The following is a 144179-nucleotide window of genomic DNA, read 5'->3' on the forward strand; positions in this document are numbered from 1 at the left end:
CAAGCTTGTGAGCCCACGAAACAATATCCGATACATATCTGTATATACAATGTACAAACTTCTTTATAACATATACAAACATATTTATACAATGTACAAACTTCTTTATAACATATGCAAACTTCTTTATAACATATGCAAACTTCTTTATAACATATGCAAACATATTTATACAAGCATGTACAAACATATATAACACACACACTTTTGACCTCAAGGGACACGAAGGTCCTTTCAGCAGCTCTATAAGGGTTTCTCTGTTGATATTTTTTTAGCAACAGCCTATTATGGCTTGTGTCGGTTGATAATTGTTTAATATAAAGTATATATATATATATATATATTTTTTCTTTTTCTGTATTTATGAAACAAAGAAATTTTACATACAGATGGATTGTTATATTACATTGTTGTATTATTGTTGTAATATAGATTCCAGACTGGTATTCATAGAAAACGTGAATATATTGTTATTGGATCTTCTTATGCTATTATTTGTATGATCGATTGCATGGTATAGATTCATTATTTTTGGAGGGGTGTATCTATAACTCTTTTAGAATAACGTTGTATTTGTTTTCGGCACTTGATATATGTTATTCAATCTAGATGAGGTTCTATTTTGTTTCGTTTCTAACCAATTATTGTTTAGGAATGAAAATTTTATTTGTCTATAAGCATAGTTAGCTTATGACATTCTGTTTTGTAGATGTTTATTGTGGTGTTTGCTATTTGAGATCTCTCTCATTTTGTTATATATATATTATCTAGTTTTTTTTATGTTTGTTTGATATGCACCTTCCCAAGCAGTGATTCCATATGTTACTATTGAATATATATTCAAGCATAAAATAAATCTTTTAGAAAGCTATTGTCTATTACGTCTCTTGGTCTATATAAAATTGCTGCATTCTTAATTTTTTTTATTGTTTTTTCACACTGAGTTCCATTTTCAATCATCTTGTAGTATTATTCCTTGGTAGTTGAAAAACTTTAAACTAGGTAATTGAAATTTACCCACACATATTTTCGGCCATAAAAGTTTTTAAATAATTTTAATACAAAATTATGTTAAAACATGTAACACTATAGTGTTGAGGCACACACAAAGTTTCAAGAAGTTGGAATGAGCGGTGTTCGAAATAATGCTCCTTATCTTACAAAAAACTTAAGTTTTAAGAAAAGAGCATTATAGTGGAAAACATTATCGTACATATACACATACATATATGTGTATAATTCCTGCTAGCAGTTGCCCGCGACGCAGTGGGATCTGGGCCTTAAAACCTTCCAACAACAGCCACTAATGGAACAGTGAAAATGTGGCCGTTGCTGGGAATGGCTGTTTTATTTCTTGAAAAAAAAGTGGTCTTTGTAACGTTTAAAATGGTAGCTCATTCTGCAATTGATAACGATAACTATATAATTGATTACATTAGAATGCATGACTATGTTGACACTGAGCATTATAATAATTGATTGATTAAAAGGACGCAACTAGAGATGATCAGGTGGGTCTGGTACCCCAGGCGCCTCTACAGAAGAGGCGCGAATTTCACCTCTTCATCCCCATTACAGGGAGGCACCAAAATGTATTCTTGCTCCGGCTGACTAGGCCTCTAGTTGCAACCCTGCTAATCGATCTGCAGAGCTATTTTGGCATTTTAAAATTTAGGCTTGCAATGCTGAGTTAGAACACAACAGAAATGGCTTGGCGGGAAAAACTGATATGGACAGAGACGGTGTACCAGCAACCTTCCCCCCCCCCGCAGTTCCAGATCACTTAAGGGACCTATGGCCTATTTACAGATCACTTAAGTGGTCCGCGGCACAACTATGTATCACTTAAGTGGCGCTTTTTCCCTCTGCACTGTCTCCAATGTACCCATCTAGCATTTATACCCCGGAAAAGAAAGCACATACATGTCCTCCCCCCATAGAGTTCGCAGGAAAAAAACCCCCTTGAAAATCAGCTTGAAAATTATTTTTCCTCATAGCGATATGCGTATTTTTGTATTCCGACTCCATGTCCAAAGTGGCCGTTGTTCGGAGGTTAGCTGTAATGTTAAGTCTACGGGACGCGTTCGGTTCCAATAAAATGTGGCCGTTGTTCGGAGGCGGGCGTTAGAGGAGTTTTTACTGTATTCAAATATTTTTAAAATCTTTCCAGTACAGGTAGAACGAAAACTTGAACACAGTTAGATGCAGAAAAATTTTTACAGTATTTGAAAGTTGAAAAATTCGAAAATGTGTTTTTTGGAAAATTTGTGTGCACCAAAACCCCTCTAAAGGATTGATGGTCTCTCTCCCTGTATTCAAAATTACTCACGATAATGAAGTGTGATCAGAGCCGTGACCGAATCGGATTATTTAAAAATAATTATACACAGAATGAACAATCTAATTTGGATGGGGAAATATATAATTTCTGTGAAATATTTAATATATAAACTGAAGAGCCAAAAAAAAAACCTGATACAGGCATGCGTATGCAAATAAAGAGATATGGAACCAATCAGAGTACGGCGCTGCGGTCGGCAACGCCTATATAACACAACAAGTGTCTGGCATAGTTGTTAGATCGGTTACTGCTGCTACAATGGCAGGTTATCGAGATTTAAGTGAGTTCGAACGTGGTGTTATAGTCGACGGACTTGGACAATTTCAGCAGGACAATGCGACACCCTACACGTCCATAATTGCTACAAAGTGGTTCCAGGAACACTCTTCTGACTTTAGACACTTCCGCTGGCCACCTAAATCCCCAGACATGAAGATTATTGAACATATCTGGGATGCCTTGCAACGTGCTGTTCAGAAGAGATCTCCACCCCCTCTTACTCTTACGGATTTATGGACAGCCCTGCAGGATTCATGGTGTCAATTACCTCCAGCACTACTTCAGACATTAGTCGAGTCCATGCCACGTCGTGTTGCGGTACTTCTGCGGGCTCGCGGGGTCCCTACACGATATTAGGAAGGTGTACCAGTCTTTTATAGATAAAAATGTAAAGAAAAACTAGGTGTATTAGGTGTATGTGTGTGTACATACAATGCAACTTGGCTAATTCGAATTTTGAATAATTCGAACGTTAAACGAACCACCCTTCAGTTTTCTATCTAATTTAATGTTTAAATTTCTTGTTCAATTCAAACTTCAATTCTCGAATTTTTTGAATAATTCGAAGTTGGAGGAAAAAAAACATGATTTTTGTATGAGAAAATTTAGTTTAGAAATATTCTATAAGAAGCAAGTTTTCATTTTTCTCGGTGAAGTTGTTATACAAGAAATTTTCAAAGGCTAATAAAAGTTCAAAAATTCTCTTTTTCCTCTACTCTCATTTCCTTGATAACTTAATTCCCACTTCAATGTTGTTCAGTTGAGTGCATCGAGACTGTGTACCACTTAATACCGATTATGCTTTTCAATCTATAGATCAAGGTTTAGGCATTCAAAATTTGAATCCTTTTGTCGTCATTGAGAGTATGGGAGAGTAACGGAAAGTTCAGATTGCAATACGTTAATGAAAGACAGCGTATTTCCTTGATTGCATAAGAATGATAAGCAAAATTCGAGAAACAATTTCATAACGGGTGATCATGAATTGTTTCGTAAATCAAGCTTTCGACAGTCAAGAAATTCTGCAGTGACGCTGATTCCAGAATAGTGCAATAATGTAGCAGCTAAGATCAATTGCATAGGCCTATATATTATGATCAATGAATGATTAAAATTCGGAAAACAGTATCATAACTGATGATTAAAATTTAATAATTGATAATTATTATCCTATGTGATTGTTGATGATGAAGTTGTAATTTGTAGTCATTTTATAGATCCAGGATAGATTAATTGGATAATTCGAACTTTTTCCCAGTGACTTCGGACTTCGAATTAACCAAGTTCGAATGTATGTATTTGATTAAGGCCGGCATTACACTACAAAAGTTTTCCAAAAGTCCTTTTATAAAACTTGAAAAATTCCACCAACAAGCTTATTGGTTGCATTTGCTAGAATTTAACCTATGAGCTTTATTGGTTGGATTTTTTGAGTTTTATAAAAGGCATTTTATCAAACTTTTAATGTGTAATACCGGCCTAAGCAATATTTGTCAAAACTCTTTCGATCCGTCTGTTGGAATCCAGTGCTTCGATCCGAATTAACCAAGTTCGACTGTATATGAGGTAATTCAATTTTGGATTGACTAGTTTGAATGAATGTTCGGAGTATTGATGTTATTGGCGGTACTGTGTGGAATATTTCAAGTTACAATAAAACGGAACTATTATAGTAGACAATAATAAGCAAAATTATAATAAATAAATTAGAAAAATGTGTTTAAATGAGCAAAACTCGCATTGATGTAGTTCAATGAACAAAATTCGTGTTTAGGCTTCAAAACCCGGATTATAGAGGTTAGATTTGGCAAAACTGACGTTGGGAATGGCCAAATGAGCAGAACTTGCGTTATGGAGGTCAAATGATCAAAACTCGGTTTATAGAGATTAAGTGAGCAGAATTTGGATTATATATAGAAATCCTGGAGGGATGAGGAAAATCCGGATTGGTGTTGGGACGGAACATTACGCTTGTGATCGAAAGAGGTTAAATTAGCAGAACTCGCATAGAGAATGGCCAAATGAGTAGAACTTGCGTTGAGGATGGCCAAATGAGCAAGACTCGCATTCAAGATTATGAATTGAAGAGTACTGGGATTTTAGAGGTTAACGAAGATAACCCGGATTATAGAAGTTAAATGAACTACTTCACCAAACACCAACTCTGGCCACACATATATTTCAGTTTACTGCCATTAATGAGATGGGATGGAAATGAAGACTCTGTCTATTTGTGGTCGCCTCAAGTTCGTTAGGGAAAATATATTACCTATATCCTTCCTCGGGTTCGAACCCGGGACAGCAACCTTCATGGTGGTAACTCGGGCGATAAATGAGCCGAACTCAAGGTCAAAGGAACAAACCTCGTCTTGAAGATGGTAAAATGAGTAGAACTCTCATTGAAGAGTTCAAAGGAACAGATCTCGCGTTGAGGAAGGCTAAATGAGAAAAACTCGCATTGAGGAAATCCAAATGAGCAAAACCTGGATTTTAGTTGTTAAATGATCAAAACTCGTACTGTAGAGTTTTTAAATGAAAAAAAATTGGAGCAAAGCGATTGGTATAAATGAGCAAAATTTGTGTTGAGGGAAGTTAAATGAGCAAAATTGTTGTTGAGGAGAAGCTAAATGAGCAAAAACTTGGGTTATAGAGATTAAATGAGTAAAACTCGTGTTGAGGAGGTTCCTGTATAAAGTCAAATTCAGAATTATTCATCCATATTACGAATCTATCTATCATTGTTTAAAATTCGGATTAACGACTCTCAAACGAGCAAAAATATCCAAAGTAAAGTCATTATAAGAGGTTCATCCAATTATACAGATTATCCACGAAATTACAACTGAACTTTATGGACAGAATCTACAGAACTATTGAGTAGAATCTTTATAATATTAATTAATATTAGTTCGAATAATCAAATTTAAAATCACATTGTTTTATTATCTATGTTAGTTTCACTAAGAAAAATTTCTCATGCATCAAATTAAAATGATCAGATATTGACATTTGACATTACATCTCTGCACATGAACTTTGATATTTCTCTATCTCTCATTCATTCATAAATATTTTACATAATCACATTCATATATGTGAGAAGAATCATTGTTTGATTCGGAATAATAATGAATCGAAATTTCGTAAATGTCATGGGAAACATATCATCTGTTTTCGATTCATAATTCCTCCATGTTCCCATCCGGTAGGAGTCTAAACATACCCCGTGTGACATTTTGGGTTCTAGAGACAATGGTTAATTTCCAGTTTATAAAACCATATGCTGCTCTCAAGGGAATATTCTCTAAAAACCGAAGATACGCGATATTGCGCATTGCGGCTGTCAGCTGTTTTTACTCTCACACCCACTCATTAACACTGATTGCATTTTAATATGAGATAATCATAAAATTTGTTACTTCAGAATCTAACTTTTTCAAACAGTTACTTTAGATTCGAATTCCTACATGATTGTGAAAAAATAATTGCAAAATTACATTATTGGAATTTTTGATTTGAAATTTAGATGAAGTAGTTCGATAATCCTTAATTGATATTAAATTATTATTATTATTTATCGTAAGGAATGGTTCTTAAAAAATGGTTGATTTTGATAACTGTCAGAATCTTATTTACGTCTTAAAAGTATCTAAAAAGAAGTTAAATTTAATGTCTTATCTATTTTTTCTAATTGCTAAAAATATAAAACAATAATAATAGAAAATCATTACAGAAAATATTTAATGAAAACGATCGTAAATTATTACAAAGAAATTTAATAGAAATAATAAATTATTACAAAAGTTGTTTAATAAAAATAATAGAAAATTATTCTGCACAAAATAGTGTAATGATCCCGAGGGGCGTAGTAGTAAGATGCTCGCCTACCACCTTGAAGGTTGCTGTCAGGTCCCAGGTTTGATTACGGGGGGGTTAGATAACAAGATAATTTTCCTAACGAGCCTGAGGCAACCACCGTCAGATGGCGCATTCATTTCCAACTCATCTCGTTAATGGCAGTAAATTGCATATAGCGATATCGTTGGAGTTGTGTGTGTGGTGAAGTAGTAGCACAAAATAGTAGAGAATTCGCACAAAAAAACCTGCTTAAACACAATAGTAAATTATAGCAAAACATAATAGACAGTTTCTAAAAATAAATAAATAAAAAATTATTCATTATAAAATGATCGCGGGAAATTATCAATCACAAAAGTCACTGAAATTAATAAGAAATTATCACAAAAACACAAAAATTGTTGCTAAAATACCGGAAAATTATTACAAAAATGTTTCATTAAAAACAATAGAAAATCTCACCCCACAAAAGTTTTCCCTAAAAAAAAAAGAAAACGAAATCCAAAATCTGAAGAAAAATGCCCAAAAAGTTTTTTTAAAAAAATATCAAAAATTAAAACAATCAAAAAATTATATGTACATATATCTTTAAATTATCACAAAAACATTAAAATATTTATCATATAACAAACTTTCCTGAGCAACTTTTAAACCAAACAATTTTTTTCGTTTAAAAACTTATTGCGGTGTTTTAAAAAAAATTAAAAATCACCAAAAAATAATTTGTGAAAAACTATTATTAAAAAGTGTTTAAAAAATTAAATTGAAGCAAAACAATTCTTTTTAATTCAAGAAAAATCACATTTAATTGTAAATTACATGTTCAAGACATAATATATATAAAATTTTTTAACTCAAAAAAAAAACCTACAGCATAGAAATTTAATTCAATTTTATTTATTATTATAATTTTTTAAAATTTTATAATTTTCTTCAAGATATTATTATTGCAGATTCCTTTCATTAATATCCAAATAGATTATCTTTAGAAATATTATGTATTATACACTGAAGAGGCAAAAAAACTGGTCCACCTGCTTAATATCGTGTAGGGCCCCCGCGAGCACGCATAAGTGCCGCAATACGACGTGGCATGGACTCGACTACTGTCTGAAGTAGTGCTGGAGGTAATTGACACCATGAATCCTGCAGGGCTGTCCATAAATCTGTAGGAGTAAGAGGCGGGTGGAGATCTCTTCTGAACAGCACGTTGCAAGGCATCCCAGATATGTTCAATAATGTTCATGTCTGGGGATATTGGTGGCAGAGCGGAAGTATCTAAAGTCAGAAGAGTGTTCCTGGAGCCACTTTGAGCAATTCTGTATGTGTGGGGTGTCGCATTGTCCTGCTGAAATTGTCCAAGTCCGTCGGAATGCACAATGGACATGAATGAGTGCAGGTGATCAGACAGGATGCTTACGTACCTGTCACCTGTCACAGTCGTATCAGGGGTCCCATATCACGCCAACTGCACACGCCCCATACCATCACAGAGCCTCTACCAGCTTGAACAGTCCCCTGTTGACATGTAGGGTCCATGGATTCATGAGGTTGTCTCCATACCCGTACACGTCCATCAGCTCGAAGCAATTGGAACCGAGACTCGTCAGACCAAGCAACGTGTTTCCAGTCCTCAACAGTCCAATGTCGGTGTTGTCGGGCCCAGGCGAGGCGTAAAGCTTTGTGTCGTGCAGTCATCAAGGGTACACGAGTGGGCCTTCGGCTCCGAAAGCCCATATCGATGATGTTTCGTTGAATGGTTCGCACGCTGACACTTGTTGATGGCCCAGCATTGAAATCTGCAGCAATTTGCGGAAGGGTTGCACGTCTGTCACGTTTAATGATTCTCGTCAGTCGTCGTTGGTCCCGTTCTTGCATGATCTTTTTCCGGCCGCAGCAATGTCGTAGATTTAATTTTTTACCGGATTCCCGATATTCACGGCACACTCGTGAAATGGTCGTACGTGAAAATCCAAATTTCATCGCTACCTCGGAGATGCTATGTCCCATCTCTCGTGCGCCGACTATAATACCACGTTCAAACGCACTTAAATCTCGATAACCTGCCATTGTAGCAGCAGTAACCGATCTAACAACTATGCCAGACACTTGTTGTGTTATATAGGCGTTGCCGACCGCAGCGCCGTACTTGATTGGTTCCATATCTCTTTATTTGCATACGCATGCCTTGTACCAGTTTTTTTGTCTCTTCAGTGTACATTTATACATTTTACAATGTATTACTATCTTTATATTGAAATGTATTACATTTTACAATGTATTATATTTTTTTCTTAAATTATCATAAAACCTTGAGTTAATGTCACAAATTGAAATGTTCTTTTAGGGTAGAATAAAAACATTTCACGAATTTTTTATGAAATTAAATTAATAAACTTTTAATTGATTTGATTCAATTTATTGTTGTTAATTTTTTCTAATTTCATAATTTCTTTAAAAATATTGTTATGGAATAAATATTGTCAGTGGTCGGCTGAAGTTGGTTTTCTGTGGTTCCCAAGTTCAAGGCGCAAATGTGAGCCGATCTCCCCGTTAAAAAGTCTCGCCACAGAGAGCAACAGTCCTACAACGATAAATCATTCAATCATAACACTTCACTCATAGTTAGAAAAACTTGTGGCAGATGGCAACACTACACATAACAAGCATTACAGAGAAACAACAAAACTTCACGTCAGGTTTCACTACACGTACACGCACATTCCCGCTTGTACCGATTCATTGGGGGGTTCCGCGGGAGGGGGGGGGTGGATGTGTGGTGTAGTAGTAGTAGGTAGGGCCTCCAAAAAATGACTCGGGGATCCATGATGTTCTTAAGTCAGCCACCTCGTTGGGCAATTTGCCTGTTGCGGCGTCGTATTTGTATTTGTATTTGTACTTTCAATAATGTTAAAAAAAAAAAAATTAACACAGAATTATTTTATCAAATATTTCGGAAAAATTATTTTTAGAAATATTGTCTTTTTTTAATTATTACAAAACATGTAATAAATTTTGCCAACAGAAAGACTTTATGGGGAAATAAAAATTATCACGAAGATATATATGACATCCATATTTTTATGGGCATCTTTTTAGCAGCCACCTCGTTGGGCCTTTTGCCTGTTGTGGCATTGTATTTGTATTTGTATATATACAAAAACTAATAGAGTATATCGGAGAAAATCCACTTTTTTGATGAATTAAACGAATCAGTATGATTTTTATGATTTAAAAGCCGCGAAAATCTTGAAAAAAGAACGATCAGAATTGACAGGCGATAAAATCTACTTTTATTGCGCATGCTCAGACACAACTGAAGAAATTATCACAGAAATATGTTATAAAGACTGAAATTATCAGATGAGAAAAAAAACATTTTTTTTAATGAATTAAATTTTCATTTCTAATGAATTAAATTTTCATTTCTAATGAATTAAATTTTCATTTCTAATGAATTAAATTTTCATTTCTAATGAATTAAATTTTCATTTCTAATGAATTAAATTTTCATTTCTAATGAATTAAATTTTCATTTCTAATGAATTAAATTTTCATTTCTAATGAATTAAGTAAGACGATTGATATGATCGTGAAAACTGTGAAAAACTCAACGGATGTTCACAATTAAAAAGCAATAAAACTAATTTATTACGCATGCGCAGGCACAGTGAAAAAACAGACTCATCTCAACTCGATTAGCATTATATTATAATAATTATTATTATTCATTTTTTTGCGCTCAGTCAAGCGTCTTTTACAGTAGAGTCGTGACTCGTGGAGTTGCGAAAAACATCATGAGAGAAGGTCTCTTTATATTGCTATTATTTTTTTTGATATTGCATTTGCACATCGGCACGTTCCTCCACCACTGCATATACCTACGCCACTGCGACGGAAACCGGTCCTGCGGTGGTAGTTAAACTGTCACCACACTGTAAACAGGTGCGTAGGCTGGGCTATCCGATTGCACGTGATAACCTAAAACTAGGCGGCCTCGAATGTGTATAAGAAGAAGGCGGATCGATCCCTGACAGGTACGCAACTGCCCAGCGAAGAACACACACATCTTTCCGTGCATGATATCTGATGATGTTTATTTTTTTTTACGCCATGACCACCTGAATGTGACATCCTGTCGTAACAGATGTTGGCAACGGTATACAAAAAAATATATCACGTACAACATGGAAAACATTTATCACGTCACGATGTCATGTCTACTCATTGATATATGACATAGTAAATACTTAACGCTGAAAATTCTAGGATTTTGCGTATTAATGATTAATTTCCGTCGGGACTTAATCGCAGCCAAACACGGTTATAACGACATCGAAGATTTCGCAAAATTTTGTCGTTTTAACCAAGGTGCTGTTATGTTAGGGGTAAACGTAATAAATCCACTTCACTATGCATAATCACCGATCATTTTGGCCAGTTTGATGAATTTTCCTTAATTTATCACTTATACCGGTGATTATTCATCATACCCAAGCGTTGTCGGTAAACATGTTTAATGGTACTAAATTCATCACATTTGCCGGTAATTGTGCATAATCACCATTTCGTATTGGTGAATATGATAAATTGGTTCCGTTGCCGTGATAAGATTTATTGTTTTAGACGAGGATCATAGTTGTGTGTGACAGAGTTTGAACCGGATATAATGAAGTCTGATTTAACGAATTTTTCCGAACTTCTCCAAAATAACTCCTATAATTAACTCCTATTAATCTGACGAATTCTGAAACTGGACCTCGATATAATGAACTCCTATTTATCAAATTTTATGACAGTGAGGTATAACAAAGTCTGATTTAACAAATTTTACAATTGCACCCCGATATAATGATCTCACATTTAACAAATTTTACGATCGTACCCCGATATAATGAATTCCCATTTGACAGATTTTACGACTGTACCCCGATGTAACAAATACTTATTCAATAAATTTTTTTGATGTAACGAATTTTTACAAGTTCTTGTGCGTATAAAATCAGTCCCAAATATAACAAAGTCCTTTATTTAACGAATTTTACAATCGAACTTCCAAAACACGCATTCCCATCTCACAAATTTCACCCGGTATAATCAATTCTCATTTAAAAACCTTAACTATAACCAATGACCCTTGGGTACCATTCATAACCACCGGTAAAAGTGATAAATTTTTTAGTACTTATATCAAATTTATCAACGAGGCGATAAAGTATTTATGCGTAATCCCCGGTAAAAGTGATAAATTTATCAAACTTACCGTGACGATTGGTGATTATGCATAGTCACCGATTTATGACATTTACCGTAACAGTGGCAACCGAGTATTACAACCACGTTTTTAAAGACATTTTTTTATAATAAAATTACAGGTAATCAAGTACAGAGCATAAAGTTTTTATTTCTCCATGATTAAGGAGCGGACATATTTGATCGAGAAAAATACGGGAAATTGGATAAATTAATGCTCGACATCGTGACTCTCACCAAAAAAAGTTGCCAAATGTCGGTGAGAGTGCCAAATATTACTTATAAACACCCACTTGGCGAGTAATACACTTCTATAGCAAGTCTGTTAAAATGAATTTCATTGGATAAAATATAAACTTGACAAATAATGTGAGATGATTATTTACAGTTATATTCATATATACACAATTTACAAAATTATGCAAATTACCTTCGTACCTGATTCTAGTAAAGATTTGAAATAATAACTAGATTCATTGGAAAAACGGGACATTTTTATGAAAAAGTTGGTAAGGGGTAAAATACGGATATTTTTGTATATTGGTTATGTCAATGTCGGAGCGTGAACATATAATTATTTTTTTTCAACATTAGGTATACAGGGTGTCCTGTAAGTGCTAATGCGGCCTTTATCTCATCAACCGTCCGTCGTATAGATATGGTTCCAATTTGAAAAATGCTTAAAAGGAGTTCAAAAATTACCCGGTACCAGTTTCGAGAGTGAAAATACAGCCCGTAACAAAATAAAGAATATAAAATAAATTTTTATACGGTCCCCTGGTCCTCTAACATTAGGAAGTTGTTGCCCCCGTCTCTCCCGAGGCCAACAGAAAAAATCTAAGTTTCTAAGAGCAATATTCAGAGAGAGACATTCGAATTCAAAATTGGAGAAAAGTTGAGAAAGGACAGCATAAATGAGGGAAACGAGCGTCGTGTCCGTTAGTTCCTGCTGTCCTTTCATAACTTTTCTTCGATTTTTGAATTCAAATATCTCAGCGAATATCATTGCACTTAGAAATATGGGTTTTTTTTTTTTACAGGGGAGATCGGCTCCCATTCGCCCCTTGAAATTGGGAACCGCAGAAAACCAACTTCAACCGACCACCACAGTGGGGTTCGAACCCGGGACCTCGCGACGCGAGTCCGTCACTATGACCACTCTGCCACCACAACGCCTTGGTTAAACATTGTATTTTCACTCCCAAAACTGATACCTGGTAATTTTTTGAACGCCTTTTGAGCATTTTCTTAAACTGTAGTCATACCTCTACAACGGACGGTTGATAAGATAAACGCCGCATTAACATTTACAAGATACCCTGTAGATAGAACAATACACGTTATCAGCTGTAATCTTAAGAATTTCTTAGGAAAACGTCATTGTGGAACGCAAACAAAAGTGATGAAAAATTTTTCGTTATATCCGAATTGTTGCTTTTCACCGATATTATAAGCAACGTTCACTAACATTGTTCTCGTTGTGAACCAGTCCGGACCACCAATTATTGACGTTACAGCCGAGGTCGTTATAACCGAGTTTTTAACTATCCAGGGTGGGCACGAATGAAATAGACATTTTTTTTCAATATGTTTCATAATTTTTTCCATGAAGCCAGCGGGGCTATCGAATCATACTGTGGAATTAAGTGTAATTTGTGTTGTTATTGATAATCTTGATGATAATTACCTATATTCACAAACACTAAATGCAAACTTGTACAATGGCGTCTTATGCGTGGGCCAACGTGCTCCGAGTTTAACAGAGGTTTCAAGTTATTCAAGACTCTTTAATTTATTCTAAAATTGTTTCTTTCATCAAACATAGATTTACACTATAGTTGTTAAATAATTTCTCATTAATTCTCATTAATTTTTCATTAATTCTGGAAACATTTTTTTTCACTAAATATGGATTCGGATGGATTGATTTTTGGAACTATTTCCTTCACAAATTCTGAATTTTCTTTTGATAATTCATAAACTTTTTTTCTAATTTTTAAATTATTTTAAATAATTGTGAAAAAAATTCATCAGTTATCTCTTTTTTTTCTTAGAAATAATTTCTTTCAGTATTTAGGGAATTAAATCTTCATAAATAAATGAAATAGCTTTTTTCAACTTATTCTGAAACTCTTTTCCAATAATTCTGAATTTTTTTTCAATGATTTTAATTTGGTAATTTTCTTGTAAATTTTTTCAATTATTTAGAAATTGGTGAAGGATTATCTCCTTCTTCGCCAATTCTCTGGGTTATTTGCTTCATTGATTCTGGAATTATTTTTCATTAATTACGAATTTTCATGCATCACGAAATCTTTTCTTTCAATACTTATTGATATTTTTTCGTTCAATAATTTAATTTAGCCATTGAACTATTATTCAATTATTCTCTGTACATTCTCAAATTTTTTGTCTTTTCTGATGCCGCGTTTTCCCTCCCGAAAAATATCGAATAAAGAAGGGAGGGGCTGAAATGTGCTTGTGGATGGACGGAAAACGTGCTGTAGTCTTACTTTCAAACAGCCTAGACCTTTCTACAATAGTCGAGCATTATCTATACGGTTCCATTCTAATGAGGTATTCACCAATAAATCATCCAAAAGGGCCTACATATAGAACTTTCATGGTGCAATTCACAAGCTTTCATGGTCTCGATCCAAAGGTGACGACGTGCAGAGCTTTCATGGTCTCGATCCAAAGGTGACGACGTGCAGAGCTTTCATGGTCTATTGCAAAGGTAGCACCCAGCCTTTATGGTCTACTACTACTTCACCGCTCACCGAATTCGGCCACATCGCTATACGCAATTTACTGCCATTAACGAGCTGGGTTGGAAGTTAAAGCGCCATCTATCAGTGGTCACCTCAAGCTCGTTAGGGAAAATATCTTGTTAGCCATATTCTTCCCCGGGATTGAACCTGGAACCTGACGGTGGTAGACGAGCATCTCATCATCAAGCCACTCGGGCGCGCGACTTTTATGGTCTGGACTGGTCCGTCGTTCGGTTGACCAGCCTTCATGGTATCAATCCAAAATTTGTGCAGAGACTTCACGGTCGCAAATCTAAATGTTGTGCAGAGCCTTTATGGTCTCGCCACAGAGAGCAACACACCTACAACAGTACAAACATTCAATCTTTACACTTCAATCATATTTTGAAAAAGATGGCAACAATAAACATTCATGCGTAACACCAAATACGCTCTCAGACTATTAGGCACAAATGCATACTTCCGGCTCAACTCATTCGGTAGTAAATTGCCTTTGTTGAGAGACTGGAGTTGTGCTTGGTTTTGAAAGATGAAAAGAAAGAGCCTTCATGGTCTCAATCCATAAGTTGTGCAGAGCCTTCATAGTATCAACCTAAAGGTGGAGCAGAGCATTTATACCCTGGATCCAAAAGTGGCGCAGAGCTGTCATAGTCTCAATCTAAAGGTAGAGAAGAGCCTTCACAGTCTGAATTCAAAAGGTTGTGTAGAGCCTTCATAGTATCAATTCAAAGGTTGTGAAGAACCTTCATAGTATCAATTCAAAGGTTGTGTAGAGCCTTCATAGTATCTATCTAAAGGTGGAGAAGGATAGGGCGAATTGGCAGAAATTTCGTTCGGGTGGGGTCACTTCCATTTCTAGGGAGAGGGACCAAAGTGATAGAACAATAGATTTGGCCATCTTTTTTCCTTTTTTCGGTGATTTTCTCACATTTCGGGGAAGCATTTATAGTCTAGATCCAAAGATTGTGTAGAGCCTTCATAGTCTCAATCCAAAAGTTGCGAAGAGGGCGCGGTAGCCCAGGACGATAAGATACTCGCCTAAAGTGCCAAAGGATGTTTAGAGGTGTCGTGAGTTCGATACCCGGTTCGTCCTTGTCAGAAAACTTTCCTGACACAGGGGTACAACACAAACGGCGACATGACCGCAGCAAAAAATTGCTACCGCATGGAGTCCCCCCATCGAGGAGTTAGCACACCAACCTCTCGATGAGTATAAAAAACAAGCCTGCCGTTCGGAATCGGCAATAAATTGTAGGTCCCGGTCTAATTAGCCCTCGTGTGCAGAAAATGACCGTGGTGCGACAAAAATGATCAAATGATCAAAAGTTGCGTAGAGCTTTTTCATAGTCTCAATCTAAACGTGGAGCATTGACTTTCGAGTCTTAATACGAAAGTTGTTCGGAACCTTCATGGTTTCGCTATAGAAGTCGTAACACGCAGAGCTTCCATTGGAATATAAAAATGGGAAAATTTTCTATTATCCATAGATGTTTGATATTCTCTCTCTCTCTCTCTCTCTCTGGACAAACACTATGCCAATCACCTCGTCAATAATAGTATGGCGCATAATCGTAATATTTCTGTGCTATTCAGATCAACGAAAGCTGTTTCAATGCCCATTTCGACCCCAAATTATTATTTTCTCATCAGCAACATTCATTGGATCGCATCGACTTAGGAATTCCTCGTGTAAACTCTTTTCTAAAGATGCTGCTTCCGGTAGCATCTTCGTGATAAGTGACTCCTTAATACCAGAAAAGAGAAGAAGAAGAAAACAAAACATGTCCACCGAGAGTACGTAATTCTCGTTCTTATTTTCCTCGAATCATCAGTCCAGCCTCGTTAAATGATTTCCACTCTCTGACGTGGGTGTAATATTATAGATGGGCGACGAAGAGGAAGAAAACCACTGAAAAATGAACGAATCAGAAGCCAAAAAAGAGAAGTAAAAAGAAAAAACAACAGGTTCGGCTATTTACTTCTGGGTTGCCCTTTTCTTTTTGCATGCATACTGTATTCACATGCACACACACACACACACGGCAACAACATTCAACCTCTGACCTCTTCAGCCACCGCCACCATCATGACCAGAGTAAGGTAAGTATAAGCAACAACAAAAAAAAAAACAGAGGAAAGGCTCTTAAATAGAGCAAGACAAAAAAGAAGTTCCACAAGGCAGCAGCAGCAGCACCTTAAGACAGTGTCCACTTGGCCATTGATGCGTAACCAAGTCGACTTCCCCTTCTTACTTTTATAACATCATCATGATTGTGTACAACTACCACGGTGTACAGAATCTGCAAAAAAGTAACTGGGACACCACCATCATCAACACACACACACACACAGAGCTAGAGAGCTGTTGCAAAGAAAGCAACAGCAGCCTCAAAATTTATTCATTTTTCAGCACTTCCTACTTTGCTCTCTGTCTCGAAAACACCTTTACACTACAATATATATGTGGTGTATATACACATACATTCTACCTTATATTATATGTAAAATCCTCTCCCCCCTCATTTAATCCCTCCTTGTTATATGTGTTTTCTTGGGCGTTGCTGTTTCTTTCACGTGGCATGTTTTTCTCTTTTGCGTGTGGCACCTCCTTTCTGGAAATGATAATCGATACAGCTTACATACATAAATGTATATAAGAGAAACGGTTCCTTTCCTTCCTTCTCGATTTGAATTGATCCTTTGTGGAATCATGAGGAGCACTGTATCCTCAAAGTCTCCACAAGATACATCTATCTCAGGCTCTTCGTGCCCTGAGTTGACTGTATTTTCCTGCGCGTAGCACTGTTCAACAAATTGTAAGGTTAGCCATTGTTGATAGAGTTTTGATCGCTGAACATAAAAATCGCAAATAAAAGACCTCTCCTACTTCAAATATTTTTGGTAACCCAACTACTTGTTTCACTTATACGTATTTGGATGTGATGTCACAATTGCGACCCACTTAAATCATCTTTCTTTCTTTCGAACCGAGCACAACTCAGGTCTATCGCCATCTATGCGCAATTTCCTACCTAGTGTGTTGTGCCGGAAGTGTAAGTGTGTGTACCTAACAGTCTGAGTGTGTATCTAGTCTTGTGTTTGGTTTTTCAGTGTTGTTATCTATATTTCAGAAATGAAGTGAGTGAAGTCTAATGATCGGATGTTTGTACTGTTTGTAGGCCTGTTGCTCTCTGTGGCGAGGCTTTTTATGCTGCTTTAGCTAAAACGCCTATGAAGAAGAACGGACTCGTCATCCTTTTTTGAGCTAATAAACGGTTTACAAGGATTACGTCACTCTACGTCAGCGGTTCTCAACCGGTGCTCCGTGTGCATTCCCCAGAGGCTCCACGGCCGCTCCAGGGGGAAAAACAGAAAAATTAAAAAAAAATTTAATAATGAAAATAAATCAGTAACTTTGATGAATAAATAAAAATTAGGCCTACGGCTCCCCAAGTCAATAAAGATGGAGAACCGCTGCTCTACACTATGAATATGTGGAAGGGAAGTTTACAGGCAGAAACATATAGATTTTCCTACCAAAAATAATGAGAGGAATAAAATAATATTAAAAATTAAATTAAGTTTCGTAGAATACACAAGAAAAACGGGTTGTTTTTATAAGAATTTTGGGGCAGATAAAATTACGTGATAATAACGGGACATTTGGTAATCCTATACAGGGTGCATATGTAACAAGGCGTATGGCATTTTACTGGCGAACCGTTGATCTTAGAATCACACTTCCAAATGCAAAAAAAATTATCCGAATAACGTTGGGCATTTTGACTTTCATGGAGTTGTGTTTGTATCGCACTCAGATACGTCATTCATGTTGAAAGGGATTGTATAATTATTAAAATAGAAAAATTAACCTTTTATACGGACACCCTGTGCTCTAAATTCAAATTAAATGTTGTTGCCCTGCCTCTCCTAATGCCAACGAAAAAAGAATTCTATGTTTCTAAGTGCAATATCCACAGCGGTATTCGAATTCGAAAAACGGAGGAAATTTGGGAAAGAACAACGATAAATGAAAAAAAAACGTTTTACCACATTTATATAACGCTGTTCTTTCCCAAATTTCCTGTTTTTCGAATTCCAATATCAATGTGAATATTGAACTTGGAAACATAGAATTTTTTTTTTATGCTGGCATCAGGAGAGACAGGGCAACAACTTTCCAATTGGGTTTTTGGGCACACGGGGACCGTATACAAATTTTGATTTTTTTATTTTGTTGCACATTTTTATTTTCACTCTCAAAACTGATTACAGGGTAATTTTTGAACGCATATTGAGCATTTTTTAAATTGAAATCATATTTCTACGATGGATGATGGATGAGATAAAGGTCATGCTAACACTCACAGGACACCCAGTATAGATATTTTAAAATTACATTTTTACCCACTGCGACTGGCAGAAGCCCTCCATTTCCCGCTAATGGTGATTTTTCAGCAATTTCAGTGATAGGTGGGAACTTTACTTTCCTCTGAAAATTGATTTAGCTGAAATCGGAAACTTTACTTGCCTTTGACCATTTTTTTATAATTATAATTGATAAATTATTTTCTGTTGATAGTTTTTCAACGATATCCCGTATGAATCCCGATTATTCGTATTTTTATGGAGGGGATATGGCCAGCCAAGATATTTACCGTGCTGCGTGTACTGATACTTTTGTTCCAAAACACCTTCCGTGGGCCGGATGGAAGCTTAGAGGAGGTTTCTGCTCTGAGGACGGAACTCCTTGACAGGCCGCATTTGAGAAGCAAGACGGAGGTGTGCTCCCCCTGCAGAAAACAACTCCCATTAAGTGCTGGATTTGAATCCGGTTTCAAACGACAACATACTGTAAATATTACATATTTCTAAACCAATCTCGTGATTTATCTCTTTGAGATTCGAATATTCCCGTCCATTTTCGTAGGCGAAATCAATGTCTTCTACTTTGCAGAGGCGTCTGAAATCCTCTCTCCCTCTCTCCAATGGCGATTTCTTCTCAAGTGCAACTTCATTTTCTAATCAATATAGATAAACCGAAATTTTACCTCCCAATCGTCTCTACATATACAGAGACAAAAGGTCTAATCTTCGGAACCTACTTGACATTTTTTTTTTCCTGTTCGATAATGTCTTTCACCATCGTTCAAAAACGAATCAGTAACAGTATCGTAACTTTATATAATCGCACACAATGGGGAAAAGAAAATCGCGATATTTTGTGGTTGTATTATTGCAATCAATATTGTCACAAAATTCAATATTTCCGAAGGGAAGAGAAAAAAAATATAATACACCCCTCTTGTATATGACTGAAAATGTTTCACTCGTTCTCCAATATACGGGTGACGTCACTGTTACGCCATCGACGGATAGTGTTCCGATTGGTCAGCGAGATCCCATTCAATCGTTATTGTTATATGCGAGGTTTCTAAATTAATCATTGTTATTGGGCCCGATTGCCATAAATCTATAATCATGTTTCGAAGTACATGATATTGTTATATGGATGATTGCTGAAGCCCCCCTAATCAATGTACTTTTGTTGTCTTAGTCGCAAGCAACTCTATGTTACTTGTTATTTGATAAAATTTCCGGACACATCCACCCTTCGGGAACACTTAGATATCTCTCTGAGAGATGTGAAGTGGGGTGTGTCCGATCTTTCAATGTTCAATATGAGGTCCCTGTGACGTCATCGACGGATACTGCTCCGATTGGTCAGCGAGATTCCATTCAATCGTTAATTTAATCACATTTTTTTAAAATTAAATTACTTTTTCAATCTGTCTAAATAAATTTTTACTTATCAACAAAATTGATCAACATTGGCCTTATAATATATATTTAATTTTATATCTATATTTTTATCGTTAACTAGCTATAATACCCGGCACTTTACCGGGTTTTCTTCAATTACTGGGAGGATTGAAAAAGTGACAAACCGTTATAAAGGAATAAATATAAATATGTACTGGCATATATTATATATATATTATTATTATATATATATATATTATTATATATATTATATTATATATATCATCAAAAACAAGTGCAAGCTATTGTAAAAGGTATATACATGCTGAAACGCATTGCTAGAGAACCACGGTAACAAAAGTAAACATTCCGAAAGTGATTGTTGAAGCCCAGGAACCATTGCTGCCCTACAGTGTTTTGCCTATTTCGGGCATTTGCCCAGCTCTGACAAACTTTTGAAGTAGCCTAGCGTTCAAGTCGGGTCCCGTTTAGTGCATATACAAAATTTGCCTAAGATAGATCTGAAAATGGAAATTTATATTGAAAACAGACATACAGATATAAAATAAATTTTATATATCTACTAGCTATGATACCTGGCGCTGCCCGGGTTTTATTCAATGAGGCTTTTTGGATCACGTGATATCTCTCTCTTTCTTTGAGGGACATACAAACCGTGTCCAAGTTAACCAATATGGCGACTTGCTACGTGATTCATGAAAGAAACAAATCTAGATTTAAAGAAACGTAGAAATGAATAAAAAAAACTTCTCTTTTTTAAGGGGTATTTCGATTCCCCTTGAACTTCAAGTTATCCATTTGCCTATTTCTGCTTCCAAAAATGCTTAATTAAAGCTGTGAAATTTTTTCGATGTACTTTACGGGCCCATAATTAGTTTTAAAACATCGTAAACTATATGAATTTATGCAGTTGAATATTAATAGACAATACGGAGACATTAATTTCCATGCTTGAGAAGATATAAATAAAAAGTTGAAATCAATGTTATATTGCATGAATATCGAGCTCAAATAAGTAGGTCCGGCTAATTACTTCATATTTAATCTCCTGGGCTTCGTATATATCTCTAAGTGAACTCAATATTTCAGAAATCGAGAATTCAATACAATTTTTAAAATAATTGATGTGGCGGAAAACCCCACTAAATTTCCACATTTCTACAGTAAAATCGGCAATTTTAACACTGATTTCTATGGGGGATGAAGGCCATCATTTGCCTGACCCTCGAAGTGATGCTGATGATGATTCTGACGACTATTGAAAAGTGGCAAACCATTATAAAAGGCATGAACTATTGTAAATATATACTGGCAGCATTAAAGAAGTGACAAACCATTGTAAAAGCATATGCACATCTGAAACGCATTGCTAGGGAACCACGGTAACCAAAAAGTAAACGTTCCGAAAGTGACTGTTGAGGCCCAGAAACCATGGTTGCTCGACAGTTTTTACATTCAAGCTTTTATTTTCAAAAATACGCAGGATTAAAATTCATGAATTAATATTTGAGCTTCGTGGCTCTATTGCTAAACAAAATATCAATTTATGATTTCTCAAAGTAATTCTAAATAACAATTCCGTTAACTACCAAATGACGTACAACAATGAGTTTCAGAGAACCCTAAACGAAAGATAAATGCTGTTTTTTTTTCTGTCCATGTGCGGAACAGTTTATCCAACGGCAATCTCATCACGAATGAAATATTCGTGTACAGGGTGATTCAATTAGGGGAGGTAGAAAACAGAGAAATGAAGAGGAATCACATTGGAATGTATGATCCGAAACCCCAACCCGATCAACTGGAGGATTAACGAACATGCAGAAATGACAAGCCAATAATTGGGTGGGAAAAACTCTTCATTCAGCGATACTCATAGCCCCCACATACTGGGGGCTGACAGGACTCTAGCCCTGGGGCCCGGGACGATTATCACCATTTTTTTTTTGCTTTTTCACGCTATAAATTAGCTACAGAAGGGGCCGTTAAAACTCTGACCGAGGGGCCCGCAAAAGATCCCAGCCTAGGGGCCCCGCTACAGGATGTGGGGGGCCATGATGCGATACTATACACGTTAAGTTTCGCAACAAGTGCTCTAAGTTCTCGATCATCCACAGTTATACGCGTTTCACAACGGCGACGCATTGATTGTCGAATCCTCCCAAAAATACCCGGCGTTTCGCGGACGTTTGCAGCTGCGACGAGGTCGGTGCGCCCCTCAAGCGTGTAAAACTTCTCCTTTGCGGACACTGGTAGGATAAAAAAAATTCGCCCGTAAAAGAAGAGCGGCTCTTAATCAGGGGTTTGAAACGCATATTTTTATTATAAAGGGGAAAAATTATTATTTGGACGAAAAAGAGGGGGGGGGGGGGTGACCGCATGTGAGGGATGACCGTTGAGAGGGGTTTCCCTGCATTTATCATCAAACGACAGCTTTTGAAATACAGTAAAACTCCTCGTGATAGTTATACCGCCGATGCTGTAACCCCCTCTTTTATGGCCAAATAGTAATTTTTTTAGAAAATACAAATACAAATTCCACAACAGACAAAATGCCCAACGAGGCGGCTCGAAAAATATATCGAATGCATATCTAAACTATATAAAAAATACAGCAACCCAATAAGAGCAATAAAAAACCAATAATTATGATAATATATAAATATATACACTGCCCATAAAAAATTATGGTTGTCTCATCTAAGTATGGGTCGCTTCTAGATTTATCCCAACGTAAATATCGTATTTCTTTTCAAAGGTGTCAATTGTTTTAATTTCACACCCCCGGATGTAAGCTATTCCATTCATTCACATCCCTGTCAGAGAAAAACTCCCTGCGACACCACAACCTAGAATCGTCCCATACCAATCGTTACTGGTCTATCCTTGTGCAGTTGGTTGACGATGTAAGAATAACTCGTGGCGCATTTTATATATTCGTTGAAAATTTTAAACGACACCCGTGCTCTTCCAATGCAAACATTTTCAAAAAATCAAGTCTTTCTTCTTAGCTTAAACCCCCCGTGTGCCATCAAGAGCATGCGTGGCTCTATAAAAGTCCTATTCAAGTAATGCATTTTTAACTCCTGATTAACGGTTGCCCTCAGATACGGTCACGGACACTATATTATATTCCGTAGAAGCTAGAAACTCTGTATGTTTAGTTTTAAAAAAATAGTTTTACTCGAAGATAATGTCTAATGTTCAATCAGCAGTACAGTCGAATCCCGTTATAACGAACTCCAGGAGACCGGAGGAATCACTTCGTTTTAACGAAATTCGGTTGTAAAGGAATTCCAGATTTTTCGCATCGTTCCTATGTAAACTTACCTTTATGGTAACCGACTTATATCTCCCATAGAGACTGAATGGGAGTTTGTTTGGTGATGGAGTGAAAGTCGGAATTAAGTTTTATTTCATTGCTAGTGTTTTACGAAAGTACTGTGGCTTATGCAAAGTCTATATGTTTCATTTTCTCAGGCCATTTTTCTCTGAGTGCGACTTATTTATAGGAAGCAAAGTAATTTTTTTTTCTTTTTCATGTTGCGTATTTGTACAAAAGTATGCGCAATACTAGTTTCACACGCAATCTTCAACTTATGTTGTTAAAACTGGATTTATTTCAAATGAAGTATTTCAAAGGCTTCGATAGGAACCCCGTTTTTTTCACGGTTACCTCCCTGTTACCACAAAATGTTTTTGTCCCCCCCCGGTGTCCGCAAGAGAGCGGTTTTACTTCTATATTTCAAATTAACGATGATTCTTTCAATAGTGATATCGACTACGCAAACAACAGTTCATTCCGAAAAATAAGAAATCAGTATCAATCATTATAGGAGTCATTTGAGAAATAATAACTCGGAAACTGATTGAGGAAATACAGTGAAAACTTGAAATAACGGTACATTTCGGACCAAGGAAAAAAATATCGTTGTAGAGAAGTTTCATGTTTTATCGAGATGTAGCATCAGCGTAAGGCGCCGCCGAATTTATGCTGCTATTGGCGTCTCTTCTGAATTTGCGTTGTTAACAAATTCCCTGGACGGATCATGCTGATCCCTTGGAAATACGTGAAAATCACGTTATTATTATTATTATTATTATACCAACATAAAATTCATTTCAACAAAATATTCTAAAATTGAACAGTTGAATAAAATTCAGTTGATTGTTACACCCTGTAAAATTGGTTTACTGCACAACAATTTTGTTTACTACACGGAAAGTAGCTTCACGGTAACTTCATTTATCCTTTCGGAGGGTGGATGGTGCAAAATACCGATCGCAAAATCACCCTTGAAAAAACAAAAAGCTGGTTGGGAATTTAAAAATGCATTGAAAGTGATTTTGAGTGGTGGAATATATAAGTGAGTGAGTGAGTGAGTGAGTGAGAGAGAGAGAGAGAGAGAGAGAGAGAGATTTTTAGAAATATTCTCAAAAAATATCGTTATAGAGAGAGTTACCGTTGTAGAGGAATAGTTATATCGTAGTTACCGTTGTAGAGGAATAGTTATATCGTAGTTATCGTTGTATCTGGAACCCTTGAAAATGGATGAGGCTATTGTATGTAACTCAAACGAACACTAGTGACTATTTATCGAAAGAAATCCTACTGCCGTCTCAAAAACATCATAGCCCCAGGGCAAAATGAAAAAGGGATTAGGCACCACCTCTAATAAAACATATTTCTTGTCATAAATCATTGCACCTGGTCTTTACTGTGGAAGCCCCTATGCAACTGAGGTACTCGCATGGCCCTCACGGGGGTGAGGAATGGCAGGACTGCCACCGGAGGCCCGAGATGGTTCTCTCGCATCATTTTTTTTGTTTTTCACACTAAGAATTTATAATAGATGGACCCGAGAAAAATTTGTAATCTATTATATTAAATTAAGTAAAACCTCATTGAGAGAGAAAACTGGAACTACTGCTATTACCTATCAAGTAAAAAAATACAACTGTTGTATTTCTTCGATCGAAATTGGTGACCGGTTTTTGATTAGTGTGCCATATTGAAAAAATCAATTTAATAATATTGACAAATATTTTTTCGGAAGTAATATTAATTGAATTATCAAGTTTTTGCTTCGAAATTCTAATAGTTGTTATTTGTGTGTTGTATATTAACGTTAGTAAGATGCGTAGGACAGTCCTCTTTCGCTTTACGATATTGAGAAGAAATCTTGTGAATTTTATTAGTGTTAATTTACCGCACACAAATATCAGCTGTTAAACGTTTTAAGCAAACTTGCCACTTTCACTAATATTATTGCTTAAAAAATGTTCAGCAATATCATACAATAGTGACTTTTTCTATGCGGCGCACTATTGGAAAAGCGACCACCAACTTCAATCGAAGAAGCACAACAGTTTTATTTTTTTATTGATAGATGGCAGCAGTAAGTCTAGTTCAGTGATGTTTCTCACATATATATGTTACTGTTAAAGTGCATAATTCAATTATTTCATAAGATAACTAGTTAAAGAGTGTGGAATATTCTATACTTTAACTAGTTATTCTATGAAACAACTGAATTTATGCACTTCAACGGTACAGTGTGTGTACCGCGTTGGGTGATTACTTAATTCCTCTTGGAGCATTTTATTGGCTAACCGTTTACTAAGGCATACTTCCAATTAGAAAAAGTATCCAAATGACGTGTAGAACTCAGATACGTCATTCATATCGCAAGGGGTGGTATAGTTATAAAAGAAAAAACTTTATATACGGGCACCCTGTCTTCAAAAAACAAATTAGAAAGTAGAGAAAAATATTAGAAATCGCAGAGATATTTGAATTCAAAAACCGGAGGAAAGGCATAAAAAAAAAGCAACAACTAAGGACAACGCTTTTCCCCCCGATTTATGCCGTTCTTTCAATACGCTGATTTTTTTTAAATGACACTATCTCGTTAAAATTCATCCATTAGACTATAGATAATTTCAAACAAGATTTAGGAAAAAACATCGCAGTCGAGAAATCTACCGTTGTATCGTGTGTCGTTGTAGAGAGGTTTCAAATTCAATTTTTCATTTAAATACGCTCACGGTTTGTGATCAGATCAGAATCGAATACTTACTCCCATTGCCCATCCCTAAGGGCTGATGGCGGAATTACAGACAGGCTAGTTGAAGGTCTATTTAATGTAAGACAGTAAATGAGTGTTTGGGGGCGTGTTGTGTATGAAAAGGAAAAAAAAAATGAAAGTCGGGAAATTAAATGGTCCTGGTTCCAAAATTCTTGGGCGGTAAATCCTAGGGCTGGGAATCGATTAAAATTTTCAACTGGTTAATCAAAAAGTTTTAATCGATTAATCAGTCAATTAATCGAATTTTAATCAAAAACCAACGCTAACCAACATAAATGCAGTAACTTTATAAAAAGAACAGTATTTTTGATGACTACATAATATTAACCCTTTAAACGGCATAACATCCTTAAAAAATACCGTGTATTCCCTAACTATAATATAAAACCCTAAACTCCTTATAAAATGCCGTATATTTTTTAATGAAGTAGGCTGATTTTCTGCAGGTGCAAAATAAGGGGTATAGGGGAAGAGTGTTGTTCCATTGAGAAATAAATTTTACAAAATATCTAGGCTTGTCAATGCTAAAATAAGAATATTATAAAGAGACGAGATATCTCGTCAATGCCGCTTAAAGAGTTAATTGATGCTATAAAAATATATTCATTCATTTCAAGCACCTGTTTTCTAGATTTAAACAAATATAGGAATATTATCACAAAAATTAGAAACTTTTCCTGGTTTTAATTTATACAAAAATTGCCACGTTTTCAAGACAAATACATAAATTCAATTGGTCGAATGGTCGACGCGTTTCGGCTCTTCAATGGAGAGCCGTCATCAGGACCGCGTGGTCAGAATTCACACGAATGAGTCGTGGAGGGGGTGATGTTTAAGTCTGGTCGTCCGAAGAGTTCGCCTCCTATACCCCTTATTTTGCACCTGCAGAAAATCAGAAAATCAGCCTACTTCATTAAAAAATATACGGCATTTTATAAGGAGTTTAGGGATTTCTGTCATGCCGTTTAAAGGGTTAATATTACGTAGTCATCAAAAATACTGCTCTTTTTATAAAGTTGCTGCATTTATGTTGGTTAGCGTTGGTTATTGATCGAAATTCGAGTAATTGACTGATTAATCGATTAAAACTTTTTGATTAACCAGTTAAAAATTTTAATCGATTCCCAGCCCTAGGTTTTACCGCCCAAGAATTTTGGAACCAGGACCATTTAATTTCCTGACTTTCATTTTTTTTCGCATACAAAGGCGAACTCTCCGGACGACCAGACGCAAACATCCCCCCTCCAGGACTCATTCGTGTGAATTCTGACCACGAGGTCCTGATGACGGCTCTCCATTGAAGAGCCGAAACGCGTCGACCATTCGACCAATTGAATTTATTTGTCTTGAAAACGTGGCAATTTTTGTATAAATATAGGAATAGATTGAGAAATTCTAGCCGACCGAAGCAATTTAATGTGCTGAACATATTTTGTCATATAGAATTTCTTAATCCTGATTTTGCCTGTTTCTTTTTTAGAAAATCGATTATTTTAGGTCTGTCACTGATTTCGAAACTACTTTCGATCTTCATACTGTTGCTTGTTTCCTTTAGAAATTTTAGGAAATATCTAAGGGGATGCGGGGGTGGGGGGTCACTCCCAAATTGTTCTGGGTGGGAGGGGGTACAGGTTTCCTGAACGCCAAAACTGTTGTTCACAGTGGAGACAATATATTTTGAGCCTTTCTCTTAAAACTCCAATGAAACTCAATTTGGAACTGAAATCGTTCTGCAGTTTTTTGTTAAATCTACTTGCATTTTTCAATCCGTCAAGAAATCGATGAAATTATTGATTCAAGAATATTTAAATATGGTCACTCATCTAAAACGATATGAAGATGAACATCATTTAGGGCATCTAATCGGTTTCTTCAAGTAAATAAAGTTAATTTGCATACTTTTAATGAAAACTTTAATTGCATTTTAATCGGATTGATCAATTCGATTAACTCAACTAAAACCTCGATCAGCAATTAATCGATTAATCGGACCAGCCCTAATAAAATCCCATCTTTGAGGTTTTGTCTCTTTTTTTTGAGAGATTGAAAAGATTTAAGATGTGTTAAAAAGGAAATGAAGAAAAGATTATTTTTATATGATATCAGAAAGCAACGAATATCAATTAATTAATTAATTTATTTATTTTTTCAATTTTTCCACAGTTAAATTAAGAAGAGGCCAATTTCTTGTCGGAATTCCTCCGCCTCATTGTCTTTCGTTTCAAGCTCTAAAATAAAAATAGAAAAAGGTGAAATTATAAAGAAAGAAAGAGTTTCGGAAGAAGGTGGAGCAAAGCAGGTTCATCATTGGTCCACTCCCAAATATCACCTTCCTCCCATAATGCAACGCGCGGGCGACGACGCACTACTACCACAACCATCATCATCAGCATCACTGCCGTCTGCCTCCCAACGCGACGCAACTGGTTCAGAAAAGAACCGGCAGCAATACAATCAACATCCATTGTAGTAGTATTCGAAGGTGAGAGTGAATCGTTTCACAAAGCGCGTGCTCGTGCCGTCTCCGTTTCGTGTTGTGTACGTACTGAGTGTTCAACAATTGTGTTAGTGATTTATCCGGGACAGACAAAAAAAAGAAGTTTAGTATTCTAGCAGTCTGTATGATTTACCATTCAAAAGACAGGATTTTCTCGAACCCGGAGAGGATAGACTTCCCGGAACCAGGACGGTGATGTCTTCGTACGCGGATCCGAGCCAAATCGCTTCCTCCTCGTCATCGTCGTCTTCGTCGTCGTCCCCTTACGTCCAGGACCCGATGTCCGGCATGGGAGGCGGGATAACGACCGAACAGGACAGCATGGGATCGATCCCGTACCGGAGGGTCGTCCCGGAAAGTTACGGGAGTCCCGGTGGACGCATGACTCCGGGATCGCTGACGAACCCGAGAGATTGTTACTACATCAGTGCTCCGTCCTGGAACCAGAACCCTTATAACGCGTATCAGTCGTTGGCCGATGACAGGGACCCTGCGAGTACGTGGATGGCTGACGGGGGACCGCAGCAGCAGCAGTATACGTCAGCTGGCCCGGCTATGCTTGCCAGACTGGGATCGTCTCCGTCCGACCTGGCGATGGATGGTGGTGGTAGTGGTGGTGGTTACGTCCACGAATCGGTCGGAGGACAAAACGAACAGGACTGTTGTTCGCCGTCTGCTGCCGATGTCGGATCCCCGGCCGTCGTCGAGGATCCCGTGCCGGTGTCCGACGGGGGTCCCAATAATTCTGGCGCTGGCGGCGGTGGTGGTAAAGCCGGGCGCGGTGCGACTAACAACAACCAGGAGCAGAGGATTCGTCGGCCGATGAATGCCTTCATGGTCTGGGCGAAAGTCGAGAGGAAAAGACTCGCCGATGAGAATCCCGACCTGCATAATGCCGATCTCAGCAAGATGTTGGGTAAGTCCTCAATTTTGATTCACAGATTCTTCGACCTAATGTTCACGGGGTGCTCAATGGAGCATCCGAAAAGTGCCCGATGATCGATAACAATTTTATATTCACGAAAAGCGTCCATCTCAATTGAGCAACCCATTCTAGGATCAGTATTTTTGTGTGATTAGAATTTGAACGTATGTCATATTTGCGCTAGAGAGGTGCTCCTCTGCTGATGATGACGAGCAAAGACGGTGCTCGTGACTCGAAAAATTGAATTTCCCCCTCCCCAGATTTAAACATATTTAAAGGACAACCGTATGGGCGAACTAAACTATTCTTGTGCTACTCTTGTTTAATACCGGTGGTGATGGTGACACTGGCTTTTTCAACAAAGGTCTGTGACTTTTTCCTCAAAAACACTTCGCTGATAGTGACGATGACATTCAATATTTATCTAATTGATGGCACTCCCAAGTTATCGACTATTTTCCACCAATTATTTGATCAATAACTGTTTCATCAATATTGTTGCGTATAATAAGCTTCAATTATTTCATTTGTTAACTATAAATTACATCAATATTCTAACTAAAAAGGATTTTCCAACAATGCTGTAAATATAAATGGCCTCTAACAACAATGCTCTAAGAATCAATGACTTCTAACAACAATGCTATAATAATCAATGACTTCTAACAACAATGCTGTAAGAATCAATGACTTCTAACAACAATGCGTAAGTATCAACGTATTCTAACAATAATGCACCAAATATCAATGGCTTGTAACAAAGATGTTCTAAATATCAATGGCTCAACAACAATGCACCAAATATCAGTGGCTTCTAATAACAATGAGACAAATATCAGTGGCTTCTAATAACAGTGAGCTAAATACCAGTGGCTTTTAATAACAATGAGCCAAATATCAATAGCTTCTAACAACAGTGCACTAAATATCGATGGTTTCTAACAACAGCAATTTGTCTGACAAAAATTTTCACCAACAATTCAATCGCTGACGGGTTTCAACAGTGATTTTACCAACAATGTCTTAACTGAATGAAGCTTGAACTGACAATGGCTTTTAATAATGTTTTTTTGCGAAAAAAATCTTCTGGCATTAATCTTAGTGTATTATCTGACAATTACCTTTTTCCAACAATGCTTTAATTAAAAATGGCTTTCAACAATGTTGCCTACAAGACTGTTTGTTCAACAATTCTCTTTTAAACAATTGTCTTACACAAACCTCTACGATTCTACGATTCATTGCGGCTCTCCGGTAGAGGGTACCGCATGATATTTCGAGGATAAAGTTCTTAAGGAAAAATTTACGAGCGAAGTGCCACGGAATCGCTTCAAGATATTTTAATGGATAATCCAAAAGGTGCCGCCAAAATAACAAAAAATGCCATCCCTGCTCTAACGCAGCGTTTTTCCAACAATGATGCAATCAAAATGCACCATAGAAATGCAATCAAAAACTGACATTGTGTGAATTTGAATGTTAGTAAATGTCGAAAAATTCCATATGGGTGCTCCCTTCTCCTGTTGCTTGTAGACGGTGCTCATGACCTGGAGAAACTTGAAGACCATAATAGATTACAACCATAATCCAAAAGTTACAATTGATGCTTTTCCTATTCACGGTTGGACTTACGTAGGTGTAGCGGGCCGCAAAATAATAGGGGGCCGTAGAACGGGATTCAAATACATTGAATACGTACCTTGACTAAAATTGCTTAAGAAAGCCTCACATAGCTTCAAGGCACACATCTCAAAATTTTATCTGTTCGTAAGTAATATCAAAAATTAGTGACTTACAATTTTTTTTTTGGCGCACACATACTTAAACAGGGAATCACATCCATAAGCCCGGGCCCCTGAGTCGGAGTTTAGTCTGGGTTCAAGTTGGAGCTTAGTATAGGGCTGGGGTTCCAAACTTTTTTCATTCGCTGCGCCCCTTTTGTCAATCAACGCTTATCTGCAGCTCCTCCAAGCAGTTCAACAAAGAATCGCATCTATAAACCTTTACCAGGGCCGCCGCTCCGTGTCGCACAGTTTGAGAACCCGTGGTCTAGAGGTAGTCTAGATGAAGTAAAAGCTTTGTCAATGGTTTAAGTCAGAGTTTAGCAACCCCTTTGCATTAATTTTCTAGTAAATTTATAGAGTCAAAAATTTGCATCTTATGCTTCTTTTTAGGAATAGATATTGTAGGGGCCGCAATGTAGCAATTGATGGGAGAAGTTTCTCTTGCAGCGGGCCGCAAAACGCCTTAAGCTCCACCCCTATTTCTATCGAGAATTAAAATAACACAATTACTCTAGAAAATTTTCAAAAATCTCTTCCATGCCTAAATCTGAAAAATTTCTTGAGAGAGTTATTATGTTCCCATCAAATTTTATTTATTAAGAATTGATAAATTTATCATAATTTATTTTTTGGTCTACAATCTATCAACGTTCAAATTTATTTTGCTCATACGAAAACTCAATTAAGATCCCGTTACAAAACCACTATGTGTATTCCGTATTGACTGGGCCTGATTTGGGCATGGACAAACATTTGCCGGAGATCCCCGTACTTCATGGGGCTCTAAATTTTTGGGCCCTTCTACTTCAATCGTGGGGGTCCTCATATCCGTTTTCTCTTTCAGGGACCTATTAGATAGAAAAATTAGAATACAAATATTTAAAAAAAAATCATGGCTTATGCATGACTAAAAGAAAGCCAAGGCCCGAAGTAGCCATTGTCCGGCCTCAACAATATAACGATGAAAAATTCTACGAGGAAAGAAAAGACGTATTAACCGAATTGATTTATTTATTTAACGGGGGGAAAAATAGAGCTATTAAGCCCAATAAGAAAATATATATATATATATATATAATAGGTCAAAAGAAGCCTAAATCTCAGGCTTGAAGGCCCACATGTAGCGAACTCGTTGCCTCCTAATCTATGTAGGTGGACATTTCGGGGCGCGGCCCACCGTTTGCAACTTATTTTTTTTCCTCGTTCTTCTTCTTCAATCATTTATTATTGATTAATTATGGGCTGGTCATACACGCGTTTGTCATTATATATAAGCAAAAATATAGTATATATTTGCTTTTTGCCTAGGCATAATACTAGGCTCCACCCTGTGGCGCCTAGCTTTTTTGTGTACCTTCTGTACCGCAAACAAAAAAATAATAATGAAAACAATTTTTTATATACCATATTAATATGTCCACTTGTTAATCTCGATTGCTGTATAAAATTCGTTATTTAAAGCCATTATTAGCAATTTCGAGCATTCTAATGTTCAAGTCATTTATGTCAATTTCCATTGAGAATAAAATTTTCAACTTCCAATTTACTTTGAAAAATTCAAAAGAAAATCTTCAAATTCAGATTCAAATGTCTGGGCGTGTAATTTTTCGGTATCGGAAATGAAAAGGCGGTAAATTGCCCAATGGTGATAAATCGGCGTTGCGGATGATTGATTACGATGAATAAATAATTAAAGTATCGGAAATTTTTACAAAAAAAAAATCACTTCGTCCTAATAATTCCTTTTTTCTAATCACTTTTGTTTTCCCTCGAAGAATTTTCGTTATTGATTTTGAAATTTTATAAAATTATAGATTTTGAATTTCGGAGTCTAAATTTTCCTGTTATTTATAGTTGTGGGATATTTCTTCTATTTTATAAATCAACTTTTTTTTTAATTCGGGGGGGGGGGGCAAAATAAGATTTTTTTGAAAAAGTGAAATAAAGTGGAATGTGGAAGGTATATTTTTCCCCTGGAATTATAGAAACATAAATGAGAATTTCTCCTTTTTTTTTTTTTTTTCGTCACAGATCACACGAATCTCTTCCGAAAACGTTAAGATTATGTTACTCTTCATTTATGAATGAAACAGAAATTTTCCTGAAATTACAAAATGAAAAAAAATATTCCCAATTAAATCAAGGAAATTTTTTTCCTGAAATTTAGAGAAAGAATCACAAAATCTTATCCAAAATTCAAGAAGTAGCGATGAAATGGATAGGATAAAATTGAAATTTATAAGATAAAATTGAACTGAAATTTTTTGAAATGGATGAGATAAAATTGAAATGGAAATTCTTGAAATACAGACGGTAAAAATGAAATGGATAAAATATAAATGGATAAAATATAAATGGAATTTCTAGAACATAATTGGGTTGCTGTATTTTTGAGATATATGGCATCCATATTTGTTATGGGCATCTTTTTCTCAGCCACCTCGTTGGGCATTTTGCCGGTTGTGGCGTTGTATTTGTATTTATAAATCTATATATATAAAATAACATGTCCTGACTCACTGACTGATCGTCGAGCTGAAACCGCTGAAGTTATAAATATCAAATTTGGTCAATAGTTTTGTTTAATGATTACTGACGTAAAGACTAAGTAAGGAGGGCTTTTTCGATATTCGACCAAAAGGGAGTCATAAGGAGGTTCAAAGGTAACAGAGAAATCACGCCGAGCTGAAGCTATATTCATGAAATTTATCAGAAGTTTTATTTCTTGACGTAGAACCTAAGAAGGGTGGACATCCGACACGTAAGAGGGGTGAAAAGGGTGGTCATAAGGGGGTTCAAATGTAGCATGCATAAAATTTGGTCAATAGTTTTATTTCATGACGTAAAGACTAACTAAGAAGGGGTTTTTCGAAATTCGACAATTAAGGGGGGTGGGATGTCATAATATGGTTCAATAAGGAGGGGGAATCATATGGAGAAATCATGCTTAACCGAAACTGCTGAATTATAAATTTGAAATTTGGTCAATATTTTTGTATTGTAGAGACTCACTGAGAAAGGATTTTTCAACATTCAACCTCCCAAAGGAGGGTTCAAAGGTTATATGGAGCAATCATTACTGAGTCGAAATCGCTGAAGCCATAAATATGAGAAAAGAGTATTATATTTTATATGATGTATATACATACTCACCAAGACGGTATTTCTGAAAATTCATTCCCGGGAGAGGGAGGGGGGTGTCATGAAGGGTTCAAACGTTATATGGGGGAAATCATCACCGAGTAATTTTGAGATTACAAAATCCACGCGAGCGAAGCCACGAGTAACAGCTAGTAAATAAATATAAATGTAATTTTTAGTGGAATTTAGATTAAAAATAATTTTTTTTTCTTGAATATTTAGCAATCAAATGTGATTTTCTTCAGTGTGAGAAATTTCATCTTAATTTAAACAAAATTCAAATAATTAAAATTATTTTCACAGGACTGGAAAAAAAGTCGGTAATTTAATAATAAAATCCAAATAATAAATTTAATACACAAATAAAGCAAATTTAAATGTTTCCTTCTTCAATGCTACAAACACATTTCATAAATTTAATTACTACTTCGAAATTTATCTTCGTCTTTTCTTTTTTTTTTAATTATTTCTAGACATAAATATTTTAGATACCAATTATTTCTGGGCTTAAATCTTCTCAACAATCTCCATATTTCCGTATGAAACACATTATTCGTAAAATTCTTTTCACAGTAACAATCTAATTTTTATGCTACTCGAATTCCGTGAAAATTAACGATTCCATAAAATTCCCGACATAAATTTCGTCAGAAAAATTGCAAATAAAAAAATGAAAATGATGACGATGCAACCGCCACGCGTCACTTTTATTCCGTTCACCGTTAATTTCTGAAGTCGTAACGTGAAGGGAACAGAAAAGAAATTTTCCGAGAGCAATGGGAAATAAATCTTGTCCTATCAGCGGAAACGTATCGTTACCTGACATAACAAGAAATAGTAAAGATGATCTTCTCGTAAGATAAGCCAAAATAAAAATAAAATAAGAAGGAACAAAACTCCTACTGGGGTCAGAGATGAGCTGAACCTGGGTTCGACCCCCCGCCATTTTTATTTTTACTTCGTGGTTATTCTTGACACCTGAATTTCTTCTGTTTCCATCCAACACTCACTTCCTCTTCAACTTTTGGATAGCCTTTGCATTTTAGTTGTTTTTTTTTGTTTTTTTGTTCTTTTTCCGTATTTGCTCTTTAACGTTATTTATCTGGATGTTGAGTCTATTTTTTGATATATCTCCGCGAGAAATTAACTTATGATGGTGATGTTCTCTTCTATATATTTCTGTGTTTTATATATGTTGATATCAGCGGTGGATCCAACTTCCTGTTCGTTGTAATGTCGGAAATATCAACAGCTATTTCGCAGATAAAATTAACGCTTTAGTTTCCTAAGGATTGACCACAAAGATATTGAAGGAATCGTTTTAATAGCCAATCAGTTTTTAAATGAGTTGGGATCTACATTTTTATTATTTGATCACTTTTTGCACAAAAAAAAGACCTAATCAGCATAAAACCTGCAGTTTGGAGCCGATTTAAACGACTGGTCAAAGACAATAGTGTCCAGCTCGAATTCGAATTTAGATATGTGCAGCATATTGCCGAGGTTGGTCCGAACGTTTTGGTTTGACGCTAAAGAGACAGCTGAGGGAAATAATATGTTGTCTATATATCAGCATACACATATATCACTGGTATATATATCAAGGGATAACCTTGAGAAAAAACAGTGCCAAGCTAAAGTATAAGTTTCTCGTAAAATTCTACATTTCACTAATTTTTCCGAATCGCCCTGGGTACTCAACTCTCTATGGCTCACCCCCCATAAAACATATTGATTTTTTTTTTTAATACAAAAACGGATGCAAACGGTGCTTTGGTTGGAATATTTTTAATTGAATAAATACATCAACACAGCAATTCAGTTAGTTATAGTGTATTTTTAATTAGCTAAAATGGTTAATTAAGGATAAAATGTAGTTTGCCTCGATTTTAATCATAGGCGGAGATAAACTTCAAAGGCTATTGGGGGAAGCCACGATGGTGATACTGTGGGGGGCAGGATGATGATTATGTCAATTCATATATAGCATATACATTAAATAAGTCAGCTCAGTAGTTGACGCTGGGGGGGGGGGCCTTATTTCCGCCCATGATTTTAATGTTATTTATAAATTGATAAAATCTTGCTAAGCAAAGTTGAATACTTTTTACCTTGAATTTTATTTCTAATTTCCTCAATTTGGTGTGATTTTTTGAATCTCTGAAAAGTAAAATTTTTTTCAGCACCTCTCGAAAAATGGCACCAACAAGGAATCAACTCTTTGTAGATAAAAAAAAAAGTATTGTACTCGTATAGCCGTATTTTGTACTACATCCAAACGTCTAGTACTACATCCATCCTACATCCTACTTTTGTACTACATCCATCCTTCTAGTATATAATAAATTGTATTACCAGTGTTTTCAAAAAAAAATTGAAAATAGAAATTGGTACAATTGGTTTTCTTGACCATGTATTGACCATGCCATTCATATTCAAATACATACATGTACTGGACCATAGAGGGTTAAATTTCCCAGTAAAACTATCAACCCTTGTAGGTTTGCATAATGCACACAGAAAAATGGATCCATAATCATCCATAATCATGGATGAAATTAAAAAGTATTGAAATTAAAGTGCGGGGGGGGGGAGGGAGGGGGAAGGAATCTATACAAACCAAATTAACTCGTTCTTTTTCCACAAAATTACGTGCGACGTATACAGAGCAGCGATATTTCAGCGAAAACATCTTTTTTTTCCTTTTAGCCGAGTGCGGTTTATTTGCCGGTGGAGTTACGGTAAATGAAAATGATATATTACAATATTTCTTAGAATACAACATGCGATTATCCTCGTTATTGTAATAGACTTCCCAAGTTTATGAGGGGCTCTTTCAACATCGATGAAATCCTGAAGATTCTGTAAGGCGATAGTAGTGAATCAGCAATAGAGGACATCGATACTGACCATCGGTTCCGAATAAGAGGTCCGCTCCTGTAATACCGAAGCATAGGCATATGTTAGAATTCGAAACAACTAACTGCTGTAGTTTATTGGTCGAGTTTCCACAGAAAGTATTCCCTTACCCACACAAGGTTTTTCTAACATTTTGCTGTAAACTGTCCGCCTGAAATGTCAAAGTAGTCATTCTCATCTTCCATTGCTACTTCCCAGGGCCACCCTTACCAGACGCGGGTCGCAATGCAAAAATAATAGCGGGATCAGGGTCTTCTTGACAGTTTCGGGACCCTAAAAATGTTTAGTCTCCCCCCCCCCTTTTTGCCCCGGAATATTCAGAATTAATGAAAGAACTAATTGAAGAAATGATTCCAGAATTTATTCAGATTCCTAACGAAAATTTTCAGAATTAATGAAATAATTATTTCCAGAATTGGTGAAAACACTCAATAATCCCCCCCCCCAACGCTTGGTTCAGGGCTCAGGGTCCTTTTGGCCTATGACAAGAATGAAAATTCATCCATTCTTGGCTCCTCCCCCCCCCCCACGCAATGATTTTAGTTGTTAAAAAGTGCACACTGTGCCCTGAACACCAAATACTTTCCCTAGTTACAACTCCCGGTCCCTTCACGAGACGAACAAGTTTTTTCTATATTATTTTTTATATTTTTTGTAGTTTCAACCCAGACACCCTTTTTTTAATTGATATAATTTTTTTTTACTACCGCAAGTGCAGCCCCCCTCCCCAAAACAAGCATGGACTTCTGTGCTAGCGCACCTGTCGCACATCCATATGAGCGACTCTGCTACTTCCTTTAACATCAACATGGACAGGCTCACAATCTACAATATCTTTATGGTTCCAGACCCACAATTCATAAAAGAGAAACTGAAACAGCTATAGGGACAGAAAGGGCTAGAAATTAATTTTTCAAGAATTCATCATAAAATCTCTTTAAACTCACTATGTTTCCTGGCTTGGGGGGGCCAGTGAAAAACGTTAATATACGGGTTGCCTGTCTGCAAGCGTGCAATACAATGTATGGGTCGAAATTTTAGTTGATTCTTTATCACATCCATCAATTGGTAGAAATTTTAGTTATGGCTTTTTTAAGCAGCTAAAATCAAAATTAAATACGCAAGCAATGTACCTTAATCCCGTTCCTCGCACCCAGTGCAGGCTGACATTTCTGTTGGTGGTCAGGCAGTTGAGGATATGTCTGGCATTGTGGTGTCGTGTGAACGGGTCTCTTATCGCTTCCAGGCAAGTTCTGCCCTCTGTTGGAAGACACTGCAGCCTCGCGGCCCATTGATTGGTAGTGATTCCATCAATCAGCCATATCAGGGCTGCTGCCGTGCCGTCCGCTGTTTGAGAGCCGTCTTTGTCAATTGCTTTGCCTTTGGGGTCCACAAGTTGCTCATCAGTTGTTATCTGGGCAACGATGGGCTTACTAGCAGGGTGTTGGGTCCACCCCATCACATTTCTCTCATAATTAGTTGAATCAAGATGTATTCCTGCGGACGTGGTGTTTCTTCCCAGCCTGGTGAGTCAGGCTGATTTCACAAGGAATTGCGTGAGCAAGGCCAACGGAGGAGTACCAGCCAACACCTGCATTGCCATGGTAGACGTCGTGCGGTAGCAACTAGTCATGTACAGGAGAAATCCTCTTCGTGCAGAGTTCAGCATGCGCTGCGTTCAATTTCCAGAAGAGTTGGTGATAACTTACTGATCATTACCAATAACTGGGATTTGTGAATTCAATATTGAACCGTGCAATTTTTCCGTACTTCATACCAACAGGTCATTAAATATAAAAAATCACCGAAGTTTAGTAATTCCACATGATGATGTGTGTGTTTTTTGTGTATTTTATTGAGATTGGGAATCGCTATTAAAGCATTAAATAGACGAGAGACACGCGTAATTTTTTTTCCGGCTTTACGAAGCTAGAAAAGAAAAAAAAGGAAAATAAAAAGATGCATGGCTTAGCGTGATTTCGATCTAATTGCGAATAATTTGGTGACATTGCCACTTCGAAAACGAAAATTCTGCAAACCAATAGAAAATACTTGATTAGGTAATTAATTATAGACATAATATCCATTAAAAAAATTGAAATGTCGATTATCGAATAATCAAAAATTTCTAAAATAAGGTCTATGAATTCATATATTGAAGTATTAATGATATTCGGACTTTAAAATTACAAAGTACATTAAGGTGTTAGTTTCGAATGGTATTTGTTGTTGATTTCTACTCTGAAGGTATCGAATATGCCCTCATTTCTGAAAACCGGGAGATTAAGTGTTGCTCATACTTCAGAAATCGTGTTTGTTTGAATTTCAAAAGTATCGTATCTTCCATAGTGTTACAGCAATTTTTTTTTTTTTTTGCCTATTTTAGTTATTTCATTTACGTGTTCCCATCCACAAAAGGCTAGTTGCACTTGCATTGCGGGGAAGAAAGAAAAAAAAAGCACGATAAAAAAATCAAAAGGACCAAATAATGACATACCATACATACATACATGGGGGGCATTAAATTAAAATGGGTATCTGATCAAGAAACTCGAAAGGCGAAGATTAGATGCAAATTTGTGAGAAAAAAAAAGCCACATATTTTCCGCATAAACAAGATTTTATTCACTAATGAGATGAGATAATGTTGAGGAATGGAAGGATTGCTCGTCATACAATGTCGATAGCAAAAAATGCCGATTCTTCTGTTGTGACGCCATCTGTTAAATTTAAATAAATTATTTTTAAAATATTCATAGTTTTATTTCAAATTTTTAAAAAGATGAAAAACGAAAATATTACACTCTATCATTTGAAATAATTTGAATAAAATTTTAAATATTATTCTAACGTGTTCATTGATATAATAAAAACATTAAATTACGGTATTTTTATTCATAAATTATCACACATTTAAAAAAATTATATTATCCTATGTTTGTCTATCTAAGCTTGTTTCACTGGTGTAAATTATGGAAATGAATTTTCACTTACCTTGAAGTGGAATTGACTTAAATTTCTATTTTGTTGAGGTTTCTGATTATTATTTTTTAATTTAGACCTCTGGAACTATGGGCTGTTTACAATAAAATTCCTAATCAAAATTTTTGAGCATAGATTTCTTCCAGTGAACTTTAATAACATTTTTTGTAAAGTGTCCCAAAATGATGAAAACAATAATAAATTTCGGACTACCTACGCAGGGCTCGTTCACCGTAAGGTCGGGTCCTGAGCAAGCATAAATTTCGTTTCCCCCCCCCCCATATATATATAACGTTGCTTGAGCTTATGTTATCAGAGTTGCCAATGATAGTTTTCAGCAGGTGCTGCTACCTATCTCCTGTATTTTGAGGTGAAAATGACATGACATCATGCAACAATTATATACAATCACTATTAAAATAAATTATATATGATATGACATTACTTTGCACTATCATCAAGGTATTTAATCTTTCACTTGAAAATTCAACGACACGAGGAAACTAAATGTGCAGAACAAACTCATAATTTTGGACTTCGAAAATAAACATGGTGAAAACATAAACAAACGATACATAAAAATGCAGTCAATTTTGTTCCAACTAAGGTTGGTGATTGTTCCATGGAAAAAGCATTTAGATATTATTCATGAATCAATTAATGAATAATTATCATTAACTATATTAACACATCTTCTTACAAATTAATGAAAAGCATGAATTGTTGTCAGATATTTATTTAATAAGATGCAGTGTCAAATTTCTGTGTATGTGTGTGAGGGTCAAAGCAGTCAATAAAATTGACTTTTTCTCTTGTCTTCAGTGCTTCAAAGACTCTATTGAGTTCATCATATTGTAAATTCGAAGTAATATCACTTTCAAATGAAAGTACATACTGAAAGTTCTGTAAGTTCGTTTTGACCCAGTACAGTTCTTAGGGTGGACTTCAGTTTTTCCAAAAGGGGAAAAACTTCGCTCATTTGTACAATTGCTTATGGGAATAGTCATGGAAATTTTTAGAGCAGAGTATTTTGGAATGTTGCTCTAATGTCAATATGTTATCTAACTTTTGTAAAATTTTCATTTGTTTTGCAATTCAAGAAAGAAAAATTTTCCAAAATACTTTCATAAGCAACTTTTCTAGATGCCAGTTGCAATATAAATGAACCACGTAATGCAAAATGGCACGCTACTCTAAAATTGTCCCTAGGAGAAAGATCTACCGAAGCAGTATCCCCATAACCACAAGAAACCTGCTTCTAGGTGCTTTTCTTTTTCTTATGGCATCACAGGATTGAGTAATCTCGCTACTTTCTCAAAAACATATCAAAATTTTCTCTGACTGTATTCTAGGAAAGGGAAGTAAATCACTAAAATACAAAAGACGGAGATTTCTGGGGGGGGGGGGTGGCTGTAAATAAGTGGGTCCTGGGCATGTGCCCCGTTTGTCCATGCGATAAACAGGCCTTGTACTTGCGTCTTTTTCTATGAAAAAGTAATTTTTATGTCATATTTTAAGCAAAACTCATATGATGTTCGAAACACGATTGCCAAACAATTCCTATGAATGGAATGCCTTGTTATTTTCACAGTCGATTCAGCTAGTAAAGGTGCAGGTTATGAACAAGTATTCAAAGGATTGTATAAGTGCTCATAAGTTACACTCGAATCTGTTGATGTACGCGTGAATCTTTGGAAATTTCCTTCTACATTTCGTCTATAGAACACTGTAATTAAACAAGTATATGTGAGAAACCTTAGATTTTTAGTTCATAACCTCGGCAATATACAGCAGAATATCATATTAAAATTTCGTAATGATACAATGAATATATTTTTAGAAACAGTGTTTCAAACTCAAGTAAAATGTCAAAAATTGCCTTCTTCGTTAAACGTTTAAGTTTTTATTCACCGATTACTTGTATGTAAAAACGCAATACTAAAGTGGGCGTAACTTTGGTTCTGAGCTTCATATAAACAAAACAAAGCCTGTTTTGGAATCACAAAGAATATGGCTTTCATAAAAAGTACAAATTGGTATTTTCTTCCAAAATAACGTTTTTAACGTAGTCAGATGCCTTAAGGAACAGATAATTTTTTTTTTGTCGCACCATGGCCATTTTCTGCACACGAAGTCTAATTAGACCGGATCCTACAATTTATTGCCAATTTTTTTTTATACTCACCGATGGTTTGGTGCGCTAACCCCTCGATGTGGGACTCCCTCACTGCGGTAGTAATCTTTTACTGTGGTCATATCGCCGTTTCTTTTGTGCACCTGTGTCAGGAAAGTTTTTGACAAGGACGAACCGGGTATCGAACTCGCGACACCTCTAAACACCTTTTAGTACTTCAGGCGAGTATCTTATCGACCTGGGCTACCGCGCCCAGGACCAGGAGCAGGTAATATTTTTACACGTAGGGAAATCATGAACGCATTTTTTTCTCTTGATGCTCTTCCTATTTTTATCTTACACGAATGGAATTAATTTCTCAGCTGAAAGCTTTTGAAAGAAAACGTTTTGAAAAGGCTTTTCAACGTTATCTCATTTTTGAAATTTCTGGAATCAAGTTTTCCCGCTTGACTTTGTACATAGTTGAATTTAAAGATTCAGTATATTCAAGACAATCTGATTCAAGGACGTAATTTCAAGAATTGGAATTAGAAATTATGAGTTTATCTGACACACTAAAAAAAATGAACAGCAGATTGTTTCTGGGAAATTTTATCTTTGAAAAAAAACTTCGGGTTGAAATAAAAATATTTTCACAGATCCTCACGCTCTGCCGTCAAAAGTGTTTGAAGAAATACTTCCATTTTTAGTTGATTGCAATTTTTGGGTATAAACTTATAATCTGAAAATTTTTGAGCTTACAGCAACCTCGAAAAGCTTTTAGTGTAAATATTCATTCGGAAACTGAAGGGTTATTATATATGCTGAAACTACGGGAACATATCTATCTTGAACAACCTGAGAATCAAATTAATTTTTGTTAACTTTAGGAATACATCAACCCCTTCTACAATGTTAAGGATGATATTAAACTTAAAACAGTCTTCAGAAGCTTTATGATTTACCTACTGGGGAAATTGTATACATTTACACCAATTTTCAGACACTTAACAGGAATTGTTAGATTTTGAGTCCAACCGACCCTTTGTACCAATAACCGTGGATAAATAATTGCACCAACAAAAGGGGGCCACAGACCCCCCCCCTTTTCTGATTCGATATGAAAAGGACGTAATTGTTTACTTATCCAAGTTCACAACCCCCCCCCCCCCCTAAGTATTCTCAAGAGCCCACAAAAGATTTATGAACCCCTGGTTAAGAACCCTTTCTTTAGAAATATATATATACCTTCCCTAACTTTTTGAGTAAATTTATTTATAAAATTTTAACCGAGTATGTATACAGGTTTTTAATTGTAAATCTACCAACACAACATTAATTATAAATGTACTATCTTTGATAGTTAATCTACTTTAAAAACATTTCATTATTATTTTATCAGTATTACTTTCAGAGAAACTCTATAAATTCCTCTACTTTCAGTAACTTGAGGAGTAAATCAATTTCCAGTATAGTTGCAAGTATAAATCTCTCATCAGAAGCTTTGAGCATATGTCTATCTTTGCTATCTACTTTCAGAAACTTTGGTAATAAATCAGTGTATCTTCAGTAATTTTTAGAGCAAATTTGTGTCCCATAAGTTTCAAATGTTTTCCAAACTTTTCTGAAGCTTCAAGTTAAGAAATTGAACTTCGGTTTCAGGTGTAGCTTTTTCCCTCCGAGTTATAAAAGTGATACGCGTCCCTAATTAAATTTATACAGAGCTTATCAAGGATCATCACCCATCTTATCAATTCATTTGCTAGAGACGACTCGGCCTGAACATCGGGCGACATATGTTGTTAACTCATTAAAAAAACAAGACCAAAAGGCTATAGTTATTGCAGTCAAATGTCACGGCGTTCGACGGTGCTCTTTGTTGCCGAACAACAGTATAGGGGTAGGACGGCTTTAAACGCAGGCAAGATTGCCAGAAACTTTTGCTTTGCTGAAAAGCGTGTTTAGGGGGAGTTAGATGGATCCATTAGAGTATATAGTTCTCACTAAAAGATGTCTTTGAACAACTCACCGACTTTACCTGCGCCTGTAAAGAAGTAGAAGTAAGAATAATAATATAAAAAATAAGAAGAAGAGAGTGAGGTGTATCTAGTTTTGAGCACAAACGCGTCAAGTTGTTCTTACTTGCCATTAGAGAGATATATATCAGAGTTTGTGAAACCTATCTAACGTTCTCTTTAAGCCGTCTTCTCTCCTCTCTTGTGGAGCTTGCCAACTTGGAAAAACGACCTTCAGGGAATAGTTTTTCTCTTCTTTTTTAAATTAGTTTGTTAAGTCCTACTGAAATTGTGTGTTTTTTTTTTTTTTCCTTTCATGTATGGGACTCTTTTTCTCCTCCACATTTTAAGACACGGGGACATAGAGGAATGCTACGAAACATCCTCGCGGTGTTTTTTTTTTTACTTTTACGTTCCCGCCTTTTTTTCAAACTCCCGTTGCCAGATCCGTGACTATTTTTTTTTTTGTTATTATTATTTTCGACTCATTCTCATCTCCCGAAAAACCATTTGTCTCCGGAGAGAATTTTCCACGGTCCTCAAAAGTGGTTCCGCTTCACACGAATCGAATCTAAGAACTGCGATTTTTTGGAACCCCCGTTCCTTGTTGAGGGGAAAAATCCAAAAATATACCACAATGTTATTAAGGGTAATATTATGGTTATTATCATCATTAATGGATGATCATTATCTTTGTAATGTAAATGAAGAAATTCTATTTTTAAAAAAAAGCCACGTTTTCTCTATTTCTCTCTCGACACTCACTTCTTATCATTGATCAATGACAACTCAGAGTGTATTCTAGTCCTGTTATAGAGGATGATGAGACAAGGGCTGGACTCAAGCAGTTGCGAAGAGTTCGGCCACGCTAAACAGTAAAACGTGATTAAAATGTATTTATTGGCCACGTTTATCCTAGATTTTAACTACTTTACAAAGTGAGATTCATTGTAGGGTGGTCTGCGGGATCATTTCCATTCACCATCACTTCCATCGCATATGTTAGTCATCTAGTACTAATACTACTTAATTTAACTAGTATTAATACTACTACTTTAACGCACATGAACCTAGTACACATCCATCTACAGAATTTCTAACGAATTTGGTACATGCCGGAATGTGTATTCTGAGTGTATGTGTGGCGTTAACGTGTTTATGTTGTCGAGTTTGTTTCATGTTCGTGCTGCTACCTGTCTTCCATTTTCTGAAGTAAAGATGGGAATGCTTGAATTTTCATCTTACGTCAGTATCGTGTTGTAGGTCTGCCTGCTCTCTGCGGAGAGACTTTTTCAAATGGGAGACAGGCTCGTATTCGTGCCTCGAAAATGGAAAACCAACTTCAGCCAACCACCACTGTGCCGAAAACGGGGTTCGAACCTGGATACTTAGGACGAGAGTCACGCACGATTCCTACACGACCACACAGAGTTCGGTTTCCCCCTAGGACCCAATCTATATCTGCGTTTATTTAGGTTCTGAATTCTAAAATTTTAATTCTAATAACATTTTTGATTCAAGTAGACGTCATCTATTTTTAATTAGGAAAAATTAGGGTTTTTACTGTTCTTCAGGGAACAATTTCTTCCGTCATAGGAGGAACCTCGTAAGGACTGTCTGAGCTATTTTTTTTAACGAGACTCTAATCGACAAAGAGTTTGATTCCTCTGCTCCCAGTCTCTATCTGCGTATACACTTGTTTCATAATTTCAAGGTAACTATATGGTTACAGTTGTCACCAAAAATTACCTTATAGTTATTTAAACTTGTGTAGAGGCCATCAATTTCCCACAAGGAAAAATATGGTTCTCGCCGGTCTTTTTTAAAACAGATCTTCCATCGTTATAAAGGAAGAACTTTATAATGAGCTGTAAGAGCTAGTTTGTCTTTTCTACGAGACTACTAATAGCCAAAACAGTTCGATTCCTTCAGTCCCAGGCTGTATCAAAGCATATTCGGGATCGCAATTTTAAGGTTCTAATGCTGTTTATGTTTTTAGATGACAAAACAGACATCATCATCAGAAAGTAGGTTTTTTTGCTGGTCTACATCAAAATGCAGTCGGCCCCCATTTAATCGAATGTCAGCTATTCCAGCACACAATGTCCGATTCACACGAAGAACAATTCAGTTGTCATTTCACAACGTTAGTATAGTTTGCATATTGAAAACTGATGAAGGATCAGTATTAACCCATTAGCTGCCACTATCCCTATTTGGGGATTTTGGAATTTTACGTGCTTTACGTTTACAACTTTTTGTGCATATACATAATTTATCCGGCCAAAAATTTCAAAAAAAAAATTTGGCAGTTAATGGGTTAATGAAGCTTCTCAAATAAATCAGACATAAAAAATGAAGTGAAAATTATATTTAATTACAGTGATCACACACAATACCTAAGATTTTTACTTTTCATTAGGAAAGTTTGCGTCCTCCATTGGCTCAAGAGAGGACAAAAATGAAACAATTTAATGTACGTATTGATGTCAAATTCTTGGAGTCTAGCCCTTGCTCGCAAATGTTTTTTTTTTAAATCTTAATTTATAATAACATATTTTCCATTAGTTTCAAATGTTTCATTTAAAAACGTGTATGTGTATAGTGGTTGATGTGTATTAACAGTTGACGTATGAAGCCTAACATATTCGGTGGGAAAATTCCTTGAAATCATATTAAAAATGGGGAACTTCAACATTGTCTCTATGGGAGAAATTTTGATGCCATAGGATTTTATCCGTCTAAGCGAAGCTGACTGTATATTTCCTTTAGTTTCAGGGAAAAGCCTCGCAAGGAGTTTAGTTCGATGTGTATTAACGTTGTTACGCTTCTGATTTCTACAGACCTGTTTTCTCTCAAAGAAAAATAGGGTTTTTACTGTTAGTGGTTCCTTTCGAATTTGAACGATCCTCGCAAGGACTGTCTGAGCTAATTTTTTTTTTTAGAACAGTCTAGATACCAAGCAATAGGATCTCTTCAGTTTCGGTTTTACCATCATTCACAGTTGTATTTTGTACCAGAGCACACCCGGAATCAATTCAGAGAAACCCTTACTTGAAACTGAAGTTCCCACAGGACTGAAACACTTCCGCTGCTCCTCCCAGCGCATTCTCGGATTCCAAATCGTCGTTTTGGTGAATGGTACCAAAGCAACGGGGTAAAAAAAAAATTCAAAAATAAATATAAAAGCCTTCAAAGGTATAGTTAGCAAGTCTTTGGAAGGAAGAGAAAAATTCAAAACAATAATGAGTAGGGAAAACACAAAGTGGAGAGGTTTTCGTTGCCCTTGTCAGTGGATGTATCTGCCTCTTGACGCGTTGAGGCTTCCGAAAACAAAAGGATCGTTTCAACCACCAAGCAACAATATTGCAAACCTTTACCTACGCCTACCGCATCGTATACATATATATCTATGTACGTATATATATATATATATGTATTCTGAAAATAATAATAATATAAAATAGGCACGCTTGTGTTGGAAAGATGTGCCGCTTTGCCGAGATATAACAAAAAGGTCTTTTCATTCTGTAGCTCGATTAGGACAGAAAAATTCAAACAAAACAAAATAAAACAAGGCGACTCAGCAATGCTACGAACACCTTGGTTGGTTTTTGAAGAGAGAGAGACATTGCTGTGTGTGTGTGTGTGTGTGGTGGCGGCGGCGGCGGTAGCAGTGGAAAAGAGGTCTTTTTTGATGATGGTTTTGGTTTTTTTGTGGAAAGCAAGCCAACTTCCACCATGCATCGCATGGCCCATGCTGCTGCTGCTGCTGCTGGAAAACAGACACGCTGCTTTTGCTTCCGCTTGCTTGCTTGCCTGCCTCGGTAGTAGCCCAGTAATACAAAAAAATAAAGGATAAAACAAAAAAAGAGAGAGAGAGAGAGACATTAAAGAAAAATCCCATGGGTAGACGACGACAACGACTAAAGTTGGACGGATTTAGCAAGGGCCCAGCCGACTGACTTGCCACCGGGCATCAAGCCAAAAAACATGCAGTTGAAAATTAAATACGAATAAAAGCAAAAAATAAAGAGGGGGGGATAGCAGCAATTTAAAAAGAATAATAATAAAAAAGAATATATGGACCAGGAAAAAGATGAACATACAAAACACACACACACACAAAGAAGAAAATAATGTTGTAGAAAGAAATGGCGTAAAGAAAAATATTGGTACATGAGTGTATATGAAAGCCGGTGGGACGAGATCCAAATTTTCAAAAAGTGTTTGCTGGAAAGGACTTCGTGTGTGTGTTTGGAGCCTATTAATTATATCTGACTATGATCGATCTTCGTTTGAATTGGTAATAACTGTTTTCAGAAAATCCGTTTTCGCAGTAAGCTTCTTTACTTGTCACTCGCCATGGAATAATATCCATGGAATGGTTTGCGATTTTATCGGTTGTACAAGGTACGTACCATAAGAATTTAGATCATGAAAAATCATATAAAATCAAGAAATATAGATACAGCAAAAAAAAAATAATTTGTTCTTTCTCAAAGCATCTTCCGTCAGTGATGTGGCCCCATAGTTCGTCGATCCGCTTTTCAAAGCAAGTTACAGAGAAGGCTTTTTTCCGTAAGCTGCTTCAGAGTGAACCCTGTAAAGCTGAAATAACTCTAGTAATTCTTCATCCTCTCACGGACTGAGTTACTTCTCGTGCAATTTCTGAAATTAAGTGTTATTCCCATCGCTTATCCTGATATCAAGATATCCATTGTGTTGACCCTCGGACTAAACTGCATTGTTGAACAATGTCAGTCATTCATTCCCCTTCATTGACCCAATGAACCCGTGTCATTCCTGAAACAATGGGTTTCATTCCTCGTGTTATTCCGGCAACTGTAGTTTTATTACTCGTGCTGATCCTGCGAAGTTATTCCACTTGTTAATCCTGAAGCTATGTACTTTTATTCCTGGTGACAATCGTGAAAGCATGTGTTTTTATTCCTCGTGATAATCCTGAAACTATGTGTTTTATTCCGCGCTTTAACTATGTATTTTATTCCACGTGTTAATCTTGAAACTATGTGTTTTTATTTCTCGTGATAATGCCGAAACTGTGTGTTTGTTTTTATTCCACGTGATTACTATGTGTTTTATTCCCGTACTAATCCCGAAACTATGTATTTTATTCCTTGTGCTAATCCTGAAACTATGTGTGTTGTTCCTCGAGCTACTTCTGAAACTATGAGCTTTCGTTCCACCTTGTAACTAGTATTGTGTTTCTCGTGCTATTCCCGAAACTATGTATTTCATTCCTCGCCATAATCTGGAAACAACGTGTTTTTATGCCTCGTTCTTATCTCGAAACTATGTTTTTTATCCCTCTTGCTAGTCCTGAAAAAAATATATGGGGTTTTGTTCCCCCGAGACTAGCACTAGACTAAGTTATGTCTCGTGCTAATTCTAAAACCATGTGTTCCTCCATGACCCCCCCCCCCCCAAATATGTTCAAATAATTTAACGCTGGTTAAATTCAGGATTTGTTTGGTGCCATTAAAAGCCATTACCAGATTTCGTCGGAAAACTCAAAATAAGCATTAAAAGAATACGAAGTGAATGGATTCGTAATCCCAAGATCCATCGGTCAAGAACGATTCAAATTCAAAACCTCGGCCGCTAAGTTATTCCTAAAAAAATAAATAAATAAAATAAATATAGAAAAGACCACAGAATTTGCGGTTAGTTTTCTTTTTTTTCAGGCGCAACCCATGTAATTGAAGGAGTTATTTTGATGGTAATTAATTTACCCCTTACCTTACGGTTTCAAGTCCGTTAAAGGCTGTTGTTATTCAATAAGCGGAACGTATTCATTTGTACATCTGGTTTCTTTGGGCAAGCGGTATGTCTGTGTGGGAACTCCTCCTTTCCCTCCATCTCTTCTTCTTACGAACCACCAGACTAGGTCTCACGGTTGGGCGCACGTCTCGGATGGGCTTGGAAAATGTGTGGCCAACATACATGTATACATTTTTTTTTTTTTTATAACTGATAGAGTCAATCCAACCGCATGAAACGAAGCATTAAAATAAAAATATAAAAAAGTGGGGAGAAACGGTAGAAAAAATTGGAGGTTTCGGGTAAAGACGGGTAACTGTACATGTATATGAAAAAAAAAAAAAAAACTAAAACCACACACATGAGAAACTGATTTTGAGGTTCCGTTTTTCTTTTCTTACTTTTCTCCTCCTGTAATAAGAGATTTGGTCACCCATGACTGGATGCCAGAATCTATTTCGTGTGGATACGCGAGGAAAGAAAACCCAGGGGCCTATTTAAAGAAGCTCCTACTTCGTCATTAAAATAAGCATTAGGTCCTCAAGGGTCTATATACACAATTTCTGTTTTTTTTTTTAAAAAAAAAAGGTTTTTCAGGTCTGTGCCGTACATCATGATTGCATCGTAGCTTTGCAACCAAGCTTTTGTGCTCAAATCTCTCCATTCCCCTCCCCCCAGGAAATGCGTATAATACTTGCGTACTCCTAGAAATGTGTTGGAGACTTACGCTATCCTAGAAACGGGCTGAAAATGTGCGTACCCCTTAAAATGCTCACGAGTTGTTCGTATCCTCTAGATTTCGGGAGGAGGTATACATACCAATCCTCTAAAATGCTAGGAGAGACTTTACGTTCTCCTAAAATTGCGAAGGATGGCATTCGTCGTATCCCTAGAATGCCAAATATACTGTACTTATATGAGGTGCGTGTACTCGTAGAAATGCCTAAAAGCTTGCGTACTCCTAGAAATAACTAAGAATCTTGCTTAGTTCTAAAAATGCCTAAGAAGCTGGCGTTCACATAGAAATGCGTGGAAGGTGTAGTAACCAGCACAGCAGAAATCCCTAAGTCCCCCCCCCCCGTCCCCTTAAAATGTCATCATTTTCTATAAAGTCAGCTTTCAACTGATTTTTAGCAAGTGCAAAGTAAAGGGGATACAAAAATGTTTTCCTTTGAGAAGTCAAGTTTAAAAAACAGTTGGGCTTGTCATTGTTAAAATAATGTTTGTCGTTGCTAAAATAATGCTTGTCGTTGCTAAAATAATGCTTGTCGTTGCTAAAATAATGCTTGTCGTTGCTAAAATAAAGCTTGTCGTTGCTAAAATAATGCTTGTCGTTGCTAAATGATTGTCATTGCTAAATGCTAATGTTTGTCATTGCTAAATGCTAATGTTTGTCATTGCTAAATGCTAATGTTTGTCATTGCTAAATGCTAATGTTTGTCATTGCTAAATGCTAATGTTTGTCATTGCTAAATGCTAATGTTTGTCATTGCTAAATGCTAATGTTTGTCATTGCTAAATGCTAATGTTTGTCATTGCTAAATGCTAATGTTTGTCATTGCTAAATGCTAATGTTTGTCATTGCTAAATGCTAATGTTTGTCATTGCTAAATGCTAATGTTTGTCATTGCTAAATGCTAATGTTTGTCATTGCTAAATGCTAATGTTTGTCATTGCTAAATGCTAATGTTTGTCATTGCTAAATGCTAATGTTTACCATTGCTAAATAATGTTAAAGGGATTTGAGGAGGCGAGATATCTCGCCAATATCGGTGATGGAGGTTGAAACATGTCTTCGTGGGACGGACGATTTTTAAATAGGAATCTCGAACGTGAGCCGCGGTTCCTGCACCTATACAATAGATAATTTATACAGGATCTTCCCAAACCGAAGTGTCTCATATTCTCCCTCCGGAGAAAAAAAGTTCTCATCGTTCCCTTGATAAGGGCTTCTATGAGATCCCATGTTGTTTCCTTAATCACCACCTCCTCGATAAATTCAACCCCCCCCCCTCCAAAGTAGCAATATCATCCACTTTGGGAAACACCAGTCTACAGCAAGAGGACTTCGCCATAAAGCTGGGCTGTGGAAGAGATCTCGGCAACGGGATAAGTCCGACGGCAGAGTTCCGGCGTTCTGCCGTTCTATAGAGCTAGATCATGACGATCTCAGCTGCATAAAAGAGGAAGAAACACTTTCGTATAGGTTTTACACAAGTGGTCCTTAATCTGGGTTACGGGAATGGGAATGGGGTACGAGATGGGAAAAAAATATATATTACAGCGTGTTGACTGATTGTTTTCAGGAAAATTGAAATTATAATAAAAATTGAATTTTTCAATTCCTAAAAAACATACGAATCGTCATACCAATATTTCGGCACCTCATCTCTTGGCTTTCGCTTGCAAAAATATGTCAAACGAAATTTGCGATGTAAAAGTTTTTTTTTCGAATAGTGATCACACTTGTTTTCCATTTCGGTAGAGAATAAACACCGCAATTTACTTGAACTATTTCGCAGTTTGTTTACATTACTACCTCGTGTTATTAGCATAGAGTGCTTAGATTTGACACTGTCGTGAGCATGACTCAGGAAAAACGTCAAAAACTTTAGTCAAGTGTCAAAGAACCATTATTTTACAGTTGTTGCAGCTGGAATTAATATAAATGAAGAACTATTCAGTGAATCTTCTTTTTTTTTTACGAATCTCGAAAAATGTTAAAAAAATAGTAACTTTTTCATTAGTTTCGTTTTTGAATTAATTAAAAAAAACATCAAGCTAAAATTAAATATTACCCATAGCCGAAGAGGGCATTAAATAATAATAAGTGAAAGAATTCATATAGAAATTAATTAATGTAATTAATTACAGGAAAAAAACTGAATTTTTCAACACAAAATATGCAGTATCTAAGGGAGTGTGGGAAAGTACGTCGCATCTTATTGGGGGTGCGAGAAAGAAAAAAAACTTAAAAACCACTGTTTTATACCAGCTATCTTCAACCTGTTGCTCGCGAGAACCAGGAGTGCTCAGTGCTCGCTAGCACTTGGTGAACGCTTCGATTAAGCACCCTGCAAAAATTTCATTCTAAGATTACAATTTTGTAGATTTCAGGCATACCTATATCAAAGTTGCCATCAGGAGTGCTCATCGTTTGATGATGGACATATGCGGCGTTCGCAACTCGAGAAAATATTTGAAGACTTCCCCCCCCCCCCCACCCGTTTTATACGGATAATTCCAAGTACGAAATAAAAGATAATATTTGTTTACTTCTATCTTCACTATTGAAGTGTATGACTCACACAAGCCGTTGAAATCTCGATTAAATTCTTGTATACGTGTGTATTTTTCAATCATCCAGCAGGATGTCCGAAAACGCATCGCGAGTAATACTACTACCAAATAATAATAGTTATACGCGGTACACAAATATGAAATTCCCCAGCAGCTTCCGCTGGTAGAGTTCGTGACCTCACTGTTAGACCTCAGCATTAAATATAAAAAAAAAAATGAGTTAAGGATGGAAAAAAGATAGGAGGGCCTAAGCGTTTATTATGAGAAAGAAAAAAAAAGAAAAAACACCGAAGGGAAATAATACTATTACATCGCGTGAGACCAGATGTGTGGTTGAAAGGCTCCTTCCCAAAAAAACAGGCCTTGAAGGCCTATGTAACAGCCTGAGGCTACGGATGTCCAACTCTTCCCCCACATGTAGACTCTTCTTCAAGTTTTATAACTCATTTGTGTTCACCTTCTTTCTCGGACTTCTTAATCATTTCGATCTTATCGTGTATCGTATATCCCCCCTCTTCTCAATAATTCAAAATAATTAAAAATGAAAAAAAGAGTCTTTTTTTAAGGACCTGACAGGTCCTTCTTTCGGGATTTCAGGCAAACTACAACAATGACTGTAATGCTATTTATTTATTTTTTTTTTCTTTTTTGTCTTTCGTATAAGTGTGAAGAATCACGTGTCGTTTTAGTTTGTTTATTGGAGTTGAATGTCTTAAGTGTCTGTGACAAGGGGGCGCGTGATGGTGGTGATTTAGATCGAACGCACATCCGTTTCAGTGTAATTACTGATTTTTATTTGGGTGCTTATTGCGAAATGGCCATACCAGGGCCTGGACTAGAAGGGAGCAATTGAGGAAACTGCCCTTTTGGAAAATTTTTAGGAGGGAACAAAAACACCGATATCTACCAAATCATCAAACTTTACGGTAGGGGGAAGGGGGGTAGGTAAGTCCTGAACTACAGGTAAAGGAGATTAAAGGAATAGGCACCACAATCATAAAATACAGTAAAACCTAGCTACAACAAGACAACGGTATTTTTTCAAATCTCATTTCGAATTGCTTATAGTCCTCTCCATACAACGATATCCTTCACTACGATAAATCCCTCTATAACAATAATTTTTGAATGGGTTTCGAAACTACTACACAATGATATTTTTTAATACTTCACTCAAAAAATTACCTTCGATATATATATATTTTTAATTTCTCATCATTTTTTTGTTCTTTCGAGGGTGTTTACATCGGTATATTTTGCACTATCTACCCTCCAAAAATGTTAATGAAATGCTGCCGTAGAGCTCATTTCTGAGTTGTGTACAAAAGTGTTGTATAGTGAACCACTATACAGTGTGAAAAAACCAACTGAATTTTATTCATCAACTGATCAATTACGATTTTTTGATGTGAAGAAACACTTAAAAATGCACTTTATGGTGTCACTAACAACGCCAATTCAGAAGAGATGCCAGCAACACAGCGTAAATTTGGGAGCTCATAATAATGCTACCTCGATATAACTATAAGTTCTCCACAACGATTTTTTCCCCCCTTCGTCCACAGAGTATCGGTACATTGAGGGTTCACTGTACTCAACTGGTAATCTTTATCCAGTCAATTGCCGAAGTTCATGAATGTTCTGTGTCTACATTCAAAGGCGTGTTAGGATATGAACGTAGTGCACGCTGGTTTCCGATTCTGCGCGTCGGCGTCGTTACGGATTGGTTAAAAAAGTTGAAATACAGGTTTTTAACAAATCATTTGACGGCCCCGATTTGCAGAATGGGAAACCACCTTGCATTGTGTTTCTATCCTTAGGCTGGAACGCGAGTTTTTTTTCAACTTATTTTATTTTCGCCGTGACTAGCTGATCACTTTTAGGAAATATTTGCAACGTTAGAAGACGATTAAATTAAAGAATGAACGGTAATTTCTTCGCTGGTTACTGAGAGCAGCACTGCCGTATATAGAACGGTGAGATGCTTTCCGCATTCACCAGTGACGCTGAGCATTCGCACATTACCATGGCCGTCTTGACGAGTTTGTGTGCTCCGGCGCCCCAAACACTTTGATATATAAACAAAATGATATGAATGTTTCGGAAGGGAAGAATCATCATCTAAAAAAGCATACATAATTACAGAATTTACAGATCAGGTGGAAGTTTTTTATAATTACTTCCTGAAATAATTTCATAACTATTGGGAAAAAAGAATAACGTCAGAATTATTGATAGAAATATTTTCATTATCCCTTTTAGAAATAATTTTAGACTTGACGAGAGCAGTAACAAGAGAGCTAATAACAAGTACTGACTCTAACAACAATATAACAGAATGTCACACACTAAACATATAAGACAAAAAATATATACGGAATTATAAAATTCGTAACAGCAAATAATATAAGGCTAACCACAAAAAGCAATAGAACATCTACTCGATATAGGAATATTTATCAAGTGCCACGAGCCAATAAAACATTATTTAAAAAGGAGTTTCTGTTACATTGCCCCTAAGATACTAAATCTTTTTCGTACAATGAACCGTACGAATATGAGCTCAAATTTCAGTATTTACTCATTTGCAAAAGATATAAACTATAAAGAAGTCGTGTAATAAATACAGATGACTGGTAACAGTAACAAATGATAGAAAGTGGAGAGGTACACATAACTTGACATTAAATAATTCTTTGTGCTACTTTATATTAAAATGAAAAATATAATTTTGAAAATGACGTAAATTTTTTAAAAAATCCTTTAAAAATGAATGACGGTTGCTATGTGACAATCCAATAGATTTTTTTTGTAGACACCTACTGGAAGGACTCCTTATTAGTCCCTTGGGGTCTCAGAGTGAATGTTCATAATCTATGTATTTATATGCGTTTTTTTTTTTTGTTTCTGTTTTTTGTCTTTTGTATCAGATTATACTGGTAGTGTTATTGTCAAATAAAATAATAATAGTAATAATTACATAATTGCTAAAAAAAAATTAGGATTATTGAAAGAAATAGTTTCAGAAATGGCAAAAGAAACTATTCGATGATTGATGAAATTTCATAACTAATAATTCCAGAATTTATGAAAGAGATAAATAAAAAAATTAGTTAAAAGAGGAAATACAAAATAAGTTAAAGAAATAAAAGCAAAATTAACGAAAGAAATTAATATAAAATTAGTAAAATAAATAACTGCAGAATTAAAAAAGAATTTAAACATTTTTTTAGGGCTTTTAAATTAGTTTTTAGAAATAATAAAGAAAGAATTAATTTGTGAATTAAAAAGGAAGAAACATTACTTCGAGGGTTGACCGAGCTGTTGTTAGCTGCTAGATTTCGTACCTGGACCCTTTCGTTATGGTAAATGTCATAAATCCTTTTATTATGCATGATCATCGAGCATTTTGGTAAATTTGATCAATTTCCCAAAATTTATCTCTTTTGCAAGTGATTATGCATAGTACCCAAGCATCGTTCGTAAATTTGATAAATTTACCTAAACTAATCACTTTTACTGGTGATTGTGCATAATACGCGTCGTTGGTAAACATGATAAATCGTACTATATTATACATGATAATTCATTATATCCGGGTCCGATCGTAATATTTTTTATTATTATATCGGTGTCCGACTATATTCATCACACATACTAGACGTATATGCGAAATTTTTTTTATATTTATTAAATTCACTAATTTCACTAGGGTATTATGCATAATCATAGATAAAGACGATAAATTTCAAGTATTTATCAAATTTACCAACGACGCTTGGGTATTATATTTATTTGCCGGTAAAAGTGATAAATTTATCAAACTTACCAAGGCAATTGAGTTACCAAGTCTGCATAATAATTGGTTATTATGTATAATAACCCATTAGTAACGTTTACCGTAACATAAAACACAATTCGGTGGAGATTAACCATAGATTGTTATTTTAATCTCTAATAGCAACCCACATGGACAGAAAAAGAAGTGTACGTACACAAACTGATCAATTGTTATCGATTTCCATTGTTTCTACTGAATGCTTTTTCTTACTTCTACTCCCAAGAAAAACAATCATAACTTTATGATACGTAATATTATATATTTTAGTTATATTTTTATGGCATCTCGTTAGGTATTTCACCTTTCTATTTGACATATTTGTATTTAAAGCGGTGGCTCGCAAAGGGGGCGTCAGAGAATGAAATTACATTATAAGCAACAATTTGGGCCATGATTTCCAACGAGTGTACCTCGGAATTCTATGGTGGCCGTGAGAAGCCAGACTAGAGCACTTGGCACAAGGGTGCCATGAAACATCTAAAACTATATTCTTATTCCCCAAGGGCGTTCCCAACACAAAAGTTTTGAGATTCACTCTCTACTCCAATTATTAATTGCCATCATCTAAAAATATTCTACTCTATTTATTTGCTTAACAATTTCTATTACGGTATTGTCGATGTTAGAAAATGCATTTCACCAATGATCGTCGATAGAAAAAAAAATGGTTGCTAATGAGGCATTTCGGGAAAGTAATTGTTGTAGAGCTTCATTCTCTGGGTAAAGGTATTATTATAATAATACAATTGTTTTTTTGTTTTTTTTTCAATTTAGCAATCCTTATACTTTTTTCTGAGGGAGGACATTCTAAAAGTACTGGTGTTTAGGGAATTGGAGGTCGTCCCTCTATGAGAGATTTTCTATATTTATATAAACTGCAGAATTACACAACCTGGCGCACGCGGGCCAATTCACGACCACCTAGATAACTAGGTTATATAGGAGGTCGTGGCCAATTGCTGCCCCATACAGCCCGTGACAGGTACATGTTTCCGGTAGTAAAGTATCAATGAACAAAAAATGATGTAGTAGGATAGGTTGACCACATTTCTTCGAAGAAAATACGGGGCATCGCCAAAAAAGTACTCAAAAGCAAACAGGGAGAAAAAGTTGTCTATATACTATATTACAACTATATTACTGAAATCACTGGAAAATCACCAATGGTGGGAAGCAAATCACAGTGGTTTAAAACGCAATTCACGAAAAACACGTTTAGATTAGACAAATATGTGACGAGAATACTTATGAAACTATGATTAATCATGACAATTATGATCATAGCTATTTTTAATATAATATTATAAAACAAAATTATTTTACATTAATATTATTTATAATATCATACTTATATATTATAATTTAAATGATATATCAATCATCTAAATCCTTGAATTTAAGTAAATAATAAAACTAGCAACATATTTGAAAAAAAAAACGGGACATTCTTATAAAAATAGTCAGAATGGCCAAAGTTACGGGAATGACTCGTGAAATACGAGTCATAAGTTGGGATACATAACTTTCGTATTTACGAAATCGATGCGATAAATACGAAATTTGTCATTTTTGATGAATAAATGCGAAAATTTGATTTTTTAGATTTTCCGTGAAATCTTGATAATTTACACCTTTTTGAAGCAAAAATAGGTAGTAGCAATATTGCAGAACACTTGAATTCTAGAACTTTCAGCAAAGCACAATAATACTCTACTTGGCCTAGTAATTAAACTATAAAATTGTGTCATTAGTTCAGTTTTGCGAATGAGTGCGAAATTTTTAATTTGGAAAGTATTTTTGCGGACGAATTCAAAAGGTTTCATTTGAATTTTTTGAGGATGAATGCAAAAATCTTAACTTGCTTTTTTATTGTTTTGTTTTTACGAATGAATTCAAAATTTCCAATGTAGAATTTGTTTTTTTAAGTCAAATGTACGTATTTCTATTCATAAGGCCACACCGTATATTTACCAGTTTCTGGCCCGCAAGAAGTGGCAGTGACGTGAATATCTATCCCACGGGCTGAAAAGTTTGTGTGCCTCTGATTCAATGTAAATTCCATCCCTATTTAAATTCTCTTATTATCTTACTAATTGATTCCAGAGAAAATCTTCGCTAATGTCAAAGAATCATTCGGCAATCAAATCTTGAATTTGAATCTCCGACAGAGGCTTCCCGTTTAGGTGTTTATTTGATGGTGTCGATGACGATCGATCGATCGAACTAAAAAAAGGAAACCCGCGGGAAACGAGTCGCGTTGAAGCCGCGACAGTTCTATCGCTGACGGTGCATCGCAGTCGATCGACTCACCACGATGGTATCGAGTTGGTCGTGTATGCGACGACGAACGACACTGGGGGAAAGAGATGACCATCGCCGGAAGAAAATGTCGTGCCATGTCGTACCAAGTTCGGTCGGCATAAATTATAAAAGAAAAAAATAAAGCGAAACATGACCGCGACGTAACGTCGGTCGTCGCGGTCATGTCGACCACAGTGAAATGATTCATCTTTTCTTTTAATAGGCGCCGCCTTTTATCTTCAATTAAAATAGCGATTTACGTTAGCCGCGTAACTCGGATTCTTGGGAATGATTGTGGCAATACGAAGGGTTTCATTGCACATTTTGTATTTAACACTATTGCGTGTGTGTTCGAGCCATTGTTTAGAGGGAAGAATCGAAACTCACCGCGATTTACATTTCCCGGGCGTTTTTCATTTCAATGCAATTTGTTTTTGGGCACATGGATGGATGATTGAATAAAATGGGGACCCTTAACGGTGCGTTTTGATGATTAAAAGATTTGGGGCTTATATTAATCGTTAAATTTGAGGCTCCTTTTGTCACGTTGAGGAGTTTCAACGGTTGAGTTTTGCAGAATTTAAAACTTTCAACAATCATGTTTGGGACCGTTTGAGATCTTGAAGTTTTAGAGATCAAAAGATTTAGAAATTGACCGTTTGTGTGAGACTGGTGAGATCTTGAATTAAAGATCTCAATTAATCTCGATAAAAATTCAAGATTTACGAATTAAGTTTTATAAAATTTAACATTTACGAATTAAGTTTTATAAAATTTAACATTTACGAATTAAGTTTTATAAAATTCAAGATTTAACAATTCAGTTTTATAAAATTCAAGATTAATTATAGAGTTAAGGGGAGACCAGGACCGGAATTAGAGGGGGCAGGGGGCAACTGCCTCTGGCGGCAGAATTTATGGGGTGGCAGTTTTAGGTGGGAACAAAGAACACCATTATAAAAAAAAATTATTGAATCTTAATATTTCATCCATTAACTTTTAAATCATTCAAGATTCAACGTTTGAGACCATTTAAGATCTTGATCGATTGAGTTTTAGGAAATTCAAATTTTAACAATTTAGTTTTAAAGCATTCAAGATGTAACAATTTAGTTTTAGAGCATTGAAGATATAACAATAGAGTTTGAGACCGTTTAAGATCTTGAACCATAAATTTTTAGAGAATTCAAAATCTTAAAACCAAATAAAAATTTTAGAGAATTTAAAATCTTAAACCAAATAAAAATTTTAGAGAATTCATGATTTAACAATCAAGTTTTAGGGAACTGGAGACGTAACAATTAAGTTTCCATTCAAGATCTTTAAGAATTGCATCTGAGACCATTCAAGACATATATAAATTTCTGCAAGATATGCTGAAAACTGGATGATGTGTGAAGATGCTTATTTTTTTGAGATGAAGATTTTTTGATGAAGGGGAGAAACTCATCTCTGCTTCCACTGGGAGTCTGACCCGGGGTCCTCGTTCGACCCCCGGTAGAGGCAGAGATGAGTTTTTTCCTTCCTCAAAAGATCAACATCTCAAAAAATAAGCATCTTCACACAACATCCAGTTTTCAGTATATCTTGCATAAACAAGTGGAGAGCGACATCATTTTATTCAAATATAATTTGAAACAGTTCACGATCAATACCTCTATAGTAAAAGGATTTGAGATCTTCTACAATACGTATATATGGCACACACACACAAGAAGGTTCTCCATTATCCCCACTGTAAGTGCATTGACATATTCTCTCAATTTTTTGCTGGGAACCAAGGGCGTAATTAGGGAAGGGCAGTCGGTTCTGGTAACCAGAGTGTCAAATTCACTCTTATTCCGTTCGGAATTACGGGGAGGGGACAGCAAAATAAGTACAGTATAACTTGGTTAATTCGAATTTTGAATAATTAGAACTTTTACACAAACTCTCCCCTAGAGTTTTCTATGTAATCTAATGTTAAAATTTCTTGCTTAGAACTCGATTTTTTTTTGCAATTTTTTTGAATAATTCGAAGTTGGAGGGAAAAAAAATTAAGATTTTTAGCAAATTCAATTGGGAAAAATTCTACAACAAAAAAAGCCAGATTTTGCTTTTCTCGATCAAGTTGTTAAACAACAAATTTTTAAAGACTAATAAAAATTTGAAAATTCTGTTTTCTTCTCTACTCGTTTTTTCTGATAATTTAATGCCCATTTTAATATTGTTCAACTCTAGTACATCGATACTGTGTACCACTTAATACCAATTATGCTCTTTTCAACCTATAAATCAAGGTGTAACATACAAAATTTGAATCTTTTTTGTCGTCATTAAGAGTATGGAAAGTATCGGAAAATTCAGATTGTGTATTACGTTAAAGTGCCTTGTTAGTATAAGAATGATAAGCAAGCGTTTTTAACAATTTTGTAATTAATAAAATTTTAATAATGATAAGTATTATCCTATTTTAATGTTGATGATTTAGTTGCAATTTGTAGTCATTTCACAGGCGTGAACGCTAGCCGATCTCCCCGTTAAAAGTCTCGCCACAGAGAGCAACAGGCCTACACCACGATACAATTATTCAATCATCACACTTCACTCATAGTTAGAAAAGTTGATCGTAGATGGCGGTAATTCACATAACAAGAAATTGCATGAAAACAAACACCACGCCAGGTTTACAACACGTGCATGCACATTACAGCATGTACCAATTGGTTGAAAGTTTCCCAGAGGAATGTGAACAAGGTGCATGTGTGGTTTAGTAGTCATTTTACAAATACAGGACAGATTAATTGGATAATTCGAGCTTTTCTTTTTCAGTGACTTTGGACTTCGAATCAACCCAAGTTCAATTGTCTACTTACAGAGATGCCATAGGGTCGAGAACATTTTACTAGCGTTCAGCTACTGCTTTCTTCCCTGTCCCAGCTTTCTTCATGTCATTATGAATTAACTGTTCTACCCCGTGTGCATTCAAATATTTTTCTTTCTCTTGCATTTTCTTTCAAATACTGTAAAATATGTAATTTAATTGTAAACTCTAATTTGTATAGTATTATCGTAATTGACTGGGGACAAATAAATTAGGGTGCCCCAGCATATCACTTTGCCCGAGGGCCCTTGGTGCTGTTAAGACGGTTCTGTATCTGTCAGCATATCTGTGAACTCTATAATGTTATACCTTTTTGGATGCCAACTTTCTCTCTAAAGATGCATAAAATCATTACTCAAGACAGTTCCAAAAAATATCTGCGTCTCAGCCTAGTCGCCGAAATCGTTGATTCGCCCCTGAAACCAGTGGCACAACAAATGGATTTATAACAGGATTGTATGTGAATTCGTACGACCTATCTCAGAAGCCCTTACGACCCAAGTTTGGGTCGTGACCATAGGCACAGGTTAAGAACCCCTTTGTTAGCTGAAAACATTTTGAAGCTTTTAATTTAACTTAAGGAAGCTAGCGATGGATTTTACTGAAATAATACCACTAATAAACTAGTTATGTTATGTTGGGTGACAGGCCATATATTTGTTTCTAGTGTAAGCCCAAGTGAAAACGTTTGAGTCATTGCAAAATAAAAAAAATCCTATCACTCAGCATATATAGGCAATGTTGATGTAACATGTTAGTAATTAAATTATAAAATTTTATGAAATTCTTCAAATACGTACATACGTTTCCAGGCCCTTCATTTAGGGGGGGAGGGGCAGGCTTTTGAAAATACATTAAAAATGGTATATATATATATACAAATATATATATGTATACATACATTGAGTACATGTGCTTTGCCTCCCCCCCCCCCCCCTGGAAAAAGTTGAAATGACGGCCCTGTGTACATTTCTCAATTTCTCAACGATTTTTTGATCCGTATTATTGGGTAACTTTCCCATAGAAAAATCAAGCAAAAGTAAAAAAAAAGCAATACTGCAAATAATATTATTTGTATGGCGTTTTTTTCTCTCATCTCCGTGTGAGATAAAAAGGTGATATCCGCCATCCACGAGGCACCCAATGGTCTGAATCTTTGTGGATAAATCTTCATCTTTTTTTTCTGTGGGTGATATCAGTCTCTCTTTTTTCATTTTCTTGAAGCACTTTATAAAAGCAAGTGCTTTAAACTGTGCAAACACAAGTTTCCGGGTTTAGATGCAATTTTCTTTTTAAACCTGTCTCTGTCTGTATAAACTGATAAAACTATCTCTTTCAGGCCCTCTCAATTCTCTCATAGCTTCTGTTAAAGATATTACTACACTCTCTTCCTCTCTGTGATGCCCTTTCAGATATAATAGTTCTAACAGGTAGAGAATAAGAGAGAGTGATTGTGTGTGTGTGTTCAATGATCGTGGGATTCCTCAAGAGAAATCTTATTTTGAAAAGAAGAGTATGAATTTTGCTTTTTTCGATTCCATGTTGGATAATTAATTAATACTCCCTCCGACAAAGATAGAGGGATTTTTTTTCTCAGCCCAACATATCAAGGGAACATATATTTTCTGGATATTATGCCGAGGTGAATTCGGAAAGAAAAGTCATCTGGTCTTCCCCCTGGACTCGAACCCAGACCCTCTTTCCGAGTTCATCTCGGCATAATATCCAGAAAATACCTGTTTCGTTGATATATTGGGCTGAAGAAAAAAAGCCGTCTATTTCTCTATACCGTCCCACCTGGAGGCCATTTGCTGAAGTTAAGAGAAGCTACTAATGCCTCTACTTCTGTGCCTCCCGCCACAGTGCGTGAAACAAGGAAGGCGAGCCAGATGACTTTTCTTTCCGAGTTCATTTCGGCATAATATCCAGAAAATATCTGTTTCCTTGTAATACTTGTCTGTTTCATAAAAAAAAGTAGAACACCCTAGAACAGAAGTTTCAAACTATGTAAGTTCAAATGTGGCCTTCGTATTCATCTGATGCGGTTCCCGACTTCAAAACTAATTTTGTGAAAATGGGCAAAGTGGGATTGCGGATGGCATAAGTGACCCACTGTACAGTTTTTCATTGCTTAAGTGGCCCACGGCACATTTCCAGATCACGTAAGTGACCAGTGGCATATTAACAGATCACTTGAGTGACCCATGCAATAATTGCAGAGCACTTAACCTTCTACGCGGCATTGAAGATATATCTCGTCTTCTTAAAAGCCTCTTATTTCATCACTGAGAAGCCCAGATATTTTGTAAAGTTGATTTCACAATGGAAAACCTTTCCCTATACCCTTAGTTTGCACGTGTGGATTATGGGAAGAAAGCCTACTTCATTAAAAATATAATATTGCATTTTGAAGGGAGGTTTAGCGATTTTTAATTGCCGATTATAGGGTTAAGCAGCCCGCGGCATGATTCCAAACCACTTAAGCAGCTCGCGGTACATTTTTAGATCACTTAAGTGACGCGCGGTGCAGTTTCCTATCACTTAAATGGCCTACGGTGCAGTTTGACATCACTTAAGTGATTATTAGTTATAATTTTATTAACGTCATAAATGATCAAGGAATATTTTCCTAGTCACCCGAAAGAAAGACGAGTAGTTTGTTTATACCAAAGTATATAATTAGTCAGGTCTGGGTGTCTTTATCGGTAGGGCTATGGATCACCTATTCGAAAATTGGAATTCAAACTACTCATGCCAGGCTGTGATGAGATGAAACGAAATGAAGTTAATGGATAATATATTTCACATTTATCACCGGTTTCCTAACATTTTTGGAAGAATTGATATACAAGAATTATTTCTATTTCGTAAATGAATCTGAATATAATGGTTTGTCGGTGGCACCGAAGTGAACTCCATTTCCACACTTAGGAAGTGCCAGTAAACGGCTGTGAAGAGTAAAAGATTCTGGATAGAGTAAGTGTGTGTTGACAAGAAAAAAAAGGGGAAAGAGGATAGAAAAAAAATTATTATCAATTGTCGAAATCGGGAAAACAAGGCTTTTTATAGGAAAGTTTAATGAAAATTACTAAATTTCATTTTCGTAAATGAAAATTACGAATTAGAAATACCCACAAATCAAAAATAATTCTTTTCAGCTTGAAAAAGAAATGATTATTCAATAGACTTGCTTCAAACACTTTTGAGAAAGTCGAAATGCCAATTTTTGTTCCGTATTGTGTACTATAACGGTCTTGTGAGATGAGAGTATATATTTGGTTCAGCTTAAAATACGCTATTTAAGATATGAAAGACTGCTGCTGGCAACACACTTCCCGAACGGGAAATTCAAATACATCTGGCATCATAATACAGTATGGGCAGAAAGTCTATAGAAACTTTAAAAATTCATAAAAACCGGAAAATAACCGAAATAAAAAACAGTTTGCAGGGTTAGCATCGCTAGGTCACGCGAATTTTTTTGACAGGAAAAAAATAACTCACAAAACAGCCTATAGGTGGCGCTGACTTACACAAGTCGAAGAAAAGATACGCAAATAACGAACAGAATGCCTCCAAATCGTTTATTACAGCAGTATGTGTTCTGCATGACCACCATCACAGGGGAATAACACATTGCAGGCGAGTCGTAAATCCAGCAACGGCAGAGTGCAGCAGGTCCGGATGTCTACATGACACCTGTCGGCGGATCGCATCTTTCAGTTCCGACAGATGGGATGGACCAAATCGATACATCCAGGATTTCAAATATCCCTATAACCAGAAGTCCGCCGGTGTTGTCAATCTGGATACAGAGAAGGCCATGGGAACCTGCAACGCCTGCTAATGATTTTGTCTTCCCCGAACGTCTGTATCAGGAATGCCTTGACCGGAGTAGTAGTGTGACTAGTTGCTCCATCTTGCATAAACGTGAAGGTAGAAAGCGCATCTCTTTCACGCAAACATGGCACGACCTTTTCGCGCAGAAGCGTGAAATAACGCCGCTCATTCACCGTAGCCGTTTTCTACCCATTTACTGGGCTCTGCAATTCAAAGAAGGTTTCCCATGATGAACGAACCTGTGAACCCGCACCACACTGTCACTTTGGGGAATGTAATGGTTTCTGCGTGTACTCACGTGGATTAGAAGTAGCCCAGATGCGACAGTTATGGGTATTAACGTCGCCATGAAGCGAAAAATGAGCTTCACCTGTCCACAAGATGTTAAAGACCCACGTGGGATTCTGTTCGATTTTGGAGAAAGCACACCTCGCAAATGCTTCCCTCTGTACGGTAACCGCTGGTAAAAGTTCATGGCACGACTGCAATCTGTACGGGTACAGATCAACGATTCCACGAAGAATATTGCTTACAGAGGATGGTGGTAAGCCCAAGCGTCTGGCAGCTTCACGAGCACTGCTGGTCCCTGCAGCTGATTCGGACGCTAACGCTTCAATTTCAGCTGCAACACGCGGCGAAACGTGCCTTCCTTAATTAAACATGATCGTCCGGCTCTCTTACACGATCCTCCAGCGTTCCAGTTTCCTCAAGCCGTTAAACAAGCTTTATGTAGTCTGTCGCTGTTAAAGGCCCTTTTCCAGTCCTCACATTATTCTGAACTCGGAATTTACGTAAGGCAATCGTCACTGATTCCTGGTTTACGTAAAACAACTTCACCAACAAAGCTTTATCCTTCGCACTCAGCATCCTTGTTCACATGCACGGTTTACAACAGTGTGTTATAACCACGTTTGTGGATTAGGAGCGCAAGTTCTTATAACCGTCTCATTTGCATATTTCCACCGAAGTCGCTCGTACCAGCACCACCTATCAGTTGTTTTTGAGGTTTTTTTCCCTGTTAAAAAAATTCCCGTGACCTAGCGATATCCTGCAAACCTTTTTTTATATCGGTTATTTTTCGGGTTTTTATGAATTTCTAAAGTTTCTACGGATTTTTTGCCCACCCTGTACATTATTAGACAATTAAACACATCAACATTGGAGTTTTTTCCGGTTAACTTGTAATTTGCAAATCGTGGTATCATTTCAGTAAAATCCATCGCTAGCTCTTCCTTAAGTTAAATTAAAAGCTTCAAAATGTTTTCAGCTAACAAAGGAGTTCTTAACCTATGCCTATGGTCACGACCCAAACTTGGGTCGTAAGAGCTTCTGAGATAGGTCGTACGAATTCACATACAATCCGGTTATAAATCCATTTGTTGTGCCACTGGTTTCAGGGGGCGAATCAACGATTTCGGCGACTAGGCTGAGACGCAGATATTTTTTGGAACTGTCTTGAGCAATGATTATATACATCTTTAGAGAGAAAGTTGGCATCCAAAAAGGTATAACATTACAGAGTTCACAGATATGCTGACAGATACAGAACCGTCTTAACAGTACCATGGGCCCTCGGGCAAAGTGATATGCTGGGGCACCCTAATTAGCTCAAAGAACCTGCTTATAAATTTCTTCTATGCTTTCTCTCGAAAATCATAGCACAAAATCTCATTTTTGGAGGAATCAAAGAAATCAAGGCCCCCTGATGCAGTTTTTAGCCCCCCGCTCCCGGGCCGTGCTTTGATGGGCCCATGCGTTAAGGTTGCTCTGGAAACATATCTGTGCAAAAATTGGAGGATTTATTTACAAATTAATGAAGATTCAGAATCAATGAGAATTTTGAAATTGATGAAAAAGAGACACATTGTGAAAGAATTAATGAAGAATAATCCCAGAATAAACAAGAGAAATAATTGAAAATTAATGAGAGCAATAGTTTAAAGTTATTCAAAGAAATAATTTTAAAATTATTAAAAATTCAGAATTTACGAGAGAAATAATTTCAGAATTTATGAAAGAAATTATTTCAGAATTAGTGAAAGCGCTCAATAATTTGGAGCCCCCTATTTGATTCAGGATCCAGGCCCCATTGATGGGTAACCCGTCAAAAGACCACACAGACTGATTTCAAACATTTCATGAATATTTAATAAACATTTTGAATTCGGAATGGGCCCATGGGTCGTGAAGTTGATCGCGTTGTTGGTTCTGGATCACGGCTAATAACAATCAAGAACCTTTCTTGCCTAACGGTTTCCCATCAGCTCAATGGGAAATATTTAATTGTAATTAAAACCCAGAATAACAACCTCAAAGAACAAATTAAGCGCTAATTATCGCGTAATTAACATTCTCTTCTTATTCGCCAACCATAACCAAGTGGCTTCTGTCCAGTTCAAGCCATTACGTGACGATTAACGAAGCAAATAACTCGACTCAACATCGCCCGTTACATCTCATTATTATCATCATGAGTACCTTTCTGGTGGAAAAATCCCGTTCCATCCGCTACGGTGTGTGATCTTTAGTGTTCAGATAAAAATAATGGGAAAGACAAATTCATATTATGATGGTGGAACTATCAAAACTTCCGATCGAAGAGAAGAGAAAGTGAAAGCATTTTTTTTTTTCTGGAGAAGAGATGCGTTTAAATTGAGGTGGGGCTTCGGTTGGCCTACCTTGCGAGACACAACAGCAATGCAGCACGAAAACTGTGATGATATATATATCGTGCAACATGCATGTAAAAAAATAAAAACACAAAAAAAAGAAGAAAACAGAAATATGTGTAAAGAGTCACAATCACAGGTGAACCTGAAATGGGTAGCAGATTGTGTACCTTGAGTAAATCGAAACATATTCACCGGTCCGAGAAAACGTCCACTTTCATGCGAAATTTAGTAGCTGATCAACAAACCAAAAAACAGTGCATGAATTACTTCGGGCGCGTGGAGATTCACCGTTATGTAAATTAGAATACATATGGATTCATAAATTTTTCGCATGCAGCCTTTCTCAAATATAAGCCAGATAACTCAAAAACTAGAGGAATTTGATATTTGAGTCCTTGTCACTCAAACGAGTTCTTTAACCTCTCATTCTTAAGGTAGTACTAGTTTAGTACTATTTTAAAAGTATTCTCTCTCTCGACTTCCCTTCTTAGCAATTTTTCCCATTAAAAAAATGGTACTGGAGTGAACAACGTTTCTTTTGATAGAAAGTGTTTCAAAATGATGAAAACAAATTAATAAATTTTGAACTACTTATGTAAGGGGTGCACAAACTTTGGCCCGTGGTCTAAATGCAGCCTACCAAGGGGGATTTAATACACTATTCGCCCCGCGAAAAGTGTTCTGGTAGAAAAGTATCAGCAGTAAAAAACTGACCATAATTTCTTCAAAAAAAAAAAAAATACGGGAAATTGAGATCCATTGTCGTAGGTAAAATTGTTAATTACAGCCAAAATATTCCAAATGAAAATTTAGCAATTTTTGCCAAAACAATTGTCAAAGGAAGCAGGGCCGGAACTAGTTGGGCGGCAAAATTTAGGGGCGGTAGTTTTAGGTGGGAACAAAGAACACAGTTACAAAATTATCGAATTTTAAAGTTGTAGGGGCGCAAAATAATCTTTGCCCCGGTATGCTGAATCATCCCCGGGTAGTAAAAATCCTTTGTTACGACTCTGACAGGAAGTATAATTTTCCACTTATCGCTAAAATTACTGAAAGGTTATCAATGACAATTGACTCACAATTGACAATTCATCAAATAAACCTTGTATATGTTCGGCAAATACGTGAAATAAATATATCTCTATATGGATATAATCAATTGTGGCATTTAGACTTATAGTTATCACCGTATAATTTACAATCTCTTGTTATTTTCATAGTAGAGATTCAGCTAGTGACGATGCAAGTTATGAACCAAAATTTAAATGATTGCATGTGACGTGCTCATCATTACACCCAGATCTGTTGATGTGAGGGTAAATTTTTTTAAATTTCATTTATATCGTGTAGAACACACACACTGTAATGAGCCAAATACGTATGATCGACCTAAGATTTTGGTTCATAACCTTAAAATGTTCGTCACGGCTCCCAGGGGCGTCGCGACGAGCTGGAGATACTGATTTGGGTGCCTACTTTTTATGCTTTGAGGAGGTTTTTTTATAAGTGAATATATCTTTGCAATTATTGTGTGGGGGAGCTGCGAATGAGCCATGAATTGGGTACGGCAGCCGTGGGTGTGTGACAAACGTTTGAGAACCACTACCTTAACGCAATATATATGGCAGAATATCATGCCATTAAAATTGCGTTGCGGGAAATATTGCAGAGAATTTCTACTGATTTGTAATAATTGGCGTCACTGTTTTTGTAAACTCGTTATAGATAACTGTGAAATCGCGTATGTAAACTCTTTTTTTTTTTTTTTGGTGATTTTGTAGTAATTGGCGTCACTGTTTGCCAGCTTGTTGTAGACAAGACAAAATTGCTGTAACCGGCGTCACTATTTATAAGCTTGTTGCAGAAAACTATAGAAGTCGTGTCGTGTGTGTGTGTATATACCTATTTCAGTTGATTAGTAATTACTAACGTCACTGTTTATAAGCGCGTTGCAGGAACCTGAAGAAATTCCGTGTGTGTATAAGCACATGTAGTTCCCTTTTTAGTTGATTTGTAATAATTTGCGTCACTGTTTGTAAACTCGTTACAAGGAACCATAGAAATTGTGCGTGTAAGCCCATTTCAGTTGATTTGTAATTATTGGCTGTAAACTGGTAACTGGTATATCACTGTAAACTCATTACAGGGAAGTGCGATAATCACGTATGGAAGCTCATTTTTTGGTGATTTTGATAGGCGTCACTGTTTGCAGGGACAGCTCTAGCACTGTACGACCCTGCGGCCGCACGGATCTCCATTAAAGTAGGGGGCACTAAATAGTTTAAATAAAAATTTATAAATAATTTTTTGCCTGTAAAATTTAAAATATGAAAGTATTAAATTGAATAAATCTCGCAGGAGAGAGAGAGAGAGAGAGAGAAACTAATTTTTCATAGTTGAATCTAACGAAGACCTACTATCTGTGTTCCTTGCTAGATGCAGGCATTGAAAATATATGATAGACAGCCAGATATGAGTATGTATCACACAGTATAAGAAGTGGGGGATTAAAACCCTGTGCGTTAGAGCTTGGACGACTAAATTGCTCGTGTTATCTTTCTCAACATTTACACATACTGTGTATACAAATCTGCGGGTTTTTAGGGTCTTTTTTTTCAGCACGGCACATACGACGGGAACGATGTGCCAGAAAGATGCCTCGCACTAGTAAGAATCTATGCTTCAGCCACTTCAGATTGTTTGTAAGCTCATTTATGGGAACTGCAGTGATGTGATCGTGTGTGTGTGTGTGTGTAAGCTCATTTTCGTTAATTTTGTAGTAATTGGCGTCACTATTTGTTAGCTCAAAACGCAAAGCTGCAGTAACCGTGTTTGCGTGCGTGTGTGTGTGTGTGTGTGTGTGTAGACTGATTTCAGTTGATTTGTAACAACTTCCATTGCCCTTTGTGTGTTCCTTGCAGGAAACTGTAGAAATCGTGTTGTGTGTGTGTGTTAGCTCGTTTAGTTGATTTGTAATGTCGTATTCCCCCCACGTTGTCCGGCATGACGGGAAACAGCGAGGAAGACCAGAATGGCAAGAATACCCGTATTTTCCGGCATGCCGGGAAATTTGAGTCATAGATTCTGGGATATTTGATAAATACATTTGATAAATACATTTATTTTTAAAAAATCCATTGAATTGGCTAAATTCATAATACTGTGATCTTTTCTAAACCTCGCTTTTCTTAGCATGCCGGGTACGGACCAGTTTCGAACATTCAAAAAGCTATTTTCCCTCGAGTTTTAGGGCATGCCGGCTAATGCGATGGGACGTCACTGTAAGTTCTATACAAGAAACTGCAGTAGTCGTGTATGTAATCTCATTTAAAAGTTGTTATTACATAATTTGCGTCACTGATTTTGTAAACTCATTACACGGAACTGCGATAATCGTACATATAAGCTTATTGTAATTGATTATCAATATAATTTCGGTCACTAAGTTTATCGCTGAAAAATGTAGAAATCGTGTATGTATGCCTATTTTTCAGTTAATTCGCAATAATTGCTTTCACTGTTTGTGAGTTCTGTACAAGAAACCTATGAGATCGTGTTGGGTCGTGTGAACTCAGTTTATTTTCAATAATTGACGTCAGTGTTTGTAAGCTCGTTGTAGATGAAATTATTATAACTGGCCTCGCCATATATAAGCTCGATGTGATGGAAAATGAGATCATCCTTTTCACTATAAATTCTTTGCAACCGAAACTGCAACAATCGGCCTCATTGCCTGCAGCTTGCAGACTATATTACTTAGACCGACAAATCGAAACTGCAATCTTCTGCCAAGACAAAAAAAATAAATATTTGGAGTAGTTTGTCCTCACAAGCACTTAGAAATTAATTCCTAGTGAGAATAGCGTCAATTCTCCAGGAATCACTTGTTTACGAAAAAAACCACGCACAAAATATTTTCATGCAATGCTAACAAAAAAAAATCCTCATTTAATTTACAACAACTTAGAGATAGTGTCACCAATCCTGCCAAAAATACACACTTTTATATGAAAAAGTGAATCCTTTTTACCCCGCACTAGGATTAATGTATAGATGTATAAAGGTAACTAGACATTCTACGTCATCACATCTTGACGTGTTGATTACGTACAAAAAAATAACACTACATGTTTCTGGACTTGAGACTTGTACGGGACAATTTTTCATATACCTAATATAAATACTCGGAAAGAGTAATGATAACGGTGCCCTGTTTGTGCCACTTCACATAAAATAATCACTTAAAAGAGATAAAATGTAAAGACAGAAATTTATGACGAAAACAACTCGGCGTACTCAAGCGGCGTCCATTATTACGAAATACAGTGACGTTTTTAAAGCCTCTATTACTACGTACAGAAGTAAATTGTGAATGAAGACGGTTGCATTCAAGGTTCGGGGATCTGGGACTAATTAACCGTCGTGTCAGTCAGGATCAGATTCCAACGAAGTTATTGCGCCTTTCGCCGTATTCCGAGATACGCTCAACTTGCGTACTCACGTATAAACGGCATCGAAGTCATATCGGAGCTCAAAAAGAGCAGGAACAGCACTGAGCAAAGATCAAAGCGATACCACCAAATACGTAGATATACGTATGTATGTGTATGTGTATATGTATATATATACACACACATCAAGTGCGACCCATATCCAACTGAATTTCCGATATTTATCGCAATGTGAATTTCTACTTTAAAGAAATGATAATAGATAAGACATGAACAGGTTTCCAAGTGATGAAATAATAACACACAGAGAGAGAGAGAGAGAGAGAGAAAAGGAATCGTTTCAACCCTGATTTGATTGGATTCAAATCAGAAAGAGGGGGAGAGAGAGAGATCCACTTGAACCTGAGAACTGTGTTTACTACTTTTTTATTCTCTTTTTTTTCCTACTTTAGAGTTATTATTGACATGAGCGTTCTCTTATCAAGGGACAACAAAAAATAAAAAGGCATAGGTAAAAAAATTGCTTTCTCACTATGATTTGATTTGTTGATGATTATGCGAGCACTGATTCCGGGAATATTCCCTGCATCGTAGTGTTTATTATTTAATTTTTTCCACCCATGGTCCCTTGCGTTGTACAGGGCTCCCACTCATCCGATAGCAGGCCCTTTCTATTTGTTGATGTTTTGAGTAAATTCATACTGAACAAAATTCTTATACAAATGCGGTCGATTTCGAGACCCCCTGGGGCTATGGTGCATTTAGCTTCTCTGTTGAAGAGGTTCTACGCCGTCCCGTCTCAACATCTACATTACCCTTGCATTTTTTCTGAAAAATGAAATTCACTGGAATTACTCTACAGAACAGAAGTCCAGGAACCTCGCTGCAAAATAGAAACCACAGGAACTTCTCTACAAAATAAAATTCACTAGAATTTCACAAGAACAAAAATCCTACGAACTACTTTACAGAACAGAATTAACATAAAATGCTCTACAAAATAGAATTCACGGCAACCAATCTACAGAATAGCATAGACCCAAAAATTCTACAGAATAGCATAGACCCAAAAATTCTACAGAATAGCATAGGCCCAAAAATTCTATACAGAATAGCATAGACCCAAAAATTCTACAGAATAGCATAGACCCAAAAATTCTGCAGAATAGAATTAACACGAAATACTCCACAGAATGAAATTCACAGGAACTATTCAACAGGATAGAAGTCACAAGAACTTATTTACGAAATAAAATTCACTATAGAACTGCTCTACAGAATAGAAATACTTTCCAGAACAGAAATCGCACGGCCCAAGTTACTTTACGGAATAGAATTAAAGTATCCGACTACCTTATTTTCTTGTCACTTTTCTTTGAAATGGTATTGGAGTGAACTTTAATAACATTTTTTGGTAGAAAGTGTCTCAAAATGATGAAAGCAATAATACATTTTTGACTACTTACGTCATTTTCTATGAAAAAAATCATTTTTACGTCAAATTTTGAGCAAAATTCATCTGATATTCCAAACACTATTGCAAACAATTGCAAGAATTGTTATTTTCACAGTCGATACAGCTAGTAATGGTGCAGGTTATGAACTAAAATTCGAAGAATTATGTGATATGCTCATAAGTTCCACTCGAATCTGTTAATGTACATGTGAATTTTTCGAAATTTCATCCAATATTTCGTCTATAAAACCCTCTAATTCAAAAGATATATGCGATAGGACTTAAATTTTGGTTCATAACCTCAATAATGTAATATAAAAAATATATATCTCATATTAAAATTTCGTACTGATACAATGAATAGATTATTAGAAATCATGTCGCAAACTCAAGTAAATTGTCAAAAATATCATTTTTCGTAAAACACGTTTAATTACTTGTATTGTCACGAATTACTTGTATGTGAAAACTCAACATTAAAGTGTACGTAACTTCGGCTCTGAGCTTCATATAAACAAAACAAGGCTTGTTTTGGAATCACAAAGAATATGGCTTTGGTAAAAAAATACAAATCGATATATTCTTCCAAAATAACGTTTTCCATGTAGTCGGATACTTTAACGTAAAATTGCTTCACGAAATATTATTCACAAGAACTACTCAACAGCATAGAATCTACGCAAAGTATTCTACAGAATAGAGTTGTCTCAAAAGATTCTACAGAATAGAGTTGTCTCAAAAGATTCTACAGAATAGCGTTGTCTCAAAAGATTCTACAGAATAGAGTTGTCTCAAAAGATTCTACAGAATAGAGTTGTCTCAAAAGATTCTACAGAATAGAGTTGTCTCAAAAGATTCTACAGAATAGCGTTGTCTCAAAAGATTCTACAGAATAGAGTTGTCTCAAAAGATTCTACAGAATAGAGTTGTCTCAAAAGATTCTACAGAATAGAGTTGTCTCAAAAGATTCTACAGAATAGAGTTGTCTCAAAAGATTCTACAGAATAGAGTTGTCTCAAAAGATTCTACAGAGTAGAATTGAAGCAAAATATTATACAGAATAGAAATGGCTCAGAATATTATACAAAATAGAGTTGTCTCAAAAAATTCTACAGAGTAGAATTGAAGCAAAATATTATACAGAATAGAAATGGCTCAGAATATTATACAGAATAGAGTTGTCTCAAAAGATTCTACAGAGTAGAATTGAAGCAAAAGATTCTACAGAGTAGAATTGAAGCAAAATATTATACAGAATAGAAATGGCTCAGAATATTATACAGAATAGAATTATAGCAAAACATTTTACAGATTAAAATCAACGTAAAATTTTCCACAGAGAAGAAAATCACTGAAAGTAGGCAACACACAGAAATTAGTACTCCAGAAAGAAAAAAAATCACAGGAAAAAGTTCATACGATTCCCGGAAAATGACACAACTAATGAGAAATACTATTGACAATTCATAGAAACTTCTTAAAATTGAGACGATTCGCGGAAACTACATAAATTTCTCGGGGAAAATGATGGGCCCTAGGAGAAAATGTTGTTCTTGGGGCCTCGTACTCTGCTGGGAGTAGCAGCTCACATATTCGTACAGGTACTACCCTAAGCTTCACAGCTCTCTGCGGCTCCCTCAACCACCTGCCATGGATGGCTCTCCTTCCACTTGATTTTCACCCGCAACCCTCCCTTAGAATATCCCAGGACCACAAGGTAGCCCCACGTTGAGAATCACTATTCTAGTCATATATTCCAGCTGAAAGGAGCCTGTAGCTTATGTCATGATGAGCACATGATACCCTTAGGAGTGTAAGACAGGTACGGCTGCACCGGGCCCTCTGCATTAGTGGTAATAGAAATATAAAAAAATTTCATATTATTAATTAAACATTTAGTAGCCGTGAAAGAAAACTAGCTCAGCTTCACTCACGAAAATAAGAAAATCAATAAAAGTAATAAGTTGTGAAACTTGTTAGTCTCTCATGTACACCGTACTCCTCCGCCTTAGGACAGCAACGGTGGAGTAGGGCATGTGTATCTGGTGCCAGAACAAGGGGCGGGAGGGCAAAGGAAGCAACTGCCACGGACGACAAAATTTACAGGAGGGTAAATTTTATGTGAGAACAAAAACGCCGTTCAAAAATTATCGAATTTTACAGTGGAGTTGGCGGCAAATTCATCTTTCCCACTTTACAAAAATCCTAGTTATGGCCCCGGCCGCGGGTGCCGTGTCCGATCTTTGTCTGTTCAAATTCATGAAGGGAGAATAGTTCAGTACAAAGGTGCACAGCCTCTGCTCCGCGGGCAGAATGCGGTCCCATCGAAGGGTTCCATCCGGCCCGCGAAAATTTGTTCCGGGAAAAATATTCTTCCACACAACACGTAGGCTGACCATACTTCTTTCATAAAAATACGGGATATCACCAAAAAATTGTCAGGGCAAATAAAGTTGCCAATTACAGCCAAATTTTTTGCATTTGATTTGCAATTGGATGAAATGTTTTTTAAAGTCATTTTTTCGAAAAGTCGACATTAGGGGGGTAATGACACTCTTTAAGGGAAATGATTATAAATTATCCGATGCAGCATAAAGAAGGATAATTTACTGATGTTGAAATGGCTCCGGGCCTCCTTAAATACGACCCTACCCCCAAAGCATCGTGAAATTAAATATTATAAATTATTTATGATTTCAACCGCATTGAAATTCCCATTCGGAAAGATTGGTTTCTTAAAAACCCCCGTGGGAAAATAACCATCATTTAAATCAGAAACAATAGAATCGAATCGAGAACAATCGATTAGGGTGAATACATTATTCATTTTCGTATTTTCAATTTTTTTTTTTATAACCATTAAATGGTAGACCTAACACGAGAGGATGTGAAAAATAAACCCATAAAAATTGTTTACACCCTGATGTGAAATTTCACGTTATGAGTGATGGGAAAAAATTTCGTACACCTTCCACCCCAAAAAAAAAAATTACTTTTCCCATATGCACATTATTATGTGTATATTTTTCGTTCGAAAATTATTTTTGTGGGGAAAATATATCGTACGATATAATTTTTCTCCCTCTGAAAATTTCAAAAATGGGTGCCCTTTTTTTTCTTGGGTCTAGACCACAGACGGTAGACGGTAATTTTTTCTAAGGAAACCGAAAAAAAAGAATAATAATATCCTTGACGTGGTGACAGCTGGCGGACTCTGGTGATGGGAACGAAAAAAATCTTATCCCTAAAAATAACTAGGCCCTACTCCTCCCTAGGTGAGGTGAGAGAGAAAACCCTTGAGAAAAACCTAAGGCCTCAAATCGCTCTCTCAATATGTCTTCGCTATTCCCTATCTCCCAGACATATAATTGAAATTATGTCTTGGAATAATTGTTCAGAAGCGTTAAAGGTTCGGGAGGGGGGCAAACGTGTGTGTGTGTCTTTGAACTGGATACATGAGGGGGTATATATCCTGGGGTCCAGGAGAGATAACTGACTCCGTGTTAACCAAGCCTTACGAGGAAAGTATTTTTCAGAGGGCACACCGGTTCACATTTGGCTGTAAGTCGAAAATTCACAATTATAGGAACAACAGTCATGGTTCTAACATTATGCCTAGCATATCCTGGCCACCTTCCTCTATCAAGGGGTATTGGAGAAGTGAGAAGCAGATTATATATATGAAAGCTTTCAACCTGATGTGAATCAATCACGAATCAAGTAAAAGTTTTGCGCCTGATTTTGGCAAAGAGGTCTTGATGGATCATTCGATTGTCTCCTCAGTGAATCGTCATAGGGCTATTTACTTCCGTGATATCCTTCTCGAGGTATTGGATTGTGTCAGAGAAGTTGTCTGAGTCTGATCTGAGAAAGTCTCGCTGTTTTGCATTGTCATATTCTTGGGCGATGTATCTGGTTGTCTTTGTCTTCGATCGGAGAGTAAGGTAATTTTCCTCTTGATCACAGTCTTCTTCATCCTCAAATGAGTGAGGAGACAAATCTTACCTGAATAGGCATATAAAAAGAGGATCTTTTCTCACCATATTCACAGCATCGATATTTTCTGTAGTCGTTGATGCTGAGAGTCGACCAGAACGAAGATCTTTTTCAAAAAAAAATTATGAAAAATCTTTCAAATTTTTCATACCAGATGCACGTGATAGTTCGAGCCCAAAGAAGCGAGGATAAACTTTTATGACATTCTTAATGCGTTACGTTTCTCTTAACGTCATAGAAAAATATTACCCGAAGTCATTCTAATGAATCGAGTCCCATGATAGAAGTTCAAAAGGAGGGGGAGAGGGGGCAGGGAGGGAGGGTTTGGTAGGTTTCTGGACGAAAAATGTCGGTTTTCAAATTGTGCTGCCACCTGGTACGTTGTTCATAGCCACCCTCACCAGACGCGGGGCCCGGCACGAAAATAATAACATGGCCAGGGGCGTCTTGACGATTTCGGAGCCAGGTCTCCTTCAACCTTAATTTTATATGTTTTTAGTGGTGGCTAAATATAAAAATACGAGAATAATTAAAGAGATAATCTGAGAATTCATGAAAATTCAGAATTCAAAGAAATAATTTGAGAATTTTTTCATGAAAACTTATAACTAATGAAAGAAATAACTCCAGAATTAATAAAAAAGAAACGATTCCAGAATTCATAGGAGAAATCACATATTCCATAATTTCTTCCCTTACTAGAGAGAATCGAAAATTTCTTTTTTTCAACCGTTGAAGAGATAAGCCACATTGTTTTACTACACAGAAACATTCACAATGGCTGTTCCCGATGATGCGGCCGCACCTGTCGCGCACCCCTAAGGGTGGCTCAGATGCTGTTACAGAGGTTAAAAGTAAGAATCAGCGCAACAAAAAATTTAATTTTGTGAATAAGTTCAAGCTACATCTGAAATTTTTTCTACCACCCTGCGTATATCAATCGCAAAGAAAGAACCGAGATTCGATCCTTCCCCGAGTCAACAACATAATCAAATGCTAACAGACCCGTGAATTTTCAATAACCTCGAAAATAAGATTCAAAGATATAAATTCCAATCGAAATTTAAATTACAAAAAAAAAATCGATACCCACAGCTTATTACACGATGTACAATAAAACTTGCTTCTAATTATAAAAAGAAATTATCAATCTAATCAGAGTGAAATCTGAAAGACACATCCCTGGAGGGGATTCCGTCTATTATTCAAGCCATGTTTGCATGCATAAAAAAAAGAGGAAATCATTATTCGTCAAAATGGAACGATGAGAAAATTCAGAAAAAATAAGTTTTTCTCTCATGAGTGTGATGAAGAAACTCATAGCAATCATTCACATCACGAGAAGCGCCCCCTGTTAAATAAAAAATAATAATTAATAATTCATATTTGAAAAAGAAAATTGTAATAATAATAAACATGTTGTTGTTCGGAGGAGGGATGTCCGTCCACCCAGAGAACGTCTGAATCTCAGAGAGTCATTTATAGCCTTAAAGAAGATGGAGACGAGGCTATTAATTGCGAGGTGACGAAAACCGAGAAGATTGGAGCTTCGATCAGGTATTCTTGATAAAAAGCAATCAAGTCATGGACTGGTTCGGGGATCCAAAAATAAAAAAGAAACCAATAAATTTTGATGAGAGAAGTGAGTGGGATCGGGCGTGTGTGAGGGCTCTCCCTAGAGGGCTGTATATATAAATGAACGAAAAAGAGAAGAAAAGAAATCGATCTTAATAGATTAATAATCTATGGAGCAGCCCCCTATCGATGATGAACGACTTAATGGAATCGCTAGGGCAGTCGACAAATTGGGCCCCAACGATACTTTATTTTTTTCTGATCAATAATTAATGTGGTCGAGTTAATTGCGGTTAAAAAGGAATTCGTAATAGGAAGGGTCTCGGCTGTAATATGAACTGCCAATAACGAAAGGCCTCTCCATTAAACTAGACACGTCACTTATTCCAACTTTTTGTTTTTCTCCCGTAAAGTTTATCAATTAATAGACAATGACTAGATGGTTCTTTTTTTTTTTTTTTTTTTTTGTTTTTCGTACCGGAGACCCAATTTACGTTTGTTACAATACTCTGTTCGTTACAGCGTGCCTTGTTATAACGAAAATTTGAAAAATCGCTGTTTAAAAACATCATAATAACTACAAGGTCACTTTGAAATTTCATATCAAAATTATATAATTATACGGCACTGACATGTTTTTATAAGACTGTTGAAAATTAATTCTTGGGTAGATATTCCGGAAACCATCGTCATTGTCTAGAAACGATTGCTGTTGTGTGTTTGCTGTTAATGTTGTTTTTTTTTTCAATGGAAAAAATTCATTGAACATGTTTCCGAGAATTTTGAAGTAATTTCCGGGAATCGTCTCAATTTTGAAAAGTTTCTGTGAATTGTGAACAGTAGTTCTCGTGTTGCGAGTATTATTTTTCGGGAACTATACTAACTTTTTTCCTGCGTTTTTCCCCCGATGTATTCCTGTTTTCTGTGATTTTCTTCTCTTTGGTGAATTATACGTTAATTCTATTCTGTAGAGTAGTTGCTGAGAATTCTATAGTGTAGACGAGTTGCTGGAGAATTCTGTAGCGTAGAGTAATTGCTGAGAATTCTGTAGCGTAGAGTAATTGCTGAGAATTCTATAGCCTAAACGAGTTGCTGAGAATTCTATAGCGTTGACTAGTTGCTGAGGATTTTATTCTGCACAGTAGTTGCTGTGAATTCTATAGCGTAGAGTAGTTGCTGAATGAATGAATGAACGCCAGAACTTTGTAACTGGACTTATTCCGTTGCCGAGATCTCTTCCAGCCCATCTTCGTGGCAGAGTCTGGAACACTTTACTTTGTGTCAAAAAAAAAACATACAAAATTTTTACAACATATTTTTTCCCGGACAATTGGGTAATGTCGCGATTAACAAATTTTTGTGTTGATTACAGACGAGACGGGGTTGGGAGTTGAAGAAAAGTTTCGGGGTTTGGTTAAGACGGGTAAATGTGTACACTTATTAGGATGAAGGCATGTTTTAAAAGCAATTGAGGCCCCCCCCCCATGCCATCTCATCTGTTATTTTACACTTGCCATATTATATACGCAGGATACAAAAAAAAATTTAATGAGAATCTTATTGTGAAATATAAAATATCCATCGGAGCGAGTTATCTCGCTTAACACCTTATTGGTGAGCAAATGGGTTTGATAACTTGCTGTCGAAAAGTTCTTGTGATTTTTAGTTTGTAGTGGAGCTACTGTAAATTCTATTATGTAGAATATTTTACGTCAATTCTATTCCATTGAGTAGTTGCTGTGAATTCTATTAAGTAGCGTATTTTACTCAAATTTTATTCTGTAAATTGACGTAGTTCGTGTTAAAATTCTGTAGAGTAGTTTTAATGAATTTTATTTTGTAGAGAAGTACTTGATTTCTATCCTGAGGAGTAATTCCTGCGAATTCTAATCTGTGGTATATTTTGCTTTAAGCCTATTCTGTAGAATATTTTGAGTCAAGTCTGTCCTGTAGAATAGTTGCTGCGAAAAAAATAATTTTGAAAATCATTTTTTTGGCTGGAATTATATAGACTTCCATGAAGTCCACGCCAACGAGTGATATTTAGAGAGAGAATTACAAGATAATACCTAGATTCATAAAGATTTCACATAATGTACAATAGCGTAGCGTTTTAATGAGTGGGCCGACAGTCCGTGTTCAGAGCAAATTATTAAAGAATTTAATTCACACTCTCGAATTACTTTTTCATTGAATCCATAATCAGTTCCTTTACTGAATATGAATTTTCATTAATTCTGAAATTAATGCCATCAATAAAGCTGGAATAATTTTTCTGCATTAACTATGAATTCTCCATGAAAATTTCTGAATTTCTTTTCTAAAACTTATTACGAAATCATTTCTTTCATCAATTTTTAAATTATCTTTTCGTTAAACGGGAATTTTCATGAATTGCGCAATTATCTCGTTCATCAATTTTGAAATCAATATCTTTTCATCAATATTTTTTTTCGTAAAATTTTTTTTTATCAATTTTAACATTTTTCGTTAAACATGAACTATAAAATTATCTCTGTCATGAAATTATTTCTTTTATAAATGAAAACATTTTTAATGTGTTTTTAAGCACTCCCATAATTATGAACGCCTTATCGTCGCCGGGGCCAAGGCAAAAAGCTCCAAGGACCATGCGTCCGCGCCTTTTTAGAGCCCTTCCTAAGCCAAATTTACGTATTATAAAGCTATTACACGCATATAAATCTAATTTAAGGCTCTGTTTGGCTCCGTTGGTCACTGTCATTATTTTTTGAAAAGGTTTTTTGTGGCTTTTGTGAGATAAACATAAGGGTGCGTAATTGATAGCTACTGATATTCAAATGATAGTAGTTGAAGACCCTCGTTGTGGGTCCTCTTCATCTACTTATACACTACTATATGATATTCAACCATCAGTCTCGTAAAAAAAAGGGGGAAGGAAGTGAGCGTAAAACGAGTAGTTTGGCCCAAACAAGAAGGGTGACGGTCGCCGAGACCTGTGAAAATAGAAGTAAAAAATAAAAAATAAAAATTTCCGGGTCTCCACGGTTGACCCGTTGCCGAGACTTCTACCGGACCGTGGGAATTGAATTATAGAAGAGCTAAGGGAGAGAGAAAAGAAGCGATATAGGTCTATGTATGCATACAGTTTCTTAAGTATCTTCTAATTCACACTGTGTTTTAACGTTGACGTATGAGGATCGTATCATGTTCCGATCCAGAAAATTCAAATTTGGTCCGAGACTTGTTTCTCTCCGTATTCCGGCCTGGATTCGGTTCGGTTTTATTTTTCAACTGACTATGTGCGGGGTACTTTTTTTAAAAACCGTGAAGTTTTTACAAAATGTGTGGTTTAAATCATAATACTGTACAAAGGAAATCCAGCGAAATTTCTGAAATATTTCTATAACATTTTGAGATATTTTACATTACGTCATGAAAATTAGCTTATTTTCAGCTCTTACGCCAGACATCGCACACAAAACTACCGAATACATTCGGATAGTTTTGGTACTGTATGTTGCTATGAGTTTTCTGTACAGTTTTAAGGTACACAAAAAGAAAATTCTCTGAGATATGGGTGGTTTTTCATGAAACACAATACGTGAATTTTGACAAAAAAATTCAAAATGTTTTATTCAAACAACTGTAAAATATACAATCCTGGTCGTATAGTCAAGATTTCTAGTTAATTGCACAGCTAATGCTGTCGGGAAATTCCATGTGAATATCTTACGTGGTTTTTGAGAAATTTGGTTTCGCGTAGAATAAAGTAACGGAAAAAATTAATCTTCAAAAAACGCGTTCGTCTTTGAAACTATTACTGCAGATAATTTTAATCACCCATAACTATGGTTTTACTTATTGCATGTATAAGAATGAAACAGTTTTGTATTCTTTGTGTAAAGCATTCTTTCAAATAAACTTATAAAACCATTTTCGACAATTTTCAGAAAAATTCGTTTATTTGAGCGTAGTCAGTTGCCGTAAGTATTTTCCGAATTCACATTTTAATGTATGAGTAATCGTATCATGTCCCGATCTAGAAAATTCAAATAGCCCGAGTCTCTTGTTTCCTCTCCGGATTCCAGTCTGAAAATTCCCATCAAGTTTATTTTTTCAAAAGCACATGATCTTCAACTGCTTTTGTCTCTTTTTATCCCATTAAAGTGAATATTGTATGGTAACACGAGGAGATTGAATGTCTCTACTAAAATATTTAGCCTGATTCTTATCGTAATTGATGATTTATGAATGTTTGCAAAGGTTGTTCACTATGGATGATGAAAATTTGGATATTAGGTTCTTGATATCGTCATTTAAAAGAAAGGGGGAGCAATGCTGCTCTTGCGAGGGTCGTTCTATGGGTGTTTTCTTTCTTCTGTATTATATAAAGATAGTCTTCAATATTTCTTTTTGTCGAGAGCACCATCATGCCCAGCGTCATAAGAATAGCACCCATTCGGTAGCTATGGCATTTCTCAAATTTTGATCGTTTCGATCATTCCATCATGGCTATTTTCTGCACGCGAAGACAAATTAGACAAAGGCCTAAAGTTTAAAGCCGATTCCGAACGACACCGCTCTACAATATGTTTCTCCTGGTTCCACTCGCCACGACTTCTGCGATCATCTTGTCACCGTTATTGCTCCTCGGTGCCAGGAAGTATCCTTTCCACCGCTCACCAACTCTGATCATATCGCCATACGGCAATTTACTACTCTTTTTTGGTACTCTCGGCGATAGCATATTGAGACACCATCTATAGTTGAACACCCCAGGTCCGATAGAGATAGAACTTTTTTCCCCGGGATCGAACCCACAAACCAGACGGTCGCCTTCATAGTGGGTAGACGAGCATTTTACCACTCCTCTACTCGCTCCAGGAAATGTTTTGACAAAGACTTAACTACTGAACAGTTTTCGGTACAATAGGGAAGTATCTTACCGACCTGGGCTAAACCACTTTCTTCAAATTAAGATCAGCGTGATGTCAATTCTTAAATATCCTTTGAACAGGATGGTATAGTATCAATAAGAACCTCGCGAGCATGAAATTGTAAGCATTAAGACATTTTGCGACCCGGTACGAAAACTGTTTTGTAGCCTTTTACGATGTGTGTATGCATGCCGGATGTATGCATATGCATAGAGACGTGGCAGGGTTCACGCATAGAGGCCCGGAATCAACTTTTTTCTATCTATGCATCTATTCAGAATCATTTCATGAGGTCTGCTAAAAGTCTTGGTTTGGGAATACTCCAAACCCCTGCCCTAAGGTGATAGGTGGTTTCTAGATGTAGGGCTATCTCAAACCATGGGTATGCCTGATGGGGCAGGTGGATGGATAGATCCATAGGTCATATGGACAACAAATTAACGCTTGGTATATTGTACAGGACTCTAAATTGGGTCGGCTAGCAGGTCTGGTTAGAGGGAGGGACATGATATCTCTCTTTACAGAGGGTTCGTGGTGCTGTCAAGAACATGCTATATATTTTAGATTAGATCAATTCAATCCCAGATTCTATCATATACAAGGCAAGATTATTGTGCGATTATTTGCATAAGGACATTGTACGATTAAGGACTGGTTAACCGTGGACGATGTTATGATTATAATTTTTATTCCAGATTCTGTATTGTAGATATGTAGATATGAAATATCGTTGTTTTTGTTATTTTCACATAAATAAATTTCCGGGTACACCAATCCTTCGGGAATGCTTCGATATTTCTCTGAGATGGGAAGCAGGGTGTGTCCGTTCCTTCAATGTTCAATGTCAAGAACAAGGCCTGCACATGGGAGAGGTTGGCAGCGATCTAGCCTGAAAGTTAAGGGATGGAGATCGTAAATGTATAACATTTTTTAAATCATAAATTGTTTTTGAAAATCAAGATGGGGAGCCTGAGAAAAGTCTCAGTCTGAGATTTTATCAAGCATCAAGGCTCCTTCTACGGATGGGAAGAAGGAAGGGGGACATTGATTTTTGATTATGTGTGAGGCATATATTTCTGTGTATTCCGACTCTAAACTGTTTTACGCTCTGTTAAGCAATTTAAAGTCGGAATGTGACCCGTAATCAATGTATCGAAATTCGGTTTCAAAACTCGCTGATATTTTGCGGCCTTGTGTTGCTCTTCGTACTATCTTTCACTCTTCTTACCGTCCAAGCCTGTCTAGTAAATCATCCGTTGAAACGGTCAAAATTGGTGAAAAAAACGGCCCATCAAAATCCACAAGAACGAATTCGAAAAACAAAAATTGCCACAAAATATCTTAAAGTTACGAGAACAAAATACAGAAAAATTTAATGAATAGATATAACGTCTTAGCATCCTATTATACGCTCAAAAAAAAAGAAGCACTCTGAGAACTTTTGAGGACGACCCAATAACGACGATAATGTTCATTATAATAATGCTCATCGTAATGAATGATTTCTTCTGAAAATAATCATGAATTGCTCGTTTAAATATCCCACGAAAAAAAAAGTTTTTAAATATTATTTTTCAATTTTCTTTTTCCCTATTGTTCTAAATGATTTCCAAAGAAGCCTAATCTATTTAAGATAAAATCCTTTCTCCTCATTTTCATTTCCCACGAAGCTATATCTATCCCCCCCTATAGAGGAAAATATAAAAGAAACGAAATTCATTATTTTCGCTCGCGTTTATATTAATCAAATCTGCTCTTTTATTACGAGGTTAAGAGACTCCGAATCTCACAGGACATAGTTCATTTTAACACTTTCCTCTCTGTCTATGGCCTTTTCCACATTAATTGATTTCTTTTTTTTTTCTTCAGAAAAAGAAAATCAACGTGTATCCAATATGACTTACAACAACAACAACAGCTATCTTTGCTTCTTTAGTACGAAAACCCCCAACGAATTGATTTGACTCGCACGTGGACCCACGGCGTTGTTCATCACGTTTCCCCGGAGAAAGTCACGACTGTTCGGAAGACAAGGGGTCAATGGCAAGTGCCCCCTATATACGAGAAAAGTCATCATATTGGGCTGCTGCTTCTTTTTTTTTTCTTTTTCCCTTCCTTGCCCCTTCAATGGCTGCCCACTTCTACACCAACCAGTCTCGGGAGCCCCCGCGACTCTGGCGTGAGGAAGAAGAACTAGAAAAGAAGGGACGGCGAGTGAGAGAGAGAGAGAGAGACAGAGCCCTGAGCCAACCCATGGGAAACTTCATGGTGCTTCCGTGTTACACCTCGTATAGGGAATATATAATATTAGATGAGAGTTTTTATTTCTTTCTTGTTCTTTCTTGTCTTACTATACTTTGCGTACGTAAGTAGCTTGTAGCACCAGGTTCTCTCCTCCCCCCCCCCTCTTTCCACTATATTTTTCTATATTATAAGGGCAATAGCTCAACAAGGAGTGGTTCATACAACAGGAATAGAAAATAAAAATTACATTTGGATCTCATACAAGGATGTCGGGATCGTTCCTCGGCCGTTCTCTATCTGTACGATTACCCTGAGAAGAAAGAAACTCTTTGGTAATTTGCCCAGAGGCAATTTTCCGAAGGTTTCAAATATTTCTCAGCGAACACTTTTCGTTCGCATTGATAACGAACGGCTAAACATTAACAGTGCATGGTGTAGTCGCAAAGCAGAGGAAGACCTTCAACGTAATTCTTACGTAACCATGAAAATTCAAGCATTTTCCAACTTCTCTTCAAAATATGGAATGCAGATATCAACAAGAACACGAAACAAGCACAACTCCGACAATAGGAATACGTGAGGGCCATGCACATATACAGGGTGTCCCACAAATTAGAGTTTAAAAATTCATAAAAAAGTTAAAGAAATTAGTAAGAATGCGGTTTGCGAAAAAGTTGTTCTCATGAAGATGGATCTTTTTTCTTTCTTTTTTTTTTTTTTTTTTTTGGTGCAGGAAAGAAAAAGGTTCAAATTTTTGTCGATAGAGAGCGCTGCACGAATTCAAATTACAGGTAATATGCAAATTAGAGTCCTATGAAATGCAGAGTGTGCGATTTACAGCTCATTTCTGAATTTCCCCGTTACTGGTGCTTTCATAAGGTTTTCATTGTGATTTTAACATAGGTGGTTAAAGCACAATTTGGTAAAGTTATTTTACCTCAGCCACGAATCACTGACTGAAGCTTTATGAATGTTTCGGACGCAGAAGAGATTGGAGATACGTTCAGATCACGCGAAAGATTCCTACTAACTTCATAAACCTTTTCCTCAACAACAGGGCTTGACCAAGTTATATGGAGGGTAGCCATGTACGCGTACCAAGTTTGTTCGGTAAGACAGAAAGTGATGAACCCACTCTTCCCTCCACAAAATGTTACTCTTAGGGGGTGTCCAATCCCATTTATCTTCTTGGCCGTTCGACGCGTTCCGAACACAGATAGGAATTATTACAGCGGTCTTAGGCAATAACTTCGAAGAGGGATAACAGAGGATAAGATGACATCACCCGGGAATGTGACAATTTCTTCAACTCTTCCATGATTCGTGGGACCCTTTAAGTCGTAAGGGGGAAAAAAAAGCTTCCGGTCGGATCATAACGTGACCTCTCGCTATCACTGAACAAAATCTCGAAACAAAATGGCGGTCAGTTACCTTTTGCAAGAAACAATGGCTAGGATGTCACTTCTTCTCTCTGTCTTTCTTCTAAAATATATATATTTCGTATTATTATTCTTTCCTCCTTCCGTAATTCTGAATTTTTTTTTTCCTTGGAATCGCTCCACTAAATAAAGACTTATATATGCATTCTGTGGAGGGAAAATTCCTTCCAGAGTCACGGCATTAAAGTTCGGATACCTGACAGACATTTCGGATTCAGTATATGCGTCCATAAACAAGAAAGAACTGAGGAGTCATATCCTCTATAGCCACCAAGAAAGAGAGACACTTCTCTTAAAATTACCTTCTACAAGGAAAGGAGAAGATAATAATCCAAGGAAGGGGGGAAAGGAAGTAAACTAAATAACTCAAAGCGACACCGCAAAAGCATATCTACCTGTACTGGAACCCACGAGAGAGAAAGATACGTCATGAATCATGGTGCAGTACCGTCTACTGCGGCGTTTGTGAGACTGGAAACTACATCTGTTTTCTTTTTTTTTTTTGTTATTATTATCATCATTATAATATGACGTCCCTCCTTCTCTCACTTCTTTTCGTGGTTTTCTCTAAATGTGATTTTCTCTTAAGGCGTTACATAAGTCTAAAAACCTCTTTCGAGAAAATCCAAGTTCGTGATGGAGGTGTCGCCATCTGAGTCTGAAGAGTAGTGCGGAGAAAGTTGCTGGTGCGATGTGCTTACACTGCTGAGGGGAAAAAATCCTGTTTGTAATACCAGAAAACTCAGAAAATTTCCATATTTTAAAGCAAGGGTTCTCGGACCCCTCAGTGGTACTTTAGAGTAATTTCAGAAAGGTATGCACGAGCTTGATAAATTGGCTCAAAGAAATCGTAAAGCAAAAACCATAAGTATCTCCTATAAAGCTACTTAGGCCGGGTTTTCCTAGGAGCAGGTTTCTACAGCATTTTCACGGTGCACACGGCGCAGAAATTCTACTCCTAGAAAAACCCGACTTTAAGCTACTTCAATGTGTTGGAGCAATGTTATCCGAAAATACACTTGAAATCCAACAGTAATGGCAGCTCGCAATGACGGGAAAAATTGTCGTTATAACGAACTTATATAACGAAATGTTCTATAATGGACTTTTATAACTATATGCGGATGATTTTTGTAACATTAGCTCTTTGACAATCACCTTCAAATCACTCGGTATATCGAGATTGTCGTTATTAGCCATACTCGTTATAACGGGCTTTTACTGTATATTTTGAGGAGTAATTGCACTTCTCTTCAAAATTTTAAGGGGGTATTTTGTAAAAACGGGGGGGGGGGCATACTTTTTTATCGGTGAGAAATAACTCTACTAAAAGAAAACCCTAAAATTTGAAGTATTTTCACTCCTCAATTGAATTCGGAGGAGTAAAATTGAATTTTGATGCGTGGGAATCACTCATCTACATGCGTATTGGCGGACACTGCTTTGGAGCAAAGCTGCCTGCACATGAGTGAGCTCATAGCCCATAAAGGGGAGGGTTTACTGCATGAAGGAGGGCCGTAATAATTGTTTGTAACACTTGACACCGTGTCAATTCTGTGGTGTTTGGTCAAAACATTATAACTCCAAAATCATATTTTTGAGATATAAGCATTTTCATTGTCATTTAAAAATCAAAAATAAAGCATACACACAGATGCAAATGTCATACATCAGCATGTTGTTTTGCCGTACGCACGTATTTGTACATTTATCTCATTTCTAATTAGTTATAATTAGCAAGACTTGCTTTTAGATAAAAAAGCGATTTTTTGGAGATATCATGTCTGACCAAACACCATAGAATTGTGGAAGACTTGCGGGAGTCCAGATGCATTGCACTGCCGGTGGCACAGAGTGCCATGAACATAGTCCTGCTTTTGAGCAATGTCGTAGATAACTCAATGCAGGTAACTGAAAGAAATTTTACGTCCTTCTACAATATCTGCATGCTATTGAGAGAAGGGTTTCGGGAGGGGGCCAACTTCGGGGGAATCAAACTTTTATAGGGCTTAGAAGAGCTCCCCCTTGCATTTCCCAGAGTCTCCACGGCACTCCAGGGAAAATAAAATACATCAGTGAATAAATTTCAGAAAAAAACAAAAAGAAACCTAAAATGGGCGCTCCACACAGAAATTCAATTCTAAAAAGAACTTAATGAGTCTGGAATGGTGGGAAAAACTGAGTCCTAGTCAATGTTATTTTAATCACGTTTTACGGCCCTCTAATACTCTCAACCTAGTGTGGTTGCAGTTTCCGAAACCTGTCTAAAGTCCGGTCCTGCTCCAACCTGTTGCTCGCGAGCATCACGGTGTTCATTCAAGCACATAAAACTCAGTGCTCGTGTCAAATTTTGTGCTCTTGAGGTTTTGATAGACAGCCGAATTAAACCCATTGAAAATTCAATTTGCATTCAAGGGATCGATGAGTGTAAACATAAGTCGGAGTTGCCGTATATACTTTATGTGTGTTCTTATTACTTTTATGCTGCGCGTAAACGGTTCTCACGACTCCAAATTAAAAAAAAAGGTCCCTGACGTAGTGTGTCCAAGTTGGAACCCAATTATGGTGATGATTTTGGCTTCATCCGAACATATTTTATAGTCAATTGGCTTAATGAGTCGTGGTTATGATAGATTGCCAACCTCGTCATTCTCGATATGGTCAGATAGCCGTGGTTGCCAAAAGTTCAAGAACCACTGGCTTCATTAATGAAATTCCAGAATGTAAATCGAAAAAGTATGGTGAATATTTAGACCTTCAACCCTTCAGAAATGGCTACGAAAATGGTTGAAATATTTTTAGTAATTTGGATACATCAGAGTTGATAAGCATCTCGAAGAAGCAATTTTCGTGTTGATCGTTTTTTTTTCCCTCTCTCATTATTCAAATTATCGCATTTTCAAGGTGGTGACAGGGCACGAAAATTGCCACCAGGTTTCTGTGCGCACGCTTCTATATCATCGTTATGTACGATTCTGTGATCACATTCTTTTATCTATATACGTCGTAGAGCAACACCTCGGCGACTCCTTGTCTTATCTAATAGTTGAAAAAAAAAACACAACACACACACACACACACACACACACACAGTGGTGTATGTCTCCGCCGCATCGTGGAATCCGTGATGTGTATCAGTATATCCTTGGAACCGATATATATTTATCAAATAGAACCTTCTTTTTTATTTTCATTTATTTAACCTGCTGACTGTATATTAAGATATTGATCGCGTCGACCTTGTACTTTATGAACCTATCAGAAGCAGTAGCGTGCGTTGTGTGTGTTGTTGTTGTTGCTCAACGCCACTGACGACTTTGCATTTGCGATTTTCCAGTGGCGGACCTAAAAGGGGGAAGAAAAAAATTATTTTGGAATTTATTTTTTTTCCCTTATCGACGATCATTTTCGAACGTGTGCTAAAGATCATTTAAACGTTTTATGTAGAAAATTGATTTTGTATTAGAGTCTTTTTTTGTGTGTTTCGCAATTTCGATTCTATGATTCGAATATACATAGTACATTCGGATAATATTGGATAACACTTTTATTTGTTTTTATTATGTATTTTAGTTTGAAACATGGTAGAGAGAACCCTAAAACGAAGATTTAGTGAGTCTATGACAATGAAAAATTAAAATTTCATCATTTGATTTCGGGGTTGATGATGAGGTGGTGTTATAGTCTATTTATACAAGAGTCATAAATGCAATCTTCCTATTTTGCCCCCAAAACAGTCAAGGTGGGACCCACAGATAATAGGACACAAATTAGTTCTAGACCCTTTTCCCTTTTATCTCACTGAACTTTCCCTCTTGAAGAGATATTCTAGCCCAACTCAGATAATACTTATTAGTATTCCATATTACTCATTACGCCATCTGTAGAAAAAAAAATAAATAGCGTTCCATCTAACACCGGAGAAAATCACTAGCCAAAAATGAGCACAGCACAATAGAATGCAACACTTGTGATGTACATTATGCTTAGTTTCAAATTATTGGGCACATTTCCAATAATTAATAGACCCTTTTGAAAACTTGCCCAAGTAAATTTCTGGAAATGGAAAAACACATATTCTCCTATTGCAGCCGTGATGTTGGTGACAACCGAGCGACATTGACTCTGTAGCGTCATGAGCGCATTTTGAAATCGTTTATCGCTGTTCCTCACCTGAAGGCCATCAGAAAAACCGAGTAATCCATATTACCCGAATGTACTGTATTTTTGCGATTTTTCTGGTCATTTTCGGAAATATTTTTTAAACAATTTTCCTGGACATTTTTTATCAATGGATATTACCTTTTGATCATATTCGATTATGTTGAATCTCCGCGAACGGAATACCGGAATTTCCTGCCGCGGGGATTGTACCTTAAAGAAACATTTGCATTTTTTTTAGTGGGATTTATAAACCACCACGTATTATCTGCAGCTTTTTTTTTTCTGAAATGGAATAACAATAAAATGAGATAAGAATTGAATTGTGCTAGAATAATAATGTAATTAGACTAAGGTTCGAATTCTGCTGGAATGAGAATTGCATTGGAAAAACAATTTAATTGGAATAAGAATTGAATAGGAATAAGGATTGGATTCTGTTTAAATAAGAATTGAATTCTGTTTAAATAAGGATTGAATTCTGTTTTATTAAGGATCGAATTCTGTTTTGTTAAGGATTGAATTCTGTTTTGTTAAGGATTGAATTCTGTTTAAATAAGGATTGAATTCTGTTTTATTAAGGATCGAATTCTGTTTTGTTAAGGATTGAATTCTGTTTAAACAATAATTGAATTCTGTTTAAACAATAATTGAATTCTGTTTAAACAATAATTGAATTCTGTTTAAACAATAATTGAATTCTGTTTAAACAATAATTGAATTCTGTTTAAACAATAATTGAATTCTGTTTATTAAGGATTGAATTCTGTTTATTAAGGATTGAATTCTGTTTATTAAGGATTGAATTCTGTTTATTAAGGATTGAATTCTGTTTATTAAGGATCGAATTCTGTTTTGTTAAGGATTGAATTCTGTTTTATTAAGGATTGAATTCTGTTGGAATAAGAGTTAAATTAAATATTATACAAAAAATAGAAACTTTGCCTGGTTTTACACAGAAAATAAATAAAATAAATAAATAATATTCACAGAAAATAAATAATTTCAACACGTTTTTAAGACAAATACTTTTTTTTTTCTTTTTACTGGTTTTCACGTTTCGGCTCTGCTATGGAGAGTCGTCATCAGAACCTCGCAGCCAGAAACCACACACAAGTAGTAAAACTGTTCGGAGGGGGGGGGGAAGGGTTGTATAATGTTTACTTTTGGTGGTCGTCGTCGTCCCCAATGGTTTTACTACTTGTATGTGGTTTCTGACCACGAGGTTCTGATGACGGCTCCCCATTGTAGAGCTGAAACACGTTAACCAGTAAAAAGAAAAACAAATGTATTTGTCTTAAAAACGTGTTAATCATTTTCTGTAAATTAAATTAAAATAAGACTTGAATTGGCAAAAAAAAACTGATTTCCTTTGGGGGGAAAAAATTGGTTTCTTTTGGAATAAAAAATAAATATTTTCACACACACACACAAAAATAATTCACAAAATGTGTGTGTAATTTTTTTCCAAAGAGATAGCGCTCGTGCCGTATAATCCGCATATGCGAATTTTTTTTACTACAGTTGAATACCACTTTAACGAATACCGTTACAGCGAAAATCTTGTTTTAACGAATGCTTTTCTAATCCCCCAAATAAGTTTGCATAGAAACAATGCAAAAACTTGTAATTCCTTTATAACGAAATTTCGTTGTAAAGAAGTGATTTCTCCGGTCTTTTGGAGTTCGTTATAACGGGATTCGACTGTACTTTAAGAAGCTCTCCGAGACCGACCACCCCTTTGGGAAAGAGCGCAAACCATCCCAAGATGGTCTCTCTGGGCGGTCAGAGGTCATGTCTGTCTGTCTGTACTTTAAGAAAAAATATCGTATAATCCTCGTTCGTGAATTTGGTTAACCAACAATTAAATTTTAAGGAATGAAAGAGCTCGTTGGTCACGTTTTAGTAAAAAAAAATATCGCCTTTTTTTTTTTCACTCGATACATTCATATATCGATACACTCATCTGTAAAACTTTAAAAAATTATTTTTTTATGAAATAATTTTTTAAAATATTTATTTCTATTCTAACCCGCCAGGGAAAAAAGCGCGGCGGATAAGACTCAACGGTACACAATCATCACCGGGAAATTCTTCTGTTTTTTTCAATGTATATTCATTGACTAAACGCAGTAAAATAAATATGATAGAAAGATCGATATTTTCTTTTAGTAGTTTCCTTGGATTGACTACAGTGGTTTCTTTGAATTTCTTATAGTAGTATCTGTGATATTTTTGAAAAGATAAGAATATTCTGTGAATTTATCAGTAATTTCAGTGAGTTCCAGGAAATTTCCGAGAATCCCTCGTTACCCGGTTTCGTGTTTTATTAGGTTTTTGGGAATTCTTGGAAATTTCCCCCAGCTAAGTAAAATATTTTCAGTAATTTATCTGAGGTACCATAATTCCGAAGTATAAAACTAGACCTTTCCTTTATTTGGAAGAAACTCCTCACATTTACATCACTCATTCGCATTTACGAAGTATTGCCTGATGAAATGTGAAACTGATCAGAAACACTGCGTTGCTGTAACTAATCCAATATACCGCCATGCTTCTTACTTGATTCAAAACTTGGTTTTTCATTTCAATTTTTGTATCATTTCATTTCTTCTTCGTAAAAATAGAATTCGTTTGAATGACTTAGCTTCCAAGCGTTTTTTGAAGTATTTTCCATGAGAGTTTTCTCGAATACTACCTAGTGATGTATAGATCCAGGTAGTATCTGTGAACTCTTCTACAGCATTTTCTCGACGCGTCAGGTTTGATTTTCTTGAATTTTGTCTGAAGTAACTCGTGAACTTTTACGGAGTAGTTTTCTTTTAACTTTCTGAAGACGTTTCAGTGAGTTTTTTGGAGGGTTTTCTGTGAAATTCTGAAAAAAAGTTTCATTTTGTTTGTAGGGGTTTCTGTGAAATTCTGGAAGCAGTTTCATTTTGTCCGTAGGTTTTCAGAAAGTTTTATAGTTTCGGTGACTTTTTTCGGAAGTTTTGTGGCTTTATTGATTTTTCCGCAGTAGGCCCTGCAGTTTCAGTGCGTTTTCTTGACTATGGTTTCTACGAGTTTCCTCTGATAGATAGTTATATAGCTTCATTTCCAGGTGATGGAGCTTCAGATAGTTTTCTGAAACAGTTCTGTATTTTGTTTATTTATTTTATTTTTCTACTTTTATTTACTTTTTTGTATTGTAATGACTTCTCCGGACTACGGTTTCAGTGAAATTCGTAGGAGATAATTTCTGTTTTTTTTTTTTTTTGGGGAAGGGGGTTCATATTTTCAGTGAATTTTCTGGAATATAGTTCAATTCTTTTTCCTGAAAGACTTTCCGGGAGTTTTCTTGGACACTTTTCAATAATCTTTTTCTGGAATATAGTTTTAGTGGGAATTATGTTGAAATAAAGTTTCCGTGAGTTTTTGGAATTGTTGAGATATTTTGATTTTTTTTCGTCCTGATATTAACCAGATTAGTTCCGTAACAAGACCATTGGTGACCAAACCGACAAGAATTTCCGTACACTTGATTTTTATGATTTTTTTGCTGTGGTTCAAATTCCACAAGATTTTTGTATTTCAAAGAACCATTTCCGAAAATAAATTTATTGTAACAACACGAATCAAATTATCTCAATTCAATACACGCGCGTTAGACCAATCTTAGTAATTCCCTCCATCCTTGAAACACGGCAGTGGCATCTCAGAACAATCGAATAGAAATATAATCCACGTGTCTTGATACATGTGTAGTATTTAATCATAACAGTAATACTTGTAGGATAATTATCAGGTAAAAAAAAAAGTGTTCGGCGCATGCCTAGATATTACAACAACTACTAGTTTAGTTGCGGCAGGTGCATTCGTAGCCATCTTGGAGAGCCAATCAAATGAGGTCATTGACTATTATGTTCTATCGTGGAAGGTAAGAGGAGAGAATTAAAAAGAAAACACACTGCTACTGGATGTTGGAATAGGAATTGTTGGACGAAGTGTTCGTGAGAATTGGACCTATGATTGGCCGGAGGGAGGACTGGAAGATGCCCTTAAACCTCTCTGGTAAAAATTAAAAGGGGTTAAATGCATCAGCATAGAATGGAGCACATATAAAAAAACCGATTAGAAGACTCGGGGTGTTCGTATATTAAGCGTTAGACGATGGACTGGACGCCACAATGAAATTAACGATCGGCCCGAAACCCCCATCAACACGTCCATTAAATCACCGCAGTTTTTTTGAATTCAGCACATGGCGCATCCTCCTCATCGAGAAAAAAAGCTCTTGTATTCGTTGTTAGATGCCAAATAATAATAATGATAATAGTAATAATAATCACAACAAACGTGTAAGGTTAGTTACGAAAGGCAAAACAAAAAAATAATAATAATAAAAGGTTCAACGTCTTTGAATTGATTTCTTAATGGCGCCTCCGTTTTTAATGACACTTTTTTGTGAGGAAGCGAATACGGGGAATGCCTATATATTCCCCATATTCGTTTCTCTCTACCTCGAGGCCATGTGCGAAGAAACTCATGTGCACATGCTTAACATCCTCTAATTTGCTGGAGAGGAGGAAGAATTCGTTGGTTTGTAGTGCTATAATCATGCATGAAAACTTGTCAAATGGAGGATGGTCAGTGGTAATAATGTTTCCGGATGTCATGTCCACAGAATAATGTTCATTCTGATTTCTTGTGCAGACGGGAAAACGGTCTTGTGGATGCTGTTCTATAATTTTTCAAGCTTTGCTAATGTCTATTAGATACTACATAACCGAACATGCACCTCGTAAACATTCCTGTTCGAGATTTCTAACGAATTGGTGCTTGCCTGAACTTTGTGTTCTGAGTGTATGCCTGCTCGTAACGCATTTATGGTGTCAGATTTATGTTTGTTCCCGTCTTCTGCTGTTGCGTCTTTCATATTTCGAAGTGGCGATGGTGAAGGCTTGAATTTTTAAGTTGTGTAAGTATCGTGTCGAAGATCTGCCTGATCTCTCAGGAGAGACTTTTTGAAATGGAAGGCCGTGCCTTGCAGTCGCAAAATCACAGGAAACCAAGTTCAGCCGGCAACTACCGAGCTACCGTCGGGTTCGAACCCGTATCCTCGCAATGGTAGTCCAACACGACCGCAAAGTGACAATCGCTACTTGGATTATTTGGAAACTTTTGTCGTCTACCACGATTAAGTAGACTCAAATTTCATAATCAAAATTGTCCATATAGTCTATCAACAGGTAGTCATCATTACTTGTCAAACTCTGATTATATAGTTGTTGGAGGTATGTCTCCAGTGAGCAAGCAAATTTTCAATGCGACTAACAGAAAATTCGGGAATTCCCATTCTTCAAAATATGGAAGCTAGATGGTAGCACAAGTTCAACACACCAAATCACAATTAAAACACTATAAATACGGTAGGGCCACGCACATGCGCACACATACAGCATGCTTCTGCATGCAATCAATTCGTGAGAAATTCCGCATTTGTAATGGTTAAAACTATAATCAGAGAAAATAGACGGATTTTTTTTTTCTCAGTCCAGTCTATCAAGGAAACAGATATTTTCTGGATATTATGCTGAAATGAACTTGGAAAGAAAAATAATCTGGTCTCCACCGGGACTCGAGCCCAGACCCTATTTCCGAGTCCACCTCAGCATTATATCCAGGAAATATCTGTTTCCTCGATATATTGGGCTGAGGAAAAAAGCTGTCTATATCTCTCTCTCTACCATCCCACCTGGTGATCATTTCCTGAAGTTAACAGAGGCTACTAATATCTCTACTTCAGCTCCTCACGTCACAGTGCGTGAAATAAGGAAAGTAGGGTCTTGTGTCCAGTGGTGTAGATAGTAGCACGCTTTGTCCGGTTTGCAAGAGGGCCTAGGTTCGAGTCGCGGTGGAGACCAGATGACTTTTCTTTCCAAGTTCACCTCTGCATAATATCCAGAAAGTATCTGTCTCCTTAAAACTACAATCGTTTGTTTTTATCAAATTTGTGTTACAATTTTTTTTTTTTTACAATATCCCTTCACGATTTTGCTACTTCAAATTACACATTAGCTGATTTTGGCCTGAGTCACAGAATCCCACACCGAATTCCAACTCCACCGAAAAATCCAGACTCTTCCAATAAAATCCCTGCCCTACCGGAATTCTGACAGCCGAGATACTGGCAACCCAATGCGATACGCAACTACCGAAGATGTTCGTGAAATTCGTTGAATGAAAAGGTATAGCGGTATCCATATACGAAATTTCGTATGTTAGAGGCATACGCAGAAAAGACATAGTACGTCCGTTCAAACCCCCTTTCCCCATTACAAGATCATAAGTAAAAATATTTAAAAAATCACAATATCAAAAGCAAATGTTTTTGAAAGGTTAGTTAGCTCAAAATTTCTCTGAAAAGATATCCGAAATCCAGTGCTTCTCCCCTGAGAAGTCAGCCCTGCTTACGCATCTGATGTAAATGTCAGGTCGGACCAAATTCTGTCATACCAAAGCAAAGTCATCCGCTATGATCACTAATTTCCAATGAAACGCAAAAACCAAAAACTTATATATCTCTAATCATGTAGGAATCAGTTTATACTAATAACAAGACTTGTATCAGTAATTCGTTCCGAAACTGACTAACGACGTAAGTCGAGGGATACTTCTCCTAGAGGCCCCCCCCCCCCGTTCCTCAGCATGACAAAGAAAGGGATAAATTTTCAGATTTTCTTCATTCTTTCTTATCCATTCGTCTTTTTTTTTTTATGTGGAACATGTGTCTTGGGGGAAACATTTCTCTCTGAGAAAGCGACGTTAAAAGCCTTAAAGCTTTGTTCAAAATGTGTTTATTTGAGAAAAAAAAATCATTTTTTGGACGAGATGACACGTAAATTCGGGATGACGTAAGTTGGGGTATTGCTGTCTATTGTCATGGTTAGGAATCGAGCTGTCGGGATTTTGAAACTCTTTGAATTTTGACTGCCGGGTTATGTCTAGATCTGAATTCACTTACAGTCGTGTTCAGTCATTGAGAAGCAAATACAAACTCGTTGCAACGAAATAGAAGATTCCACGTAATTTAGTCGTTATAACCGAGGTTGATGTTTTCAAGACATTTTCTAACGAAGAATATAATTGGAGGGGCAATCGAATATACTCTGCATGAAGTTTTTATCTCTTTATGATTGGGGGGGGGGGGGGGCGGGTGACCAGTTTGATCGAAAAAAATACGGGGAATCAGGATGATTAATACGGGACAGCACCGATTCTCGCCAAAAATATTGCCTAGAGTTGGCGAAATTACCAAATATTGTATATAAACGACCTATGGTGAGAAAAAAAAATGATCTTGACAAAAATGTGAGATGAATATTTATAGTCATATTCATGTGGCACAATCTACAAATTATTCCAATTACCGTAATTCCTGATTCTAGTAAAGGTTGGGAATTGAAGCAAGCTTCTCTCTCTCTCTCTCTCGTGGAAAAAAAAAACGGGATATTAAAAAGAAATAGTTGGGAAGGGCAAAAAATACGGTAGTGTCCCGTATACAGGTCGCGTCAATGAGCAAGTCGGAACGTCAAACATGCTATAAATCTTTTTTTCAACGTTTGATATAACTAGAACAGGCGGACATTTCCTGGATGTGTGATCAGCTCTAATATTACGAATTCCGTGGGAAAATGCTATCGAAACGGAGACAAAAGTGACGAAAAATCGGCCGTTATATCCGAGGTGTAGTTGTCAAAATTATAAGCAAAGCTCGTTAATATTATTCTCTCCGAGAATAATTCTGGGCAGCCAATTATTGATGTTATAGCCGAGAGAAGTCATTACAACCGAGATGGTTTTACCGAGTTTGACTTTGATACAATTTTGATCGTAATCGATCCGGTACATAAGCTGCCATGGACAGGAAAACGACTTCAATTCTATTATACCAAAGAGCACCTCCATTATACCAGAAATCATTACCAATTGATGGTATTAAAAAAAAGCAATAATATCAATACCTCTGATCATTGACTGATCAATGTCCATCCAATGAATCATTCACTTTCTATTGACCTTCCTATTTTGACTTAAAAACAAACAAATGCATAATGACGGGAAAGGTTGGTGCACTTCATTTCACCATCACTCCAAAACAAAAAATCAACAAATCGTGAATGTAATAAAACTCAAAATAAGAAAGATGAATCATGATGATGATGATGATGATCATCATCATCATGATCATCGCTTAATGGCCTTACGCGGAGAAGAAATTTATCTTTTTTTGTTTCGTTTCTTTAATCTCCCATAGGAGAATCGACGACTACTTGAGGCATCTTCTCAAATACTTGATGGGGGTCTCCTCACTGATAACAAAAAAAAATTATAATAATATAATAGAAATATATAGGAAAAAAAAATAGAGTAGCATATTCTCTCGTAGGTGCCCATCAGGTAGCAAGCAGCAGGTGCAAGGATATGCAATAGGTTGTCGGGCCCTTGAGGAGATGGAATAAGAAGAAGCCCAAGAAAGGGAGGGGCCCCTCACGAATATCGAGCAGGTGAGACGAACTAACTATAAGTGGACTGACTGACTATGAGAGGGTTGGCGATAGGTCTGCCGCATAACCTCTTTAGGCAATATAGGCCTATCCATGAGGATGATGATGATGATGACGTGATGGCGCCACAGTAATGGCCTTCCGCTGAAGATTCTTCGAGTATACGTATTTTCCATTGGGTGTGATTAATTTCTCTTAAAAAAAAATTTTTTTTTTTTTTGATATTTCGTGGGTTTTTCCCACACAAAAGTTTGATTTTTTTTTTTTCCCCCTTCTTGGTCGATTTGAATATAATTTACCTGACAGCAACGTCCTACGGCGTACACACTCTCAACCCATGGCCCGCGGGCCATGTGGCTCCTCGAAGTCATCTGCAGTGGCCCGCGACCTCAAACCTAATTTTGTAAAAATTAGTGCTAAGCGGCGCTTTTCCAGTTCACTTAATTGACCCACGGCATAATTTGCAGGTCACCGCGTCACAGTTCAAGAGCACTTAAGTGTCCCGCGGCACATTCCCAAATCATTTGAGTGACCTGTGGCATATTCAGCAGATCATTTGAGTGGCCTGTGGCATATTCAGCAGATCATTTGAGTGGCCTGTGATGCGGTTCCAGAACACTTGAGTAGCCCACGGCACATTTCCAGATCAGTTAACTGTCCCGCAGCACAGTTCCAGATGACTTGAGTGTCCTGGGCATAAGCCGACTTATTGAACGGGGAGAAGGAATCGCCGAGGATGTGTGGGGTGAAGTCGGGGGGATGGGTGTCCACCTCCCCCTTCCACCTATGCCAATAATTCAACTTTTCAATTTAACGGGGAGAGTGGTCGCCCTTCGCCGCTCCCCCGTGTATCCACCTATGATCCCAAGGCGCATTTCCAGGTCTTTTAAGTGTGCGCGAGGGGCAATGGTGATCAGATTCTCGTTCACAACCGTGGAGGATACCGTCAGGTTCCAGGTTCGAACCGGGCGAAGAATACAGATATTTTCCCTAACGGGCTTGATGCAACCACCGATAGATGGCACCTCCATTTCCAAACCCCTCGTTAATGGTAGTAAACTGCAGTAAAGTAATATGGCCGGAGTTGGTGTTTAGTGAAGTAGCAGATCCCTTAAGTGACCTGTGGGATATTTACATAGGTCACCGCGGCACAGTTCCAGGTCACTTAAGTGTCCCACGGTACATTTACAGATCAGTCAAGTTACTTGCAGTGCTGTTCCAGATCACTTAATTAAGTGATCCTCAGCACGTTTTCAAATGAATGAAGTAGCCCGCGCAATCTCCTAAAGGTTGAACACCCTTGTCCTATGGGGGTCATGTCGTAAAACTCTACAAACTGATAGGATTCGGATGCAATTTCTGTGTATGCCCATTACAAGATCAAAATGTTGTATGATTTTCCCCTAAACATTCCGGAAATGAACCGCAATTCAGCTAACATCTTAGTGGACATCTTATCAAGACTCGCGACGTTGGACTTTCATTGCTGAAGACTCGTTGTTAATAAAATTTCCCGTGTAGCTACTTTCTGAGTACTGTACGGGAAACTACTTCACAGGGTGAAACTGCCACGCAATTGAATTTTATTAATCAACTTAATGAATTACAGTTTTTTGCTGCGAACAAAGCAAAATAAATGCATTTTATGGTGCTACTAACACAACGAAAATTCAGGAGAAATGCCAAAAATAGCGTAAGTTTTTCGGCGTCTGATGATAGTGCTTCCTCTCGATATAGCGATAACCTGTCTACAACGATATTATTTCTTGGCCCGCAGAGTATCGTTATATAGAGGTTTCACTGCATGCGCTGTCGCTATATATTATTGATGTTATTTTTTTACGATACAGCGTCGTCTAGAGATGAAATTTTAAACCATTATTTTTTGATCAAAAAAACTCCACGTCATGATGAAAATTTCAGCGTAAACTGTACTTTTTTTAGACTGTGATTAGTTAATTTTTTTTTTATTTCCATTTAAATAATTCAATCTTCAATATTTTATAAACTTAGTACAATTTAATGTAACAGCTTTCAAATTACCCTAAGGCAAGGGTTTCACAACTGGGGGTCCGTGAGCTTGATCGAGAGAATATTGAACTGAATACATTTTTTTTCATACACTGAAAAGATGACGTCACTCTCCGCTATCCATACGAAGGTTTTAACAATTGGCTGTTGCGAAGATGAATTTTTTGGAAAGAGAGAAAATTGAACAAAAATCGATTCTCCGCAAAAAGGCAGTTGAATTTTCTCGCTTTCCAAAAATTCACCTTCGCAACAGGCAGTTGTTAAAAACCTTCGAAATTAAGTGTATTCATAATTCCATCGAGGAATCAGCAGCTTCGCCATTGCCCTTCAGTATGCAGCTGGATGAAACTACACACATCTCTCAATGTCCCCAGCTTCTTGTTTTTGCTCAGTATGTGCACGAGCCATCGAAGAAGAATCATTATTTTCTGAGCATCTTTCGAAAACTGCAAAGACACTGTCAATGTTGTCGAAATGTTAAATAAAATTTTGATTGGAAAGAGAAACTTCATTCAATTTTTGCATTGATGAAGCTCCTGCGAGGCTTGGTAATAAATCTGATTTCGCTACTTAGGTGAAAAAAAGTAACTCTCCTCAAGTCACTGTCTCTCATTGCTGTTTGCACAGATATGAATTGGCAACAACTCTTCCACCAACTCTCTGAAAGATATTTCGTCAATGACCATAAAAGTTGTCAACTTTATCAGAAGCAGGTCATTGAATCATCGAACTTTTAAAAGATTTTGTTTATGTAAAAAAAAGGGTATGTAGCGGAAAGTGTTTAAAAATACACATGTAACTCAGATTTAATCTTATTTATCCCTCGCACACACACATTTTTTGTTTTCCCGGAAACATCTGATAGAACTGTCTCTCTCGCATTCATAAACAAATTTTGATAATGTGGAAACATGGCCAGCGTTGAAAATATGCCCTGTCCCTTGTGACTCTGTGTGCGTGCGCGCTTTAGGTTAGCATTACACTATAAAAGTTTTGTAAAAGATCTTCAGAGTCAAACTTTCATAGTGTAATATCGGCTTCACATAGGATTTACTGTGTATTTTTCAAAGGTGACGAAGACTTTTTTCGTAGTTTTTATTTTATTACATTTTATGTGTTTAAAAGTGCTTTTCAGAGGAAGGGGGTTCCGCGGTCCTCACTCTACTTACACAAGGGGAACCGTGGAACTAAAAAGGTTAAGAACCCCTGCCCCGAGGGCTCTGCTTGGGGGGAACGGCAACATTTCGATTTTGGTCTGGTAAAGAAATGAAGATGGACATTCTTCCCATTTTAAGCGGGTGTAGGTAAAAGTGCTCCATCGAGAAATAAACTCTACATAATATCTGGGCTTTTCAATGCCCAACCACTCTCCCGTAACAGACACGGGCATCCGCTTCTTCCCGAAAATGGCTTTTCGATCTCGTAAGATATTGATTGCAGATCAGAAAATTATACTGTGATCGCAAGGCCTGTTTCTTATAAGTTCGGGCCCGTGACCACTCAAGAAACAGGCCCTGGATGTTCGGCTGGTTTCCACCCGCAACAAAAATGTGAACATTAATTTTTTCTCCGGCCGGTGGAGAGTTCCATCTGACATTATCTGGACACCGTTCTCCAAGGCTATCTCATATGGTCAAGGATCAACCACACATAGCTGGCACATTATATCATCTTAAAGAGTGTTGGAATAATTTAACAGGGAGATAGAGAGAAATAAACCTTGGGCAAATGTTTTCTTCCCACCAGATCCGAACATGATTTCTACTCTCACACCCTTGGACTGTTTCAGTTCTCATTAGCAAGGAAATATCTTCGAACGGTATTATAGGAGATTAAAAAAAAAAAACCCTGTGCATCGAATATTGATGAATTATCAGCGCCACACCTTAGATGAACTTCACACGCCCTCATCATGAGACTTTTCTTTTTGAACCCGTTTGGTCATCAACGACACGGCCAATTTCTAAATATGTTCGTTATAACGGGGGAAAAGGCAAGAAAGCAATACAAATCTCTTTTCTTTATTATTTCTCCTTGTCAGACCTAGTTTCTAGAGCAAGTAGTTGATAGATACGTGCCAATACAATGACTAAGTCGCCATTTTGTTTTCTTAATTGTCTTCCGGCCCGATTGCTTTCTCTCTCTGCGTCTATTCCACACGTTATGTCCGTCTTAAATGGGGGTTATCTCGTTCGAGATAGGAAAACCTGTAATATGAAAGGACCAAGGTTCTCTCTAATATTACAATCCACACCCTAAGACCGGAGCCAAAGTGGAAAAGAAATACATCTTTTTTTTTTTTTAATGCCAAATGGGTTTGGTAACGCAGGACGGAAGTCGAGTCGAAACGGAATCTTTTAAAGTGTCTTAAACTGGCAATGACGATGGTTTTTCAAAGAGGTAAAAAATAGTTTATTTTTTTGGGCCTTCTTGAAGGTTGGTAAAATGAACGAGGTGACTGGCAACAGATTGTTGTTTACCCTGAGCCAGGTACAGTAGCCAAAGGGGGTTTTCCCCGCAGTGCTTTTTTTTTTTTTTTGTTGCTTGTTTCTACTCTTGTTGTTAGTTTCCCATGTCCGATTCCTCAACGTCAAGTTCTGGATTTCTTTCTTTAATTTTAATTTTTATAGCGGGAGAGAGAGAGGCAAAAAATACAGCGCGCGTAGTGTAGTAGTGAAACTGAAAGGGACAGAGAATAATTGAAGATGCTCGTAGAAGTGAAAATTTCAGGGTTGGTTAAAGGAAGTCGAGGACTTTTTTTTTTTTTGTCAATTGGGAGAGAGAAAGACAATGAGATACAATGTTTAAGGGGTTGAGCATTAATATAATCCTTACAGAATACGTACGAAGGGGAAAAAAAAGTATATTAAAGAAGATTAATTACGTGACACGTTGAGGGACGCGCGGCTCCTAGAAAAGAGAGCTGTTCTCTCCTCCGACAAGACGCTTGTTTAATTGGAATCAAATCCTATGACACCGGTGGGAGAAAATACAAATGTTATACGTAGATGTATCAGGAAATAACCGGGACTAGATAGTCTCTAGAATTAGTACTGCGTCTTATATAATGAGTATGCAAATGATAGAACCTGGGTGTACAAGTATATGTGTGGTGGCATCGCATCCTAAGTGTACGAATATTATTTGTCCAGGGATTAGCCCCAAGCGACAAAAGGCGCGAAATCCATTTGTGGTAAACATAGAAACCGGTATTATTTTTTGTCGCATAAAATTTGCACCAATGTGTAACATGAAAGTTAAAATACGTATATATGTAGTATCACATACCATGTACTATTTATCTGCATACTGCACACCAGTTTAAAATACCAATGACCAATTTTACTTGAAGAATAAAATCAATTAAGTTGTTTTTGTTTGATAGGGGGCAGCAGGGGTCCCAGCGCATGGTTTTTTTTGTTGGTTTTTTTTTGGTATTTTTTTGCTATGCGTCAATAATGTCTGCATAAAAACACAGTAACCAGTATTGTAACCAGTATTGTGGCACATAAAGTTTGCACCATTAAAATAAAAAAATATATATGGTATCATACCACATATTATTCGTTTTCATACCGCTCACCGATTCGAAACCAACAATCAATTTGACATAAAGAACTACAAATAGTTTTGTTTTTATTTGATAGGTGCCAGCATGGGTACCAGTTCCCATGCATTTCTCGCATAATGAAATGTAATAAGTTGGAAGGTTATAGAGGAAATTTTATTTCCTCTACTTTTTTTTTCTCGCTAGTTCTCAAATTATTTTCCCCCGTTTATGCCGGTCTGTAAAGCAGAAAGAAGTTGAAGAACACTGTTTTTTATAGCCCTATTGTAATGAGCAACATAGTGATATCTCAGAAACAAGAGCCAAAAAACAAACGTTTACATGATGATATTTGTGTTCAGCAGGTGAAAATCGTACGAAACAATGAATTTTCGTGTGTCCCAGACGTAATACCATTGTTATTCAGTGTTATCAAAGGGTTTGAATTTCTCTCTTAGCAATATTCAAGTAGTTCTTCTTCATGATGTAGAGCTGGTGGTCCTGATCCCAGGTCGATATTTTTCTGTCCTATCCTATGCTTTGCTAGCTATCTGTGCTCCGTGTGAATTTCTGGTTTGATAGAAATTCGTACACATCTCTGCGTTGATCAATGCTTCCATAATTTTTCAATCATTCTTACGCATGTTTTTTTTTTTCCTTGTACATCTTTGTGAGATGAGTATCAACACAATGAAGAGAGGAGTTTATTTGTATGATTTACCGTAATCAGTCCGATTTTGTATCTTCAAATACTTTTTGACCGCAGTGTAAGAACATGCAAATACACATACACACGATAGTGATCTATCCGAAAGACTCGCTAATACATATATTCGTTCTTTTATCTTGCAGGCAAAAAGTGGAGAGGTCTCACGCATGACGAGAGGCGACCATACGTCGAGGAAGCCGAAAGGATAAGAGTCCAGCACATGCAGAACTATCCGAATTACAAGTATCGACCTAGGAGGAGAAAGAATGCCAAGAGAGGTAACGTCAGGAAAGGATCCGGGGTCGCACCCCCGTGTCCGTCGCCGCCCATGATGCAGATGTCATTCCCTCCTCCGCCTCCGTCCTATTCGTTTCCAGGCTCCGTCAGTGCAATGGGACTGTACGCTGCCAACAATGCACGCAGGATCGGTACGCCGCCTCTAAACTCGCAGATGGATGGAATGTGCGGTCTGCAGACTCCTGACTCGTCCCCTCACGGCAGCCCTTGTTCCGAGGCAACGGCTGCCGCCAGGAGCAGAATGGAGAACCAGAGATATTCAGAGTTCCTGAGCGTTGGAGTCCACTCGGCCAACGGGGATCTGTCGGGTTCCTCCAACGTCAGTCCGGATTCGATAAGGTCTCTTCCGACGCCCGAACTGTCACCGATAGACCGTGACCCAGACGGGTTCAGCGTCTTCCAACAGCAGCAGCAACAGGGAGGATCGTCCAAAGAAGTCAAAGTCAGCTGCAATAGCTTGGGTGTCGTGTCCACTGTCGAGAATCCCGTGACGCAACTGATCACGAGATTCAGCGACTCGTCTAAATTCTTAAAGAACGTGCGACCCCCGTTCCCAACAAGGGGACAGCATCCAAACGGCATGGCCGGCAGCACGTTACGCGAACTCGTGTCCAGAAGTACGTCTGCGAGCGCGTATTCAGCTCTCGGTTTCTCGCCAGGAATGGTCCAGTACGCTGACCTCCAAGGCGGCGTCAGCGACCAGCAGATGTTCATATCCAGTGTTAAAACTGAGGACGGCGACGAACAAAGTCCGTGCTCTTACTCGTTCGGTGTTCCCGGTGACATGAAACCGTCCAGCAGATCAGTGCCTTACAACTCGTACTCCTCGCAGTTTCCGAATCACGCCTTCAGCGGCGCAGGGTACGCTTGCAAATATCCATCGGCCGACGGCGCTTACTTCCACGACCAACAATACGCCGAATCCGAATACATCGGCGACATCGAGAGCAGCGAATTCGAACAGTACCTCAAGGGAAGCAGCGTCACGTCGGCAACGAGCATATCCTCCTACTCGGCGGCCTGCGTCGCTTACGACGAGCCTTCCAGTCAGGTCTACTCCTCCATGACCGGGCCAATGGACAACAAAACTTGCCTGCCGTCCATGGACACCGACGACATGGTCAGTCCCGGCGGCTGCGTCAGCACAAATACCTCGAACTTATGTTTACCCCCTGTATACAATCCCAGTCACTCGCCAACAAAAAGCGAACACTCAGGTATCATTGCAGCACTCGCCGAAACCAGGCAGATCATGCTCTAGAATGGACGAGGTACGTCCGGGGATACCAAATTTCAGTTTCGAAGAAACGCAGGGGAAAAAAAAAAATTGATACGTAATTATCAAATTATTATTACTTTTTTCCACGATTTATTCCATTATTGAATTGTCTTTTTAAAAAAAGCATTGAAATGCCATTAAATTTTGCAATAATATCAGCTGTGGCCTAGAAGGTGTTGTTCGAGCTTCAGGCCGGAAAGGGCTCGGGTACGTTCTAGTTTTCGTCGGGCCAGTAAGGACCAAAACAAAAAGACGAGAGAATTTTAGAATCCAATGGCGGAGCTAACCGCAATATTATACGAGTGTGATCAACACTCTCAATAAGAAATTATTTTTTTTTCTCTGGACGGTGTTGACGCCACTGGCCTGAAAAATAGAAATAAAAAAAGGCGACTTTTGAAATTCATCACGTGACATTGATGTTGACAGTTGCGGGAAAATACCGTGATGGATGGCCCCTACAGTGCAATACCTGTTTCTTTTCTTCTTCTTTTTTAAGGTATATTAGAAAAGCCTTGCGTGTTGCTGTAATACGTCTTATTAGATGAGAAAATCCTATTAACAGATAAAAAAAATAACATCCGGAAAAAACGCAAATTGCTTTTTTTTTTTACAGTAACGTTACAATTATTACGCTGTTTTGCGTGTAATAAGATAAGTTTGTTTTTTTTTCTATAGCATTTCTAGCATCTTTCACATCTTTTTTTTTTTAAAAAAAAGCATTTTTTTCAAAAACACAACATCAATTACATTTTCAACCAAATTTTCTTTTTTTTTTTGCTTTTCTTATACATATCTTATGTCATCTAAAGCATTTTGGATTTAAGACATATCTATCATTATTTGAAATTATTTTTCTCATATAGTATAATAAATATTCTATTTTGAGTCAGAGTCGATCCATATGTAAAACGCAACGATGTGAGTGGGAGTTCTTAAGAACTTAGGGGTGATGTCCGCCATCTTGGCTACGGTCGTCATCGTGAATTTTTAACGTAAGGAAAAGTAATCGCGTGGTGTATCATATATATTTTTCGAGGAGTTCGTCGGTGAATTGTTTCTTCCAGTATCCAAGACATTATTGTAGTACGAACCATTTTGTACAAGCGCAATATTCCAACGTTTTGTTTTTTCCTATGAACTCGAAACATCAGCTATATATTTCCATCTATAGATGATAATAATTAGCCATCGATTTAAAGATCTCCCCATTAAATGCTAGCAACCTATCAAATACAAATTGACTATCTTTGATCCAATCGTCAATGTCAATCAAAGCTGATCATTACGTCAAACATCAGTTACAGTCAGTCATAAGTCCCACATTAGTATTTTTGGCCTACTACTTCCAGTACTAGAGGCTCTGTCGACAATACAATTCCCATAAAATTGTAATTGGCATCGGAAAACGGAAGTCGCTAATAGATTTCACGAGATGTTCCGACCTACCTCAAAATATTCCTATAAAAATTGTAACGATGAGTGGGAGTTCGGAGTGTATTCCGCCGCCTTGGCTGAGGCCGACAAATAGAGTATCGATGGGAGAGTAATCGTGCGATAATATCTCAGATGACTAGAATTTTTCGAGGATTTCATTGGTGAAAAATGCTTCCCTCAATTATACGTAAAATAATTGTGTTTTGTACTGCTTCAATATTCCGAAAATAGTACTTTTTTTTTCCCTATGATTTGAATTCAGCCATACACAGTACGTTCGTCTACAGATACGATATATCTTATAATTAGCCATCGATTTAAGCATCAATTGAATGTAAAAATGCTAATGAAAAATCTAAAAAATTAATTAATTGATAATTTTAGTCCAATCACAAATGTATAACCGTACAGTTCACATAAAATTGTAACTGGTATCGAAAAACGAAAATTTCTATAATTGAATTTTTCGATGTCAAACTATCCAAATGTAAAATGCACCGATGAGAGTTTTGTTTTTAGCACCGATGAGAGTTCTTTAGAGTTTGTCTGTCATCTTGGCTGAGGCCGTCATCGTGGCATCGATGGAAGATTGATGGTACGATACATAGTGCACGATTTGAATTTTTCGAAGAGTTGGTTCATTGGTAAAGTACTTTCCTATAGAGTTTGGTAGGATAGGTAGAAATAATTATCATTATTCCATAGAATTATTTCGGTACGAACCGTTTTATATTTGCGCCAAATATGTTCGATTACGGATACGTTTCAGCTTATGATTAGCCATCGATTTTGAAGATTCTATCGGGTGTAAAATTACTTATAACCATTCAGAATAAATTGATTGATTATCTTAATCAAATCACCAACGCCCTTGAAACTGATGGTATTATCTATTCTACATATAAGTAGCCATATGCTTGGTCTACCACTTCAGGCTCTACTAGCCATACAATCCCCATAAAATGGTAACAGGTATCGAAGAATGGACGTTGCTAATGGATTTTCTGGAAATTACCCGCTCTGGAACTATCTATATGAGAAATGCAACGATGAGCGGGAATTCTTTTCAGAACTTCGGTGTAGTCCGCCATCTTTTCGGTCGCCGTCATCGTGCGATACATCGTATAAGGCTAGAATTTTGCGAGAAATTCACTGGTGATTTTTTTTTTTTGACAATATCCATGAAATTATTGTAATATTAACAATTTGATATCAACACAATATTCAAACGTGAGATTTTTAGTTTCACGTGACTCAGACTATCAGTCATGCTAAGTCTACAGGAGTATCGCTAATGATAAGCCATCAATTTCAAGGAGCATAATTTTAAAAGTCACTTTAAAAATGCTAACAATTAGTCATAAAAAGAGGGGAATGATTATATTTAGCTAATTATCCACGTCTTAAAAGTAAAGGTGCCATCTATTCATTTAAAACGGCTGGAGATATCGAAAAATGGACATCGATAGTGTATTTTCTAGTAAACTAGGAACGTCGATGCTGTCTGACATCTTGGCAACAATCGTCATCAATGAGTCTTCAAAAGGTAACCGAAGAATACATCATACAAGGCCGGAATTTTGAGAACGAAAATTGTTGAATTTATTGTAGTAACGTTATTTTCCAATTGCCCAATGACCACTAACTATCAAAATGGTACCGAAGAATCCAAGATGGCTGGCAAAAAAAATTTTCATGGCTTTCGACTCCATCTCACGAGAGAAATTTTTTTTTTTTACCCCAAATTATATCCGAATCAATTCCATAAATTCATGTCGACTTTCATGATAATGAATTTGAATTTTCGAATATGTATTATACATGAATCATTCGAGAAACATGGGAAAAATCTCAGTATTTTTGAGATATATCACGAAAAATATAAAAAAAAAATGGAATAAAAGGTAAGACGAGAAATATTTTTTGACGAATTTTATTGTACGTGTTTATATAATATAAAATGAAATTTTTGTGTGCGTGTCGTGTATGAATCTTTACCGGTTATACAGTATGTTGTGTATATATTGTATTTGTATAGAGGGTAAAAAAAAACATGAAATATTACAGTTTAAATGAGACAAAAAAAAAATCTCTGTGTAAATAGTATTTTATTTATGTAATTTCCGTCCCAATGATTACATGTTCATTTTCGATCCTTCTCTGATTGATTCCTTGGGAGTCGAATAGAATGACACCAGTGAAGACCGTCCAGTTATGCTCAAAAAAATTGTATTATACGCTCAATAATTATATATGTAATATTTTTCTGTAAATTGAATATTATAGGAAATTTCGAACCATTTCGAAAAGTAAATTTCTATGAAAAATGTTGAAATTTGGGAATTTTTAGACCCGCGCTTTCTATGGCTGTGTACCGTGCGATCTACGTATTTTTATGGGAAAATACTTTTACATGTTAGCCCTATCTATCTGTGAATTTTTGAATGATTTGATAGATTTTTATTTTGTATTAGAATTTTTAAAAGAAATCTCATGAGAAATAAGTAAATTGAAAATTAAGTGATTGATTTTTCATTAAAATTTGATTATTAAAATATCCTAAAGGTAATTTAAATCAGATTTTTTGAAGTATTTTTGCCTTTTCATGCTAATTCTTCCTTCATGTTAAAAATGGGAGTTTTAAATTTATAACTTTTTAAATTATTCTAGCTTGCCGCAAAGCATTTTGAGGCTAATTGGTTTCTATTTGACCGTCTAGCTCTATTACGGGCCCGCAAAAATATTCCAGGGTGAAATACGGCTTTTAATCCGAAAAGTTCTGGACAATTATACTGAAAATTACATTGTTAAAGAGCCATCGGTAAGGGTGGGACTGACTCTGGGCTACATGCAGCCCGGGAGCCCCCAAGACGATTTTAATTTTTTTTTCACGCTATATATTCACTACAGAGAGCCCGTGAAAAATCTGGACTGGGGGACCACCAAAGATCCCTGCAGCAGGATGGGGGGGGGGGTCCATGCCTGGATGGGTTCATACGTTATGGTGGTTCTATGGAAGGTTCAGCCGTAAGTATATTCTGAAAAAAATTACTCAAAAACTTTTATATTGAAATATTATTCTAAAAATTAGTTAAAATTGTTCTAAAAATTAGTTAAAATTGTTCTAAAAATTAGTTAAAATTGTTCTAAAAATTAGTTAAAATTGTTCTAAAAATTTGATTTATAAACTTCTTCTCGGAGAGTAATTTCCGTCTGTTATGGCCATGTTGAAATGAAAATATGAGGTTATATACAAGGCCGTCCTAAAGCATTATCCCATCCGGGGTCCTCAAGTGCATAGGGACCTCCTGAAAAGATTTGGTACTGTAATTTTCGAAAGCAAATATTAATATTGGTAATTTGATACTCCCAGCTGGGTAAGGACCTTACAATACCATTGGACCCATGGTGGTCTTAAAATGGCCCTAATTGTATATTTCCCTTGAAACCACAAATAAAGCACATATTCCCTTAGAAACCATTAAATTTTTACCTGGAAACCACAATAAATTCGAAATTTTCAAACAAACTCATTAATAATCATTTTCACGTATTATTTTGATGCAAAGACAAAGCCAGAACAGTTGAAAATTTTCAAATTCCTGATTTCGGGAAAAAAAAGACTCAAATATCAATTTCTTCTAGAAATTTTTAAAAATAATTAAATTTCAAAAATAATTAAATTTCAAAAATAATTAAATTTCAAAAATAATTAAATTTCAAAAATAATTAAATTTCAAAAATAATTAAATTTCAAAAATAATTAATATCTTTTCATTAATGTTATTCGTCGACCAAAGTCAGTTTTCTGTGTGCGTTTCTACTCCACTGTGTGTCTTCCATTTTTGAAAGACTGAAAAAATTTGGTTTTTTTTAGTATTGTTTCGAAACATCGATGAAAATATGATGATAATAATATTGTGTGCCTTTATACAAATGGTTCTGATTTACATGTTATATTGTTTGTACATAATTATTATATAACCCCCCGCCCCCATTATTTTCCACGTCTTTCTTTTGTGTCGATGGGCATATAATGATGAACTTACATAGTTGAATTTGTACAGGAAAAAATTTTTAAATAACGGTAATACAATCCAAAGTTGTTATTCGTCTTTTTTTGATTGCAACTGAGAAAAACAGTATTGTTGTAGATTTATTATTATTATTATTAAAAAGTTGTTTTTTCCTCCCTCTATATGAAAAATGAGTGATTCTTTATTAGCATTGTTTGATTCTTTACGCTTTTTATGTTTACTAATTTTATCCGGGGATGGTCCGATCAATCGATCTGATGTTAATAGTGGTTAAAAATTTTAGTTGAGTTGAGTCAATTCAAATAAAATTTCCCATTTTAAAATTTTACGCTTGATTTATTAGGAAAAATTGATTATAGATCTCTGGAATTATGTTCCTATGCAGAGGTGACTGTAACTCAAGTGGCTTATTACGTGTCAAAAACCGTATATTTTACACAGTTCGCGTAAAAATGATGAAATCTCGGTGTGAAAATATTAAAGTTGCGAAGAAATTTGAAATTCTTTCCAGCTGGACGGTTTTTAATTTCATTTAGCTATTTACTCCTTGTGATTTCATAATCACTTGCTTACGTTTTGGCAAATAGGTGAGCGAAATGTATACAAGAAATTTTTATAGCATTAACTCAAAATTTTAGTTAAAAATGGATGGAATTCAAAAATGACCGATTAATCTTCTATATATATAAAATTGATTTTCTGTCTGTCTGTGTGTGTGTGGGTATGTTCTCTATACAAATCTACAATTTTAGATCGATCGTCGCCAAATTTTGCATATGTACCAAATGAGACCCGACTTAAACGATAGGCTACTTTAAAATTTCGTCAGTGTAGGGCAAGTGCCCCAAATGGGCAAAAAACTGTCGGGCAACAATGGTTTTCGGGCCTCAACAATCACTTTCCGAACGTTTACTTTAGTTACCGTGGTTCCCTAGCAATGCGTTTAAAACGTGTATATGCCTTTACAATGGTTTGTCATTTCTTCAACGCTGTCAATATATGTATAATATTTATGCCTTTATAATGGTTTGCCACATTTTCAATACTCCCAGTAATGAGAGCTTTTTGAATAGACGCCATCATCGGCATCACTTTGATGGTAAGGCAAAGGGTGATCCCCTATAGAAATCAATGTTAAAATTGCCGATTTTAATGTAGAAATGAGGAAATTTGGTTGGGTTTTCTGTCACATCAATGATTTTAAAAATTGTATTAAATACTCGATTTTTGAAATATTGAGTGCGCTTAGGGATATACGAAGCCCAGGAGTTTAAATATGAAGCAATTAGCCGTAACTACTTTCGAGTTGGATATCCATGCATTGATTTCAACTTTTTATTTATATCTTCTCAAGCATGAGAATTAATGTCTCCGTATTGTCTTTTGATATTCAACTGCATAAATCCATGTGGGTTAGGATATTTTAAAATTAATTATGGGTCCGTAAAGTACATCGAAAAAATTCCACAGCTTTAATTAAGCATTTTTTGAAGCAGTCGCCATATTGGTGAACTTGGACACGGTTTGCATGTCCCTCAAAGAAAGAGGGAGATATCAGGTGATCCAAAAAAGCCTCATTGAAAAAAACCCGGGCAACGCCGGGTATTATAGCTAGTCCATTAAAAATTTTCAATTTACCAAGAAGTTTTAGTAGATTCCTACTCATGATTTTATTGCATCAGATAGTTGATTTATAAATTTCAAGAACTCTTCAAAATTCTGTATAAATTTCCTAATTTATTCTTGACGTATGAAGATTCAAAAGTAGGGTATACCCTACCAGGGCAATATAGAGTGATTCCATAATTCCCTTTGCCCGCATTTTACTGGTGAACCATTGATCTTAGGCTGGTATTACACTATAAAAGTTCATTAAAAGATCTTTTACAAAACTTTTAAAACAACCAATACACGCATCGATTGCATTCGCTCAAATGTAAACGATGCGTTTATTATTTGCATTTTCAAGTTTGATAAAAGTTCTTTTGTCAAACTTTTATAGTGTAATCCCGGCCTAAGAAGCATACTTTCAATTGGAAAAAGTATCCAAATAACCTTTAATACTGAGATGCGCCGTTCATGTTGAAAGGGGTGTAGTGTAGTTATTAAAATAAATAAAAATGAATTATTTATACGGACACCCTGTCCTCAGAAACCGAATTAGAATGTTGTTACGGAGAGACAGGGGCTCTCCTGAGAAAGTCGGGAAGAACTAGCGTTATAAATGGGGATAAACCATTTTTACCCGTATTTAGTGCTGTTTTTTCCAAACTTTCCTTCGTTTTTCTAATTCGAATATCTCAGTGAATTATGCTCTTAGAAACATAGAATGGTTTTTGTTGCCCTCGGGAGAGAAAGGGCAACAACTTTCGAATTTGTTTTTTGAGGTCGGGGTATCCGTATAAAATTTTTTTTTATTTTAATAACTATACAGCCCCTTGCAACATGAACGGCATGTATGATTCTACATTTGGATTTGGATATTTTTTCGAACTGAAAGTATGCCTCTGGGACCATTCTCCAGTAAAATACGATGCGTGTTGTTACCTATACACTCTGTGTATAGTCACCGATTTTGTACCGGCGTTTGTACTTGTGAAGTTCAGTTATTGGCTAGTCTTATACATACACTGGAATAGTTAATCGCAGAGTTTTACGTTTAGAAAGTATAATGAAGATATTTCAAAACTATATTTTTCTTTTATGGACATCAAGATCGTGTTTTTGACTTCGTCCTTCTCCAGAGACACGTGTATTGCGCAAAACACGATTACAGGAAAAAAATTATCGGTCACGTCCGATCCATTATGTAGCGAAAAAAACAGGCCGCTCCGCTTGTGTTGTCCATTTAAAAAAATGAATAAAATTTTGAAGAAAATACTGCCTAAGGGGTCGTTCAAGTATTACGTCATCATCGATGGGGGGAGGGTGTTTCCGATTTGCTGACTTTTGATGACAGGGGGGTAGGGGGGGGGGTTTTGATAATGCTTACGTCATCAACCACCCTTTATGAAAATATGAGTTGGATTCAGAGGGGCAGAGCTGATGACGAAATTTAGCTGACGGGTGGGGGGGGGGGGGGGGGGGGTCAGCGTGTTGCTGACTTTTGCTGACAGGGGGGGGGGTCAAAAATAGCTAAAAATTTGCTTACGTAATACTTGAACGGCCCCTAAGAAGTAAATTTAGAAATGCATTTCGAATAATTTTACATGTTATCGTTTGAATCAGAATTAGGAATGCTCTTTTTTTTTTTTTTGAATCCTCTTCTGATGTCGTTATAAAATTATAATTTTACCTTCTAACGTTTTCGAAGGCTTTTATAGTTTGGCCATAAAATGAGAATAAGTTACATGGATCGATTCATTTTTCAACGACTTAAAGAAAGCTGCGAGTTGGAACACCTCCGCCACCTGGTGGAAAATTATAAGAATCGACACCTATTGAATGAACGCTTCTAATCGAATCAACGCTTGTCGAATGGAAGCGGTAATCGACTCGTCTTCAAAGGTTTTCCGGTTAGGCTAGAAAACGAGAGAAAATTATTATACGAATCGACTCGTTTTCAACGACTTACGGAAGACAGCTAGTTAGAGCACCACCACCTGGTGAAAAGTGGCAAAAAATCGACTTGTTTCGAATGAACACTTCCAATCGAAACAAAGCCTGTCAAATAATAATAGGAATCATTTGTAAAGCTTCTGATTATAGGCTATCAGATGAGGAAAACGTGTTATGAATTGACTCATTTTCATCGACTTATGGAAGTGCAGCTAGTTTGACTCCCACCTTCTGAGTTTTAAGGAATCGGCCAATATGGAATGAACGCTTCCAACACCTGTCGAATAATAAGGAAAATCGACTCATCTGCAAAAACTTCTAGTTAGGTCAGAAAATGAGGATAAAATTAACGTGAATTGATTCATTTTCAACGACTTATGGGAGACTACGAGCTATAAGGATCGACAGATACTGATTGAACGCTTCCAATCACAGTTGAATGGTAACGAAAATCGACTCACATTTGAAGAGTTCTGGTTAGGCCAGAAAATGAGGATAAAATTAACACGAGTTGGCTTATTTCCAACTACTTATTAGAAGACTACGAACTATAAGGATCGACATATACTGATTGAACGCTTCCAATCAAAGCAACATCTGTCGAATGGTAACGGAAATCGACTCATATTTGAAGACTTCTGGTTAGGCCAGAAAATGAGGATAAATTACGTCCTCATTATCTTCATTAAAATGAGGATAAAAAAAATGAATAGACTCCTTTTCAACGGCTTATGGAAGACTATTAGTTAGAAAGCAATTTGCTAATGAGATAAGAATCAGCTCCTATCGAATGAACGCTTCCAATCGAAACGAAGCCTATCGAAAAATAATGGGAATGACTCATCTTCAAGGCTTTAAGGTTAGGCTAAAATGAGGAAAACTCACTGAAGGTTGCTAGTTAGAACACCACCACCTGCTGATGAATTATAAGAATCGGCACATATTGAATGAACGCTTCCAATCGAAATAACACCTGTCGAATAATAACGGGAATCGATTTATCTTTAAAGGTTTCTGATTAGGATATAAAACTAGGGAAACATAACAAATCGACTCATTTTCAACGACTTATGAAAGACTACAAATTAGACTAATCTGCTAAGAATCGGCTCGTTTTAAATAACTTTTGGTAAGCTCATAGCTAGGCTGCAAAATGAGGATATGTAATAAGAATCATTGACTTTTGTACTATTCAAAGTACCTTATATATAGCCTTTTCGGACGCTGGTGCCACAAATGTGTTGGTTTCTCTTTCTCACTGAAGAACTTTTTCTTTTGACCTCAGGGAGTCAAGCCCTCAAGACTTAAATGACTGTGGGAGTTTTGAGTTAAGAAATATGTGATATGAACTTCGGGCTTTCATCAGAGGGCAACACTTAAAGTTAAGCTTTCAGGGTTTTTTTAAGAATGCTTCCAGGAGAAAGTGCTCCGGGAAAAGTGTGATTTTTTTACATAAAATTTAGCAATAAAATTCTGGAAAAAATTGTATGTGACGATGAATATATCCTCCATCATCTTGACTGAAAAAAAATTTAACGAAGTGAATTATATCTGTTCACACAAAAAAATTGAAAATTTGAAACACAAAATTCGAAAAAAAAAAAATCAAGATTTGCTGACATTTATGTTTTGAATGCATTTTTTTGAGCATCAAAAATGCGAAAAGATTTAGAAAATTCCAAAAAATAAATGCTTTGAAAGGGATAGATTATAAAAATCGGCATATTTTTATTGGCATTTGGGGAAAGCGATTTATGAGTATGAAATTCGGTCAGTAGTTTTATTTTATGAAGAGCCACTAAGTTTTTCGAAATTCGACCCCTAAGGGGGTCATAAGGGGGTTCAAAGGTTACACGGGGCAATCATGCCGAGCCGAAACCGCTGGAGCAATAGTTATGAAATTTGGTCCGTAGTTTCATTTCACGAATGACTTGCTCTAAGGAAATTTTTCGAAGTTCGACCCTTAACCAAGGCGATCATAAGAGGATTGTAATGCTCTATAAAGAAATCATGCCGAGGGAAAACCGCTGAAATATAAATTTGAAATTTGGTCAGTATCTTCATTTTATGATGCAAAGACTCGCTAAGAAGAGATTTCTCCAAATTCACTCCCCAAAAGGTCTCAAGGAAGAATTTTCGGATCACCAAATTCACGCGAGCGGAGAGAAGCCGCGGGTAATAGCTAGTAAATTAGTAATGACGCTCTCGATTATTACTGCGTATAAGAATCAACTTTTCTTAAAAATATTTAGAACACAAAAATTAGGTAAATTGAAAACTAATGAAACTAACTTTGAGAATTAAAAACTAATTTAAGTAAATTCACAGACAACTTTCATAACTTATTCACCCCAAACATGCCATAAGGATCAATACATTTTCGATTACTTTTGCCATGTTCTCGGTTAGACTCAAGCTGCTATTTATAAGTTATAGAAATCGACCGCCATCCAATGATTCTATTACGCTCTTGGACAACTCACTGATAGCTGACAGAAATCGGCACACATCAAATGCTGCTACAGAAAATATACAGGGTGATTCCATAAGTTTCCTTTCCACACTTTCCTGGCGAACCGTTGATCCCAGAGGCATACTTCCAGTTTAAAAAAGTGTGTGTGTGTGTGTGTGTGTGTGTGTGTGCGCGTGCGCGTGTGTGTGTGCGTGCACGCGTGTTCTCCATGCAAATCTTCAATTTTAGACTGATCGTCGCCAAATTTTGCATATACACCAAACGGAGCCCGACTTGAACGATAGGCTCTTTTAAAAGTTTGTCAGAGCTGGTCAAATGCCCGAAATGGGAGAAAAACTGTTGGACAACAATGGTTTTTTGGGCCTGAACAATCACTTTCGGAATGATTAATGCGTTTCAGACATGTAGGCTATATGCCTTTTCAATGGTTTCTCACTCCTTTAATGATGAATTATATCATAGTTGTATTATATGATAGTTGTATTATATGATAGTTGTATTATATCATAGTTGTATTATATCATAGTTGTATTATATCATAGTTGTATTATATCATAGTTGTATTATATCATAGTTGTATTATATCATAGTTGTATTATATCATAGTTGTATTATATATGTATTATATATGTATTATATATGTATTATATATGTATTATATATAGTATTATATATAGTTGTTTGACACTTTTTCAATCCTCCCAGTAATTGAAGAAAACCCGTATTATTGCCCTATCTCTCCTGAGGCCACAAAAAAATTTTCACGTTTCCAAGAGAAATATTCACTGAAATATTTGAATTCTCAAAATCGGAGAAAAGTTCAGAAAGATTGGCATAAATGATGTAAAGAAGCGTTGTCCATTAGTTCCTACCAAACTTTTTTTCCGATTTCCGATTTTAGAATTATCTGTCAGCGAATATTACACTTGGGGGAAACGTGGATTGTTTTTTGTTCTCAGTTCTCAGGAGAGACGGCAACAACTTTCCAGTTGGGTTTTTGAGGACGGGGTATACATATAAAAAGTTATTTTTTTATATTCTAATAACTATACAACCCCTTGCAACATGAATGACGAAGATAAATTATTCCCCTTGATAATACAATTCCGGCAATTAACTCAGACCCTTTGAAGAAAATTCTCCAAACGCCGTATGAATGTGAAAGTCGTATAAACGGGGCTACACTATATATCGTAATTTTCCATTAGTGGACAAAAATTTTTGGTCCCATGGGTGTCCGTTATCGAGAGGTTCTACTGTATATTTTCATGGGCGCGCCCGTGTTCCAGCATCCCTCGCTCACAAACAGATTACATTTTTAATGGCGTCGGTAATGTGTGATGTAACTCTCACAGAGTGTATGATTTGAGCCCTATGAGCTCATATTATATGCATGTTCATAAATAAATAAGACAGCGTGCTGTTTGAATTCCACGAGTGGCTGGTAAGGTTTATGAACGAATGAGACATAGTTTGGATCTCCGAGGGTTCATAAACGAATAAGGAAGTGTATAGTTTGTATCCTTGAGGGTTGGTAAGGTTCTTAAACGAATCAGACAGTGTATTGTTTGAATCACCGTAAGGTTCATGAATAAATAAGATAGTGTAGTGTTCGAACTCCACAAAGGCTGGTAAGATTTTCAAACAAACAAAACAGTGTACAGCTTGGATCTCCGAGGGCAAGTTATGTAGAAATTGGTGTACAGTTTGAATTCCACACAAGGGCTGGTAAGGTTTATGAACTAATAAGACAAACAAGATTCATCGAAAGACTGGTTATTTGTGGAGATGAAGAATTACAAGGAAGAAAATTCACCACTGCCCTCACGGGGACTCGAACCCCGCTCTCTCGCTTGCCGGACGAGTGCTCTACCATCTAAGCTATGGAAGCAGATAGAATATTTCAACCTTGGAGCGTATATATATGTTGAAAGGCACCGTACATGGACGGCGTCAAATTCTATCTCCACAAATAACCAGTCTTTCGATGAATCTTGTATTGACAAGTGGAGAGGATGTTTCTATATAATAAGACATATTTGGATAATTTTTTTAATTGGAATCACCCTCTGGTATCATCAACCTATCGCCAGTAAAATGTTGCAAGGATAATTATGGAATCACCATGTATATCCCGACTGAAGCAGTATTTACCGATTACCAACTGCAGTCAACACGCTTTTTTTTTAATATTTCTCTTTAAAGTTTCCTGATTGAAGCACCACCTGTCGAAGAGGAACTAATTCACTTGAAAACTGACCAAAGAAATCACACTGATTCCATCATTGACCAAAATATGTCTCTATAAGGGGGGACTTTGAAACAATCAATTTTGCGTTGAAATATGTATACCGGTGATGGCGAATTAAGATATTACAGAATAGGAAGTCTTTCCGCCTTTTATGGATTCAATTCTCGCTACGGTTATTACTTTTATTGCTTTTCTTTCTTTTCGATCCAGAGAGATTCATTCATTATGAAGAGAATCCCATCTCTGTCTGCGTATTAGCTCAAGATGACCGGCAAAGCATGACGAAATAGCTTCCATTCATCAAAATTAATTTGACACCCAAATTGGATACGAAAGCTTCTCATTTTAATTAGGTGGCGCCCTGTTGCTCATCCTGCTATCCCACGTATAATATTATTATTATTACAGTTCTCTCATATATTAATTTCTTTTATGTTACGTACAGGATGCACCGAAAGTTTTCTCGTGTTCAAAATTTCCATTATTATCTTATAAAAGTGCCAAGTAAAACTGGATTCGTGTTGAATGGAATTAACTGTTACTTCAATTTTTTTTGTTACAGGTCCTTCTATAGGTCCTTCCCTTATTATGAAATTCTCAAATTTACGAATTAAATAAATTTTTGGTGTTAATACTAGTCTCAAAGAAATCACGAAGATAAATTATTCCCGTTTATAATACGATTCCAGCAATAAACTCAGACCCTATGAAGAAAACTCTCCAAATGAAATTTTTGGTCCCATGGGTATCCGTTATCGAGAGGTTCTACTGTATATTTTTCACGGGCGCGTCGTGTTCCAGCATCCCTCGCACACAAACAGATTCCATTTTTAATGGCGTCGGTAATATGTGAAACGACGCATATAACGTGTGATGTAACTCTCACAGTGTATGATTTGAGCCCTATGAGCTCATATTATATGCATGTTCATAAATAAATAAGACAGCGTGCTGTTTGTTCCACGAGCGGCTGGTAAGGTTTATGAACGAATGAGACATAGTTTGGATCTCCGAAGGTTCATAAACGAATAAGAAAGTGTATAGTTTGTATCCTTGAGGGTTGGTAAGGTTCTTAAACGAATCAGACAGTGTATTGTTTGAATCCCCGTAAGGTTCATGAATAAATAAGCTAGTGTAGTGTTGGAACTCCACAAAGGCTGGTAAGATTTTCAAACAAACAAAACAGTGTACAGCTTGGATCTCCGAGGGCAAGTTATGTAGAAACTGGTGAGGTTTATAAACAAATAAGATAGTGCATCGTTTGGATCCTCTGATAAGGTTAATAAGTCAATATGGCTATTAAAAGAAACCTTTGAGAACGTGTTTGATCAACCCATGAGCTGGCTCTTTCCAATCACCAACGATCCTGCAAATTCGCTAGACGCCAAGATTCACGCGTTCTCGAGGACTTGGCCAAACATTTCTCACCAATGAAGGGATCTCTTTAGCTCTCGTGGTATTCGAATCACGCGTTTCGCAAATCTGAGCATTTTATTATCAGAGTCAACGAGAGTCGCTAGATTCTACTAATCGACAAATTCAGTTCATATTTTCTATAACCGGTACAGTTCGACGCTGAGGACCGAACGAACACATACACGTCGCCTCGTTCGGTTCTCAAACTTAGATGCCAAAAGCCCTGTATAATTATTATTGCATTGTGAAACTTTTTTAGATAAACCGACGTTTTACTTTAAACGACGACACCCAAAAGAAACGTTTTATGAAGTTCAGCGTTTGCAATTTTTTGTCGACGTTTGTGTAACCATCATTCGAAAATGTATTCAAAAATAAAAAAAGGCAAAGGCCTTTTCATAAAAACCGGAAAAATAATCGAAATAAAAAACGGTTTGCGGGGTTTAGCATTGCTAAGGTCACAGGAATTTTTTTGACAGGAAAAAACATCTTAAAAAACAGTCGATAGGTGGCGCTGGTATGAGTGGTACGGTCCCGGGTGTATCCAATCTGCCGGAAATGGAAGATGCGAACCCCCTAGAGGTGGCATGTATACATCCGGACCTGCTGCAATCAGATGTTGTTGAATTTGTGACTCGCCTGCAATGTGTTATTCCCCTGTGGTGGTGGTCATGTGGAACACATACTGCTGCAATAAACGATTTGGAGGCATTCTTCTCGTTATTTGCGTGTTTTCTTTGATTTGTGTATGTCAGCGCCACCTGCAGGCTGTTTTTGAGGCGTTTTTCTCGGTCAAAGAAATTCCTGTGGCCCAGCAAACTTTTTTTTATTTCGGTTATTTTTCCGGTTTTGTAAAGCTTCTGCGGACTTTTATCCCAAATGCATTTATCGGAGGAATATTAAATTACGACCTTTAAAAAGTTCTTCCGGTCATTTTGAAGCAGACGCAAATTGCCAAAAAAATGCCTATTTAATCTTTTAATGCCCACGGACGAGATATCTTGTCCAAACGCAAATCGAAAAAATTCATTCCAGCTATTCCTGATTTTTTTTTCCCATCATCGGAATGCTTTATTTTATTTAGAGAATAATGTGTTAGCCGAGGTCTATACATGAGAATGCCTGCGATGGTGACAAAGATATATTGCTTTACATTTTTCAAAAACACAATGGGCGTGGGTGAATCAACGACAGTGCAGGGCAGTACATCCCAGTTAACTATGGCAGGAGAATTTATGAAAGAAATACAGTCGGTCCCCCATATTCGCGGGGGTTGCGTTCCGGGAGCGACCGCGAATACGGGAAATCCGCGAGTAACCGAAACCATAGTTTTTGTCTTGTTTTCTCATTTATTGAACAGCATCAGAAGAGCAGGGTAACGCCGATGTAGAAGGGAATGTAAAATAGAGTTCAGTGATTGTGAAGAGCGTACCATAGAGGGATCTATGTCATGAAAGCAATCCATCGCTGATTAGAACGTGCGAAGCCCTTCCGCTATGTTGTTACTCATGGTGAAAACTTGTCTTCTACTGCTTTATCTTGATCTTCTTCATCTGGTACCGCTTCAGTTTCAGGAGCAGTCAGCTGCATTAATTCCTCCTTGGACAATGCCTCAGAATTTCTATTAATTAGTTGTTGGACGTCTTCATCTATACTATATCATTGAACCCTTCTCCACTCACATGTTTTGCTAACGTGACAATGTCTTTTACAGTCTCTTCAGTTGGCTCTGTAGAAATGGTTGCGTCCTTTAGCTCAAATGTTAATCCAACCTGAGGTGACTGGTTTCTCTCTTGGAAGCTGCCCCGGCTCTAGTGACGACAGTAATGTCATTAGCGAGCCATCCTAAACATGCACAGCTCAAATTTTGTAAACAAAACACATGAATGACGATTTCTGATTGTTGCAAAAAAAAAAATTAGGATTATATGCAAATTCATTAGTGCATTTTAAATGCATATTTTCAGTCATTTTTAAATGCATATTTTCAGTCATTTTTAAATGCATATTTTTTAACACTTCTAAATACGTTCATTTTGCGCATATTTTTCTTTTTTTATGGAATTTTCAAATGCTTATTTTTTCATTTAAAGTATATTTTTCAATATACCTATGATGTGTATGTCTTTTACGGCATATTAAATAATTCTTATGGCATATTTTGGTTTTTTCAAACATATATTTCAGCATTTTTAAACACATATACTGTACTTTAGAATTTTATGGGGGGTTTTTTTTTGGCTTTTCCAAACGCCTTTTTTTCATTTTTGCACATATTTTCCATTCTTAGTGACATACTTTGGCCTTATTAGATGGATTTGTTTTGATTTCTCGGCATTTTTAAGTGCAGATGTATCTTTGTTTTCAGTGCACGTTTCAGCATTTTAAGTGCATTTTTCAGTATTTTTAGTGCATATTTAGGCGTCTTTCAGTGCATGTTTATGCTACTTTTTTTGGCGCATATAATTTTGGATTTATTCATGATCATAAGCGTTGGAAGTCTTCAAGGTCTTAGCTATGTTTTCAGCGACATGGCAGTCCTATTCAAGATGGCAAAATCTACGTCATCCGAGATTAGAGTCTTGTATAGCTGGTAATAGTCATTTTAATGGCTATTTCCTGATATTCCAGCCAAAAAACTTGTGTATTTTTGGAGGTTTTTATTTCCTATGTGCCCCGCTTTATTTTCTGTTACTTACCGTGTATTTTATTTTTACTTTTGTTTAGCTCGTCCCATGGGAAAATAGAAATAAAAACGGCGACGATCGCCTCCTCGCGAATTGGCCAGCGCGGAATCATCGTACATACCTTGTAATATACACATCGTCTTACATCCCACGCGGTTTTATTTTATTTTACTATCATTATTGTTATTATAATGCGTGTGTATGTCTCTCTCTCTCTCCCTCTCGCTCTCTTCCCTCGCGCCTTGAGATCCTCAGCAGTTAATGGAGGTGGAAAAAAAAAACATGAGAGAATATGGCCAAAATCGTGATTGCACAGGTTGACAAATCAATTCAGGACCACAACCAAAAGAAAAAACAAAAAACCGAACGTCTTCTGGGAGAACGTATAAAGGCGACTCTTAAATCACGAGCATGAAAGAATACCGCAACCATTCAAATGAAGGACGGGACGCCGGATGCTCACGCACAAACATTCAGTGTCGGAGGAGTTTGGCAGTGGTGGATACAGCAATAGTTTTCCAACTAAAATATAAAAAAAAAGCAGTGATGGCGGCGGTGGTGTCATGAGCAAATTGGCCCTTTCCTATAGATGCGTGTAAGAGAATGAGAAAGAAGTAAAAGGTGAGATAGCGTTCGCCAGAGAATGAATAAAATGCTGGAATAGCAGCAACAGCATGGAGTAGAGAATGCGTGATATCAAGAAAACGGGAACCCCGTAGAATTTACGGTTTTAAAATAAGAAGTATATTGGTTATATATGAGAAAGGATTCTTATAATCACTAAGTCTCGAAAACCTTCTTATACTTTGTGAGATAAACCGCATCTCTCTCTCTCTCGATTGAGGTTTCAGTTGTGTATTTCACCCCGAAGGACTGATGCAATGGCTAATATGCAAGGCCGTGGGTGACTTGGTGATTTAGATTATTATTCATTGTGGATACGTGGTTCAAGTATTATACTCTATTTTCCATGGATGGTGACTCTTCATTTCTGAATAAGTTGTCTTTTCTTTTCTTACTTCTGGTTTGCGTCGATGGTAGATGTATCGGTAACCTCGGGATTCTTGATTGGTGACAGTAGAGTACAGACCAAACCCAGTCTATGTGCCAGTCACTGATTTAAGTCATTGTCTTAGGAATAATTGAGTCAGAAAAAGTTACATCTGAGATATGAAGAGTTCAGCAAACACTGAGTGTCCCTGCCGTGCCCCTCCGTCCTGGAAAAATCTTATGCTCATCAAGCAGCTACATCTTTCAATTTCACTTTTGATCCATCAGTTTCCAGGTACCACTAAATGGGGGTATCGTGTAAAGTAGGGGTTTTCAAACTTTCGGATCCCCACCCCTCCACCAATATGACGAGGGTAGCAGATCCCTTTAAAAAATATTCAGTACTTAAAACTTTGATCATTTTTGTCGCACTACGGTAATTTTCTGCACACGAGGGCTAATTAGACCGGGACCTACAATTTATTGCCGATTCCGAACGACATTTTTGTTTTTTATACTCATCGAGGGGGTTGGTGCGCTAACCCCTCAATGGGGAACTCCTTGCGGTAGCAATTTTTTCTTGCGGTCTTGTCACCGTTTTTGTTGTACCTGTGTCAGGATATTTTTCTGACAAGTACGAACCGGGTATCGAACTCGCGACACCTCTAAACAGTACTTAAAAATGTTGAGTTAATTGTTTCTCATCCAAGCCACGGACCTCTGATGCCTCTCCAAGACCCTCGGTTAAGAACCTCCGGTGTAGCTAAAGGTAAGCAAGATCCCAGACAGAGCGTAAAATGTAAGTGAAGTTCAATATAATGGCTGTACAAGTCAATGTACGTGACTGATTGGTGACAAGTTAGTAAGTCAACTAATATGTCTCTATGTCTATGGCCGTCGTAAGAGCATTTTGGGGGTCCACGGGCGAACTGATATTCTGTGTCCTTTGCCTTGCTGATTGTGTCTTCCTACCAGTTCACACGCTTACTCTCGAAAATTATAGTACATTGCCAAATTTCATTTTCACGAGACCCCTCTATGCACTTGAGGCCCCGGGCCGTGCCCTGGTGGGTCCATGCGTTAAATTGGCCTTGACTACAAATTATTTTCACACCCATGCTGTGCTGAACCGGGAAATTGCAATGTGAAGGAGGAAAAACTTCCGACAGACTCAAAAATTTGCTTGAAGCATACACCGTGTGTGGACAACATCAGGCGCAAATCATTTGCACACGTGATTGAAAATTTGCATCTAGAACTACGATGTCGGCATCTGTTTCTGGTGCCACAGTAGAGATCGGCTTCTGGAGTCTTGCATTTTGCAGCGTCATATTTGATGGCAGCATCAACAAGGACACGAAACAATCACTCACATAAATACAGCATACGCACGTTAGGGACCCACACACACAAGACCGCAAGTAAATGCTTGGTCAGCTAGGGCAAGCACACGTTTTGGCGCCTTCTTGCAACATTTAAGGAGAGAATAAAAGGTGGAATTTGTACCCTCTCTCAGTGGTCTGTGTGTTTGTGACATCTGGGGCACCAGACAAGTCTGTTGTCAACCCCCCCCCCGCCCAGTAGCGATTCTGGTCACACATACGTTCAAAACACGCATTCCGGAATGCACCGATTCGATATAAATTCCGCAGAAGAATGTGCGCGAGACGCATGTACCAGCTCTAACTACTATTAATAGTAGCGTCATATCGGCCTAGCGTGAGAATTAATTGCCATTATATAGGCATTTCGCACGCATTTAGACACACACCCGTAGTTTTCTAGGGTTGACCTACCTAGAGGAAAACACGTGACCATATGTTACTTCCAAGACTTTCGCGTACGCCCAGAATGTTCCACTTCTCTTTTGACTGGTGCACTCACCATATCATCCGCCCACCATTAAACATTCAGCAGCAGCTACAGAAAGAGAGTTGCCGACAACGACTACCGGCGAGTATAGTCGATGAGCTGTTGCACAGAACTGAAGCCTCATGGATTTCAATACTCTCCAGAAGCTTTTTCTTTCTTTCAAACCTAGCACAAGTCTGGTCTATCGCCACGGGCAATTTACCGCTATTTAACCGAACATGTCATACCGAATCGGTACATGTTGTGTGAGTGAATGTATATTCATGGCCGTGACGTATTTCTGTTGTTAGAGTTGTGCTTGTTTCGAGTTCTTGCTAATGCTGTCATCGCGTTCCATATTATGAAGTAAAGATGGTAGATGTTTGAATTTCCATGTTATGTAAGTATCACTTGTTGAAAGTCTGCCCGCTCTCTTTGGAGAGACTTTTTCAAATGAGAGACTCGAATCTCACCTCAAAGTTGGAAAACCGCAGATAACCAACTTCAGCCGACCACCACGGTGCGTCAACGGGGTTTGAACCTAGATCCTCACGATGTGAGTCCAACACGATACCCCCCACACAACCGCACGGTGACAAAAAATTGAAAAACTCTGGGCAATTTAGCACCGATTGAGTTGTGTCGGAACTGTAAGTGCGTGCACCTAACAGTCTGAGCACGTAAAAAGTTTTGTGTGTGAATTTTTAGTGCTGTAATCTATGTTTCAAATTGTGAGGGAAATGTAGTGGTTGAATAGTTGTACTTTTGTAAGTCTGTTGCTCTCTGTGGCGAGCGAGACTTTTTAACGGGGAGATCGGCTCTACCCAGCACCTCCTAGAGATAGAAGGCCTCTGCACTGTTTGCCATAAACGTCATTCAGACTACCTAGCGAGTTTGCCACATTTTGAAACACAACATCTTATTTCGTTTCTTATGAGTTTGCGTAGAATCTTCCTGATTGGCTCACAAATACCGCATAGTGATTGGATGTGGGACATAGAAATCGCCAATTCTGAGCCCCGATTATTTTTTTTCCTCGCAACGATGATGCTGGCACGTGCAGGGAATTTTTTCCCTTGCATATTCTGAAGGAAAATGGACTACTTACTGACGTCACAAGCAGACTGCGGACGCCTTCTATTTCTAGGAGTTTCTGCTCTACCCCAGGGTCTATATCCAGTCTCTTTGTCGCGAGAGCATTTTCTCATGAGTATTTTCAATCCCTTGCGGCCGTATTCACCGACAGAGTTTAAACTACAATCGCAGGTCAAAGGATTAGAGACCGACACGGATTGGTTAAAATCCTGAATTTAACCAATCCGTGTCGATCTCCAATCCTTTTCACCTGCGATTGTAGTTTAGACTCTGTCGCGCGGTGAATACGGCCGTAAGTGGTAATGATTTGAGTGGAAATAACAGCTTTTGCTTTTGATATATGAAAATTATTCTTGCATTATTTCGTTTAAATTGTCTATTGGATTGACAGATTTTCAGTTAGATTAAATGTAGCGAATTTTTTTAGCATTTGATCAAACTTTAATATCGCGGCACGTAATGATGTAGAGATGTTTCCAATGAGTATCGTGTATATTTTATTTTAATTAAAATAAATATCGTGATCCGGTCTCGCAACATCTTCGATTGTGACATCGTCAGGGCCGCAACTAAGGGGTGAAGGCGGGACTGGTGCTCCGGACTAGAAGAGGGGCAAATTTCACTCTTTTACCTATCCTTCATTATTATGAGGGGGCGCCAAAACGCGTTTTTGCCCTGGCTGACCAAGCATCTAGTCACGGCCCTGCTTTCCGTGGCTACTCGCAGAACTAATCACTGACCATTCCATTTGCCCTCAGAACCAATTTTAATCATGCGTACTTTGAGGTATCCCCCCCCCCCCCTCCGTGTTCAAATTTTGATGACCGGCAAAGAAACATCCTATCAACTTGTTGAACAGCCTGATCTTGCTGCCATGTTGGTTGGATGGCGTGACAGTGGATCCCTTAAGGACTAATGCATTCACCATCCGCCCTCACATGACTAAGGGAATGTCATTACACGTAATTTCGATAACTATCCGGGTAAAAAAACGTGATATTTTAGAGCGAAATGGGAGCATCCACCCGAAAATTGTGAGATGACCACGGACGCCACTGGAATAAATTCATGTAAAGATCTGTGCGATTGATAGCAGAATTTCGGTAATAAACCGAAAAAAAAGTGGGGAGGCGGCCAATCCCCAAAATGTAAGTAATGTAACTACATAAGGGTGAACACGACACAAGAAATTGCTCTTAAAAATACATAGCCTCCTTTTCTTTTCGGCTATGACGGGATCATGTAAGTCGACCTTTTCTCAGCCAATCGAAATGCTTCTGCAGCTTCTCAAGAGAGAGTTCTTTGGCCTCTCTCGTCCAATAAAAATTAGATTCTGTGTGTTCTTCTTTTTCCTAGGAAAAAAAATAAATACGAGGAACAACCGTCTTTTCAATGTGGGGAGTAAAGGGGAGTCGTGTCGTGTCGGTCATTCCACCCCGGGGCTGCTGTGACTGGTCACTCTGGACAAACTGCTTGTAGGAAAACCAACCACTCAAGAGGCTGTATTCTGTTTCTTCCTGGGTTGACCAGGGGTCTTGTAAGGGGTCACCAACACTGGACGGTTTTCAAGATGGCGTCACGGGTCACGTGCAGTGGCGTCACTCTCGACCGATGGCGCGTGACGAGCTTTCCCACATGATGATGATTTTTTTTTTTTTATTTCTTATTTTAAAAATCTTAATCTAGATCTTAGCATACATATACACGCAACATACAAAGTTCTCGACCCACATAATATATCATAACCCTCCCACTATTCTCAATGGGTCAGTTTATTCCACTCGTGGAGCTCACTCGCTATGTGGAGCACAGAAAAAAGTCTTTTTCCTCCATACCACCACGCGTGAGCCAATTAACGCTCACGGTCCTAAATAGATAAGACGGTTTCAATACTTCCTTGCGTACAACCTGGAAAATAGAAACGACGGTCACTGATTGGCTACTAGATGCGGGTGAGTTGGTCATTAAGAAGATCGGCTTTCTCAGGTTTCCCCCCTCCGATAACGGTCAATCTGGAGAGATTTATATCACTGATTGGGGGAAGCATTTGTCACGACGACGGACGAACGCAATATCTCTTCTCTGCCCATTGTCCGAAATACCCAACACTTTTTTTTCGTCCATCTTATACGATGCACCAATTTATTAGCGACTACGTTGACCATAGGTGGTGTTGCCTTAGTGTAAGACACGGTCTTCCCCCTTTTTTCCGCCTTGACGATTATCTATCTCCCTATCTCTCTCTCCTGGTCTAGCTTGTGACAATTCATATCCCCACGACAATGAAGTGAGGAATTGTGTTTACACCATTGTTAGTGCCCGTCATATGATCGTTTGGTCACTCTATATAGAAATTGATCCAATGGGATCTTTTCTTTCGTATTTACTGATCATAATCCCGTGCCATGTTATTGGAAAAACTTAAAGGAGAGCGATACATCCCTCCAGGTATGCTCACACTATGGGTCACGGACAAAATGAGGAGGCCCTCGGAGTCATCTGATGTGGCTCGCGACTTCAAACCTAATTTTGTAAAACTGAACCAAGCGGCACTTAACAAATCGCTTGAGTGATCCGCAGTACAGTTCTAGAGCAATGAAGCTAGAGCTGCTCGTGGTGCAGATCCACGTCACTTAAGTTATCTGCTGTACATTGATCGCTACTTTCCAGATCGCTTTTAGCAGCCGGCGGCTCATTTCCATGTCACTTAAGTGATCCGTGGTACATTTACCGATCACTTAAGTGGCCCGCGACACGTTTTCAAACCTATGAAGTGGCTTGCACTCTCCTAAAGGTTGATTATATTTGCTCTAGAATCAATGATACACAGCCGACTAATCTAATATACAAGTAAAATCTGTCATCCTGAGCACTTGCTAACCTCCCTACATTGGATGGTTTCGCTTAGGACCGGGTTATAATAATATAACACGGAATGTCCACAACCTCTATATCTTGGTCATCTCTATAATTTAACAGATTTTAATGGAATCGTAGGTGTCCAACTTGAATAGGTTTCACTGTGTATATATACGAACATTATTATCATCATCATGTGGATGCTCTGATCCCAGCCATCATAGTCTATCTCCGCTTATGCAGCTAATAATTGAATAATTTTGTGTTTCTTGGTTATATTATTCATTATTTTATTTATTAATTATTATATTTTGGTTATATTATGCTTATTTATAGTCAAATGTCATCTAAAACAAGGCTTTTTCAGCATTTGTGCCAATACGCGAATGCCGGGGACCCCGTTTGCCATTAAGATGAAGGCCACGGGACCCCCCACTTTAAAGAATAATATTCAACATATAATAACATTAAAAACAATAAATTAATTGGTTTTTCATCCAAGCTCGCAGACCCACTGAAACACAACCCTTGTTAACAACCCTTGATCTAAAGCGAGGGTACTAAACCTTTTGTGTTCCACGGACACCTTGTGCCAATGGAGAAGAAAGCCAGGTACCCCCGTTTGCCAATAAGATGAAGACCACGGACCAGTTCGCAGAATATAATGCTATAAAAACAATTAGGTTAACTTTTTCCCCATAAAAAATCTTATGAACTCCCCCCCCCCTCCCCCTCTCTCTGAACCCTCTGCAAGGACCTCCAAGGGGATTGTGAACCCTTGGTTACGAATAACTAATATACAGATAGATGTTTCTGGATCAGTAGTTTCCAAAAAAGTGGTCCGCGGACTGCCATGGGATCCACAAGAAGTTGCTAAGGGTAGGGGGGTGGGGGGTTATCTTAGAAGAAAATAAGTCCATGCTTTATAGTTATTCATGCGCTGGGAGTTCGAATATCATACGTCACATGAACATCTAATATATTCAACATCTCTCCATATTAACCCTTTCAGACCCTGGTGCCACAAATGCGTGGGTAGCTTTTTCTCACTGTAGACTTTTTCTTTCTATCTCAGGGAGTTGAGCTCTGACTCAAACTCTATTGCGCACGTTTTGATTTGGAAATATGGTGAATATGAACTTTGTGGGCTTTCATCAGAAGGCAGCACTTGAATGAACTTTCACGGGGTTTTTCAAGAATTTTCCCAGGGAAAAAATGCCCTGAAAAAAATGGGAAAAGCGTGATTTATTACATAAAATTTAGCAATAAAAGTCTGTAAAAAATTGTATGTGAGGTTGAATACACCCTGCATCACCTTGGCTGAAAAAATTTCTTCACAAAAAAATAATAACAATAAATAGAAAATTTTAAGGGAAAAAATTGGAAAAAAAATCAAGGTTTGCTGACATTTATGTTTTTAATGCAATTTTTGAGTATCAAAAATGCAAAATATTTCGAAAATTACAAAAAATGAATGCTCGGGTCTGAAAGTGTTAAAGCAAAAGTGTAATTTGTAGAGCATCGATTTGCTCATTCTGCGAAAATTTGCGGAATCGGCAAAAAAAATCGTTATATTCTTCACGGGAAAACGGCAAAAGAACATTTTTTTCAAACATTTCGGGGCAAGTTTTTGATAGAACATGTAAATTCACTGAAACATTTTTACACGCATTTGTTGCTTGTTGTTGTTGGTGGCAGTTGCAACACTGGAATGATACCAGCTGCTATAGAAGTAGCCCCTAGGGATCATCAAACCAACTGATACTACTTGATGCCTTCGCGAATTTTACTTTCATAAAGTTTCAAGTGGCATCAGTCGGTTTGATGCTCCCAAGGGTCCACTTCAAGAACATCTGGTCATTTTGCCGAAATCCGTTTAGCACTTGTTCGATGAAAAATTAGCACGACATTTAGATGGGGAAAAAATAGTTCACAACCTCTCTCTCAGCAGCTACACTCAAACTCAGTCATAACGACGTCGAAAATTCCACGAAATTTTGTCGCTATAACCGAGGTCGACGAAAAATATAATCAGAAGCAATGAAATACTGTACGTGAAGTTTTCATTCCTTCATCATTAGGGGGTGACCATCAGTACTGGCTTAACACGTGGGCGCACTCGGGCATGGCCTAGGGGGCCTCACAAAAATAAGTTCCAGTTGAAATTTTCTGGATTTTACCCGGTATTGCCTCAGAAAACCACTTGGCCCGGGGGCTCATGATGCTCTTTAGACGGCCCTGATGACCATACTTGATTGAAAAAATGGGGAATTGGAATAATCCATATGGGGCATCGATGATTCTCACAAACATGTTGTCAAACGCCATCGAAATTAACAAGCTTATAGATAACCCTGGCGAGAAATATGATACAGCGTCTACTAAAATGCGTTTCACGGGGGAAAAAATTGACTTGGCAAATATGTGAAATGAATATATATATTTATAGTTATATATTTTCATTTAGACGCAATTTATGAATTATGCAAACTTACCTTCATTCTTGATTTTGATAAAGATTAGGAACGAAAACAAGCTCCTCGAGGGGAAAAAACAGACATTTCTATGAAGGCAAAGTCAGGGAAAACCGACTTGGTCATGTCACTGATCAAGTCGGAGCGTCAAACATGTAATAAGTCTTATTTTCCCACATTAGATATAAATAAAATAAAAGACGAACATTCCCTAAGATGTGATCAGCTCTATTTCTAGGAATTTTTTGGGAAAACGTCATTTGTCGTTATATCCGAGGTGGTTGCTTTTCATAGATATATAAGGAAAGTTCATTAACATTATATTATTCTCTATAGGAATCAGTCTGGACCACCATTATTGATGTTATAGCCATGGTGTCGTTACGACCAAAATCGTTATAACCGAGTTTAACTAATTTTGTAATCAGCAATTTGTCAGCAAGTAACTGGAATCATCAAGAAATTTTGGGAAACTTGACCAGTAAAATGATTTGTCTTTCATTCATCAATTTTCAATCAAGCTCAACTGTTTTGCGGCTCTGTTCCAGATCACTCAACTCTGCGGCACATTCCCACTCCAATTAAGTGGTCCACGGCACATTATTACTTCAATTAAGTAGTCCGAGGCACGTTTCCAGATCACTCAAGTGACCTGAGGCGCTGTTTCAGATCACTGTAAAGGCCTGAGGCACATTCTAACTTCGATTAAGTGGTCTGCGGCACATTTTCAGATCGCTGAAGTGACCCGCGACACAGTTCCAAATCACTTAAGCGACAAGCGATGAATTTCCAGATAGCTGAAGTGGCTTGCGGCACGTTTTGAAACCAATGAAGTGACCCGCACTCTCGAAAGGTTAACCATGCTTGGTGGAACATGACCAATCTTGTGAGAGTGAAACCAAAGATGTTAACTGAATGTCTTCATTCTGTTCACCGTGCTTTCCAGAAATATGTAACGTTTATTGATCCCTTGTGTTCCTAAACCGGGCACCTTCAACCCGGTGCTCCCTGAAGTAATCTTCAACCCGTTACTCGAGAGCACCACGGTGCTCCATGAAGTACCCAGAGTGTTCGATGCTCGTGTCCGATTCAGTGCTCGCGAGCACTCTCTCGATCAATGTTCCAACTAAACACCTTGGAGCAATTGCATTCAAGGATTGAAATCCTCGTAATTTTTCAAGCATTCGTATACTAAATTTGCCGTATGTATGATCTTTTGATGATGTTGGTAAAGGCAGTGCTCGCGACTGGAAAAGGGTTGAAGACCTCTGCCCCCCCCCCTAAACGATCACAGATGCATCCTTTCTCAAAGACAAATTTGACAGTAACTATTTTACGGCAACCGTGAACATTTATACAAATACAACGCCCCAACAGGCAAATTGCCCAACGAGGTAGCTGACTTAAGAACATCATGGATCCCCGAGCCTTACCTACTACTGCTACACCACACATGCACCCCCCCCCCCGCCCGCCCGCCCGCCCCGCGGAACCCCCAACGAATCGGTACATGCGGGAATATGCGTGTACGTGTAGTGAAACCTGACGTGAAGTTTTTTGTTTCTCTGTAATGCTTGTTATGTGTAGTGCTGCCATCTGCCACCAGTTTTTTTCTAACTATGAGTGAAGTGTTATGATTGAATGATTTATCGTTGTAGGACTGTTGCTCTCTGTGGCGAGACTTTTTAACGGGGAGATCGGCTCGCATTTGCGCCTTGAAGTTGGGAACCACAGAAAACCAACTTCAGCCGACCACCACTGTAGGGTTCGGACCCGGATCCTCGCATCGCGAGTCCGTCACTATAACCACTCGACCACCACAATGAAAATCGTTGGCTATATGATATACGAACACGGAATGTTTCACAAAGAGTGCCTGAAAAGAGCGAAAATTCGATGGTTTCATTCTAAAACCGAAGCAAAATACGAAAAATAATAGCAGAAGAACAGAAAGAAAATTATCTATGATAATAAAATAATAATTATAATGGAATTAATCAATAACTTCCTAAAATAATAATTGAAAAGAAATATAAAAATTGATAGTACAATCTCATTATAAATTTCCTCCTGGTTTTAATTGCACTGAAAGATAAATTTAATCCGTGACGTTTGGACTAATGTTCGTCGAGATGTCAGTGGTTACAATTTTTGATTTTTGATTTTTTTTTGCAATTTTTAAAAGCCATAAATGTTTTGGGACTTGTTCTAGCTTTTAAAATGTGTGAACTTTTTGCTATCCAGAAGTTTTTCAGCACTTCGTTGGGGTACAGTTCGTACTTTTTGGTGCCTCCGACGCAATGAGGAAGACTTCTGGATGTTTATCCCTTTTGCGTATATCGTTTCGCTTATGAGTTCTGCTTAGAAGCCGAATTCACACGGGGAGCCTTCCTTAATCGTAAGGAGTTATTGTAACAATGAGGTACCGTTGTTTCCTGATGCGGTCCTATGTCCAGTCCCAGGGCCGCAACTAGATGCTTGATCACCCGGGGCAAGCGCGCATTTTGACGACCCCTTGTAATGTTGAAGGAGAGGTTTCGGAATGAAATTTGCGCTCCCTCGGGTCTAGCACCCGGGGCACGTGATCCGCCTGCACCCCCCCTAGTTGCGGCCCTGTCCTGTCCCTCCCGACATAGGACCGCAAAGGGTTAAAAACATCGAGAATTTCAATCATCAATGGAATGTTTTTCTAAGAGTAGGTTTTTATACGCCGCCGCGTGCAGCGTGTGAGGGTAGGGTTTAGTATTAAAACCTGAAAAAAATTCAATTTTTTAAACAATCCTCACCCTCCCCCCCTCCCACGCTGCGTAAAAATCCAGCTCTAAAAACCAGGTTTTCCTAGGAGCAGGTTTCTACAGCGCGTGCAGCGTGAAATCGCTGATTGGTTAAAAACCTGAAATTCACGTTTTTGAACCAATCAGCGTTTTCACGCTGCACACGGTGTAGGTAACCTGCTCCTAGGAAAAAACCCAACTTTAGGGAAAAAACACTTAAGCGAATTGCGATCCAAATGTCATGGGATAAATGCTTGCATATTCCAAAAACGTCGTGCTTACGTCTCGTTTCTAACGTGAAGCAGTCATTGGAATTTCTGTTGTTTCCGTACGCGAAGGGGTACGTATTCAACAGAAACTATTGAAAACACATCGAATTATTTTCATGTATAGTTCTTGCAACTAGTCTATTGCTGGCGATATGTGAGTTTTCCAATACTGTTGTGGTTTGATTAGAGCGGAGCTAAATTTTTAGCATCCCATTATAGTAAATCGTGATAAAAATATCTATCAATTGATATAAAAAGGGCGATTCACACTAAAATGATGTAATATTTTGCGATTTTCTTTTGATGAATTTATAAATAATTTGAAATTCCCTCATAAATGATGCTCTACCAAAAAACACACACACACACTTCCACATAATGTAACAAACGCGACGTAAATAGTGCAGATAGCGCAACAGATCAAAGACATTTTCAACCCTTAATTTCTCGGGATCCAGAAATAAGTTGTTTTGTGAATTTTGCATTCTGATATGCTTGTTTGTAGCTAGTTGCCAAGCATAATCGAATGCAATCTGAAGATATCGCTTTCCAATACCGTCATTTTCCAAATGGCTTATTTGTCAATGGACGAAACAAAGCCGCGGACGAATAAATGTTGACAAACACTTACTCTTACTAATTAGCCGTACCTGCTACACCAGGGATCTTCAACGCATGGCCCGAGTACCACATTTGGCCCTCGGAGGTCGGTTGATATTTTCCAGAACATTGTTGAAAACATTGAAAAACTATTAATTCTAATGAAAGAAATTTCGGAATAAATGAAAAAATAACTCTGTGGAATGTTGAATGAAAGAAATAATTCCGGAACGTATTGATGAAAATTCAGAATTTTAATAGAAGAAATAATTACAGAATTGGTGAAAATTCCGAAGCACCGGTAGAAATAATTTTAGAATTTTTGAAATAAGTTTCAGAATTAGGGGGAAAAATAACTTATAAACCAATGAGAGAAATAATTTCGTTATTTCCGATAGAAATTGTTTCACAATCAATAAAAGGATAATTACATAATTATTGAAAGATATAATTGCATAATTATTGAAAGATATAATTGCATAATTATTGAAAGATATAATTGCATAATTATTGAAAGATATAATTGCATAATTATTGAAAGATATAATTGCATAGTTACTGAAATAAATAACTACAGAATCATTGATTATGATTTTCAAGGGATTTCAGATCAAAATTAATCTCAAAATCAATAATCAGCAACTAATCAAAAAACTTTTAAGAGTTAGCGTTAGAAATATTTTTAGAATTAATCAAAATTTGTAATATTTTTAAGAAATAATTTCAAGATAAATTATTTTTATTTTCATAAATAATTATTTTTGCCCCTGTTCGGTGGCTAAACTCGGGACCCAATCTGCCCCTTCAGTAAAGATCTCACTAAATTACATGAGTTGGTGTTCCATGAGCTCCGTGGGAAGTTCCAATTCTGCCCACCATCATGTCCGAAAAGTTGAACATCTCTGTCGTACGCATTCTTCTGCGGAACTTCTAACGAATCGGTTCATGCTGAATGTATGTTCTGAATGTGTGTGTGCGGCTCTTAACGTATTCATGTTGTCAGAGTTGAGCTTGTTTCGTGTTCTTGATGGCGTTGCAATCAGTCTTTCGTATTTTGAAGTGAAGAAGGGTTAAATCTTGAATTTTTTCATGTTATGGAGGTATCATGTTTAGGTCTGCCTGCTCTCTGCGGAGAGATGTTTAGATGTAGCGCGTGCTCCAGAGGGTGGTGGTATTGAAATGTGGCCGCTTTACGTAATAAATATTAATTACTCAACTGTCTGTGTCGCTTTTTGTGTCGAAGATTTTTTACGATACAACGCCACCTGTGTGCAAGTGAAGTTTTGAGCTATTTATCAATTAAAAAAACAACTTCACCATGATAAGTCTTTTAGTGCAAACCGCAATTTTTTTTTAAGCCAATTGCTTGATTTTTTTTTAATATTAATTTTCAAAATGTGAACTTTTTACCCAAAATATGTTCTAATCCACTCAATCCATTATTCGATTTCCCAGCATTTCCAACGAATTGAATTAAACTCATTGTCTCTGTTATAGAAGGTGGGGTTTCCGCTTCAATCGCCCCCTACGTTAACGACCCAATTGTGATCGTTTCACGTTTTTTCATTCGAAAATTAGGTTGAATTAAAGGTCACTCATGATCACCGTCATCATAGTGACTCGTGTTTCGACCACTGCTCGTGACTGCGAAACAGTCCTGCATGAAATCATGGAAGATTCACCTCACGGACGCTTATCTGAACTCGTGAATTACGCTTTCAGTGAATCATTCAGAGTATCATCACTGTAGTGAGATCACTTCGGATCGATCTGATCCTTTGTCCTTCCAATGATATAGCAAACGTACCCGAACTCGATATGATCGACTTCTGGAAGACAGAAAGAGGGACCTCATGCTCACACACACGTACACATCAACTCCAATAAACAAAACCAAAAAAAACATCATGTGCCTGTACTACTACTACATGGGCAACCACATCGTCGTCACCCATTTCCTAAAAAGATAGAGATCATCACCACAAGCGAACCGAATCGCGTACACACAGCCTGGTTGTCCAGCAGTTAATGGTTTTTTCCATAGTGTCAAAGGTCCGAAAAAGAACAATGGCCTCTCGTGGTTATTGAAGTTATACCAAGGTAGTACGCGTACGTACGTACGTACGGACGGACGGACAGCGTGTACGCAATCGGGGTCCGAAGGAGGGGATTACGAATTATATTGCCAAGGGATTAGCAAGTGCTGCGAGTTTCGCGTCGTCCTCGATGGATCCAGAGAGAAGAACAACAACAATAATAATAAAAGTCACCGGTGATTACTCTTTGGTTTTCTTTTTTATCTCTTGGTGATGCTTCATCTTCTCTGTGTACCTGGGTCTGGCTCATCAGGAAGAAAAATTTCACTTGGCTAACATATAATTCCTCCTTTTTTTTCTGTCTTTTTAAAGTTTAAAACCATCAAGCTAAAAGGAAAAAGTGCTTCCATCCATGTACTAAAAATAGGAGCACCCCAACAAAACCTAGACATTTTTTTTTTTCCTACCTCCTCTCTAATTCTTTTCCTCGGTCCTCTATCCTTCGTATTTGCTGCTGCTGCTGCTCATTCTGAAAATACGCTACTCCAACATGCCTCATTTCATTCCAAGAGAAGATTCCTCAGATCTTCTTGTTTCTTAAGATACCCCTGCCCACCCGTATGTGTCTTAAAACTGAGGACTGCGTGTCTGCCCTACCCCCAACTGTTATAAAACAGGACAAAAAAAAATTATTAGTCCGGGGACCAAAAGACAGAGCCTGAGTTTGGCTTCTATGCCAAGGTCGTCTCGGAAGCGATTCTGAATGCATTCTTATTAAACTTCGAAACATCTCTGAGGTCGATTTGGGCTTAACGTGTTGAATGTTTGCTTTATATGGCTCGGGTGAAAAGTTTTCTAGTCTAAGAAAATCACCAAAAAAATAAAGAAACTTTGAATTGAGGTTCGAAATGTCTTGATGCCAAAGAAGAGACAGGAGTTGATGCAACGATTTGGTGATGGAGATTGTGTGGGAAGAGCTGCCAAAATCTAATTTCGTTTCTTTGAATTGATTCCTTTTCTTTGAAAATAGGCCTGACGATGGATAGTCATTTGATGTCTACACATCGGACGGGACAATACTATTAATGATCCACTATTATTCGAAATATCTATCTCTTTGGTGTATTGAGCATGCCGTTCAATGCCCGAGAACATGTCCTTATGACGTCAACTGCTGGAGCAGAAGTCTTCAACGCATTGGCCCCCATACCCAATGTCGCCCTCGGAGCTTTTGTGCTGTGACCCGCAGACCATTTTGAGGAAATATCTATTCAACCCCTTAAGTAGAAACCTCTTAAGGGGACAGCAGAAACTGCTAACCCTCTTCAAAATGTCATATCTACAGTCAAATCCCTTTATAACGAACTCCA

At 37.1% G+C, this 144179-nt stretch overlaps 1 protein-coding gene across 1 annotated transcript; it reads left to right on the forward strand.

Moving 5' to 3' along the window:
• Nucleotides 1–28805: 28805 nt before the first annotated feature.
• On the forward strand, nucleotides 28806–110253 carry LOC149078087 (uncharacterized). The gene is made up of 2 exons (XM_089241681.1): nucleotides 28806–29788; nucleotides 108570–110253. The coding sequence occupies exons 1-2, from the start codon at nucleotides 29068–29070 to the stop codon at nucleotides 109982–109984; spliced, it is 2136 nt and encodes a 711-aa protein (XP_089097807.1). The 5' UTR covers nucleotides 28806–29067; the 3' UTR covers nucleotides 109985–110253.
• The last annotated feature ends 33926 nt before the right edge of the window (nucleotides 110254–144179 follow it).

Source organism: Pholcus phalangioides, unplaced genomic scaffold (genome assembly GCF_987345545.1).
Source record: "Pholcus phalangioides strain wild (caught in Gottingen) unplaced genomic scaffold, Ppha-v1.0 ptg000014l_1, whole genome shotgun sequence".
Lineage (NCBI taxonomy): Eukaryota > Metazoa > Arthropoda > Arachnida > Araneae > Pholcidae > Pholcus > Pholcus phalangioides.

Coding starts and splice junctions, on each gene's coding strand:
- LOC149078087 (XM_089241681.1), top strand. CDS start 29,068: ATGTCTTCGTACGCGGATCCGAGCCAAATCGCTTCCTCCTCGTCATCG. Junction 29,789..108,569: donor CGATCTCAGCAAGATGTTGG/GTAAGTCCTCAA, acceptor TTTATCTTGCAG/GCAAAAAGTGGAGAGGTCTC.